The following is a 144,179-nucleotide window of genomic DNA, read 5'->3' as shown; positions in this document are numbered from 1 at the left end:
CAGCCAGAGCTAGATTGGAAGAGGCAGAGGGAGGCGGACTTCACTGTCGTAGAAGCAAGCGGTCCCAGGAAGAGGAAAGTGGATTGTACGGGACTGGTATCAGGGACAGAGGCTTCTAGAACAGGGACAGCAGTCCCGGGCACCTCTGGAGTTGGAACCACTGAACAGTTGAGGGCACAAAGGATAAGGCGAGTCTGCCTCAAGCACCTCATAATTTGTTTAGAAAATGATCAGGCAATTCACCATTCACCTTACAAAGTATTCCTTAGGTAAAATGGAAAGGATTGAAGTATTTTGGGTGGAGACGCCTGAGGAGGTTTTGATCTATTTGCAGATTAAGTCTTTTGATTTTTTTTTTAAGTAGCAAATGGAATATTGTTTACAAAACAGCCACCTTGTTAAAGTCAACAGATTTATAGCCCTGTTTACAAATCAGCTCTTCCTTAGGAGAGAAAGTTCTTTTTTGTAACAGTGAGAAAACTTACAAAGGTCTGTGGATATGATTCATTCAAAGACCATTCAATCTTAACTTAATGGATGAAGATGATGAAGATGAAGATTTTGAGGAAGAAAGTGATGAAGACACTGAGACTTTAGAATAGTTTCCTGTTCTTATCAACTATTTAGAAAAGAACCTGGCTTAGGAGAAAGGGAGGAACTGTCAGCAAGGATCAAAATTGGTGAGTCTAGAATACAGGTAAGTGGAGAGCTGGTGCCTGGATGGACTAGGTGTGTATTTAATGTTCTGTTATAGACAGTATGAAGGCAGGGAGAATGCCTGAGAAAGTCACTGGTATGGGAGAATGAGGCACCGATTGGTCAGTTTGCCTGGAGAACATAGGAGAAAGCTGCACAAGAAGGTTGCTTCAAAAATGTTTAGTGGGAGTCAGAAACATTTCTTTTCACTTTGATGTAGTTTCAAAACAAAAGAGATATGCAGTGGTGGGGAACCTGAGCCTCAAGGTCACATATGGCCCCCTAGGTTTGGTCCTGTGAGGGAATCCAAACTTCAGAATTAAGGGGATTTGTTTGGTGAAGTTTGCATTCAGTCACAGCACCACACCTGAGGACCTAGAGGGCGACATGTGGTCTAGAGCCCCCAGGTTCCCCATCCCTCATTACTAGACAATCCACATAACCAAAAAAGTGGCCATCTGAGACTTCTACCAGCTCAAGAAACCGTATGTGAATGGATAATTGATCTCCCAGTCCAGTTCTGGAAGAAGACCTCTCTGAAAATGATCTGTAACTACAAAGTTCATCCATGTCTCTATCCTATTCAGGAAGCTGGCCCTAGGACTAGCTGCTCCATAAAGAGGAGTGCAGCTTCAATCACTGAGCCTGCTTGCACATATGGATATGGAATTTCCTAAAGTCATCACTAGCTCTTTCCAAACCACCACACTGTCAACTCCACTTTAGCCTTGTGTCCTCCCCAGGCCAGTATCGCAGGGAAGCTACAGTCAGGGGGCACTTTCCTGGGCCCTGCAGGGAACAAAAGATCCAAAAAATCATGGCAGATAACACCACACACACATACATACACACACACACACACACACACACGCCTCCTTTAATGGAGGAGTGAAGCCACCACTGCATGATCAGGAGCAAGATAGGGCAATAAGTCACTACATTTCAGTATACACACCAGATCCCACCTCAGCTGCAGCAGCCTCACTCTCAGCAGCCAGCAGCCCTGCTTCCCTCAGTGCCCCAGTCACCCCTCTCCCAGGTACAGCAGCTCAGCTCTTCTCTGCCTCAGTCACAACAGGTGGATCAATGTCATATACAGCCATGACTGAAGAGAGAAGAGCAACCATGGGGGCGGTTTCCTTCTTTTAACCAGAGAGTACCACTGCAGCCCAGCAGTCTATCCAAGGTTGGACTAGGGTCAACAATGCTTTTGCTTGATGAAGCTGTGACTGTCCTTATTTAACCTTCACAGCAATCTTGCGAGGTATTTGCCTTATTACCTCCATTTTACAGTTGATGAAACTGAGACAGACATTCAATGACTTGTTCAGGGCCACATGGCTGGTAAGTGTTTAAGGCTGGATTTCAACTCTACTTCTTTCTGACTCAAAGTCCAGCATTCTCTCCATTTCAATGCCTGGATTCCTGCTACGTTGTGCCACCTTGCTGTGTAGAATACAAATGAATATAATGTTTTTCTTATATGATACAGAATGACAACCTTGGAATTTCCTCTTATCAAATACTCATTTATTAAGATACACACACACACACACACACACACACACACACACAGTCCTGTGTCCCTCTGACTGTATGGGTACAAAATGCCCAGCTGAGTATACTGTCTCCCAAAGGTGCTTGGCACCTTCTCAGCACACAAACCAGTATCTTTCAGGGGTGAGCTTTTAACCCATTTCTTCCTTGCTCAGGGTTCAGTCCTTGATCCACCAGGTCTTGTTGCCTTTTTCTTTTCTAAGAGGAGATGAATAGGAATCTTACTTCTTGGTCTGTTATGAAATCTTTGGAAAATAGAGTTGACCAATCCCACAAGATTCCAGTGAGGAATAACCACTCTCAGTTATATGCAGTAGTAGTATCTAAAACTTTTGTGACTATCACGAAAATAATCTAGGTTTCCTCTCTCATCTATAACGACTATTTTCAAAAGTTTATTTATTCTTTTTCTTCTGATTTTGAGTTTCAAATTTTCTTCCTTCCTCCAGGTCATTTCTCACTCATTGAGAAAACAAGCAATGTTACATTCTATTAAGACTGCTTTAATAACCTTCAATAGTCTAATATGCCCAAACTACAACTTAAGCAAATTCAATAAGCATTTATCAACAATTACTAACTATAAGTTCTGTGATCTAAGCACTAAATATAAGAAGGAAACACACCCTCCAAGAATAAAACAAAAACAATCAAACTTTAGCAATGAAAAATCCATCCCAACCAGACTTTCCCTCTAGAAGTTGGCATTCTCTTTTTACTATACAATATGCAGGCTGAGAAGCATATTCTGGTTAATTTGAGGTGAGAGGGGAAGAAGGGAGAGAGTTTGATTCCAGTTTACAATGGATCTCAATGTATTGTTTCCTATTTCATTCAGTAACCTCCTCTCCTCCCTCACCAAAGGCTAAGTACTAGAGCAGAAGCTGGAAGGAATTCTAACTAGAAAACAAAGTAACCTCCCCAAAACCCACCTTCTAAAGCAAACTTACAAATCATGCCCCAACATATGGAATGAGAAAGGATATATTCTCTATAACTGTTGAAACTCAAGAGGAGCACTGGCCAAACAACCGTAGAGAAAAGTCATCTTTCTTCCAAAATGGGGACTTCTGATCTTTTCTTGGCATGTATGTATTCATCTTTTAGCACCAAATGGAAGGAACCAAATGGGAAGAGGTGATTGTCCATCCCAAAGCTGCTTCAATTCCAGATAGTTCTACTCTTTACCTTCAGCTTCGAACCAACAGGAACCAAGAAACATGCCTGCTTTTACTTTTTGCAGATGCTTTCTCAGAGGGCATTCACAGCTTCTGAAGTCACCAGTCAATAAAACTTCAGAGCCTTGTCTCCTTTTACTTTCTAGAGTGGTTCCTTCTGGAAGACAAACCTAGTAATATTACAGTTTTCCCTTTCATTCAAACTAATTCTTTTACTGATGATCTGTGACCAGTGATGTAACATGTTTTATTTTGTTTTTTCCTTTGATTTCTTTTAGACTTTGCAAAAAATGAGTTCTATGCACGCATCTAATTGGCCTTCACCCAACCAAGTCTATCTGGATTATGATATAAGGACATTACCTCTTTCTGAAAAACCTGTTGCTCTAGGTCAAAAGGTGGTGAATAATAGGAGACTTGTGCTATCATGTGATCAATGTATTAATTTCTTTGACTTCATTGTCTTTTGTTATCAGAGAAAGTTCAATTTGTGGGGGTAGGAGGCAGTATTGGCAAATGGCAGTGACTTTTTATGATCAAATATTATCTTAAAGAAAAAAGAAGCCAAGGGTTGCCTTCATTTCCCACTGAGGAACTGCAGGAAGACCTACTGAAAGGGCCCAAATGGATATTAGCCTAGTGACTTGGTGTATGAAAAGGAGAGGCATTGGGGGATGCCTCCATGTATCTGTAACAGAACTTTACAAGACACTGATACATTGATTGTCAGTGAAATGGACAGACCAAGACAAGCACAGGCAAGAGTTAATTGAGAATTTGGGAGCGTCTTTATTAGCCGGCGGCTGTCCACAAAGGTGGCAGCCCCGAACAAAGGTCTGTGTGCCTTTTAAGCTTCTTAGCACTTCCCGGTATAGCCTTGTGGTTCCAATAGCACACATTTTTCACAGAACAGTTTTGACAGGGGTTCCTAGGTACTGCTAGGCAAGGGAGCACAACAGAGAGGGGGGCCCAAGCAGCTTCTAGGCAAAGGGGTTCAACAGAGATGGGGGCCCAGGCAGCTGCTAGGCAAAGGGGTACAACAGAGATGGGGGCCCAGGCAGCTGCTAGGCAAAGGGGTACAACAGAGATGGGGGCCCAGGCAGCTGCTAGCAAAGGGGTACAACAGAAAGTGTAGCCATTAATAGAAAGTGGCTACTAGGCCCAACCCTGCCTAGAAACTCCACAGACATTTCTCAACCCAGGGGCTCCGGGGGAGGGGGGGGGGAATAATGTCCACTTCAGTCAGATCAGCTTTTCTGGAGCAGTAGACACAACTGGGCCTTTTCCTATCCTCCTTCTCTTGGTTTCCCTAACATGGATTTCTCCTTACCTTAGCCCATTCCTTCTACCATTTCTTCCTCCTCTTCTTCCTTGAGTATGAGTATTCTTGAAAGTCTGTCCTCAGGCCTCTACAGCTTCCCTTGCCTCCCTTTCTTCTTTTCTATTCCCATGACTTCTAGGCTAATTCAATTTTTCATTACTTCTAACTTTCTAGACACCCTTATTCCACACCAATCCAATACACCCTGCTTGATACTGGCAAAGGAGAATTGAAAGATGTCACTCTTCCCCCACTCCAACCCCCCAATATCCCCAACCTTTCATTCACTCCTCATTTCCTACTGAGAGAGAGGGAAGAAGGAACAGCGCATCTGGAGTCAAAGGACCTTTGAAACTGGTGGCAAAGAAATCAACTATCCTGGTCTCAGTTTCCTCATCTGTTGAAAGTAGTGGGAATAACTGAGCTCTAAAATTCTTTCCATTTCTCCATCTATGGTGATCTTCTGACCAAGTTCCTTAGCCCACTATTTAAGAAGTAATGAACAAGCATGGAGGCTTGGGATATTTATACTGTTCTGTCAAGTTCCAACTCATAGAAACCCTGCCTCCTTTTGTTTTCTGGAGATACTCTCTGAAGGCAGCTTCATTCATTTATATGGATTAAGCACTAAGTCTACTAGTTGGGTTAAAACCAAGGTGGGCATGGAAGGGTGGGGACTCATCTAAGTACTCAGGAAAAATAGGTGATAACTTGGACTTCTGTTGTGCTCCCCATACCCAACAGCTGAAACCACAATATGGGAAAAGGAAAGTTGATATTAGCCAAAAGAACCTACATAAAGCTGGCAAGAGGATGGCTATTTGAGGCTAAAACTAAAAAAGGCAGAAAGTTGCTAACATGTCCATATTAGTTAGAAGGAACTTCTTTATCTGGGAGTTCCCTAGATCAGAGAATTCCCAAGTGCCAAGTGAATTTCCTCTCCCCTACAGTTCTGAAGCCTTGTTTTACAAGGCTGGAAGCTGAATGAAGAGAGCTCTGTGAGAAAAAGATAAGGCTTCATTGAGCTGAAATTCCACCAGACTGTTAGGGGATAGCCCCAAGATGGCAAGGCACTCTACCTCCTGAAATTCCTTTTTTCCTTATCTTTACATTTCTCCTACCCCCAAGACAATGTAAACAACCTTGGATTTTGTTCTGATTTCAATAAAATACACAATTCTTAAGTCACAGTTTCATAAGTATTTAAAAGTTTAAAGGGTCTTTTTTGGGCCCACAAATAAAGTCCAATGTTTTCAAGTATCATCATAGGCCCTTAAAACAGTGCCACCTACTACCTACAAGTAACCAAGCTATACTCTCAGAATAAATTCATACCAGCTTGGTGGTACAGTGGATGGAGGGCTGGGTGTGGAGTCAAGAGGACCTGAGTTCAAATACAGTCTTAGATATTTACTAGCTATGAGACTTTGAGCAAGTTATTTAACCTTTGTCTCTTTCAGTTCCTCAACTGTAAAACAGAGATAATAATAGTACCTACCTTCCTGGATTGTTGAAGGCACTATGCCCAGTGCCTGGAACACAGTAGGTATTCTCTATAGGCCTATTCCCTCTCTCCTTTTGTTCCAGCAATTTGCATTCTCCTTAGGTGATACAGTGTGCAAACTGGGAAGTATGTCCCAAATAATTTTGAGGAAAAAGTACTATTAGGGCAGAAAAGAGAATTTGATTCCAGTTCACAATAAACCTTCATATGTTATTTTACAATGCATTGCTGAGGGTTGCAATAAACTTTTATTTGATTCATGCATTCATTCAATTATCATTTTTTTATTATTTATTTTTAATTTTCACTATTCACATTGATCAGATTTCGAGTTTTAAATTTTCTCTCCCTACCTCTCCTGTAACCTCCCCAAAATGGTGTACAATCTGATATAGACTCTATTTATACATTCATATTAAGCATATTTTCACATTAGTCATGATGTAAAGAAGAATTAGAACTAATGGGAGGAACCAGGAAAAAAAGAAAGAAAACAAAACAACAAAAGAAAAGGAGAGTAAAGAGAATGCTTCCATCTGCATTCAGAATCCAAAGTTCTTCCTCTGGATGTTGATAGCATTTTCCATCAATGATCATTTTTTAAGGACCAAAGTCAAGGCACGGAGTATTTGAATAGAAAGTGGGAGAATTTTGAACTAGTAAAAAAACTTAAAGCCACCCAAAAATGATTGCTCCAATTAAAGGAATGCTGTATAAGCACATTCATTCCAACTCTGGAAACACCATCCTGACCCCATGTAAATAATCCCATAGAACAAATGGGAACAAAGATATCTCACTCATCAGAAGAAGGCTTCCTGTGCTCTAGAGGTGGGTTGGGGTTCATCTTCCTTGAAGAGACTCCAAAGACCCTCTGCAAATGTTAGAAAGGGCTCTGCCTTTTTTTGTGAGATAATTCTGTTCTTTCTCTCCATGAACCAAGTGATATCCAACAGGAGCCCCACCTCCTGAACTTTCTCTTTCATCATCAGTGTGCTTTTCCCCACTTCTCTCCCAAGAACGTAAGAGCTCCTTGGGGTCCAGAGATTTCTTGACCCCCACCCCCATTCAATTCGACATCCAATTAAGTAACTTTTCTAAGTATGACCAAAGAACTGGGACGCTGTTTTTGTGTACGCTAGGAAAAAAATAACCTCCCTGTGCTCTACTCTACTGGGAGCAGGGATTGGGAGAAGGGGTAAAGTCCACAAAAAACTTCTACACAAGTAAATACAAAGTGTATACTAAGCAATTACTTGAGGGAGACTTTGGTTTTGTCTTTGGATCCTCAGTCCTAGAGTAGGCCCATAGTACCCAGCCAACAAGCATTTAGGAAATGCTCAGTGTGTGCCAGGCCCGGGGCTAACTGCTGGGCTGACTAACAGAGAATGTTGTTGCCTTGAAGGAATGATCCCCGTTGCTGAAGGAGCTCACTTTAAGCTAGTGATAGGCATGGCACCTGTGATTTCACTGACATCAGGATCTGCTGGCTGAAGAAGCTCTCTCTATCAAGGCAAGTTGGCACTTCCTTACCCCTACTCCCCCTGTCCCCCAACCCCTACCAATTTCCTATCTTATAGCGTTGCTTAAAGCCATGGCAGCTGATTTGGTGAGGGCCATATAGATGGTCTGTGACAGAGACCAGGTCTTCCCTTTGAAGATTGGGTTAGTGGAACCTATTGGCTACCCCCAGTTTGGCCAGCACAAATGCATTCTTTAAAATTTCTAGCAGTATAATATTTTTTCCAATTTCATGTAAACAAAATTTCTCTCTACCTCCTTTCCCTTAGCCCTCTGTAAGCAGTTATATGTTTGTGTAAACGTACGTGTGTATGTATATGTATAAATGTCATATATACACACATATAAACACACACACACACATATATATCTGCAATCATGTAAAACATTTCCATATTAATCACTTTGTGAAAGAAGAAAGTTTACCAAAAAATTAATTTGCAAAAGAAAAATAACACAAAAAATGAAGTGAAAACAATACACTTCATTCCGCAGTCAGCCTCCATCAGATCAGTTCTTTCTCTGAATGTAGATAGCATTATCCATCATGAAACTTTCGGAATTGTGTTGCTGAGAAAAGCTAATTCAGTCATAGATGACCATTTCATAATGTTGCTGTCCCTGTTTACAATGTCCTCATGGTTTTGCTCATTTCAGTTTGCATCAGTTCATGTAAGCCAGGCTTTTCCTGAAATCTGCCTGTTCATTATTTCTTATAGCACAATAGTATTCCATTGCATTTATATACCACAAATTGTTCAGCCATTCCCCAACTGATGTATATCCCCTCAATTTCCCATTCTCTGCCACCACAAAAAGAGCTGCTATAGATATTTTTGTATGTGTGGGTCCTTTTCCCTTTTTTTAATGATCTCTTTGAGATACAGACTTAGTAGGTGTATTGCTAGATCAAAGTGTATACACCGATGTCTTGTCCTTTGGGCATAGATCCAAATTGCTCTCCAGAATGGTTGGGTCAATTTACAATTTCTTTATTTTTAAATTTTTTAAATTTTTTTTAATTTAAGTTTTCAACAACCATTTCCACAAAATTTTGAGTTCCAAATTTTCTCCCCATCTCTCCCCTCCTCCCACCCCAAAACTCTGAGCATTCTAATTATCCCTACCACCAATCTGCCCTCCCTTCTAACATCCCTCCCTTCCCTTATCCCCATCTTCTCTTTTGTCTTGTAGGGCAAGATAAATTTCTATACCCAATTACCTGTATTTCTTATTTCCCAGTTGTGTGCAAGAACAATACTCAACAGTTGTTCCTAAAACTTTGAGTTCCAACTTCTCTTCCTTCCTCCCTCCCCACCCATCCCCATTGCTTACCTTCAGGTAAGCAATTCAATATAGGCTATATATATGTAGTTTTGCAAATGACTTCCATAATAGTCATGTTGTGTAAGACTAACTATATTTCCCTCCATCCTATCCTGCCCCCCATTTCTTCTATTCTCTCTTTTGACCTTGTCCCTTCACAAGAATGCTGACTTCTAATTGCTCCCTCCTCTCATTGCCCGCCCTTCCATTATCCCCCTACCCTGCTTATTTCCTTCTCCCCCACTTTCCTGTATTGCAAGATAGGTTTTCATACCAAAATGAGTGTGCATTTTATTCCTTCTTTGAGTCAAATGTGATGAGAGTAAGCTTCATGTTTTCTCTCTCATCTCCCCGCATTTTCCCTTCACAGAAAAGTCTTTTACTTGCCTCTTTTATGAGAGATAATTTGCCCCATTCCATTTCTCCCTTTCTCCTCCTAATATATTCCTCTCTCATCCCTTAATTTAATTTTTTTAGATATGATTCCCATCTGATTCAACTCACCTTGTGCTCTCTCTCTCTCTCTCTCTCTCTCTCTCTTTCTGTAATCCCACCAACTACTGAGATACTGAAAAAAGTTTCAAGAGTTACAAATATTGTCTTCCCATGTAGGAATGTAAACAGTTCAACTTTAGTAAGTCCCTTATGATTTCTCTTTCCTTTTTACCTTTTCATGCTTCTCTTCATTCTTGTGTTTGAAAGTCAAATTTTCTTTTAGCTCTGGTCTTTTCATCAAGAATGTTTCAAAGTCCTCTATTTCATTGAAAGACCATTTTCTCCCTGAAGTATTATACTCAGTTTTGCTGGGTAGGTGTTTCTTGGTTTTAGTCCTAGTTCCTTTAACTTCTGGAATGTCATATTCCACACCCTTTGATCCCTTCATGTTGAAGCTGCTACATCTTGTATTATCCTGATTGTATTTCCACAGTACTCAAGTTGTTTCTTTCTAGCTGCTTGCAATATTTTCTCCTTGACCTGGGAATTATGGAATTTGGCTATAATGTTCCTAGGAGTTTCTCTTTTTGGATCTCTTTCAGGAGATGATTGGTGGATTCTTTCAATATTTATTTTGCCCCCAGGTTCTAGAATATCAGGGCAGTTTTCCTTGATGATTTCATGAAAGATGATGTCTAGGTTCTTTTGCTGGTCATGGCTTTCAGGTAGTCCCATAATTTTTAAATTGTCTCTCCTGGATCTATTCTCCAGGTCAGCTGTTTTTCCAATGAGATATTTCACATCATCTTTCATTTTTTCATTCTTTTGGTTTTGTTTTGTGATTTCTTGGTTTCTCATAAAGTCATTAGCCTCCATCTGTTCCATTCTAATTTTGAAAGAACTATTTTCTTCAGTGAGCTTTTGAACCTCCTTTTCCATTTGGCTAATTCTGCTTTTGAAAGCATTCTTCTCCTCATTGGCTTTTTGAACCTATTTTGCCAATTGAGTTAGCCTATTTTTCAAGTTGTTATTTTCTTCAGCATTTTTTGGGGTCTCCTTTAGCAAGGTGTTGACCTGCTTTTCTTGCATGTCTCTCATTTCTCTTTCCAATTTTTCCTCCACCTCTCTTACTTGATTTTCAAAATCCTTTTTGAGCTTTTCCACGGCCTGAGACCATTGAATATTTGTCTTGGATGTTTGGGATATAGAAGCCTTGACTTTTATGTCTTTCCCTGATGGTAAGCATTGTTCTTCCATCAGAAAGGATGGGAGAAGATATCTGTTCACCAAAAAAGTAGCCTTCTATAGTCTTATTTTTTTCCCTTTTTTGGGCATTTTCCCAACCAGTTACTTGACTTTTGGGTCCTTTTTCAAGAGTAGGGTATACTCCGGGGATCTGTAATATCTCCGTTCCTCCAAGGTGGCACAATCAAGCGTGTGCACTGGTCTGGGGGCAAGAAGAGATTTTTGTGTCCAGAATCTTAGTAGAGCTTCCTCTCTACAACCACCTTGCCTCCAGTTCCACCAAACCAGCACTGGGGGGTTGAGATTCAGATAAGCTGTGAGGGCAGGGCCCACACATTAGGTGTGAGATAAAGATCAGCTGCTGCAGGACCTCTACACAGGGCTGAGGTAAGAATCAGCTGCTCAGTGTCCCCTGGGATTTCACGATCCAACAATGGATGCAGACTGCTGTAGGGGCTGCTGTAGGAACTGCTGCCCCCTGCCTGATGTGGCCTCTGTGACTACTGCCTGAGGCTGGCACTATGGGATGGCCCTTCTCCCTTCTCGGCCAGCTGAAAAAATCCTGTCACTGACCTTTGGTGCCTGTGGGTTGAGGGATCTGCAAACCACTGCTATTGTGCCTGGGGATTCTGCCTCCAAGGCCTGCTCACATCCTTCTTCCAGAGCCACACCACACAGCCAAGGCTGGTCTGGGTTCCACTCCACAACCAGAGTGACAGACATTTCCCATCAGCCTTTCAGCTCACCCTGGGTTGGAAATCTCCTCCACTCTGTTGTTCTCCACTTCTGCTGCTCTAGAATTTGCTGAGAGTCTTTCTTTACAGGTATTTTATGGGCTGTGTGGGAAGAGCTAGTTATATGTATGTCCTTCTACTTGGCCATCTTGGCTCTGCCTCCCCCTCAATTTACAATTCCAATTGTGTAATAGCATCCAAATTTTCCCACATCCTCTCCAATGCACTGTCTCCAAGTGTTGTGTCACTGAAGACAAAAGTGTCAGTCTCAGCTTCCATCCTCTATCATTCATTTCATCATGTCATCACCATGCATGCAAATCAACTCAACAAGTTCCTAAGAGTTCCCCCAATTCCAAGAGATCATTTCTCCAAATCCCACCAGATTTGACAGTCAAGGAAACTGAGGGGGGAAGGGATTTGCCTTTGTTCATACTTCAAGGGAGAGGTAAATACCTGGTCCCCTGTCTTCTGATATCACTTGACCTCAGGACATCACACTGCCAAGTTCTGTCCTTGAAAACAGCTTCCATTGGCAAATATGACTATTGGTGAGGGCATCCATTTCCATAGTCATTCAAAGACTAGTTTTGTTTTACATGACTTCACTGTATGCTTTCTGAATTTTGTTTGCCTACTGTTTATCTCATTTCCTACCTTGGATTCTAAGCTCCTTGGAAGTAAGGGTGAGTTTAATGTCTCTGACTCTCTCAGAATTTAGCAGAATCTTGCACATGGTGGAGATACAGAAATGTCTGACTGTTTGTGGAACATTCTGAGAACAAGTTTTTGTGACAGCCCATTTTGGAATATCAAGGGACACTGTGCTCCTCAGGCCATAGACCTGGGCCAGAGCTACACTGGATCTATGACAGTGAATACTGTGCTGGATATGGTATCAGGAAGACCCATGGTCCTTACTAACTCTGTGACCAGGTACAAGTCATTAAACTCCTCTGAGCCTCAGTTTCCCCATGTATGAAAAAGAGAGAAAAATTACCTGTGAGATGTAGTGTGCCAATGGTGATAGAAGGCTGGCCCCTAAATTAAGAAGACCTTGACCATGTCCTCCCTCTGCAACTTAATGACTGTGGGACTCTGCCCAAGTCACTGACTTTTCTGGGACTTTAAGTCACTTTCTCAGATTCTCATTTGCAGAGAAGATGTCCATTTGCTTGGGTAGAGTAAAGGTCTATATTCTGAGCTCCCTAATCTTATGAGATCACAGGTCTGGTTTATAAATCACAAAGCCATAGTACCTACTTAGTACCTCCAAGTTGCTGTGAGGACTCCCTGAGAGAAAGCAGGTAGGGTGATTTTAAAACTTTATATTGTTTTATGTCTTAATGATTCTTTTTTTCTTCAAAGCTGAATGAAGTCCCCTCATGTTTCCCAGACCAGCCCACTTCACTAAGCTTCCAACCTTGTAAAACAAGGATTCAGAATTGTAGGGATCGGGACTGGACTTGGGAATTCATTGAGCATGGGGAATGTCAGATGAAGAAGATTCTTCTCACTAATAAGGCAAGTTAACACCTTCTCTTTACTTCATCCTTTTAGCTTCATAGCTTTCCTGTTGTTGGGCTTATTTAAGTTCTTCTGGCCAGTGTCAACTTTGTTGTTCTTGTAGTTTTCCATCATTTTTCAATTGTGTTTAACTCTTCATCCCCATCTGGAATTTTCTTGACAAAGATACTTGAATGGTTTGCTGTTTCCTTCTCCAGCTCATTTTAGATGAGGGAAGTAAGGCAAATGGGGTAGAGTGACCTTCTCAGGTCCATATAGCTAGTAAGGATCTGAAGCCAGTTTTGAAGCCAGATGAGTCTTCCTGACTCCAAGTCCTTCCCTCTATCTACTTGGTCATCCAGTTTTCCAAATTCAACTTTCCTTCTGGCAAATTGTTGTTTCAGTTGTTGGGTGTGACGTGGGGGAACCACAACTCAAGTCCAAGTTAACACCTACTTTTCCTGAGTACTTATATAAGAAGCACCACCCTTCCCTGTCCACCCAGGTTTTAACCCACCTAGTGTACTTAGTCCTTTGTAGGAGGTACTTATTTCTGTAGAAATTGTGAACCTGCCTTCAGAGAGGACCTCCAGAAAATAAAAGGAGGCAGGGCTCTTAGTTTCTATGAGTTGGAGCTTGAAGGAACAGAGTATAAATATCCCAGGCCTCAGTACTCCTCCATTACTTCTTACCATTTGGATCTGAGCTCTGGACTCTTCAAGGAAGATGACCAAGAACCCAGCACCAGAAGAGAAGAAGCTGGATTCCTTCAGTAAGTAACGTGCTCTTTGTCCTCAAAGTCTGACTGAAATTCACTTACTTTTTTTCTGGGGATAATGGGAAAGCTTCTGCAGGGTATTTCTATAGTTTGAATGAATTTTGAGGGGATAGTTGAGGGGATAGTTTCTGAGTTAGATTTAGAGGATTTTTACAAGTTCAAATTTCCCCTCATTTACTGCTCTAGTGTACAGCGCTATGTCCTTGACCTTTGAAAAAATGGTCATTGAATAAATGACTGAGCTAAGTTTCTTATTAGAGCTATTATAACCCTGTATAGTGAATTGTGAAACAGCACATTGAGATTCTCTGCAAACTAGAGTCAATCTCTCTCCTCTCTAGTGCTTTGTTATTATTCCCTCCATTCCCCAAATCCTCCAGTCCATTTTTGCCAATTTGCATATTATATCACTGGAAGAGAATGTAAAGAATGTAAAGTAGAGGAGAATGTAAAGAACCCTTAGGGTTCAGCCCAGTGTCTTGCCGTTGGCAATAAATGCATTATTGAAGTATCTTAAATGATGGTTGAAAATAATTTTTAAAGAAGTTTGTTATAGCAAGAATTGGATAATTTTCTTCTCCGGGTGTTTTGAAAGGATGATATCGATCCTGTTACTCTTGTTCAGTGGAATACTGCATCTTGTGGGATGAGTTAACATTGGTCTTCAGAGATTTCATAACCAATTGTGACAGTAATGGTACACATTGATCTCTCAGTGGGGGTGAGGGGTGGGGGGGAACTAGGGGGGAGGAGGGGAGGGAGTGGAAAGTAGAAGGGCTCAGTGTACACAGAGCTTGTTTCAGAGTTAGGAAAACCTGAATAATTAAAGACTTGCCTCTGAAATATATGGACTGTGGTGGAGAAAGTGCCAAACTCACACAACCAACTGGTTTCTCTGGAAAGTGCTGATTTTGGGAATCAGGAAGCTCTGAGTTCCCACATAATCCCTAATATTTGCCTGGCTGTGTGACCCTGGGCAAGTCATTTCACCTTTGTCTTCTGTCAGCTATGGATAATAATAGTCTCAGTAGTTTTGTGAGGATAAACTGAGATAACATTTGCTAGCTCTCATAATAATTTATCATTATCATTATTGTCATTGTTATTGATAGAGAGACTTTCCTCCTGAGTTTCCTACACACAAGTGTAGTCCCAAGGACTTTAGGACCCTGTGTGTTGGTGTGTGTGTGTGTTTGTATTCTTAAGAGTGTAGTAGTTTGTTAAGGAGAAATTCCAAAGATCTTTAAATGGCTTAAAGGCATCAAACTATATTTGTCTGCACTCTACAACAACCTACCACAATGTGTTTTCATAGCTAACTCTGTGTGACTCCATTTGGGTTTGCTTAGCAAAGATCTCTCAGGAAGATGAATCTTCCAGACTTCAGGTCCAGCACCCTCTCTACTTTGCCATGTAGCTGTCCATCACAATGGTAGTGGCTATTTAATACACTTAGAATTTAGAAGCTAGTTCAAATGATGAGAGGCAGGCATTGCATCATGAACAAGAATCTACCCTTGAAGTCATAAGACCTGTGTTCAGATTCTGCCTCTGACACAGGCTGACTGAGTGATCCATTGGGATCATATATTTGGAACTGGGGAGAGCTTAATGATCATCCAGACAAATGTCACCATTTTAAAAATGAGGCAACCTATGTTATAGCTGACAACTCATATAATACGGTAAAACTATGGTATAACTGAAGAAGGGAGGGATGAGTACTGAGGAAAGGAAGATCTTTGCCAACCAGGAGTGGGATGGTGGAGAAAGCAGTCATCATGGAAGAGGTGAAAAGGGAGGGAGGATGTCAAACCCCAACATAAGGGGAGGGGATTACTGGTATAGGGAGTGCTAAGCAAAATCACTGGGGTAGGAGAATCAGAGACTGGTTGTTCAATTTAACTGGATAATGTTGGAGGAGAATATTGGACAAGTAGGTTGGGTTACAAATTATTTAGGGTCTTGAATAGCAAGCTAAGGAACTTAGTGAGAAGATCACCATAGATGGGGAAATGGAAAAAAAAACCAAAACGTTAGTCAGCCATTCTCATTCCTTTCTACAGATGAGGAAACTGAAGCTAAAGTAGTTATTTGACTTGCTGTCAGATTCAAAGGCCCTTTGACTCCAGAGACTCTATTCCTTCTTCCTTCTCTCAGTAGGCAAGGAGGAATGAATAAAAGGTTCCTGGAATTTTTTATGGGAGGGAGGTGAAAAGAAGACAACTAAATTCTGCTTTTTCAGTGTCAAGCAGAGTGTATTGGACAGGTGTGGAAGCAGGGAGTCTATATTAGGAGGGTCTTGTGAGATGAAAGCCAGAAGTAATGAAAAATTGGATTGGTCTAGAAGTAGTGGGAATAGAAAAGAGGGAAGCGATGTTAGGGACACAATAGAGATCTGAGGACCGACTTTCTTCAATACTTAGAGTGCAAGAAAAAAAAGGTAGAAGCAAAGGGCAAATGGTAGGGAGACAATCCTATTAGGGAAAACAAGGCATGGTGGATTGAGAAAAGCCCAGTCGTGTCCACGTTTGCAGAGCAGCTGATTGAAAGCTCAGAGTTATTTATTCCAAATATGATCTAGTAAGGTAAGGAAATGCTCCTGGTTCTGTCATCTAACTCTCCAATTCTTTTCATCCCATTCCTTCAGATTACTCTTCTACATCAACAAGAAGAAAACGTACAGCATTTGATAGAGAACAAATAAATATTCTTATAAAGTATTTTGAAAAAGACCCTTATCCTGGGATAGAAGAAAGAGAGGAACTTTCCAGGCTGATCAATATTCATGAGTCTCGAATACAGGCAAGTAGAGAGCTCACATTTATATGTTATAGATAAGGAAATGACAGTGTGTGTGTGTGTGTGTGTGTGTGTGTGTGTGTGTGTGTGTGTCTTTAAAGTTCTTGTAGAGATAGTATGAAATCTATCTGTAATATAAAATCCAACATTGCCTCTCCTTTCCATACACCAAGTCAATAAGCTAATATCTATTTGGACACCTTCACTTAATTCTCCTACCATTCTTCATTATGAAATGGAGGAAAGCATTAGCTCCCTTTTTTTGTTTTTTTTTTAAAGTAATATTTTATTGAACGATAAAAAATCACTGCCATTTCCCAATACTTTCTGCTACCCCCAACAAACACACCCTTTCGTGGTAACAAAGTGCAATTAAATAAAACAAGTCAGCACTTTTGACGATGCTGAAAGAACGTTCCATGTGGAATTGGATCACCCTGGCCCTCAGATTAATGCATCAGAACTCAGAGAAAACACTAAAGGATATCAGAACTCAGACTGATGCCATGATGAATTTTGGATGAAGATGACTCAGGAGAGGGGGTGATGCTTTAGAAGGAGGCTTATATTATATTGACATGGTCAATGTCAAAAGCGATTTGTTTTATTTAATTATCTTTTGTTACCATGAAAGGTCTATTTGTTGGGGGTAGCAGGAAGTATTGGGAAATAACAGTGATTTTTTTTTTATTGTTCAGTAAAATATTACATTTAAAACAATCAAAAAATGGGATATCCCAGGATAGGCAATACAATGATCCAAGACAATCTGAAGGGCTCATGATAAAAAAGACTGTTCACTTCCAGACAAAGAACTGAAAGAGTCTGCATGGAGATCAAATCACACTTTTTTACACTTTCTTAATTTTATGTTTTCTTTTTGGTTTGTATTTTCCTTCACAACGTGACTAATATGGAAGTATTTTACATGATTCTACATATGGAATCTATATCAAATTGCTTCCTTTCTCAATGGGGAGAGGGGAGGAGAAAATTTGGAACTTTAAATTTTTAAAAAGAATGATAAAAAATTTTAAACAATTGGAAAAAATGAAATATTTTTAAAATTCAGATTTCATATCTATTTGAACTCATTGCGATATAGTCTTTACCCTCTTTCTTTTTATAGGAGGCTTTTTAAAAATTTTAAGAAACATATTTGAACAGAGCTTCTGCAATTTTAATTTTTAGAATGGCTGAATGGAGAATTTTAGGAGAGGGGTACATGAGCTTGAGACAACTTATGTCCAGAGAGTGAGAAAAGTCTGGAAAATGGAGATGCTTCTAGGGAGAATAGAGTCCACTGGGGTCAAACAACATTCAGGTGGACATATTAAGAAACGAAGTAGTGTTGGTTAAGTTTATGCTGTGAACAGCCTCTAACCCTAGAATGGCCAGATCCAAACAGAACGGCTAGAGTCCAGAGAGTCAAGAGACAAACGGAAGTTTAATTCATTATAAAGGGAGGAAAACAGCTTGTAAGCAAGCTCACAGGTGCCAGAGCTCCACCCCTAATGGAAGGGACCCACAGCAGTGTGGGCAGATCTCAGTTTTTATACCTATGGCTACACATTCAGCTGTAGCCCTGACAATGAGGGGTAACAGTGACAATGTGACATGTTTGATTCATAGCAGGATTTCATGACCAGAACATGGATATTAGAGATGTTTGTCTAAGCTCAGAGGCCACCTGTTGCTGGTGGAAAACAAATCTGGGATTTTGCTGAGGGTGAGATCATTCGAGGTTAAACACAAAGGATTGTTGTTATGTCAAGCTCAGGCACTGTCTGCTTGCTGGACCTTAGTTCTGGTAAACAGGGTGTCTCCAAATATCTTGAAAATGACTTCTTGAGGCTTTCTTATAATCAGATAAAGAAATCTGCCAAAAAGAGAAATGTCTTTTCCTGATTGCATGTCAAGATACTTTTTAAGATTTATTTTTTTTGAGTTCCACAATTTTCTCCCTCTCGCTTTCATGTATCCCCTACCCAAAACAGTAAGCAATTTGATATAGAGTATGTATTGGAATCATGTAAAACATATTTCTATTTTAGTCATATTGTGAAAGAAGAAACAGATCAGAGGAAAAAGACCACAAGCAAATAAAAACCTGAAAAATAACATGTTTCAATCCTCATTCAGACTCCATCAGTTCTTTCCCTGGATGTGAATAGCATTTTTCATCACAAGTCTTTTGGAATTGTCTTTGATAAATGTATTGCTGAGAATAGCTCAGTTAGTCACAGATGATCATTGTACAATATTCGTATTACTATGTACAATGTTCTCCTGGGTCTGCTCCCTTCACTTTATATAACGAAGGGATATCTTTTAGTACCATAGATGTGAAAGATACTTGATCTGGATATCTTCTGTGTTTCATGCTTCAGTCTGCATTCAGACTCCACCAGTTCTTTCTAGGTTTTTCTAAAACCATTCTGCTTCTCACTTCTTATAAGACAGTGGTAGTCTGCTACAATCACACATCATAACTTGTTAGCTATTCCTCAAAGAATGGACATTCCCTTCATACCCAATTCTTTGCCACCACAAAAAGAGCTGCTATAAATATTTTTGTATTAGCAGATCCTTCCTCGGCATTCTGGTTTCCATTTTTTGTCTCTTTGGGATACAGACTTAATAGTATTCAGTAATATGACTTTAAAGAAATAAAAAATTATCTCTTTTTATCACAAGGTAAAAATAAAATTGAAGTCAGGTTAGTGGACATCATTATATTTCTTCTTCTTCCCACTTAGGTTTGGTTTCAAAATAGAAGAGCTAGACATTCCACACAAAAAACCAAGCGGCTGTCTGAGGCTTCCACCAGCACAAGAAAACGGATGTGCCTGGAAAATGTATCTCCAAGTCCAAATCTGGAAGAGGATAGCTCTGAGCAAGAATTTTCAACTCTCAAGGCATCCAGGTGCCCCTCCTTGGCAGGTGAACTTAGTCAGGAAGCTGATCCAAGGAATGACTGCTCTTTTGAGAGGAGGAGTGCAGCTTCAACCACTGAGGCTGCCTGTTTATATGGACATGACATTTCCCAAAGTCATCCTTTTTTCTCCTCCCAATCTATAAGACCATCAACTGAACTTCAGCCTTGCACCCTCCTCAGGCCAACATCCCAGGGAAGCTCCAGCCAGTGGGCATCTTCCTGGGCCCTACAGAGAACACAAAGGACAGAGAATTATGGCTCATGTACCTTTATTTGTGGCGTAGTGAAGCCACCACTGCAACAGAGATGGGCAATGGGGCAGTTGCACCCAGGGTATCACCCAATGATTTTTCAGCATGCAGGGGGGCCTTCACATCATCTGCAGCAGTCATACCCCCAGCAACATCCCATACCCCAGATACAACAGCTGACCCCATATCAACATCAGTCCCCACAGGAGCTTGAAGTCCAGAAACAGCTACCACAATGTGTGAAAGACCAAGAACAGATAAATACATTGTTCCCTTCTTTTAAACAGCAAGAATTGCATCCCATTGATCTATTCAAGAGAACTGTTGGGTTTGGGTCTACATTATTTCTTCCTGATGAACACCTGGAAGCCTCCCTGGGAGATCTGGCTGCCCCTCAAGGACATCTCACTACCCCTATAGGAGATCTGGTTGCTCCTCAGGAACATCTGGCTGCTTCCCAGGAAAGTCTGGATACCCCTGTGGGAGATCTCACTGGCCCTCTAGGAGATTTGGCTGACTCTCTGGAAGATCTGACTGTGCCCCTTGGACAGCAGTCTGAGATACCAGATTCCAATTCCATGGAGCTCCTATTTCAAGATGCCTTATCATTAGTGTTCAGTGACAATTCCTACATAACATGAAGATTATGGATCTTGACTCATTCAAATAATATGGATACCTGGGGCAATAGGCACTCTAACAAAATCCTTCATCTTACTTTGTCAATTAAGGGTATATTGAGTCCATGAGTGCTTGAGCAGGTCCAAGGCTGAGCTGAGTGGTGCGAAAGGATTGTGATTTGTTTGGAGTTTTGTGTGGTTAGTTGGTGTTCTGTGAAGTCCATATTCATTTCAGAATTAAGCTTCCACTTGAGTAGCAGGGTTTAACACTACTAAGAGCATTACTATCCTCTCCATGCCCCCAGCAAACCCTCTAAGACCACATTTTCAGGGAATGTTCTGAACTTGTCTGAACAGGAGCTCCTTCAACGTCAAGAAGCACAGGATTTCAGGTCTGTATTCTAAAACTATTGCCATGTTTGAGCCCTCACAAAAACCTGTCACATTGGAGTGTTTAAAACCTAAAATTACAGGATATTAATATAGTTAAATGCTATGAAAAATGGCAAAAAGAATAATTCAGAAAAATCTGGGAGAACTTAGATGGACACAGAGACTGAGTGAAATGAGCAGAAAGATGATGAAAACAACATCAAAAGGAAAACAACTGTGAAGGACTCAAGAAGTATGACCAAGGAAATAACGAGTCACAACTGCAAAAGATTAATGCCTTCCACCTCTTGGTGGCATGAAGAGATGTAGGATAAGTCATTTCTTTTCTTCCTTTAAAATAATTTCAGATTTTTAAATTTTAATATCCAGTTCTCTATTCTCTTCCACTCCTCTGGCAAGAAATATGATACCTATTACAAATAGTCAAACAAGTGAATTTTCAAATAAGGTAATTATGTAGATTTGGGTCTACCATTTGTATTTTGGGCAGCAATGCCACCAGACCTGAGTGCACATTTAGCCTCAGACATTGGTTCTGTGACCCTGGGCAAGTCACTTAACCATGTTTTCCTCAGTTTCCTTATCTATCAAATGAGCTAGAAAAGGAAGGGGCAAAGTCTTTGCCAACAAAGCCACCTAAAGTGGTCATAATCAGATATGACTGAAAATGACTTTGCAATCACAATACTTACTTCTGAGGAAGACTCTCTTATTCTTGGAGGGGAAGAGGAAAGTGGTAACCAGAGGGGCTTGTGACAGGGTAAGAGAGGACCAGTCCTTGGAGCATGTGCAAACACTGGGACTTGGTGAGCCTTCTTCCAAGTGGGAACCTAGGTTTCTCTACTTTGTTTTCTCACATTCTTCCAGAATCAAGTTCACCAAACTTTAATGTTTGCATGTGCTTCCAGAACTGGGCTTTGATTAGCTAGTCCCCTTTCTCCCCTTATAATAGTGATACTAAATTCTTTCTCTGAAAGTATCAATAAATCCATTAAAATGCACAGGAAAGAGCAGAAGGAATTTCAGAAGGGGACATAGCAGAGCAGGCCAGTGTTGGAGCTAATGTAAAGTTTGAAATAGACCTAGAAAGTAACCCAGCTGTGTGCAGTAGAGAATCACAATTTTGGATTCATTTCTATTTTTCTGTTCTTCTTTGTACACCAAAGTGTTCATTTTGTCAATATTGTTAAGAGATCTAAAAAGTTTATTTTTATTTAAGTGTCAACCTTAGTCTTGTTTCAACAGTATGAATTAATGTGTGACTTCAATCAAGTGTTTGCTCACAAAAGTGTGAAAGGATGTAATGGGAAATTAGTGAAATGTACAAAAAGATATCAATAAAAATTTTAAAATAAATTTTGTTTTATAATTAATGCTAATGACTCAGTTTCATTAATGTTGCACCAATGCACTCTGTTCCTACACCCAAAGGTGTTGTACATCTGTACTTTAAAGTCCCACTGTGACCAATCACTAAGAGAACAAATACCCTAAGCAAAATGTATTTAAATGTTTATGTGCACAGACCCAGGTAAGTGAGACCCTTGAGTCCTCTTAGAGGGCAAGATTAATGAGTACCTGGTTGACCACATAGTTAGGGTTGAGACAAGATTGGAGAGCCTTTCTTAAAGGGCAAGACTCATGAGCTTCTCTTTCAAAAAAGAGAGAACAAGGACTTTTGAGTCATGGGGAATGCTCAGTCTAAATCTAGCAAAGAAAAAAATCTCCTTCAAAACTATAGGCTTAGTAATTGGGAATTACCAAAGTGTCAGGAGAAAGATAAAAAGAAAGTGATTAAGTTTTGCTGTTTAGTTTGGGCAGGCACTCAGCTCAGAGGGAATATCTTCTGGCCAGTGTACAAATCCTCCGAGGACTGGGTTTTCCAAAACTTTAAACCTATGTGTGCACTCATTAATGTTTTGCCAAATCTCTTCTCTGTATGTATTGTGTTGATATTTCTGTGTGAATGAAAGTCTGTTTCTCTGTTTTATCTGACACGGGTAAGGTTGTAAATTTAGTCAGCCAGCCAGCAAGAGAAGAAAGGCTGAATTGGGCTGTGCTTGAAATGCCGTATTACCTCCCTTCTTCAGAAGTGGAGGGATAGGGAGGGAGAGAAAAACTATTTTACTGTTTAGTTTATGTGGTTGGAAATATCAAGTAAGAAAAAGAAATAAGTTATGGGTGGTTTTGAAGGGGATTTAATCAAAGCCCACCAGAGGAAAAGGCAAGAAATTTTAAGCAGGTAGAAATGAGAGGAGTATGGGTACTGTGATATAAGAAGGCTAGAAAAAATAGAGGGAGAGAACTTCTCTTTTTCCCCTCAGACCAAAGAAAGGCAGGCTAACCAGTATTTAACTATGCTTCCAGAACTGGACTTTGATTACCTAGTCCCCTTTTGTCCCTTACAATAGTGATACTAAATTCTTTCTCTGAAAGAAAGTATCAATAAATCAATTAAAATGCACAGAAAAGAGCAGAAGACCTGACTCAACCAAAGGAGACATTTTTGTGTAATGGGGCACAACAGAAAGTTAATTGAATTCATTCTGGTCATAGTTGTAATTGTAAATAGGTGAAATGTGTCACTCTTAATTTGATTTTTAAGATAGGTTAGAATTTATTAAAGTCTGATGGAAGTAACTGGAAGATTAGCAAGTGAAAAATCTCAAGCAGGCAATTTAGAAGAAGGGTTGAGAGTTTTGAATTTAGATTTAATTAGGTCTTGAAGCTAAAGTTGGTACTTTATGTTCAAATTAAGTCAATATATCTGATACCAGACAATGTCTTTAAACTGGCAAAAAAAATTAAGAAGGGGTTTTTCTGTCTTTAAAAAGTGATGACTTTAAGATAAGTAAAAAGGGATTTATTTTTTTTTCAGAGGGGGAGGGGAAGGAAATGTGACTTTCTTGGTATGTAAATTGTTGGATATTTAACTCCATCTAGTTTTTAAGGTTTGGGGGTAGGATAAAATTGTTAGGCATTTTGTTTTTATTTGGAATGTAAATGAAAGCTGGATAATCTGAGTAATGGGATTGAGAGATTTGGAAAGGTGACTAATGATTTGATTGAAAATATGGAAGGCAGACAAGGTTTGGGAAAAAATGGGAGTAATTCAAACCACTCCTGTCCCTAGATAGTTGTTCTGGACCTTTGTGTCAGTTTCAGATGGTTTCAGTAAGTGGTAAGAGTGTGAGGAATTAAAGAAGATAGAGAAATCATATAAAGTGGTTTGATAATTAATAGCTCAATCAGATTTGAGATGACCCTGTCTCATCAGGTGATAGTGTGCCCACATGATGATAAAGAGATGAATTATTGTGCAAGGTGATGTGGAAATCCATTCACCCAAATGGATAATGGCTTATTTTAAGTTTTAAGTAAGCTTAGTTTAAATTTTTAAGTAAATCTAAATGCTGCTATATTAGGAATTGTATTATTAAATTAATGATGAATTGGTTTTAAAAAAGCTGTTGGGAATTCTGTGTAAGAGTTTCTGTGTTGTAGAATTCATACTGAGAAAATGAAAATCCTTAAAGAAACACATATATATTTATATATATGGGTGTGATTTTCAAACCTGTTCGATAGAAGCTTGTATTAAGTATATGGAAAAGTCTGTTTCTGCTGTTAAGAAGAAAATTTTAACTGTTTTTGTTATGAATCAAGCATTTACAAAAGCATGTTTATAAAAAGAAGCTTATGAGAAAATGTGCAAAGACAATGTAAGTTTTGTCAATTAGGTTCATGAGGGTTTTGTGATAAACTGTAAACTGTTCTTAAAAGAGGAAGATATTTGTTGTGTGAAGAAATGTTTTGTAACATCTTTTGTACTATTTTTTGAAAGACTTACCTACCAAATTTATATTTGCAAGCCAATTATTATAATAAAGAAAGGTTTTATAGGGGTTGGAAGATAAGGCACAAGATAAGGGAGACAGGGAATTTTATGGCTCCAGAAAGCTCTGTGATCATTTTAGGACAAAAAGCCTCTTGGCCCCATTCCCCTTTCCTATTGAAGTCCAGAAATTACAGAAGGACTTCTTAAGATCTAATCTGAACTCGGAACTGCTCAGAGAAAGGATGTAACTCTTTCCATCCTGGGGCCCTAAGACATTAAAAGCCTAAAATCATCACCCAAGTGGTGTGGTGCCTCACTTTGTTAAAGCTGTAATCTCTTATGTAAAGTGTGAATTGTACATGGAATTCCCAAACAAGGAATTTGTGTTGGTGATAATCTCTAGTGATTGGTTTTTAGAACAAATTTAATATTTAACATGTGAATCCTGGTAAAATTTTTGGTTAGTGAAACCTTCCATCTAATGTATAAGTCTCTGGGACCATACTCAGAGAGGAATGTGACCATTACAAGAAGAAATTAGGCTCAAGAGACAATCCTGTCCTTAGCCTGGGATGGGATCCTTCTGGCTCAGTTTCCCCATTGTGTTTCTTTGAAAAGGAATGTTTTCCCACTATAAAGTGGAGATGATATCTAATTAGGTCCTTCTTTTCATCTTCATAGAATGTTTCTATAATCAAAGCAGATAGTTTAAGATATAAGCACAAGGCAAGTAGTGGAATCTTGCTGTTTTCAATTAGTTGGATGGATGGGTACTCTGGTGTGAAAGATAAAATCCATGAAATAGAACATTCTTTCTGAATGTTATAGGAATAATTAGATAAAGGAAAGGAAATCAATGTACAAATGTAAGATGTAAACCAAATGTACAAATGTACATAGAGCAAGACGGAGATTTAAAGTTAACTGTAATTGTGTAGAATTGTTGAGATTGGGGGTGCTAGGGACCCCAAAATAGTGACATGTTGGGTCTTGCTGAAATGAATTCAACCCAAGCCTTCTTTCAGGTAAAGAATGTCAAAGTTTGTTATCTTATCTACAGAGGGACTGAGGAAGAAGTCTGGGGGTGGCCCCAGGAGGTCTGAGAGTTCCAGGGATGGTCTTAATGGGAGTGAACAGTTACCTGGAGCTTTGGATCAATAGGATCAAACACGGAAAATAAAACAGAGATTGAGGTATAATGATAAAGAAAAGTTTATGGGTATGTAACTGGAAAAATAAAATTACTGTTGAATGGAATGTATTGGGAGTAAGAGAAAAGGAGAGGTAGAATGTAGCAAATCATCTCACATAAAAGACGGAAGAAAGAGGATGGGTGGGGAGGGAGGGAGAGAATATGGAACTCAAAGGTTTGATAATGAATATTAAAAATCGTTTTAGCATGCAGCTGGAAATTAAGATATACAGGCAAAAAAAGGAAAGAAAAGGAAGTGCACATCTTATTCTGCACCTTGCATCAATCAAGTGCGTCAAGAGGTGAGCAGCATGCTTCCTCAGTCCTCTAGAGTCCTAGATAGTTCTGACATTGATCAGAGCCTTTGAGCCTTTCAAAGTTGCTTTCCTTTATAAGGTTTTATTAGTTGTTCTGACTTGGCCCACTTTGCTCTGCATTATTCATGCAGGCTTTCCCAGGTTTTTCCCAAGCTGCTATCTCATTATTTCTTAGGGCACAAAGTAGTATTCTACAACACAAATGCACTGTAGCTGTCCAGACATTTCTAACTGAGGGACAACTATTTCAGGTTCCAGTTTAGGGTACTTCAAAATGAGCTGACTTCTAGAGACCCAGATCAAATAGAGATATCCAAGGTGAGGTTTTCCAGGACCTTTTTAGACAAATGGGACTAAATGTAAGTACTGGAGCCTGTTATTGACTCCTTAGAGAAATCTCATCTTCTTGATGGGGAAATGGATAGGTAATAATGCAAAATGTAAAAACAAACTGGGTTCTATGGTGGATTTCTTAAACATGACAATTGGTCAAAGTTCCAATTTTGATTTTGCAAGAGTGATAGGAATGGTCATCTAAAATTGTATTAAGGTCAGTTTTGAAGGAGAGTGGACGTTTGGATTTCTACAAGAAGATAAAAGCAAGAAGATACTGAGATGCTGTGTTGAAGATAGCTTGAACAAACATCCAGACCAGAAACATGCAACAGATGATAGTGGAAGAAGTATTCCAACAATGGTATGAAGAGTATTCATATTGTAAGAAGTCATAGGGGGGGATTGTGAGAGATGATATCTCTGAAGGGAAGCCTCCTCAAAGAGTTAATTGTTTCTTGTACTGTTGAAACACACTCCCATGAAAAACTACACCTGCAATTTACATATTGTTGAAATGTCATCAAGGTAACACAGGATTTAGCAGCTTTTACACAAATGAATCGAAGGGCTTGGAATATAATATTCCAGAGGTCAAAGGTGATAGCATTAAAACCAAGAATCACCTACCCAGCAAAACTGAGTATATTTCAGGGGGAAAAATAGAATTTCAATGAAATAGAGAATTTCCAAGTATTCTTATTGAAAAGACCAGAGTAGAATAGAAAATTTGACTTTCAAATACAAGAATCAAGAGAATCATGAAAAGGTAAACAGGAAAGAGAAGACTTAAGGAGCTCATTAAAGTTGAACTGTGTACATTCCTACATGGAAAGATGTTATTTGTAACTCATGAGACCTTTTCCAGTATTGGGGTAGTTAAAGGGAATATAGATAGATAGATATGGATATAGATATAGATAGATATAGATATAGATATAGGAGTGTATGGGTATATACCTGGAAAAATAAAATTACTGTTGAATGGAATGTATTGGAAGTAAGAGAAAAGGAGAGGTAGAATGTAGCAAATCATCTCACATAAAAAAGGGAAGAAAGAGCTTTTACAATGGAGGGGAAGAGGGGCAAGATAAAAGGAAATAATTGAGTCTTACTCTCATGGGATTTGGCTTGAGGAGAGAATAATACACACTCAATTGCACATGGAAATCTATTTTACCCTGCAGGAAGGCAAGAGGGAAGGAGATAGGAGAGGGAAGATAATAGAAGGGACAGCAAATTGGGGAAAGGGATAATCAGAAGCAAATATTATTGTGGGAGGACAAGTCAAGGAAGAGAATGTAATAAACTGAGGGCAGGATAGGACCGAGGGAAATGTGGTTAATCTTTTACAACATAACTATTATAGAAGTGTTTTGCATTGTTACTCATGTATGACCTATATTGAATTACTTGTTTTCTCAATGAGGATGGGTGGGGAGGGAGGGAGAGAATATGGAACTCAAAGGTTTGATAATGAATATTAAAAATCGTTTTAGCATGCAGCTGGAAATTAAGATATACAGGCAAAAAAAGGAAAGAAAAGGAAGTGCACATCTTATTCTGCACCTTGCATCAATCAAGTGCGTCAAGAGGTGAGCAGCATGCTTCCTCAGTCCTCTAGAGTCCTAGATAGTTCTGACATTGATCAGAGCCTTTGAGCCTTTCAAAGTTGCTTTCCTTTATAAGGTTTTATTAGTTGTTCTGACTTGGCCCACTTTGCTCTGCATTATTCATGCAGGCTTTCCCAGGTTTTTCCCAAGCTGCTATCTCATTATTTCTTAGGGCACAAAGTAGTATTCTACAACACAAATGCACTGTAGCTGTCCAGACATTTCTAACTGAGGGACAACTATTTCAGGTTCCAGTTTAGGGTACTTCAAAATGAGCTGCTATAAATATTTTTGTACCTATAGTTCTTTTCCCTCTTTCTTAGAGGCAGTTATGTGGTCCAGTAGACAGAGTACTAGGCCTGGGAGGATTCAAATTCATATCCCTGTCTCACATACTTATTAGCCATGTGACATTGGCATGTTACTTAACCTCTGTGTGCCACAGTTTCCTCAACTGTAAAATGGGGGATAATAATAGCACCTATCTCATATAGGTGTTGTGATGATCAAAGAAGGTAATGTTTAAACAAACTTTAGTACAATGTCTGGCACACAGGTCATACTATATAAATGCTAGCTATTAATATTATTTTATTTCTTTAAGGTATATGAGTAGTGATGGTAATGCTGGGTTAAAGGGTATGCCCAATTTAGTACCTTTTAGGGTACATCTTCAAATTGCTTTCCTGAATGAACTTGCTCACACATGCAGCAGCAATGCACCACTGAGCCTCTTTGCCAGCAGCTTCTCCAGAATTCCTCATTTTCCTTTATTGTCATCTTTGTCAATCTGGTAGCGTGTGTGTGTGTGTGTGTGTGTGTGTGTGTGTGTGACAGAGAGACACAGAGACAGAGTGATGGAATCTTAGAGTTTGTTTAGTTTGCATTTCTCTCACTTGTAGTGATTTGGGAGATTTTTCATATCAGTTTGTCAACTAATATTTATTAAGCATTTATCATGTGTCAGGCACTGTGTGGATTCAAAGAAAGGCAAACGATCCAGTCTCTGTCCTCAGGGAGCTCATAATCAAAAGGGGGAAGGGGACCATGACATCAGGAAAATGACGCAAAATAATCAACACAGGGAAGGAGCTATAACCAAGGGGTTTGGAAACAGCTTCTGAGTCTGGAGAAGGGGTTTTGTAACTGGGATTTGAAGATATGTTTATATATAGCTTGAATTTCTTTGAAAAGTGGTCTTGCTTATGTTTTTTTAACCATTGTTACATTGCATTCTTTTCTTTTAAATTTTGAGTTGCAGCTTCTCTCCTTCCCTCCCACCACTTCCTCATCCACTGAAAAGACAAACTATGATATCAATTATACTTGTGAAATCATGCAGAACATATTTCCATATTATCCATATCACAAAAAAAGAAAGTTGGAAAATTATACTTCAACCTGCAATCAGAGTTCATCAGTTCTCTCTCTGGAGGAAGATAGCATTTTTTTTTTTAATAGTAAGTCTTCTGGAATTGTCTTGGATCGCTGTTTTGATCACAGTAGCTAAGTACTGTGCACAATAATTTCTCAGCTCTTCTCACTTAACTTTGCATCAGTTCATGTAGGTCTTGCCATTTTTTCTAAATCATCACGCACATCATTTCCTATGATCCAACAGTTTACTGTCACAATCATATATCACAATTTGTTCAGTCATGCCTTAATTGATGGTCATGCCCTCAATTTCCAGTTCTTTGCCACCACAAAAAGAAGTTCTGTAAATATTTTTGTACATGTGCTTTCCCCTTTTTTATTATCTCTTTGGAATACAGTTGTATTATGGTATTTTTAGACCAAAGGTTATGCACAGTTTTATAGCCCTTTGGAAATAGTTCCAGATTGTTCTTGAGAATAGTTGGACCACATCACTCCTCCATGCACAGTTCATTAATGTACCTATTTTTTTTCCATGTCTTTTGATCATATTTACCTATTGGGGAATGGCTCTCATTTTCACAGGTTTGAGTTAGGGGATGTGATGGTATCTGGGGCAAAGGGGCTCATAAAGGACTCTTAGAAGGGGACATTTCGACTGAGTTTTGAAGAAAGCTGGGAGAGCAATTAAAGTGATTATTGAAGTACTTCAAGATTTTCAGTTTCCATTTTCTCAGCAACTCAATTGAAGGATCATTTAATAAGTACCTATTGTGTGCCGGGCAATGTGCAACAACTCTGGGAGTACTTACAACAGATTGAAAGAAGGACAGATAGTCCCTTCTCGTACAGAGGAAAGAAGGTAGGGAAGTGACTCTTGAGACATGAAATAGTCCAGAGTAAAGTGTCTTTTTTAAGTGTATGTCTACTTAAGGTTTTCTTTTAACCAGATGAAGAGAAGAGAAAGGTCTTACCAACTTATCCTGTCAAGTTAAAAACCTCTACTACTTTAAAGAAATAAAAATGTATCCCTTTTTTGGACAAGGAAAAAGTAATGCTGAGGTCAGGCTAATGAACATCATTATATTTTTTCCACTCCTCGCTGAAGTTTGGTTTCAAAACCACAGAACTAGACAATTAGCAAAACAGAAAAAGCATGCATCACTGTCTTCAACCAACTCAAGAGAAAGGATGCACCCAGAAAATTCATCTCCACATCAAATTCCCAAAGAAGACATCTATAAACATGACCTCTCTAAGCATGAGTTTTCACTACCAAATGCAACCAGATCTGACTCATGGTCAGGGCTAGGTAAGCCTCATCAGGAAACTTGTCCAAGATGGTGCTTCTTCATGGAAGGGACGAGTGTGACTTCAACCACTGAGGCTGCTTGCTCAGGATATCACATTTCCCAAGACCATCAATTTTTCTCTTCCCAAACCATGAGAAACTCAATTGAACTTCAGCTTTGTACCTTCTCCAGCCAGTGTGTCAAGAGAGCTCCAGCCAGTGTGCATCTTCCCCCAACCACACACTCAGCAGCCACCAGTCTTGTTGTCCTTGGTGCGCCAGACTCCCACTCTCCAGGTACCTCATCTCTGCAGCAGTCAACAGAGAAACATGAAAGTCAGACACAGTCACCCAAACTGATGAGGTGGGAAGAGCACCCAAATGAATTGTTCCTTTCTTCTAACCAGAAAGAACAACTGTAACCCATCAATCTATACAAGAGAACTGTTGGACTTGGACCTACAGTGCTTCTCCTTGATGGACATCTGCCTGCCCACCCAGGAGATCTGGATACCATCTTGAGAGATCTGGATAATATTCTGAGATATGTGACTTTTCCTCAGGGATACCTGGCTGCTGAGATAGTAGCTATTGTGCTAAAAAAAAAAAAGATCGATGATATTTGGGCTGTGCTAAATTGTTAATTATTGAAGAATATGAGGAATTTTGTATCCTGTGGTATGATCTAGCAGCATAATAGTGCCTGTGATTCTGTAAGTCATCCTGGGATGTATGTTTCTTTATTTCAAGGCTTATAAACTCACTTATAAAGTGGAAGAGAATAAAAAGACATATTAGAAATTAGAATGTAGCATCTTGTTTCTAAGAAACACATTTGAGACAGAAATATTCTCACAAAATTATAGTAAAGGACTACAACAGTATGCATCAGGTGACTTAACGGAGATGGCGCAGGCCATTCAATTGTAAAATGAACTTGATTAAAAGAGATAAATAGGGAAATACAACAAAGGTATTTTGATGCTTAGCAGTATCAAAGAGAGTGGATTAATTTCAGCCCATATGTGTATGTGTGTATGTTTAATATGCATTTAATTACATAGTATCTAAGTGCTTAAACGAAATAGTCCTTGATTTACAGGAAATATAGATGGTAAAACTCTCATTGGGGAACTCATTGTACTGCTTTCAGCCTTGAGACTTGGACAAATTAAGAAAGTTTTGGAAGAATTAAGGACCTCAAGAGAATTTTAGAAAAGTTAGATATGATAGATCTCTGATGATTACAGTGGACAGCACCTTTCTCAAAACTGACCATGTATTAGGGCATTGCAATCTCACAGGCAAATACACAAAAGTAGAAATATTAAAGACATCTTTTACAGAAGTCATAGAATCAAATTCATATTAAATGCCCTTTAAAAAACAAAAATCATAAAAAAATCTTAAAAACACAAGGTTTTGTCATAGAAAATTACAGTGAGAAAACAAATGTTTTGTGAAGAATGTTCATCATTACTATTATTTCACATAGTTCATATAGTTCTATAGCAATCAGTCAAGAAAAAGATGTTAAAGGATAAGCACCTTCAAAAAGAAACAAAACTGTCATTTTTTTTACACATAACATGATGGTCTATTTAGAAAATCTTAAAGAACAAAGTTAAAAGTTGCTAAAATAATAGCCAGCAAAGTTAATTTTTCTTCTCTTTTCTTTTCTTTTAGGTTTTTCTTGTTTTGAGCAACATTTTTATTTCTTAGACACCATTGAATGCACTGGTGATGTTTTATTATAAATTAACGATAGAAGTGAATCTTGTATTTGCATGCAAGTTAAAACATTGATAATTAGACTACATTATAACTACACAATAAGCTGTAAAATCAGAACAGCTGTCTCAGATTTAGAATTTTCATTTACTGCCTTATCGTCTTAATTTCTAAAAGTTGTTATTGAATATTATTAAACATTTGATTCAAGTATTTAATTCAAATTCATTATTGATAGTAAACTGATAGGTACTTAGTACAGTATTATGCTGGGCCATTTTTGTTAAACCACAGTTATATCAATATTTGCATTTTATTATTTCTTTTCATTAGTTGAAGCCATACCAATCTATGCAGAAACTGAAAATTGTTCATCTCGTCTGATTGTTCTGAAAGCTGCCATTTTCCAAACACAGACTTATTTGGCCAGTGGAAAGACCAAGACTTTTCATGAAATGGTTGCCAATGTTCAAGGAAACCATATTGCTTCTGGAAGCACAGATACATGGCATGACAAGACTCTGAAATTTTCATCTGTTATTCCATCCATCCTTGTTGTTGTTTATCAGAGTAGATTATTCTTTAGCTGTGAGTATAATTTTAAATGAGAATTAAAATAAATACATAGAATAGAGTAATAAGTAAGGCTATATTAATGTAAATTTGTTCTGAAATTAGTTTCTGTGTAAAAGAAAACTTACTTTTGTTCCAATTTTACAGCAAATTATAAAGTGTACAGGTATGAATTTTACTGTTAGGTGTTCACAGATTTTGAATTATAGGCAAAGGTGAAGGATAAGGGAGGTACTCAATAGGCATGTGGAAAACCAATGCATTTCAACTGATAATTTTCTATTGACTTAAAATCCATAACAAAGGTAAGAAAGAAAAAGTAAAGCTTACTCCCACCACATTTGGCTTAAGGAGGGAATAACATGAGCACTCAATTTGGTATGAAAATGTATCTTACAGTACAGGAAAGTAGGGGAGAAGGGGATAAGTGGAATGTGTGGGGGGGATGAGAGAAGGGAAGGCAAATGAGAGGAGGGGGGTAATTAGAAGTAAACACTTTTGGTGAGGGATAAGGTCAAAAGAGAGAACAGAATAAATGGGGGGCAGGATAGGATGGAGGGAAATACAGTTAGTCTTTCACAAAATGACTATTATGAAAGTCTTTGGCAAAGCTACACATGTATAGTCTATGCTGAATTGCTTGCCTTCCCAGTGTGGATGGGTGGGGAGGGAGGAAGGGAGGGAAGTTGGAACTCAAAGTTTTAGGAACAAATGTTGAGAATTGTTTTTGCATGTAATTGGGAAATAAGAAATACAGGTAATGGGGTATAGAAATCTATCCTGCCCTACAAGAAAAGAGAGAAGATGGGGATAAGGGAAGCAAAGTTAATTTTTCCATTTACAATGAAACCCAGCAAGATCAGATAGAGAAATTCCATTAAAATATCTTCAAAATGTATAAAATATTAAGTAGTATATCTGCAAAGATTCACTGGACTATAAAACACTCTACAGAAATGAAGATAGAGAAACAATTGGAGAAATATGAATTTGTTGTGCACAGGCCAAGAAAATGTAATTTTGAAAAAGTTAACAGAATTCAAATTAATTGGCTCATTCCGTGCCATAACAATCAAATTATCCAAAGATAACTTTATAAAACTGAAGAAAAATTGAGAAAACTTACCTGGAGAAAGAAGTGGCAGTCTCAAACGGGGAAAAAGAAAATTAAGGGGGCCTTCCAATATCAGCTCTTGACTTAAAACATAAAAGAAAATAATAATCATCAAAATTATGTTATTCAAGATGAGAAAGGGGAAATTCAGAAACAGAACTCCACAACCCAATGTCTGATAAAGTGGGAAACACATTACCTAGGAAAAAACTCCCTATTTCATAAAAACTTCTGGGAAAACTACACAACAGTCTGGCAGAAATTAGGTGTAGAACAACATCTTAAACCACACACCTTAATATTAAAGAAGATAAAAAAAATATCTAGAAGAGAAACAGATCTTACGTTTTACAGCTTTAGGTAGGAAAAGGATTATTAACCAAACATGCAAATGAGGCAATTACAAAGGATAAAATAAATAACTGAATACTTAAAACTGAAAAGCTTCTACACAGACAACATTAAGATATCTAGGATAAGAAGGGAAGTGGTGGAGTGGAGAAAAAATCTTTACATCAAATTTTTCTGATAAGGGCTTCGTATCAAAAATGTACGAATAATTAACAGAAACACATAAGGTAAAGCCATTCCCCAATAAGTAGCATACGAACAGACAGTTCTCAAGGGAACTGCAATAAACACAACCACACAACCACAATGAAAAGTGTTCTGAATAAGCAAATAAGGACAAATAAGCAAAGCAAATGAACACACTAGCCACGTGTGATAGCCTCTGTGTCCTTTGGTGATAAACCACCAAAGAAGAGAGAAGCAGACATGTTCATAAGTGTTCTCGATCCAGTATCAATCATAGCCTTGTTCTGAGTTGTGACGTCTTCATGTTTTCCCAAGTTTCTCTGTATTCTTTACAATATTGAATCATTACATTCATATGCTACAAATTCTTCATACACTTCCCCATTGACAGCCTTTGTTTCAAAGGATCACAAGTTTGAGCTAAAATGGAAACCTGAGTCAATCTAGTCTAACTTCTTCGTGTAATAGAGAAGGATACTGGGGCTTGGTCATCATAATTATACAGGGTTGAATTGGCCCTTTGCCCCTCCCTTTTTCTGTTGTGATTCTTGACATTGTTGTAGCAGGAATCATGGATACAATGAGAACTATGATTCCAGCTGAGGGCAATCTTTCTGCCAATGCACAATCATTGCAATCATTCTGCAAATAGCAGTCTGAGAGTTGTTTTAGAGTGAAAAAGTTGTGACTTTCTCTGGGTTCCTCAGATCCTGGGGTATGAGATCAGACTTCAAGCCAAGTTGAGTTGGCTTCGAAAATGCCTCTCTAGCCATGAGAACAAGCTGAGTCTTGAATGGTCACAGAGTAGCTGTCTTTTTTTTTCTGGGCCCACTTCTTTCACTCTGCATTACTTTATGCAAGTCTTCACATTCTTCTCTGAATTTTTCCTGTTCAGCATTTCTTAGGGTAAAGGAATATTCCACCACAGTCATGTTCCTCAAAGGTCTTTCATTATTCTCTTATTGATTGACATCTCCCTCCTTTCCCTTTCTTTGCTGGCACAAAGGTGTTAAGTAAATATTTGGATCTATGTGATCCTAGTCTCTGAGGCAACTCCCAGATTGATAGCTGTCCCACTCCCTGTTCACTTCATTATTTTGTTTCTTTTTATTTTTTATTCAGAACTTAAATACAAAAAAATGGGAAAATATGAGTATTAGACATGATCAGATCTCTTAGTACAGCTTGGTCTTCTTTAAAAATATCCTAAATTCCACCTGTAGCTTTCACAGTGCCAGTGATTCTGCTTCTTACCAGTCTTCCTTCTCTTCTCCGTCATTTTTCTTTGAAAATTCCTCCATGAGTTTTCTTTTTCACGTTGTCTCCTCTGTCACAAAACTCTCCCATTACCCCATCCCACTCTTCCCCCAAAGGGGAAGGCAAAAAGAAAAACCAGGACCTTAAAATACATGTAAATAATGAAGCCACACTAATTCCCCCCTTATCCCTGGCTGAAAAATGTCTGGCTTATTCTGCACCTTGCATTGATCAATGTGTCCAGAAGGGGGCAGCATGCTCCATCAGTCCTCGAATCCTAAAATCACAGTGATCTGAGCCTCTGAGCCTTTCAAAGTGATTTTCCCATATGTGTTTGTAGCAGTGCTTCTGGTTCTGGTCTCTTCACTCTGCATCATTTCACAAAGGTCTTCTCAGGGTTTTCCGAATTGGCCCATTTTGTCATTTCTAGGTGTACAAGTAGGATTTCATTCCATTTACATATCACCATTTGAGCAACCATTTTCCATGTGATATATCCCCTTCAGTGCCTAAATTTGGGATACTACAAATAGAGCTGCTGTAAATGTTGTTGGGGCAGCTGGGTGGCCAAGTGGCTAGAGAACTTCACGTCTTATTTCTTTCTTTGATTTCTCTGGGGCTTAGGACTAGTAGTGGTGCTGCTGGATACAGGGGTGTGCACTCTGGGGCATAGTTACAAATTGTTTTCCAGAATGACTGGCCCCAATCACACCCTGAGCAGTTCATTAGCGGACCTGCTTTCCAGTACCGGCTCCAACATTTCTCGTTTTCCTTTCTTATCTGTGTGTGTGTTGAGTTGTTTTAGTTTATACTTTTCTAACTATTAGTGATTTGGAGAATTTTTCAGACTAACCCCTACAGAAAATAGACACCTCAGGTCACAGATATGAGGCTGCTCTGGGATAGTTGTCAAAGGCTGAAAAAGGTCAAAAGTTGGCTGGTGGAGAAACGCAGTCAGATGATCATCCTGTAGATCTTCCTCTCTCTGAGGGGAATTTCGCCTTTGCTTGGGTTGGTGTAGCGTGATCCCCATTTATGGTTGCATTGGCTCTTGCAAACAACCTATCACAGTATTTTAGATTCTCAAAACCCCCAAATTTCTAGACCTTTCTTTTTGTTTCATGTATAGTTTCCTTTCATGTCCACAGAAGCAATAAGATAGATTGTATCAAGTCTTCCTCTTGGAATCACTTGGTATGTTCCCATTCCAGTGGGATGCTCCCAGTAGGTTATAAGCTACTCCTTTTACCATTTTTTCAAAATATCCTTTTTTTTGTGATTTCCGCAGTGTCTTCTATTGAACAGATCTAGGGTCAAAAATAAAAACACTGGCAAATAGTTTTTACATTAAGAATACCTGTAGCTGAGAATCCATGAGGATTTTGGCAGCAGAGTAGGGGACTCTTTGAAGGTACTACTCTGTGAGGAATTCAGTTCCTGCATTACTTTATTGCAGTTGAAGACATAATCAATCTATTGGAATCACACATTCATTTCTACTGTTTAAAGAAAATTAAAGTTTGAACATAATCAACAGATCTTTTAGAGCTATTTTTATTATTGCCCTCATTAACAAACATGAACACTTTCCTGTACAAAGAAGAACAGAAAACCAGGATTGTATCTAAAACAGAAAACAAGGACTGTATCTAAAACTCCACCATGCACAATACTTATATTTTCTAGGCACATTTCTGACTTAACAAACAACCTCCAATACTAGCTTGCTCTGCTGTTTCCTCTTCTGAAATTCCTTCTCCTCTTGTCTGTTTTTTAATGATTCATCAATATTTTCTTTGTGAGAAATAATTTATTGGAAGAGGAGAGAAGCTACAAGGCAACGAAAGACCAATTCTGGATGTTCGGGCAAACATTGAGGTTGGTGAATTTGCTTTTGGAAGATTGTGAGGATATATAATGGAGAGGCCTGACTGCCCACTTAAAGCAGGGCTCACCAAACCCTAGTGTTTGCACGTGCTCGAAGGACTGATCTCCTCTTTTTCTGTCACAACTGTCCTTCCTCCTTCCCTCTGAGGTTCAAAGCCTTCTCTCACAAATGAGTGTGATCACCCAAAGCAGATCCACATATGATCCTCCTCTGAAAATCCATTTGTCACCCCTCATTTTTGTGCCAAGAGGTGAGAAACATCATTCTTCTGCAGAGAGAGGTTGGTCATTCGTTTCATCATGGTCCTTGATCATCCACAGATGATTTCCTTTCCAGTGTTGCATTCCTGGTTCTCCTCAGTTCACTCAGCCTCAGCTTCTCTAAGTTATCCCAGACTGTTCAGAATACTCCCTCCTTCTGACATTTCTTATGGTACAAGAATAGTTAAGTATGCTCCTATACCATACTATCTTCAACCATTCACCAATTAATGAATATCTACTTTGTTTCCAGGACTTTGTTACAACAAAACTTACATATTTTTTATGTGTGTTCCTATTATTTTTCTTTGATGTTTGGGGTCTGTGTCTAGTAGTGATCCTGCAGGGTCAGAACAGTGGCAGTTTGGGAGTGTGGAGGTTAATAATCCACACTTTTCAAAGAGTAGCTATTTCTACCTCCCAACCTACAGAGCACTTTGTCGTAATACCAGACTTAGCAGTATTTATTAGGAACCTATCGTGTTATAGTGTATAGTCCTGGGGATACAAGCAAAGTCAAATCAGAGATGATTGATAGTCCTTGAATCCATCCATCTCAGCTTGCTTATCTGGGCCATGAGGACAGCTAGCTGCTCCTCAAGCAGGAGAAGCTACTTGTGCAGTATGACCTAAAGTGAGGACTCCCCTGTTATAGCTGTCCCTCACATTCTTTCCCTACTTATAGATTTACTTGTTTAAAAAGTCACAGATGGTGTCTTTGGGCTCGTTGATGTACACTCCAGCTTCCAGACTACTTCTTGATGACTGGGAAGGATTCAGCAGTTCACCCAGGTCCTAATCTCCTCTCCAAGGATACTGAACTGAGCCTTTTTTAAAAATATTTTTTATTTCATTAAATATTTCCCATTCACATAGAATAGTGTTTCAACACTCATTTCTTTGTAAAATGAAATTCCTAAATACATTCCAATGACATGTAAAAATGTTTTAAGTCATCATTTAAAAAAATTTGAGTTTCAAATGCTGTCTGACTCCTTCACTTTCACCTTCTTCAAAAAGAAATCAATATAATATGGATTACACAGATGAAAAAATAAATTTGTTTTTCCATGCACATTTTTCATATTCTCTCCATTTCTCTTTCTTAGTACCCTGATAGAATCCTTGACTCTCAGGAATTAAGAGATGACTCTCACTCTGGAATTTTATTGGTTGGTGAATGAATGCTTCTGAGGAACTCCCACTTACGAAAGCAGCTCAGTACCATCTCTGAAACTAGTCTGAGAATATTGTCCGGTGCTTCTGCGGGTAGTAATCCTGGGGGGCTTTTTTGTTTGCTGAATGCCCAGCCTATCTCTTAAGTGAAAACTGCTCCTGGTTGGTTGTTTGTTGTCCTTCATCTTCGAAGAGGACCAAAATGACATCACCATGATAAAGTGAAATTTCAGTGTGTCCACCTGTGGCTAATCAGATCAATAGGAGCTCAGAATGATCTACCACAGGTTGGGCACAGAGAGTCCATGTGAATATTTGTGGTGGATATCCCAAATTTGCGCATCCTACATTTACTTTGTACTGTCTCAATTCTGCTTTGTTCAAAGAGCACAGAACCCTTTCTGATGTGGGTCTGCCATGATGAGTGGTCCTGTGCCAGTGTCTCCCAGGTTGCACAGTCAAATCCAAAGTTCTTGAGAGAGACTTTGAGAGTGTCCTTTTGTTGTTTCTTCTGGCCACCATGTGATTGCCTGCCCCATGAGAGTTCTCCCTAAAAATAGCTTTTTTGGCAAGTGAACATTTTGTATTTGAACAACGTATTTGTATTTGAACTCTTCATCAGAGTTGTGCTCTCTGAAGCACAGTTTGAATGCTTGCCAGTATAACTTGAGCAAGGACATCAGTGTCTGGTACTTCATCCTGCCAAGTGATCCTCAGAATCTTTCTAAGACAGTTGAAATGGAAACGACTCAGTTTCCTGGCATGGCACTGATAGACTATCCATGTTTCACAAGAATATAACAATGAGGTCAGCACAATGGCTCTGTAGACCTTCAGTTTGGTCGTCAGTCTAATACCTCTTCTCTCTCAAACTCTTCTTCGGAGCCTCCCAAACACTGAGCTAGCTCTGGCAATATGTGCATCAACCTTATTGTCAATACGTACATCCTTGGAAAGTACACTACCAAGGTAAGTGAACTTATCCACAGCATTCAAAACTTTCCATTTGTTGTAACCGATGGTTCCATGTATAAATGGTGTGGTGGTGGCTGATGGAGCACCTGTGTTACCTTGGTGTTAATTATTAGGCCAAAATTAGCAGAGGCAGCAGAGAATTATCCATACTTTGTTGCATCTGACCTTCAGAGGCTGCACTGAGTGTGCAATCATCTGCAAAGGGAAAATCATGCCCCAACACTCCCTCCACTTTGGTCTTGGCTTGTAGCCTTTTCAAATCGAAGAACTTGCTGTCAGTACAGCAGTTGACCTTGATGCTGTTTTCATCCTCATTGAAAGCATTTGTCTTCTCCTACAGAATGGAAAACAAACAAACAAAAATCAAAACAAATGAAAAACCTATCCCACCACTCAGTTTGGCCTTGGAAATATTCTAGCACTCACATTCTACACTGCCCCCTTAAAAGGGGGATAGAGCTGTGGGTCTAGAGTCAGCATTACCCCAGTTCAAATATGACCTTGTACACTTACTACCTGTGTGACCCTGGGCAAGTCTCTTACTCTCTGCATGCCTCAGTTTCCTTATCTGAAAGCTGAAGAAAGGATTTGCTCTTACTTCCAAGTGTGGGGGTCAAATGAGATCATAATTGTACAGTGTTTAGTGCAGGACTTGGCCAAGAGTAAGCCTTAATGTAAGTGTTAGCTATGACTATTCCTGAAAATAAACACGAATGTTACATCATGGCAAAAAAAAAAATCTCTACTTGAGAATTCATCTTTTAAGTCAGCCAATCAGACATCTAGACGGTTCATCTGATCAGAGGGATCTGGTGTCTCTCTCACATCTCCCAAGAGATTAACCAGATTTCCCTGGTGGGCAATAGAAGTCCCTGGGAAGCAGCTAGATCTCTTAGGGGGACATCTAGATGTTCCTGGGAGGAAGCCAGATCTCCCAGGGCGCAGTCACACCTGCATCAGGCAAAAGCATTGTAGACCCAAGTCCAATCTTGGATAGATTGCTGGGCTGCAGTTGTCCTTTCTGGTTAAAAGAAACAGTTCCCATGGTGCTCTTCTCCCTTCAGCCAGGGCTGTATCTGGCATTGATGCACCTGTGTTGACTAATGGGGAGAAGAGCTGAGATGCTGTGCCTAGGAGGTGTGGGGGCTGGGGCACTGAGGGAAGCAGGGCTGCTGCAGCTGAGGTGGGGGCAGGTGTGTATACTGCAAAGTAGTGAGTGATGGTTTGAATACAATTGTCTCTTTACCCTACCTTACTCCTGATCATGCAGTGGTGGCTTCACTCCTCCATAAAAGGAGGTGTGTGTGTGTGTGTGTGTGTGTGTGTGTGTGTGTGTGTGTGTGTGTGTATCTGCCATGATTTTCTAGACCTTTTGTTCCCTATAGGGCTCAGGAAAATGCCCACTGACTTCCCTGGGACACTGGCCTGGGGAGGACACAAGGCTGAAGTGGAGTTAACAGTGTGGTGGTTTGGGAGGAGCCAGTGATGACTTTGGGACAGGCCATATCCATATGAGCAAGCAGGCGCAGCGGTTGAAGCTCCACTCCCTTGATGTAATTTTTTTTTACATTTTTGTACACATTTTTATTTAAAATTTTGAATTCCAAATTCTATCCCTCTTTTCCTTCCCCCCTCCCTTAAATGGTAAGCAACTATATGTAGGTTATGCATGTGCAATTATGTAAACTATTTTCATATTAGTGATTTTCTACAAGAAGACGAATAAAAGAAAAAAATGAAAGAAAGTGGAAAAAAAAGCCTGCTTCAGTCTGTATTCAAACATTATCAATTCTTTCTCTGAAGGTCGATAGTATGCTTCATAATGAGTCCTTTGGAATTGTCTGGGATCTTTGTATTGCTGAGAAATAGCCAAGTCACTCACAGTTCTTCACTGAACAATGTTGCTTTTACTGTGTACGATGTTCTCCTGGTTCTGCTCACTTCACTTTGCATCAGTTCACGAATGTCTTTCTGGTTTTTCTGAAACTATCCTGCTTGCCATTTCTTATAGCATATTTAAACTACTGAAACCATCAATTAACTTGACTAGTCACTTTATCTAATTTTGAAATTCTTCCACATGAAAAGAAAATTGAATCGGTGTTCCTTAGACTCTCCAATGATGTTTCTCATGTTTTGTTTAATACAGAGGGAATGGTCGGCCACAATTCAGGAAACATTCATTAAATGCCTGCAATGTACCAGACAAGGTGTATTGTCTTATCCCTTAAGTTCAAGGGATCCAAAGACAAACAGTCCCTGCCCAGAAGGCGCTTCTAGGCTACAGAGCAGAAACAAACCAACGAGAGAGAGAGAGAGAGAGAGAGAGAGAGAGAGAGAGAGAGAGAGAGAGAGAGAGAGAGAGAGAGAGAGAGAGAGAGAGAGAGAGAGAGAGAGAGAGAGAGAGAGAGATAGCTGACTAATAGCTGCTCCCCAGGCTGTTCTCCATCTGAGGTTTTTTCTAACTGCCTGCTTTCTGTGACCTCTCCCTCTCTCCCAGCTTAGCTGGCTTCTACATATTCTCTTTCCTCTTTAGAAGGTAAGCGCCTTGTGGGCAGGGATTATCTTTTTTTTTTTTTCTGCTTGGGTTTGTATTCTCTGCACTTAGAGAAGTGCCTGCCCCTGGGGAGTGCTTAAGGAAGGCTTGCTGATGGAGTGACTGAGAAAAATTCAGAGAATGAGGGAAAGCTTTCAATTTAACTCCACAAATATTGACACTTACTGTGCAGCAAAGAAAAAGACAAATGAAATGGCGGTAGTGGTCAGCATGGTGATCGTGATTTGTCTTGCTGGTTATATGCTCTCCCCTGTCTCTCTCTCCCTCCTTCTTCTTTTCTCTCACAGCTCTGCTAGCTTGCCTGGCCCAGGTGATTGTTGACTGGTTCCCGTCTCCACAGGATTGTCTTTCCAGATGCAGCTGTGAGGGTTGGGTCGGAAGGAGGAGGGGGGGGGGGGGGCGGTATGTGGTGTGGGAAGGGGGTGCTGCCATTCCTGCTTACCTTCTGGTTGGTAGTTGGTCAGTGGTTGTTGTTGGTGGTGGTGATGAAGAAATCTGCCTTCTTGTCTACAATGGCTTCTCCCCTGAATGACAGGGGAGCTGGCTGGAAGCAAGTCTGTTGTTGTGGGGAGCACTGATTCCCAAGGCTTTGGGCTCAGGGTTTCTAGCAGTTTTCCTTAGGGTTTGAGAAAGACGGTGGTGATTGTGGTGCAACTTGCCTAGAACATGCTGCTTACTGGGTCTCCCTCAGGGGACCCTGCCTTTTCAGCTAGATTGGATGGTGGACAGAAGGGTTTTGGAGAGACAGAGATAAGGAGAAATATCACAGCTTGGGGATGACTTGTACCATTGCCCAAAGCCATGAGATCAGGAACTAGGTGGTGGTTCATTTCAGCAACTTCAGATTGCCTTCTGGGGCCCAGAAGTGATTAGGATACATCATCAGCTAATTTGCCTTTTTCCTCCTAGACAAGGCTATGGTCAGAGCAAGGTCACTGATTAGATGCTTTGCACTCCCCTTGATGGAGCAGCTAGTCCTAGGGCCAGCTTCCTGAATAGGACAGAGACATGGATGTACTTAGTGGTTACAGATTATTTTCAGAGAGGTCTTCTTCCAGAACTGGACTTGGAGATCAATTATCCATTCACATCTGGTTGCTTGAACTGGTGAAAGTCTCAGATGGTCACTTTTTTGGTCGTGTGGATTGTCTAGTAGTCAGGGGTGGAGAACCTGTGGGCTCTAGACCTCATGTGAATGCAAACTTCACATTAAAAACCCTATTAATAAAAGAATTTGTTTCCTGCAGTTTGGATTCCCTCACAGGGCCAAACCTGACGAACCAAGGGGGCCACATGTGACCTCGAGGCTCAGGTTCCCTCCTACTGTGTATCTTTGCTTTTGAAACCACATCAATGTGAGGAGAAATATTTCTGATTTCCACTAAACATTTTTGAACCAACTTACCTGTGCAGCTTTCTCCTACATTCTCCAGGAAAATTGAACAACCAGTGCCTCATTCTCCCAGACTTTCTCAGGCATTCTCCCTGCCCTCATACTGTCTGCAACAGAACATAAAACACAAACATGGTCCACCCAGGCATCAACTCTCCACTTACCTGTATTCTAGACTCACCAATATTGATCCTTGCTGCCAGTTCTTACCTTTCTCCTATGCCAAGACATGGGTTCTTTTCTAAATAGTTGATAACAGGACAGTGTTCAGTGTCTTCTTTCACTTTCTTCCTCAAAATCCCCATCTTCATCTGTTAAAATGAGTTAAGATTAAATTGTTCTTTAATCATATCCACGTACCTTTGTAAGTTTTCTCACTGTGACAGGAAAGGACTTTCTCTCCTACTGAAGAGTTGATTTGTAAACTGGACTATAAATCTGTTGGCTTTGAAGAGGTGGCTGTTTTGTAAACCACATCCCATTTGCTCCTTACAAAAACAATCAAAAGGTTTAATCTGCCAACTTATCAAAACCTCCCCAGGCGTCTCCACCCAAAATACTCTGATCCTTTCCATTTTATCTAAGGAATGCTTTGTATGGCCGTGGTGAATGCCTGGTCCTTCTATCATTTTCTAAACAAAATACGAGGTTCCTAAGGCTGACCCTCCTTACCCTTTGTGAGCTCTACAGTCTAGTGGTTCTGGACCTGAACCAGGTCCCAGATAATCCACTTTCCTCTTCTTCCTAGGACTGTTTCCTTCTACGACAGTGAAGCTGGCCTTCCTCTGCCTCTTCCGATCTAGCTCTGGTTACTGGGTCTCTGCCTCCTGGTTCCAGTTCAATTGTTCTGGTCCAGACTTTGCCTCTCGCATGAACCTTTCTCGCTGTGGTTCATCTTTCCTCTGCTTTTCAATCTCCTCCATCTGTTCCCATAATTACAGCTGTGCACGGACGTCACTGGCCTGTTGTACCTTTCATCGTCCACAGAAGATTCTTTGGTTGCGCACTTTCTGACTCTTTTTCGGCAAGGTTTTGGAGCCTCTGCTGGGTAGGGTGAGAGACGTCCTTTACTACGTCATGGTGGAGTTCTGTTATTCCGTACTTTTACCTATTTCCAGGATCTTTCTTTGTAAGGATGCTGAAAGAGAAAGGTACCATCCCGACAAGATCTCGTTTGTGTGCCCACGAATTGAGAATTTGTTGCCAATATCCTTGCACTCTCCTGGGATAAGTGGACTCTTGCCAGTGAGATGACGTCACGAAAGTCTTCGCGGTCCCTGAAAGAAGCACCTGCAGGTTCTTGGGGTGATTCTTTGGAGTCCGCGGTGCCGAAGCAGTAGAACGAGCTTTGGTGCCGGGTAGCCCAGGAGTTTTGACCACGGGGACACTTTGAAGCTGATGGGGTTGGATTTGCCGAGCACCAGTGAGCAGGAGACGATGATGTGGCTGTGGCGATGCTAAGGTAGGAGCTGGTGTCGCAGGTGACCTGGGCAAGGTTCATCGCCACCCAAAGATTCTGTGGTCCTCTGATAAGGAGAGGTTTGCCAACGCTGACTGGTGCAGGTTGTGTCAACCGAAGGACTGGAAGCTGGAGAGAACTGGTGTCAGTGGCGGCCGGCTTCCCGGTTGTGCCCTGAGCCTAGCCGCTCGGCTCCACGGCACTCAGGGCAGTTGTGGCAGGTGCCGAAGGTTGTCGTGGCTGACTTTGCTGGATAAAGGCCGCCGAATCGGGTCTTAACACTCTCAAGGCAGGTAAACTGCTCTTCAGGAAAGACACGAGACAAGGTCAAGGTGAAGTCTTCAGGTCTCCACATAAAGTGCTGGTCAACTCTTTCGCTTGATTTTCCTATCCAGCAAGTTCTGCACTAACTCTTTGACCTTTGCTGCAGTCTCTGTAGAGCGATCCCCAAATGAGGCCAGCTGCATTAACTCTGAGAGATAATGCCGACATTTCCAGACATTTTGCATCCTTGCAGTGGCAGCAGCAGAGGCTGTTGTGGCTCCTTAGCCCTGGGCGGGGTTCCAGGCTGGAGAGGGAAAGCAGTTCCCAATGCAGCTGTCTGTGCTCCAGCACCCAGAACTATGTGAGGCTGTACTCTGGTAACGTAGTTGGCAGCAGCGTCGTCTGTGACTGGGACACTGGCTGCATTATGGTGGTTGTTGTCTCATGTCGTGCAAGAACGGGTGTTCCAGAAGCCTGCAGTTGAGAGCTGAACCGGAGGGGTCCTTGTGGGTGTCTCAGGGCGTGATGCCGTGGTATTTCGAGGCTGAGACTGAGTATATGTCCTGTGCCTGCATCTGTGTGCCAAGCTGTGTTTGGAAAGCATCAACAACTGTCCATTTTCACTTCAAATGAGGAGCATACCTGGGGGTAGCCGAAACACTGGAATACTGGTAGGATTCTAACATGGTGGAGGAAGACGAGGGGCTAAAAGTATAGGAATCAACATTGCTCCGATCCCCCCTGTAGTGACTGTTGGAGACCCTGGCAGTTTTTGTGCCACTCTATCGGCAGTGCCACTAGCATTGGGAATGCCCCCTTTGCCTAGCTTTTGCAATGACCGCGTTAGCCCCGGTGCTGGACTGGCCATTGGTTGTCAATGTTGGCTGCTGAGGCACTGTCTGCACTGTAGTTTTAGGGGGCCCCCATTTGAGGACCTGGGTAGTGGCTGTGACTGGCATCAAGGAGCCAGATTGGCTGTTCACAATGAATACCTGAGGGGAAACTGCAGCACCCACAGTAGCTCCAGAAGCAGGAGCAGTGACAGGGAAACTCCGCACACTGATAGTGGAATTGATCTCAGGATTTCTCTGCTTCTCCGTAGCTGCAGCAAAGGAAGCTGCACCAGATCCTGCACTTGGTGGCCTCACTAGTGCCAGGGTAGGTCCTGCACTTCCAATAAGGGAGGAGGAGAGGAGGGGAGGAAGAGGAGAACACAGCAATGCTGAGGAAAGAAGTCTGGAGGACAGTATTAGAAGCTGAAGTCGCAGTAGCAGCAGCTGGAGGCCTAGCAAAAGCAACAGCACTTCCTGACTGGGGAGAGTTCATCACCATGACATTACTCCCATTCTAAGTTTGCACCTCGGTGCTGGTGCCGATATTGCCGTTTCTACAGGACTAGGCTGTTGTCATAGAGCTGCTGCTGACCGGAGATCTGCCCTGAACGAAAGCAGCAGCTCCTGGCTTCATCATCTCCATCTGTGAGGGCATCATGGGCTGCAAGGTTGGCTGCAGGAATCTGATCCAGTTGAGGCTTCTGAGGCAGAAAGTGAGGTGTGTGCTCTCCAGTCCAACCGACAATCGGTTTTCCTTCTAGGGCAGCATCTCTCCCTCTCCCTCTCCCTCTCCCTCCCTCCTCCCCTCCCCCCCTCCCTCCCTCCCTCCCTCTGTCTCTCTGTCTCTCTCTGTCTGTCTCTGTCTCTCTGTCTCTCTGTCTCTCTGTCTCTGTCTCTCTCTCTCTCTCTCTCTCTCTCTCTCTCTCTCTCCCTCTCTCTCGCTTGCTCTCTCCTCTTTATGTCTCCTGTCTCTGTCTGTTTCTGTCTCTCTCTGTCTCTGTCTTTGTCCCTCGGTCTTCCCTCTCAGTCTCTCACTCTTCTGGTTCTTGACTGAAACCAGCCTTTCCTACCTCTTCAGGATCTTCCTGGGTACTTTTTATACTTATATTTATTATTATACTTATATTTACTAATATACTTTTATATTTAATCTTTGTCTGTGAAGTTAGATCTTTGCTTGAACGGTATTTGGAAAGCTAACTCCAATCACCTTCCCCTTTTCAGGTTCCAAGGTAGCCCTTCAGGCTGTTGTTCAGTTTTCAGTTCCTCTATTTATAAGGAGAAAAGTACCGCCTACAAGGGTTATGTCATGGAAGGGTGGGGCCTCTTATCTAAGGGCTCAATAAAGTAGATGACTTCAATTGGAGCTCCCCTGCCTCCCCGCCCCCCACCCCAATCAAGAACCCAAACAACAATTTGCTAGAAGGAAAATTGATCTTGGCCAAAAGAAGCCTGGAAACACCAAGGTCATAAGAGGCTAAAACTATAAAATTTGAAAACCTGCTACCTAGTCTTATGAGTTAGAAGCAATTTCTTCAGGTGGGACTTCCCTAGATTAGTGAATTCAAAAGTCCTACAATTCCGAAGACGTTTTCATAGGCTGGCAGTTGAAGAAAGAGGGCTGGTGTGGGGGAAAGAAAAGGCTTCTTTCACCTTCAATGCCCCAGAACCTAAGCTAATAGCCCTAAATTGGCAAGGTACTCTCCCTCCTCAAATTCCTCTTTCCTTCTCTTTGCATTTCCCTCCCTCCCCCAGCCATGGACACAGTGCAGTTAACAGTGTCTTGTAAAGTCAGGAGGCAGGGAACCATCCTCAGATCTCTGTCCTTGGAATGAAGACAGTTTCTATCCCAAATAGTTGGCACTATTACTTAGAGAAAGCTGAGAGCATGGTCTTGAAACTTGTCCTTTCCTCCTCCCCTCCCTCACTTAATTGCCTGAACCTTGTTCAGGTGCTCCCATTTTCACCTCTCCCCCTGAGGTAGACTACCAGTCCGCTTGGTTCCAAGAGCTGCTCTTCCCCCACCCAGCCTCCATAGAACCAGCCTGGAGTGAGTCTGTTTGTGTTTCCCAATTGTTGACTCAGGTCATGTGCACAGCAATTGCGTCATAGAGGAATGATATACTTGAGGTGAAGAGCTCCACTCAGCAAGTGCTGGCTCTCAAAGCTGAGTGTAAGTGGTAATAAACACTCAGAAAGTTTCCCTTTTTCCAGCCTAGAGAAGTTCTGGGTCCCCGGGTCTTCATACCCCAGAATGATAAAATGACAAAAAATAGTCCTTGAACACAAAGAACCTTTATTTTATGGGGGGAGGGGATGGGGAAGTATAGAATAGGTACATGGATAAGCTAAGACAATAAGCAAGAGAGCTCCAACAAGTCGGGAGGAGATGAAGAAGACTTGAAATAAAGTAAAAGATGGTGCTTAAATTGAGCCTTGAATGAAGGAAGATGAAGAATCCTGATAGGTAGAAATGAATATTATGTTCTAGGCACAAAAGAAGGACAAAAAAAATGGAAAATGTAAATCAGAAAACAGCTATCCAGTCTGGAGTCCCAGCATGAAAAACATCCCTTTCTGCCATGCTTGTCCCACTAGGCTTTGCTCTCTGCTCTCATGCCCCTGTCCTCAGCCGACACTGCCTTCAACTGACTCAAACTGGTGTAGACAGTATACCAGAGCAACGTTGGAGACCCTGGAGCCTGGAGGCACATCCCAGCTCTGCCACTTAGAGTCTGAATCTCCTCTCTACCCCTCAGTCTCCACATCTGTAAAGAAACAGGACTTCGTGACATAATCTCTTACGTGCTCTTCCAGGCCCAAATCCCATGATCTTGTCAGCCATCCACATTAACCACAGGGCCCTCTCTGACTTCCAGGCCTGGAGGAGTGTTGCAGCTCTCCCTTACAGAACTTGCAGCAGAAGCACTGTTAAACCAGTGCCAAGCTCTTCTTTCTCTTTCACGGACATGAAGCCTCCAGTGAGCAGGGCCACAGCCTTTCCCACCTTGATACACCCTCTCCTGCACTCCCTCCTACATCAGCGGATCTGATGTAGGAGAATACTTTGAATGGAGGAGCCAGTCCTAACGGTGGATACCAGATCAATTTTTCAGTGGGTTTTTTTTTCTCTTCCTGCCCTTTATCCCCAAACCACCCTCCCAACCTCCAAAAGCCCGTATTGTTTCTCAACTTCATGTCACAACTTGGGTCAAAGTGACTAAGGATTTGAAACAAGGGAACCTCTATAAAGAATCAGAGTGAAAGCTAAACATATCTGTCCACTGATCTCCCTGGACCATATCCAGGTGGGAAAGAAGTAAGAAGAGTAGAAAAAACAAGAGAGAAAGGCAGAAAAACCAAACAAACAAAACCAAAACATCCACCAAGTTTAAATACCCAAGGAGAGACTGCAAAGTTGTAGAACAAATAACCTGAGCTGTGATGCTGGGAACATCAGGTGAAGCAACAGCAGCCAGGTTCTAGGTAGATCAACATTTTGTGTGAGCTTATTCCTTCTTGGTGTAGTTTTCTGTGTATTTCACAAGGTCTTGTTTCTGTTATTGTCTTTAATAGTAGCATATTCTTTTGGTTCAATTTTCTTTACTCTTAAACACTTGTAAGAGTTTTACCAGATTATGTTGAATTCTTATAATCTTTTTTTCCAGACCTGTGATTCATTTGGTTTAGGGAAGACCTTCTTTCCATCATTAATCAGCCAGTATGAAATGAAATGAGAAATTTCTGTGATGTCATGGTCCTCTTAGAAAACGAAGGATAAACACAACCTGTGAGTAGAATGAGCTGCCTAAATGGGGACCCTTTCCTCTCCTCTCCCCTACTTTTCCCTTCTTTTTTGTCTCCCCTAAAACCTTAGACCCCCATGTACTCAAGCCTATGGATTGAATAAGGAAGGGTCCTTGCTCAACCTCCACTCAATGGCTGGTTTTTGACCCTCATGGCTTAGAATGAATGTCAATAGAAAGAGTTTCTCTTGGAAACAACAACCTTGAGGTTCCTGCCCCTCCCAGCATGATTTATCTATTTATTTCTCCTTTTCTATTAAAGGGGCCATCCCCCTGACTACCTGACTACCTTTTAAAGGGGCCTTTTCACTGAATGGGCATTACCTCACTCTAAGTGAGGACCTGAAAAGGCATTAGCCTAAAAGGATGAGGGTCTCCCATTGCATCCTGGACTGTCTCCAGTCATCCTGATGAATATCAGGTCGCTGGATCCAGATGGCTCATGAGGAGAAAGTGAGGCTGGTGACCTTGCACAGCCTTCCCTCACTCAAAACAAAGTCAAGTGCAAATCATGTCATCATTTCTCTGATGTCATGGTCTTCTTCAAAAATGAAGAAAAAACACACACAATCTCCCCCTCCCCCCCAACTCACCCCCAAGAGAATGTCAGCCACCTTGGTTTTGTTCCCCATTCAATATAATACACCATACTCAAGTGACTGGGTTTTCTTTCTCTTTGTTTGTTTTTTTCATTTTAAACTTAAATACAAAATTAGAAGAGAAAAAAATGCCATTGCCATGTACACAGCAGAACATGAGAGGGTTCAATATAAACAAATACATTTTAATTTCAAGAAAACCTGTCTAATAAATACTACACATTGTTTTCAAAGCTGCTCAACTTTTCTTTGGGTCCTTGTTGGTTTCCTTTTGTTCTCACTGTGCACTTTATTCTTTATTTCCCCTCCTCCCTTTCCCACTAAAGAAGTCTAAGATGAAGTCTGGACATATATATATATATATATATATATATATATATATATATATATATATGTATGTATGTGCGTGTTTGTATATATGTATGTATATATACACATACACACAAATATATATGTAAACATAAATGTATAAATATATGTGTGTATATATATATATATATGCACACACACTCAGAGGCATAAATAAATATTCATATACACAGGTAGACACTCATATACTTATATGTAAGAGAGTAGTACGTTTATTTCCATTTGTCATCTGTTTCTCTGAATGTGAGTAGCATCTTCTTTCCTAGGTCCTAGTCTTTCTACAGTTTTCCAAGTCAAAGAGCTCATCATTTCCTACGCTGACAGCCATAATGTCATCCAATCACATGCTGTTGGAGAGACATTTTATGGTATTTTTCCCCCTCCAATTTTCTACTTTCCTACTATTCTTCCCTTCATAGATTTTATTTATACAAGGAAATTTTAACTTAAAATTATCAAAATTATCCTTTTACACTTAAACAATGTTCTCCCTTATAATATACTTTTTAAGTTTGATACTGCTCAATGTATTTCCTTTTTCATCTTTTTTTCTTGGTTTCTTTGATGTTCCTGACCTTTTGTTATTCTAAATGAACTTTGTTATTTTTTTCCAACTCAGTATAATAATTTTTTTTAGTAATTTAATGTTGATGACAATGAATAGTTTATTTAGATAAAGTTCTCATTTTAAGCATTATTTTGGTTTTACCTACCTATACATAATAAATAGTACTCCAGTTATTTAGATCTAAATGTATTTGTACAAAATGTATTTTGAGTTTGTCCTCATATAGTTCTTGTGTCTGTTTTGTGGGGATACACTCAGGTATTTTATTCTGTCTAGGTATTTTAAATGGTTTCAGCCTCCACCCTCCACCCTCTACCATTCATGTCAGGTCCCACGCATCCAGGGCAACTGAAAAAACTGAGAAGATGGTGAGTATTTTAAGACCTGTGTTTCAAGGCCATTGTTAAGACTCGGTTGCAGGACATGGCTAATACAGAATTTTTTTTACGTGACTTGATCCGTGTAACCTATATTAAATTACTTATCTTCTCAAACACGAGGAGAAATGAGGGAGGAAAGAATTTGGAATTCAATATTTTAAAAAATGAATATGAAAACATTTTAACATGTATTGGGAAAATTTTAATAAAATAAATAAATACATTTAAGGAAAAAAAGACTCAGTGCACTGCTGTAGGGAAGGCAATTGGGACCCAAGAAAAGTGCCAGAAAGGAGTCTGGAAATAGGAATGTCCATCCATATGCACTAAGTTCACCATTCTTCCTTGTTAAACAAAGCAAGTCTGCAAATGGGAAAAGAATATTTGGGCAGCTGGATTAAGGAAGTCCCTGGTTTAGGGGATGGGACACAAATAACTTCTGATTGAGAAGCAGCTAGTTGTCCCCATGGCCCATAAACAAAAGCTCAGCTGAATGTATTCAACAACTGTCAATCATCTCTGTTTTGACTTTGCTTGTAACCCTAGGACTAATCACTACTACACAGGAGACTCCTAATTAACACTGCAAAGTCTAGAATGAGGCAGAAAGTCCTGCAGGTTGGGAAATGGGAAAGAGCTACTCTTTAAAAACTATGGACCTGTTCTTTGTGTCCACAGTGTGCAGGGGAACTGGACAAGCACCCAGTGATCATTGGAGAAAGAAATGACCAACCACTCTTGTGTTTTTGCCAAGAAAACTCCATGGAAAGAGTGTTCCATGAAGTCACGAAGAGTCAGGCATGATTCAGTGAATAAATATGACTGAGTGAATGCAGTAAAATACTGAATGGGGAAATTCTACTTACATGCTGTGCTACTTCTGGATTCTGCTCTGCTCTTTAGGGAATGTATTACTCACTCTTCTGCTGGACAGATTGTCAGATGTTTCCCTTGCTAGGCACGTATTTTGCCAGATTTCTCTCCATTTGTTGTTTACCTTGTACTGGACACTGCTCCTCTTCCAGCCTGTGGCTCTGGTGAAATGTTTCACCATCTCTCCTTACTCCTGAGAGTGCTGAAAGCTGCTATAATCTTAATTCAAAGTCAGAAGCTATTTAATGGCACTCACCTTGGATCAACAAAATGTTGTCCTTGTTTCATTCCATCTGAAGTAGGGGTTCTTAACCTGGAATCCATGAGAGATTTCTCAGAGTTTCTGTAATTACATGGGAAAACTAAAACTCATATACTTCTATTCCAATATAATTGGAGTGTAATTCTGTGTATTTTATTTTATGCACTTAAAAGTATTATTTTCAGTAGGGGTCTATTGGCTTTACCAGACTGCCAGAGGGATCCATGATACAAAAGTTAAAAGTCCCTGCTTTTTGATTCCAGCTGGAATTCAATCCTATGAGCAAGAGTTTTCCAGTCAGTACTCCCTCTCCAACTGGCAGCATGAGAATAATTGGGAGAGTGTATCCCTGAGTGTTTGGAAGGAGAGGAAAGTGTCCATTTCTCCTTGCCATTTGTCTTACTACTCTCTTTAATTAAATTTGTTTGTTTTGACTTAGTGTGCACTCTGATTTTGTATGATCAAAACAAACATCTGATGGGAGTTCACGATCTGTAGCTTTGAATAGATACCCAAAGAGTTGCTTGAACCTGGGCATAGTTTTGATTGGCAGCAAGGGGGAGGGGGGCAGGACTGAAGTACACAAACAGAATTGTCCAACAGTAGAATTTTTGTTCTTGTTATTCAGTTGTTTATAATCGTGTCTGATTCTTTGTGACACCATTTGAGTTTTCTTGGGAAAAATACTGGAGTGGTTTGCCATTTCCTTCCCCACTTCATGTTGTGGATGAGGAACTGAGGCCAGCAAGGTTAGGTAACTTGCCCAGGGTCACATCACTAATAAGTGTCTGAGATGAGATTTGAACTCAGGGAAATGAGTCTTCCTGACTCCAGGCTCAGCATTCTATCTACTGTACTGTATCATCTACCCCCTAGAGTAGAATGGATTGCTTCAAAAAGTCAAATACAGGAGCATCTATTAGGCATTTACTCTATGTCAGGAAGCATGCTAAGGGCTGTGGATACAAATACACAAAAAGAAACATCCTTTACCTTCAAGTCACTTACATTCCAATAAGGGAAGACAAGGCATAAAAGGAATTGAAAGGAAAGGCAGAAGGAGGACTAAAGGAACCCACACTGGGAGAGTCCAGAGAGTTAGAAGCAGAGCCAGGAGAGGAGATGAAAGATGGCTAAGCTGGGTCCTTCCATGAAATGGAGATTCTGAGAGGAGCTCACAAATGGGAGAAGGGGGCTGCAGAGTAGAGAGATGTTCTGAGGTGAAAAAGCACAAGGGACACCAGGATGTTTGGGGGTGAGAAGGTCACAGGCCCTGAGGAAACTTCCTGAGTGAGAAGGAAGTTTAGGCATGGGGTCAACTACAGAAGGTCAGAAGTAAAGGCAGGAAAAGAAATGAAGGATGGCTAAAAGTAGACCCCATTACATAAGGTCTCTAAGCAGAATCAGTATAAACTCCTGCTGACACTGCTGAGGGGAAGCCTGTTCAAGTTGAGTTGGACCAAGTTCTTTATGAATCTGTGAGGATTCCTAGGTAGCAACATAAATATATAGATCATGTTAAGAAACAAACAGGAATTAAATTAGTGACTCCTCCCCCTCCAGCCTTCTTGGCATTAAAAGACTGAGCCCTTAAAGGCCAGCTCTCTTATCTCTCACAGAGAATGGGCAAACCCCAGTTGGTATCTAGGTCCCCCTATGGCCATATGTCCTGTGATTGTTCCATTTTTGTCCTAAGCCTGTAATAAGTCTAGAGTTTTTACCCTCAATCCCTGTTTTCCTCATGGATCCAGGCTGTGGACACTCTAAAATGACCCAGTAGGAAATTTCCAGCATTGCTGATGGTGAACAAATGGAAACATTACAAGAGGCAAGGGTAGTATTTGAAGTCAGGTCTCCCAAAAGGTTAGAAGTCAGTTTATGCCTGATCTCAGCTTTCACCATAATATTACTCCATTTCTGGTGTTCCCTTTGAGACCTTGGGCAAGTTACTTACCTCCCTAAGCCTCAGTTCCCCAAATGTAAAATGGGAAGATTCAATTAGATGGCCCCTGTTGTCTCAGTTACAGAATCTGTGATCCTATTGTCATAACTTTGATGTTCTCTTTCTGGGCCTCAGTTGCCTTATCTGTAAAATATGGATTATATGATTTTTAAAGTCTCTTTTAGCTGAAACCCTGGTTCTGTCAATGAAATTTATCTGCTTCCCAGTTTCCCCTAAGGTGATCCCACTTATCTGGGAAACCATCCTGAGGATCTTTATAAGAGGAACATTGAATCAGAAGAGATCTGAGAAGACAGACTATAGAATAGTTTTGGGGAGAATTTGGAAAGTATCTAATCTAACCCTTTTATGTAACACAGAAGGAAATGAAGGCCCAGAAAGGTTTAGAGGTTAGCCAGGTAGCTCTGTGGGAAGGAGAGAATGTGGAAGAACTTACGACTTTTCACACAGGGGCCATGAAGTGCTCAGCAGGGGAAGAGTGAAGAGACTTGGTGAGTTATTGCAGGCTAAATCTCCTGAAATTTTGCCAGGGATTTTAGAGTCATCTCCTCTGTCCTGGAGACACAATGCTTAAATAGGTTAGCTTGTAAAGTTCAGATCTTTCCCACTTCCTTTTCCTGTTTCTACAGCTGACTTAGCCTTGGAGTTTCAAAGAAGAGAGGAGAGTCACAGCATGTTTTCTCTGAGTTTCTGGGCTTTAGTTCTGCTGACTTTACTCAACATCTGGGCCTGGGCTGGTGAGTCTTGAGGGGGCTAAGCTGTGGCAGAGACCAGGATAGAGGATGAAACTCAGAAGGAGAAAAGCAAAGGAAGGAGCAAGAAAGGGTGGGGCTGGGCCTGACTTCTCTCTTGGGCTGGAGCTGGCCAACATATGTTTAATCTTTGAAAGCACTGAAAAAGTAAAGCCATTTAGTTAGAATTGCCATTTTTTATTATATTAGTTCAGATTACCCATGAGCAATTGATATTTCTCCAACTGTTGATCTGACTTACTTTGTTTGAAGGTGCTTTGTAATTGTGTTAATACAGTTTCTGGGTTTCTCTTGGCAAATAGACTCCCAAATACTTTATAATGTCTATGGTTATTTTTTGGAGCAATATTTCTATTTATTTAGTATTTTATTTTCACGCAATTACATGTAAAAACAATTTTTAACATTTCTTTTTAAGATTTTTAGTTCCAAATTCTCTCCCTTCCTTCCTCCTCCTCCTGCCTCATTGAGAAGGCAAGCAATTTGATATAGGTTATACAAATGCTAAACATGTTGTAAAAGAAAACATAGAACAAAAAAAATCAGGAAAAATAAGTTAAAAAGTATGCTTAAATTTCTGTTCAGACACCATCAGTTCTTTCTCTGAGGATGGGTAGCAGTTTTTATTGGTCTGTTCTCTTTCTCCTTTCACCCTATCCTTCCTCAAAAGTACTTGATGTTTAATTAACCTTCCCCTAATCTCCCTTCCCTTTTATCACCATTCCTTTCTCCTATCCCCTTCCCATATAGATTTCTATATGTATTTGAGTATATGTGTTATTGCCTCTTTGAGCCAGTTTTGGTGAGAGTAAGGTTCACTCACTGCCCTTCACTTCTCCCCTCTTCCCCTCCACTCTAAGAACTTTTTCTTGCTTCTTTTGTGCAAGATAATTAATTCTATTCTACCTCTTCTGTTCTATTTCTCCTAGTACATTCTTCTCTCACCTCTTAATTTTATTTTTATACATTATCCCTTCAAGTTCTACTCATACCTGTGTCCTCTGTCTATGTATACTCCTTGTTACTGTCCTAAGAATGAGAAAGTTCTTACGAGTTACAAGTATCATCTTCCCATGTAGGAATATAAACAGTTTATCCTTATTAAGTCCCTAATGATTTTTCTTTCCTGTTTACATTTTTTATGATTCTTTTCAGTCTTGTATTTGAAAGTAAAATTTTATATTCAGCTCTGGTCTTTTCTTCAAGAATTTTTGAAGATGGGGGGTGGAGCCAGGCTGGTGGAGTAAGAGCACTGACTCACCTAAGCTCTTGGACAAACTCCTTCGGATACCTCTGAAAGGAGAATCTAACCAAATTTTGGAGGTGTGGAATTCAGTGGGAGACAGACTGTGGTGGATTTGGAGCCCAGGACAGACTGAAAGTTCTACGGGAGGGATCTGTTCCATGGGGGTGAGGCCACAGCCCACAGCGCAGTGTGTCCAGCACAGCAGAGTGGAAGAGTCCCCAGGGAAACCTGAGACAGCATCAGGTGGAACCAGCAAAGCAGCAGCCAAAAGTGGGAGACCAGCAGAGCCAAAGGAGTGGTGGCTGCTGAGCGCCAGATATCAGCACAGCAGCTCCTGAGACTTTCAGCCCACAGATTAAACATAGGTAAGTCACCTACTTGAACTTCCGGGAACCAGGATGGTGGAGTGATGAGTAAATGCTCCTTCCTCCCCCCTTTATGACCTTGAAAGAACCATAAAATATTTCCCCAGAAAAATCCTGGATCAGTGGGAACAGCAGAGGGGCAAATAATCTCACAACACCTGAGGCTAGGAAAATAGCTAAGGGAGATTCCTCCTACTGTGGTGGAGGCAAACCGGAAGGACAGAAGACCCATGGCAGATGAAATTCACGCTAGGACCCAGGCAAGCCTCAGCGCCAGGAGAGGAGCCCCAGGAAGGGTGGGAACTCCCACTAGCATCTAGGTGTGCCTCAGCACTCCAGGGGAAATGGGAAGACAATAGGGCAGCTGGGATCACCATCCCTTGAGCTTGCCTTTGCCTCAGTTCAGCTGAGGAGATCTCCAGTGACCAGACCACCCCACCCCCACAATGAACAAGCTAACCCCTGGGCTGATCTGGGAAACACAAAACAAAAACCTGCTCTTAGCTTTTTCACACAAGTCAGCTCAACACCAAGTTCTGCAGCTTCTAACTGAAAGAACCAGAAGCCACAACACACAATCACCATCATGAACAAGAAAAAGCAGAAGAACGGTGAAAAAAAACATAGGATCCTTCTATGGAGACAAGCACCAAAACACAAATACCAAAGAGGTCAGTACTGAGATTGTACTTCCGTCTGAAACTTCAGAAGGGACTATGAACTGTTCGCATGCGCAAACAGCTCTCCTGGAACAGATGAAGAAGGAAATAGAAGAAAAACTGGCCAATGATTTTAAAATTATAAAAAAGAATTCACTGATTTGAACATCTCTTTGAAAAGGAAAATTGAACAAATGGAAAAGGAAGTACAAAAATTAACTGGAGAAAATAACTCCTTAAAAGGAAAAATTGGACAGATGGAAAAGGAGATGCAAAAGTTAACTGAAGAAAACAAATTGATAAAGATTAGAATTGGGCAAGTAGAAACTAATGACTCTATGAGACAGCAAGAATCAGTCAAACAAAATCTAAAGAATGAAAAGATAGAAGAAAGTGTAAAATATCTAAAAAACAACTGACCTGGAAAATAGATCCAGGAGAGAAAATTTAAGAATTATTGACCTGCCAGAAAGCCACGATGAAAAAAGAGTCTGGACAATATCTTCCAGGAAATCATCAAGGAAAACTGCCCAGAAGTGCTAGATCCAGAGGTCAAAATAGTCATCAACAGAATCCACCGTTCACCTCCTGAAAGGGATCCTAAACTCAAAACCCCAAGAAATATCGTTGCCAAATTCCAGAACTATAAAGTGAAGGAGAAAATACTACAGGCAGCCAGAAAGAAACAATTCAAATATCGAGGAGCTACAGTCAGGATCACACAGGATCTTGCAGCTTCTACATTAAAAGAGTGAAGGAACTGGAACCCAATATTCTATAAGCAAAGGAGTTGGGACTACAACCAAGGATCAACTACCCAGCAAAGTTCAGCATAACATTTCAGGAAAGAAGATGGCCTTTCAACGAAGTAAGGGAATTCCAGACCTTCCTGACAAAAAGGCCTGAATTCAATAGAAAATTTGATCTTCAAACACAAGTCTCAAGAGAGGCATAAAAAGCTAAACAGGGGAAAAAACAGAAAACTTATTATTCAATTTGGGCAAACTGTTTACCTCCCTATAAGGGAAGATGATACCTGTTAATCTTGAGAATTGTGCATCTATTATGAAATATAAAAGGGATATAGATAGAGAGAATGGGTATAAAGTAAATGATGTCATGTAAAAATATGATTTAAGTATGCGAAGGGATTGTAATAGGAGGTGTGAAAAGGAGGAAGCAGAAAATGGTAAATTACATCACAGGAAGAAGTACAAAATTATAGTAGAGGGAAAGAGGGGAGGGAGATCAGCATTGTTTGAGAGGTACTCTCATCTGATTTGTTTTAAGGAGGGAACAATAAATTTAAGTAGATAATCCTAACTAGCTCTATAGGCTGTAGGAGGGGAAGAGGGAAGAAAGGGGAGGGAAGCTAAAAGAGAGGGAAGAAGCAGTAAGGGTAAAGGGGAGTAAAAGTGGGGGGGGCTAAAAGAAGGAGGGGAAGGCTGTAGGAGGAGGTGGTGAAAAGTGAATACTATTGAGGAGAGGAAGGGAGACTGGAGAGCTAAAAGCACAAACGGTGGGAAAGAGGATGGAGGGAAATACACAGATTGTAATCATAACTCTGAATGTGAATGGAATGAACTCTCCCATAAAACAGAGACAGCACAATGGATTAAAAGCCATAATCCAACAATATGTTGTTTACAAGAAACACATTTGAAATGGGGGGATACACACAGGATGAAGGTCAAAGGTTGGAGCAGACTATATTGTGCTTCAGCTGATGTAAAAAAAAAGCAGGAGTAGCAAACCTAATATCAGACAAAGCAAAAGCGGAAATAGATCTAATCAAAAGAGATAAGGATGGAAACTGTATCCTGCTAAGAGGCACCATAGACAATGAAGCAATATCATTACTAAATATGTATGCTGCAAGTGATATAGCATCCAAATTCTTAGAGGAGAGTTTGGGGGGGTTGAAGGAAGAAATTGACAGCAAAACTATACTAGTGGGGAACCTCAACCTCCCCCTCTCTGAACTTGATAAATAAACAAGAAAGAGGTTAAGGAGGTAAAAAGAATGTTTGAAGATCTTCTATTTCATTGAATGTCCATTCCCCTTTCCCCCCAAAGGATAATACTCAGTTTTGCTGAGTAGTTGATTTTTGGTTCTAATACTCACCCCTTTGCCTTCTGGAATATCATATCCTAACCCATTCTGATCTTTTAATGTGGAAGCTGCTAAATCTTGTGTTATCCTGACTGTGACTCTAAAATACTTGAATTGTTTCACTGTCTGCTTGCAATATTTTCTCCTTGACTTGGGGGCTCTGAAATTTGGCTATAATCTTCCTGGGAGTTTTCATTTGGGGGTTTCTTTCTGGAGGTGATTTAGATTCTTTCAATTTCTATTTTACCACTCATTCTCAAATATCATGGGAATTTTCCTTCATAATTTCTTCAAAGATGATGTATAAGCTCTTTTTTTAAATCATGACTTTCAGGTACTTCAATAATTTCTTAAATTATCTCTCCTGGATCTATTTTCCAGGTCAGTTGTTTCTCTAAGGAGATATTTTACACTGCCTTCTATTTTTCCATTGTTTAGGTTCTTTTATGGTTTCTTGATTTCTCATAAAGTCATTAGCTTCAACTTACCCAATTCTACTTAAGGAGTTGTGGTTTGTTTGGTTTTTAAGTGAATTTTTGTACCTCTTTTACCATTTGGCCTAGTCTGATTTTTTTAAGGCCTTACTTTATTCAGTATTTTTCTGTTTCTTCTTTACCAAGCTGATGACTCTTTATTCATGATTTTCTTGCAACACTCTCATTTCTCTTCCCAATTTTCTCTACCTCTCTCACTTAATTTTCAAAATTATTTTTGAACTCTTTCATGGCCTGAGACTAATTGATATTTGTCCTACAGCTTTGAATGTAGGAGTTTTGACTTTTTTTATCTTCTTCTGAACGTGTGTTTTCATCTTCTTTGTAACTTTTAATGTTCAAGATTATTTTTCCTGTTGTTTGCTTATTTTCTCAGCCTATGTCTTAGCTTTTAACTCTTCATTAGAGGAGGGCTCTTCTTCCAGAGTGGAAAGCTCACTCTCCCAAGCTTCAGGGGTTTTGTGCAGCTGTTTTTAGAGACATTTCTGAGGATCTGTAAGTTTTCAGTTATTCCAAGGTGATATGATCCAAAGAGAAGTTTGATTACTACTCTTCTGGCCTGTGCTCTTGTCTGTGAGTGACTGCAGGCACTCTTTTCTGCCACGCAACTGTGAGGAGGGTCTCCAGTCAACTGTGGTCTCACACTCTGGTGTGCTAGTGCTCCTCATCACCCTGGAAATGCTATCCAGGACTGTGATCCAGATCTAAGTATGGAGAAAGCAACAGAGTCCTGCCTTAGTGCTTGCAAAGAGATCCCTATAATCTCCTACTGACCAGTTGTTCAACCTCCCTACCATCTGTAGGATGAGAACACTGGAAGGAGCTGCTAATGCTACTGATACTATGGCTTCCAAGGCCTGTTCTTGGTTTGCTGGACCTGGGGCTCTGCTGGCACAGCCTGTGCTACACTCTCACCCAGGTGCAATAGACCTTTCCTGCAGATCTTCTAAGTTGTCTTTGGCTAGAAAAATTACTTGACCCCATCCTTCTGTGGGTTCTGCTGCTCCAGGAATTGTTTTATAGAATTATTTAAAGGTGTTTGAAGGGTTTTGGGGAGAGCTCAGGAGAACTGCTACCTTTGCTCTGCCATCTTCTGTCTACAGTTGTTTTAAATGGAATTTCTCTCTCTATTTCTTGCTGCTGAGCTTTGTTAGTAATATAGAGAAATACTGATGAGTTGTGTGGGTTTGTTTTATATCCTGAAGCTTTGCTTAAGTTGCCAATGATTTTGAACAGTTTTTTAGCTGATTGTCTAGGATTCTTTATGTATATTGTCTGCAAAGAATGATAGTTTTGTTTCCTCGTGGCCTATTCTAATTATTTCCATTTTTCTTGACTTATTGTTAAAGCTAGCATTTCTAGTGTAATATTGAATAACAGTGGTGATAATGGGCGTTTTTGTTTCACTCTGATCTTATCGGAAAGGCTTCTAGCTTATCCCAATTACATATAATGCTTGCTGATAGTTTTAGATAGATACTACCTATCATTTTTAAAAAATGCTATTTATTCTTATGCTCTCTAGTGTTTTTAATAGGAATAGGTGCTGTATTTTGTTAAAAAGCTTTTCCTGCATCTATTGAGGTAATCATATGACTGCTATTAATTTTGTTATGGATATGGTGAATTAGACTGATAGTTTTCCTAGTATTAAGCCAGCACTGCATTCCTAGTATAAATCCCACCTGGTTGTAGTGTATTATCCTTGTGATAAGTTGCTGTAATCCCTTTGCTAATATTTTATTTAACTTTTTTGCATCAATACTTATTAGGGAAATTGGTCTATACTTTTCTTTCTCTGTTTTGGCTTTTCCTAACGTGGGTATCAGCACCATAATTGTGACATAAAAGGAATTTAGTAGAACTTCTTCTTTCCCCTTTTTGCTAAATAGTTTATGTAGTACTGGAATTAATTTTTCTCTAATACATAGGGAAGTGAGACAAATTTGTAAAAATAAGAACAATTCCCCAATTGATAAATGGTCAAAGGATATGAGTAAATACTTTTCAGAAGAAGAAACCAAGGCTATCTATAGCTATATGAAAAAAATGCTCTAAATTTCTATTGATTAGAAAAATGCAACTCTGAGGTACCATGTCACACATATCAGATTGACTAATATTTCAGAAAAGGAAAATGAGAATGGTTGGAGGGGGTGTGGGAAAATTGGGACATAAATTACCTGTTGTTGGAGTCGTGAACTGATCCAATCATTCCAGAGAATATTTTGAAATTATGCCCGAAGAACTATAAAACTGTACATGTTCTTCGATTTAGCAAGAGCACTAATACATCTATTTCTCAAAGAAATAAAAAACAAAAAGGAAAAGAACCTTTATGTACAAAAATATTTATAGCAGACCCAGGGCACAGACTATACCAGTACCAGAGTCATCCCCACTGTGGCAGGGCCAAGCAGGAAACCCTGTATGTTCTGAGGCAGTGGGTGTACTGTGGAATCTCAGGCATATCAGCCCAGGACAGGAGTCCAACAGAACTGAGTGAGTGAGGGCCATGGAACCCCAGTCATTTGCAGTGCCTGCTCCTGAGACTATCAGCCCACAGATTAAATGTCTATAAGTCACCTACTTGAACTTCTGGGAGCCAAGATGGTGGAGTGATCGGTAAATGCTCTCCCCCTCGCTTTGTTGACCTTGAAAGACCCACACAATATTTCCCCAGGAATAATCCTGGAACAGTGGGATCAGCTGAAGGAGTAAACAATCTCTTAGCATATGAGGCTAGAAAAATTGCTAAGGAGGGTCCCTCTTGCTGTGGCTGAAGGGGACCAGTACAGGACTGGAGATGTCCCAGACAGCACCACTTAAGCAAACTGGGAGAAGACTTGGAGCTTCAGGGGGGTGGAGCCTGCAACTGCCAACACCAAGACCCCAGGGTTACCTCAGCACCCCAGGGGAATCAGGAAGACACTAGCACAGATGGGATCACTACTGCTGAGCTTGCCTATGCGCTGGCTCAGTGGAAGAGACCTGCTGTAGCCAGAACATCACTCCCCCCAATTTAACTTAGCTAGCTCCAGGGCAGCTCTGGAGAAACACAGAAAGACTTCAACTGGCCTCTGCTTTCTCAAACCAGCCAGCTCAGCACCAGGTAGGCTGCAACATTTTAGCTTCTAGCTGAAAAAACTAGAGGACACAACACACAAAGCTTCAAGTTCAAGGCACAAGAACTGAGGGACAGAGCCCTTTGTGCCCCAGAAGCAGAGATCTACTTTAAAAGCCAGGAAAAGGATGATCATCATGAGTAAGAAGCAAAGCAGAAAAGAAAAGACCATAGAATCTTTCTATGGGGACAAAGACCAAAATACAAATACCAGAGGTCAGCATTGAGACTGTACACCCATCTGAAGCTTCAGAAGGGAATATGAACTGGTCACAAGCCCAAAGAGGATTCTTTGAGGAGCTGAAGAAGGATTTTAATTCCAAGTTAGAAAAATAGAAGAAAAACTGGTCAATGATTTTAAAAATACGCAAAAAGCAATCACAGAAGAATTTAAAAGGAATATTGGAAAAATGGAAAAGGAAGTACAAAAACTAACTGGAGAAAATAACTCCTTAAAAGGAACAATTTGACAAATGGAAAAGGAGATGCAAAAGTTAACTGAAGAAAACGATTTGATAAAAATTAGAATTGGGCAAGTAGAAACTAATGACTCTATGAGATATCAAGAATCAGTCAAGCAGAATCTAAAGAATGAAAAGATGTTGGGGTCCCCTAGACCACTTACGGGAACCCCTAACCCCGACCCAAGGCTCTTGTCCAGCAAGAGGCCTTGATCTCGTGAGTAATGAAATGGGGCGGGAGACAAAGATGGTGAAGACTCCGTTTTATTCCTCTAAAGCACATACATTTATAGTTTTACCTACGTACATTCCTAAGTACATTCCTAAGCCCTACGTAGAACCTATCACCTATCACCTTTTACATTGAACCTATCACCTATCACCTTTCCTTATATGGGTGTCTTCTCCACTGGACATCCGGAGCCAGGACAAAGAACTGCCACGTTGCAAACAAGGACGAGACCCTTCCTCCTGAATCCATCTAGTTCCACCCCTACTGACAAGCCCCTAGGTTATCTAGGCAGGCTCTCAGTGTGGCGTCCTGAAAATGGATAGGGGTCGGCTCTAACTCGTCCCGCTACAAAAAGATAGAAGAAAATGTAAAATATCTAGTTGGAAAAACAACTGATCTAGAAAATACATCCTGGAGAGAAAAATCTAAGAATTACTGGTCTACCAGAAAGCCATGATGAAAAAAGGAGACTGGATAATATCTTCCAAGAAATCACTAAGGAAAGTTTCCCAGAAGTCCTAGATCCAGAGGGCAAAATAGTCATCAAAAGAATCCACTGAAAGGGATCCCAAACTAAAAACACCAAGGAATATCACTGCCAAATTCCAGAGCTATCAAGTGAAGGAGAAAATCCTACAGACAGCCAGACAATACGATATTGAGGAGCTACAGTCAGGATCACACAGGACCTGGCAGCTTTGACATTATATGATATACTGTAAGGCAAAGAACTGGGACTACAAACAAAGATCAATTACCCAACAAAGTTGAGCATAATATTTCAGGCAAGAAGATGGACATTCAATGAAATAAGGGGTTTCTGGACCTTCCTGATGAAAAGACCAGAGCTCAATAGAAAATTTGGTCTTCAAACAAGGTCACAAGAGAGGCATAAAAAGGTAAACAGGGAGAAAAACTTGTTATTCATTATGGGCAAACTGTTTACTTCCCTACAGGAGAAGATGATACTTGTTAATCTTTAGAAGTATATATTTATTATGATTTATAAGAGGGATATACAGAGATAGAGGGAGGAGGTATAAGGTAAATTATGTCATGGTAAAAATGTGATTTAAGTGCGCAAAAGGATTGTAATGGGAGATGTGAAAAGGAGGAGGCAGAGAAAGGTAAATTACATCCCAGGAAGAAGTACAAAAATATTTTGCAATAGAGGAGAAGAGGGGAGTGAGATAAGCATTGTTTGAAAGGTACACTTATCTGATTTGGTTCAAAGAGGGAACAACAAACTGAAGTAAGTATAGAAATATAACTAGCTCTATAGGCAGTAGTAGGGGAAGGGCAAAGAAAAGGGAGGGGAGACTAAAAGGAAGGGAAGAAGTAGTAAGGGAAAAAGGGATTAAAAGGCAAAGGGAAGAAAGAAGGGAGGGAAGACTGAAGGAGGTGATGGTCAAAAATTTAAACTCTCTTGTGGAGGGGAAGGGAGAAGGGAGATCTAAAAGCACAAACAGGGGGAAAGAGGAAAAAGACACAGATAGTAATCAAAACTGTGAATGTGAATTGGATGAACTCTCCCATAAAATGGAGACAGAAAGCAGAAAGGATTAAAACCCACAATCCAACAATATATTGTTTACAAGAAACACATTTGAAATGGGGGCATACACACAGGGTAAATGTAAAAGGTTGGATCAGAATATATTGTGCTTCAGTTGATGTAAAAAAAGCAATTCTAATCTCAGACAAAGCAAAAGCAGAAATAGATCTAATCAAAAGAGATAAGGAAGGAAACTATATCCTGCTAAAATACACCATAGACAATGAAGCAATTTCATTACTAAACATATATGCTCCAAGTGGTATGGCATCCGAATTCTTAGAGGAGAAGTTGAGGGAGTTACAGGAAGAAATAGACAGCAAAACTATACTAGTGGAGGACCTCCACCTCCACCTCTCTGAACTTGATAAATCTAACCTCAAAATAAACAAGAAAGAAGTTAAGGAGGTAAATAAAACTCTGGATAAGGTAGATATGGTAAATTTCTGGAGAAAATTTAATGGGGATAGAAAGGAATATACTTTCCTCAGTGGTACATGGCATATATACAAAAATTGACGATACACTGGAGCATAGAAACCTCACCATACAGTCCAGAAAGGCATAGATAGTGAATGCATCCTTCTCAGATCATAATGCAATAAAATTATATGCAATAAAAGGTCAGGGAAAGAGAGACCAAAAATTAATTGGAAACTACATAATCTGATCCTAAAGAATGACTGGGTTAAACAACAAATCATAGAAACAATTAACAACTTCACTCAAGAGAATGACAATAATGGGACAACTCATCAAATCTTAAGGGATACTGCGAAAGTAATTCTTAGGGAAAGGTATATCTTTGACTGCCTACACGAATAAAATAAAGAAAGAGGAGATAAATTAATTGGGCATGCAGCTGAAAAAGCTAGAAAAAGAACAAACTGAAAATCCACAAGTAAATACCAATTTAGAAGTACTGAAAACCAAAGGAGAGATTAATAAAATTGAATTTAAGAAAACTATTGAACTAATAAATAAAACTGAGTTGATTTTATTTAAAAATTGATATAATTTTAAAATAGAAAAAATTTTACATAAATAAATATAATATTTATATTTTATGTAAATAAAATATAAAAAAATAAAATATAAAAAATTTTAAAATAAAATTGATAGACCTCTTGTCAATTTCATTTAAAAAAAAGAAAGAAAACCAAATTATCAAATAAAAAATGACAAGAGTGAACTCACCTCCAATGGGGAGGAACTTAAAACAATAATTAGAAATTACTTTGCCCAACTTTATGCCCATAAATTCAACAATCTAAATGAGATGGATGATTATTCTTAAAAAATATAAATTACCCAGATTAACAGAAGAGGTAGTTGAATACTTACATAGCCCCATCTCAGAAAAAGAAATTGACCAAGCCTTCAATAAACTCCCTAGGAAAAAATCTCCAGGACCAGATGGACTTAGAAGTGAATTCTTTCAAACATTTAAAGAACAGTTAATTGCAACAGTATATAGACTATGTGGGAAAATTGGGGAAGAAGGAGTCCTACTAAATTCTTTTCATGATACAAATGTGGTTCCAATACCTAAACCAGGAAGAACCCAAACAGAGAAAGAAAATTGTAGACCAATCTCTCTAATGAATATAGATGCAAAAATTGTAAATAAGATTTTAGCAAAAGGACAACAGCAACTTATCATGAGAATAATACATTATGATTAGGTAGGATTTATAACAGGAATTAAGGGCTGGTTCAGTATTAGGAAAACTATTAGCATGATTGATCATATCATCAACAAAACTACCAGAAACCACATGATTATCTCAATAGACACAGAAAAAAACTTTTGACAATATACAACACCCATTCCTATTGAAAACACTGGAGAACATAGGAATAAATTGAACTTTCCATAAAATAATAATCAGTATCTACCTAAAACCTTCAGTAAGCATTATATGTAATGGGGATAATCTAGATGAATTTCCAATAAAATCAGGGGTGAAAAAAGACATTCAATATGGTACTAGCAATAAGAGAAGAAAAAGAAATGGAAGGAATTAGAATAGGCAAAAATGCAGCTAAGTCATTACTCTTTGCAGATGATATGATGATATCCTTAGAGAATCCTGGGGAATCAAATAAAAAAAATACTTGAAATAATAAGCAACTTTGGCAATGTTGCAGGTTACAAAATAAACCCACATAAATCATCTACATTTCTATATATTACTAACACAGTCCAACAGCAAAGAGAAATCCCATTTAAAGTTAAAGTCCACACTATAAAATATCTGGGAGTCTACCTGCTGAAACAAACCCAGGGACTATATGAACACAATTACAAAACACTTTTCGCACAAATAAAGTCAGGTCTAAGGAAGTGTAAAAACATCTGTTGCCCGTGGGTAGGCTGAACTAATATAATAAAAATGTCAATTCCACTTAAATTAATTTACTTATTCAGTGCCATACCAATCAAACTGCCAGATAAATATTTTCTAGAGCTTGAAAAAATAATATTAGAATTCATCCGGAAGAACAAAAGGTTCAGAATATCAAGGGAACTAAGGAAAAGAAATGCTGGGAAGGTGGCCTAGCCCTACCAGATCTCCAATTATATTATGAAGGAGCAATCATCAAAACCACTTGGTACTGGCTAAGAAACAGAGGGGTAGACCAGTGGAATAGATCAGGTACTCAAGACACGATAGTCAACAGCAATCTACTGTTTGATAAACCCATGCTTCTGGGATAAGAACTCACTGTTTGACAAAAATTGCTGGGAAAACTGAATAATAGTGTGGCAGAAACTGCGAATAGATGAATGCCTGACACTATACACAAGAATAAAGTCCAAATGGGTACATGATCTAGGTATAAAAATTGATACTATAAACACATTAGTGGAACAAGGAATAGTGTGTTTGTTAGATTTTAGGAGAATGGAGAAATTTTTGACCAAAGAAGAGACAGAAAACATTATGAAGTGCAAAATGAATAATTTTGATTACATTAAATTGTAAAGTTTTTGTACAAACAAATCCAATTCAACCAAGATTACAAAGGAAGCAGAAAACTTGGAAAGAATTTTTGCAACTAGTGTCTAAGATAAAAGCCTCATTTCTAAAATATATAGAGAACTGAGTCAAATGTACAAGAATACAAGTCACTCCCCAGTTGATAAATAGTCAAAGGACATGAACAGGCAGTTTTCAGAAGAAGAAATTAAAGCCATCTATAGTCATATGAAAAAATGCTCTAAAGTACTATTGATTGGAGAGATGTAAGTCAAAACAACTCTGAGGTACCACATCACACCTATCAGATTGGCTAGCATGACAAAACAGGAAGATGATAAATGTTGGAGAAGATGTGGGAGAGATGGAACACTAATTCATTGTTGGTGGACCTGTGAGCTGATCCAACCATTCTGGAGAGCAATTTGAAACTATGCCCTTAGGGCTACAAAAGTGTGCATACCATTTGACCCAGCAATATCGCTTCTAGGACAGTATCCCAAAGAGATCATAAAAATGGGAAAGGGTTCCATATGTGCAAATATATTTATTCCATCTCTCCTTGTGGTGGCCAAAAACTAGAAATCAAAGGGATGTCCATCAACTGGGGAATGGCTGAACAAGTTGTGGTACATGAATGTAATGGAATATTATTGTGCTATAAGAAATGATGAACAGGAAGACTTCAGGGAGGCCTGGAAATACCTATATGAATTGATGCTGAATGAAAGGAGCAGAACCAGGAGACCTTTGTACACAGCAACAACCACAGTGTGGGAGGAATTTCTCTGGTAGACTTAGTCTTTCATAGCACTGCAAAGATCTAAAAAATTCTCAATGGACTTTTGAGGCAAACCAGCTTCCATATCCAGAGAAAGAACTATGAAATTGGATTGCAGAATGAAGCAGACCATTTTCTTTTGTACAAAAAAATAATGAATGAACAATATTATAAAGTTAGCAGTAAGACAAAATTTGAATGACAATCTTATTTCAGTTACTTGATACAATGGGAATGTATTTGGATTGCCATTACAATTACAGGGGAGCTACTATCAATCAAAAAAAATTATATCAGTTCTTTTAGTGCAGGAGAAGAATTAGAAATTGAAGGTATGTCCATCAATTGGGGAAGTGCTGAACAAGTTATGGTATAGGACTATGACAGAATTCCATTGTGTGATGAGAAATGACTAGTAGGATGATTTTAGAAAAAGTTCAAAAAATTTATAGGAACTGATGCAAAGTGGAATGAGCAGAACCAGAATAATGTTATACTCAATAATAGCAATGTTGTAACAATGGTCAACTGTGAAAGACTTAGCTACTTTGACCAATACACAGATCCAAGACAATTCCAAAGGACTCACCTCCACAGAGAGAAGTGATGAACCCTGAGTACAGACTGAAGAATACGTAATTCCATTTTCTTTCTTTATTCTCATTTTGTCTTTTATTTTCCAACATGGCATATATATGGAAATATGTTCTACATGACTCCACATGTATAATGAGAATCATATAACTTGCTTCTCAATGAGTGGAGGAGAGGAAGGAGAGAATTTGAAATTCAAAATTTTGAAAAATGAATGGTAAAAATAAAAGAAAGGCCTGCTTGCTTACTTCTTTTTTCCTTTTATTACAACTCCAGTAATTGATTATAAGATAGTTTTGCCACTCCAGGCCAACCTCTGCTCCAGCACTCAGCACAGTGTCTGGCATACAGAAGGTATTTAATAAATACTGATTGATTAGTTGATCCTTCTAGCTATGTAACTGTGGTTAATTCACTTTCCTTCTCTGTGTTTCAGTTTTCTCATCTCTAAGGTGAGGGTAATAATAAAATCCCTACTTCATACCATTGATGAGAGGGAAGCTCTTTGCAAACTTTAAGCACCATAGGAATGTGGTCTATAAATAGATTTTAATTCCTACTTCTCATAGGTCCCTTGGTGTAGTGGATAGAGCCTGCTGGGATTGGAGTCAGGAACATCTGGATTCAAATTCTGCCTTTGATATTTAGGAGCACTGGTTGCTAGAGAGAGTTTACATACCAGGAGTTTCTTCTCCTGAAGCAGATTCTTCATGTATGTTTCTTAGGAACCTTACAGTTATGAAATTCTGTGACTCTTCAATGTTCTGTGCTATTAATGGAAGAAATACAAATTTGTAGGTTGCTAGGTCTAGTAGGGAGCTAGGGTTATCACTTAGAGCAAGTCATTTTCTCAGTGGGCCTTGGTTTCCTGCTTTGGAAAGTTAGGGAGTTGGATCTATAGAGTGTCTATGAATTGTAACATTATGTTCCAGAGGAACTTTAGGCCTGATATTCCATTTCCTAAGGCCTCTTCCAGCCTGACTTTCCACATTGTAAGGCCCCATTCAACTCGGATATTCTGTTCTACTGCTGCTCCCAACTGGACATTCTGTGTTCTATGACTTCTTCCAGACCTGAAATTCTGTGTTCTAGGGACCTTTCAAATCTCTGACCTTCTGTGGCTCAAATATTTAACCATTGGGAAGGATTTGTAAGTATTCTTTGTTTACTTAGTAGTGACTTTAGTTTGCAGACCATCAGGAGGCATCTTAGTAACCATGTGGTCCAAGTATAGAAAGAGACAGAAAAAGGGAGAAGGCAAGTCTAGGCTGCCAGAGGTCATCCCAGTTCAGAGTCTGAAAGAAGAATCTCTGTGGAAATCATTTCCCTCTTGTGATGGCTCTAACTGCAGAAGAAAGCAGGACAAGTTTGTCAACTTTCCTTGTTCATCATAGAGGGAGAGCTTATGTCCAGCCTCAGACAGCTCCAAACCCAGGCCTCAAAGAATCACCAAGTCCTTTTCTCCGTAAGGGATCTGATATTAAAACTGGCAAAGTCTCTGAGAGAGAACTGACAATTCTGATGGGCCTGCCATGGAAGCAAAGAATTTTAGGTTTATCTGATGCTTTTAGAATTAGTGTTATAGCTAGAATACACATTAGAGCATAGAATGCCAGAGCTGGAAGGAACATGAAGATATAGGACATGAAAGTTCAGAACTAGACAGGAATTTAAGAGGGCCTGAACCAAATGTATCCATTTCATAGATGAAAACACGAAACCTCAGAGCAGGTACTTAACCAAAGCATGAGATCATAGAGTTAGAACTGGGAAGGATTTTTTGCAAATGAGGAATATAGCCCAGAGGCCTAAATAGGTATGATGACTTGCCCTAGGTGACCATGACAGTAGATGGCACCGCTGAGACTCAAACCCAGGACCCTTTTCTCTTTAAAACCAGCCCTCTTTCTTCTTTTCCATACTGCTGACCTGGTCAGTGGTTGGAGACTCCAGACTTTAACCCTAGTCTCCTGATTCCTCAGTCAAAGCTCTCAGCAGTACTACAGCCACCTCTAAAATGAAATAGAAAACCATGCCCCTCTTCTTCCCCACCCTCTGTTTTCCAAGCTAATCTCCCTTGGATTTTGTTTTTTCTCAGATACTCAGAACGTGTCCATAGAGCAGCCCTCAAGCCTTGTGAGAGCAACCATTGGAGGTTCAGCAGTACTGGAATGCAGATCAAAAACTGACCTCCCTGCTGGGCCAGTAAAGTGGTTTAAGGGGACTGGGCCTAATAGGGAGCTCATCTACAGTGACACAGGGTCTTACTCCCGGGTCCAAAAGGTGAATAACATAAAACAAATCTTGGACATCCGCATCAGCAACATCACTAGCCAGGATGAAGGAGTCTACTACTGCATCAAGTTCAAGAAAAGCCCTGAAAGTGAATTCGCCTCTGGGGGTGGGACCCACCTCATCGTAGGTAAGTACAAAGCAGTGAAAGGCAAAGGAGTACAGGAAAAGAGTAACAGATCTGGACTAGGAGACGAACATCTCAAACATAGCTCTGCTATTTTCTACCTGTATGACTCCGGGAAAGGGGGGGGCGGGAACTAATGTCTGAGAAGAGCCTACTATGTACCAGACAATGTGCCAAGTGCTTTATAAATATTATCTTATTTGATTCTCACAATAGTCCTGAAATATAGCTACTATTATTACCCTCATTTTAGAGATGAGGAAAGTGAGACAGACCAAGATTAAGTGACTGACCCAGGGTCACACAGCTAGTAAGTCTCAGGTGGATTTGAATTTAGTCTCTCTTGACTCCAGGCCCATCACTTTATCTACTGCACCACCTAGCTAGTGTAGTGGACAAAGAGTGTTGCCAATGGACTCAAGAAGACTTGGATTCAAATTCTACCTCTGATACATCTTAGGTATGTGACTCTGCGCAACCTTCTCTACTTCCATGTGCTTCAGGTAATAGGACTTAGCAGACTAATTAATCTTAGTCTACTAAGTTAAAGGATGATTACAGGAGGGAATTCACACACCAGGAATCTTCTATCCTGACACAGATCCTTCCTGTATTCTTCTTAGGACTCTTCCAGTATTGAAGTTCTGTGACTCTGAGACACGTAATCCTTTTCTTGTCCTCAGTTTGCTGATCTGTAAAATGAAGAAGCATAATAGATCACCTCCAAGATTGCTTACTACTATGATCTCCTATGATCTATGAGTTCTTCTGCTCCACAGACTCCAGATCCCAGCTCCTCTTCCTGGGAATTCTACCTCCTGCCACTATTCAGTCATTCAGTCAGCAAGCATTTATGAAGCACTTACTGTGTGCATGGCATGTAGTGGACACTGGGGACACTTTGAAAAGCTAAAACACCAGGCTCTAACCTCAAGGAGTTCACATTCTAATGGGGAGACAGCCCATAAACAATTCTCTCTCTCTCTCTCTCTCTCTCTCTCTCTCTCTCTCTCTCTCTCTCCCTCTCTCTCTCTCTCTCTCTCTCAACAAGATCTACACATCCATGTATAAATGGGAAGTAGAGTCAGAAAGAAAGCATGAGCAGTGGGAAGACAGTGAAAGGCTTCCTGAAAAAGGTGGGATTGGAGTTGAGTCCACACAAGCCATATAGGGTTGTGTTAGGAATCACTTTGCTTTCTGTACCATCCATTTTGGGGGGTAGGGGTGCTGGTGGGTCTTGTTGGCTTCCCACCCTCCCTTGCAAGGAGCTCTTCTAGATATTTCTTGCTGTCCCTTTAGCTTACTGGCTGTCCTTTCTGGACCCCGGGAAAAGATCAAAGAATCGTGGAAGCTAAGAGTTGAAAGACACCTTAAAGCCATCTGGTCAAACCCCAACCTTATAGATAAACGCCCTCTGTACCAGCACCTAAAAAATGGTCTCATTGTCCTCAGAGCAGGTATTTAATCAAAGCATGAGATCATAGAGTTAGAATTGGGAAGGAATTTTTGCAAATGAGGAATATAGCCCAGAGGCCTAAATAGGTATGATGACTTGCCCTAGGTGACCATGACAGTAGATGGCACCGCTGAGACTCAAACCCAGGACCCTTTTCTCTTTAAAATCTAGCCCTCTTTCCTGTTTTCCATACTGCTGACCTGATCAGTGGTTGGAGAGTCCAGACTCTAACCCTAGTCTCCTGATTCCTCAGCCAAAGCTCTCAGCAGTACTACAGCCACCTCTAAAATGAAATAGAAAACCATGCCCCTCTTCTTCCCCACCCTCTGTTTTCCAAGCTAATCTCCCTTGGATTATTTTTTCTCAGATACTCAGATCGTGTCCATAGAGCAGCCCTCAAGCCTTGTGAGAGCAACCATTGGAGGTTCAGCAGTACTGGAATGCAGATCAAAAACTGACCTCCCTGCTGGGCCAGTAAAGTGGTTTAAGGGGACTGGGCCTAATAGGGAGCTCATCTACAGTGACACAGGGTCTTACTCCCGGGTCCAAAAGGTGAATAACACAAAACAAATCTTGGACATCCGCATCAGCAACATCACTAGCCAGGATGAAGGAGTCTACTACTGCATCAAGTTCAAGAAAAGCCCTGAAAGTGAATTCGCCTCTGGGGGTGGGACCCACCTCATCGTAGGTAAGTACAAAGCAGTGAAAGGCAAAGGAGTACAGGGAAAGAGCAACAGATCTGGACTAGGAGACCAACATCCCAAACCTAGCTCTGTTATTTTCTACCTGTATGACTCTGGGAAAGGGAGAGGGGGAGGCAACTAATATCTAGGAAGAGCCTACTATGTACCAGATAATGTGCCAAGTGCTTTATAAATATTATCTTATTTGATTCTCACAACAGCCCTGGGATATAGCTACTATTATGGCCCTCATTTTAGAGATGAGGAAACTGAGGCAGATCAAGATTAAGTGACTGACCCAGGGTCACACAGCTAGTAAGTCTCAGGTGGATTTGAATTTAGTCCCTCTTGACTCCAGGTTCAGCACTTCATCTACTTCATTACCTAGATTGTGTAGTGGACAAAGAGTGTTGCCACTGGACTCAAGAAAACTTGGATTCAGATTCTACTTCTGATACATCTTAGGTATGTGACTCTGCGCAACCTTCTCTACCTCCATGTGCTTCAGGTAATAGGACTTAGCACACTAGTAAATCTTAGTCTACTAAGTTAAAGGATGGTTGGAGGAGGGAATTCACACACCAGGAATCATCTATCCTGACACAGATCCTTCCTGTATTCTTGTTAGGACTCTTCCAGTATTGAAGTTCTGTGACTCTTAAGACACTTCATCCTTTCTGGGCCTCGGGGTGTACTAGATCACCTCTAAGATCCCTTACTACTCTGAATCCTATGGTCTCCTGTGATCTATGAGTTCTTCTGCTCCACAGATTCCAGATCCCAGCTTCCCTTCCTGGGAATTCTTCTTGTCACTACCCAGTCATTCAGTCAGCAAGCACTTATGAATCACTTACTGATGTAAGTGCCATGTGTGGCATGTAGTGGACACTGGGGATACTTTGAAAGGCTAAAACACCAGCCCCTAGCCTTAAGGAGTTCACATTCTAATGAGGAGACAGCCCACAAACAATTATGCATATACAAGATCTACATATCCTAGTATAAATGGGAAGTAGAGCCATGAGCAATGGGAAGACAGGGAAAGGTCTCCTGAAGAAGACGAGATTGGAGTTGAGTCCACGGAAGCCATGTAGGGTTGTTCTAGGAATCACTCTGCTTTCTGTACCATCCATTCTGGGGTTGGGGATGGGGGTGGGTGCAGTTGGCTTCCCACCCTCTCTGGCAAGGAGCTCTTCTAGATATTTCTTGCTATCCCTTTAGCTTCCTGGCTGTCCCTTCTGGATCCTGGAAAAAGGTCAAAGAATCATGGAAGCTAAGACACCTTCAAGTCATCAGGTCAAACCCCAGTCTTACAGATAAACATCCTCTGCACCAGCACCTAACAAATGGTCTGGTTGTCCCTTTACTCTTTTTAAAAATGTTTTCTCCTATTTTTGTGTCATTTCTCCTCCCCTCCCAAAGAGCCACTCTTTAAAATAAAGAAGAAAAAGAATCAACATGAAGCAACATAACGGTGTCCTACCCCCATAAACCCCAACTTCTGCACAGAAAGGAGGTGCCTCCTCATGTCTCTGCTTTGGGACCAATCTTAGTCGTTACGATTTCACCACATTCAGTTTAGTGGTTTTTCTTCCTGTTCTTCTTTCTATTTATATTGTGATTATTGTGTAAAAAAACATTGTTTTCTCAGCTCTTCTTTCATCACATCCTGTAGATGTTCCCATGTTTTCTGGCTCCATCACAGTCATCATTTCTTTTTTTAAAGTTAATTTATGTATTTTCAGTTTTCAACAGTCACTTCCATAAGTTTTAAATTTTCTCTTCCTCCCTCCCCAAGATGGCATCCAATCTTACATGGGTTCTACACATACATTCTTTTTTTTTTTAATTAATTAATTTAACTTTTAACATTCATTTTCACAAAATTTTGGGTTCCAAATTTTCTCCCCCCTTGTCCCCTCCCTCCACCCCAAAACACCAAGCATTCCAATTGCCCCCATCACCAATCTGCTCTCTCTTCTATCATCCCTCTCTGCCGTTGTCTCCTTCTTCTCTTTTGTCCTGTAGGGCCAAATAACTTTCTATACCCCTTTACCCGTATTTCTTATTTCCTAGTAGCAAAAACAGTACTCGACAGTTGTTCCTAAAACTTTGAGTTCCAACTTCTCTTCATCCCTCCCTCCCCAACCCTTCTCTTTGGAAAGCAAGCAATTCAAAATAGGCCATATCTGTGTAGTTTTGCAGATGACTTCCGTTAATAGTAGTGTTGTATAAGACTAACTATATTTCCCTCCATTCTATCCTGCCCCCCATTCTTTCTATTCTCTCCTTTGATCCTGGCCCTTCCCATGAGTGTCGACCTCAAATTGCTCCCTCCTCCCCATTCCCTCCCTTCCATCATCCCCCCCACCCTGCTTATCCCTTTATCCTCCACTTTCCTGTATTGTAAGAGAGGTTTTCATACCAAAATGAGTGTGCATTTTATTCCTTCCTTTAGTCGAATGTGATGAGAGTAAACTTCATGTTTTTCTCTCACCTTCCCTCTTTTTCCCTCCACTAAAAAGTCTTTTGCTTGCCTCTTTTATGAGAGATAATTTGCCCCATTCCATTTCTCCCTTTCTCCTCCCAATATATTTCTCTCTCACTGCTTGATTTCATTTTTTTAAGATATGATCCCATCCTCTTCAATTCACTCTGTGCACTCTGTCTTTATGTGTGTGCACGTGTGCATGTGCATGTGTGTGTGTGTGTGTGTGTGTGTGTGTGTATGTAATCCCATCCAGTACCCAGATACTGAATAGTCTCAAGAGTTACAAATATTGTCTTTCCATGTAGGAATGTAAACAGTTCAACTTTTATAAGTCCCTTATGACTTCTCTTTGCTGTTTACATTTTCATGCTTCTCTTCATTCTTGTGTTTGAAAGTCAAATTTTCTTTTCAGCTCTGGTCTTTTCATCAAGAATGCTTGAAAGTCCTCTATTTCATTGAAAGACTAATTTTTCCCCTGAAGTATTATACTCAGTTTTGCTGGGTAGGTGATTCTTGGTTTTAGTCCTAGTTCATTTGACTTCTGGAATATCCTATTCCACACCCTTTGATCCCTTAATGTAGAAGCTGCTAGATCTTGTGTTATCCTGATTGTATTTCCACAATACTTGAATTGTTTCTTTCTAGCTGCTTGCAATATTTTCTCCTTGATCTGGGAACTCTGGAATTTGGCCACAATGTTCCTAGGAGTTTCTCTTTTTGGATCTCTTTCAGGCGGTGTTCTGTGGATTCCTTGAATACTTATTTTACCCTCTGGTTCTAGAATCTCAGGGCAATTTTCCTTGATAATTTCATGAAAGATGATGTCTAGGCTCTTTTTTTGATCATGGCTTTCAGGTAGTCCCATAATTTTTAAATTGTCTCTCCTGGATCTATTTCCAGGTCAGTTGTTTTTCCAGTGAGATATTTCACATTATCTTCCATTTTCTCATTCTTTTGGTTTTGTTTTGTGATTTCTTGGTTTCTCATAAAGTCATTGGCCTCCATCTGTTCCATTCTAATTTTGAAAGAACTATTTCCTTCAGTGAGCTTTTGAACCTCTTTTTCCATTTGGCTAATTCTGCTTTTGAAAGCATTCTTTTCCTTATTGGCTTTTTGAACCTCTTTTGCCAGTTGAGTTAGCCTATTTTTCAGGGTGTTATTTTCTTCAGCATTTTTTTGGGTCCCCTTTAGCAGGGTGTTTACTTGTTTTTCATGCTTCGCTTGCATGTCTCTCATTGCTCTTCCCAGTTTTTCCTCCACCTCTCTAACTTGATTTTCAAAATCCTTTTTGAGTTCTTCCATGGCCTGAGCCCATTGATTGGGCTGGGATACAGAAGCCTTGACTTCTGTGTCTTTCCCTGATGGTAAGCATTGTTCTTCCTCATCAGAAAGGAAGGGAGGAAATACCTGTTCCCCAAGAAAGTAACCTTCTATAGTCTTATTTTTTTTCCCTTTTCTGGGCATTTTCCCAGACAGTGACTTGACTTCTGAATATTCACTTCACACCCACTTGGCCTCCAGATCCGCCCAGCCAGCACTTGGGGTCTGAGATTCAAATGCTGCTTCCCAGCCTCAAGGCTTTTGGCGGGGGCAGGGCTGCTATTCAGTGTGAGATTAAGTTCAGGTGCTCAGGTCAGGGCAGGGCCGCCTCAAGGGCTCAGTTCCCTCAGGGGGTTTATGCAGAGACCTTCAACAATGGATCAGGGCTCCTGCCTGCTTGGGAAGCCCCTGTCTGCTCCCACCACAGCTGCTGCCTCCTGAGGGGGCCTGAGTTACGGGGGTACCCGCTCCCCTCTTGACCCACCAAAGAGACCCTCTCCGACCCCCGTCACTTGTGGGTGGAGGGACCCGTGCGGCCACTGGAGACTCCGTCCCTGAAGCTCGCTCGGATCTGCTCCTCTCGGCACTGTGTGGCCCAGGCAAGGCTGTGCTTGGCTGGCTCCGGGTCCGCAGCGCGAAGGACCTTTTGCAAGAGGTTTTCAGGGCTCTCTGGAACAGAAATCTCCTCAGCTCCATTGTTCTGTGGCTTCTGCTGCTCCAGAATTTGTTGGCAGTCCTTTTTTACAGATATTTTATGGGCTGTGGGTTCAGAGCTAGCGTATGTGCGTCTGTCTACTCCGCCATCTTCCACATACATTCTTATTAAATGCATTTTCACATTAGTCATGTTGCATAGAGTTAAAATGAATGGTAGAAACCATGAGAAAAAGCAAAGCAAACCAAAACATAACACAAGAGACAAGACAAGAGTGTGCTTCATTCTGCATTCCGATTGGATCGTTCTTTCTCTGGATGTGGATGGCATTTGGCATTAACAGTCCTTTGGGAATGTTTTAGGTCCTTGAATTGCTGTGAAAAACTAAGTGTATCAGAAACAGTGATGAACACTGTGACTGTTACTGTCTATAATGTTCTCCTGGTTCTGAACTTTTTGGTTGCTACCATCCACCCCCTGAAATGACTTTAAATATAATTTGCACTTAATGTTTTACATAAATGTTGTTGCTTCCTGTAACAGAATTTAGGCTTCTTGAAGGTAGGGACTATTTTGGTTTTAATCTTTATATTCTGAGGTAAGAGCCTAACAGAATAGGCACTGAATGAATGAATGAATCCATACAGCCTAAAATAGACCTAGGAGGTCTGGGTTTCCAAAAGTATCCAAAGTACCTTCAATGTATTTCATTTCTTTATTTCTCACTAGGCTGCATGGGATCAATCTAAACACACACACACACACACACACACACACACACACACAGACACACACACACTCACATCTCCTGCCTGCCCCCTCCACTGTTAATCATGGTCTTCACTCATTAGAAGGTAATTACCTTGAGGCCAGGGACTTCCTTTTTTTATTGAACGTGCATCCACAGTACCAGGCACATAGTAGGCACTTTACAAATGCTTGACAACTGACTATTCTCTACCTCCCACTGCAGCACAAAGCCAAAGTTCATCGGCTGTCCTCATAGCTGCTACAGCTGGATCCGTGTCCCTCATCCTCATCCTCTCAGTCCTCTGCTGCTACTTCAAGAAATGGAAAGGTGACAACTGATTTTCTAGGTCCCCAGAAAGTTTGATATTGGGGATGAAAGGTTGTGAGTGGAGGTAGAGGTGAGAGGGAGAACACAGCACTGCTGAACATGGAGTGACTCCTCTCATCTGGGAAAATCCACTAACTTTTGGGAGATGACTCTGCATGTAGGAACTCTGAGGGTTGTCTTCTATTAAGCCCAAACAGCACCTTCTCTGCTGTTTACAGCTCTGGGGCCCGATTTACCAGCCCAGGATTCCACAGTTAGGAATTGGCAGAGGCAGGGTGCCAACCCAGGTTTTCCAAATGTCAAGGACAACTCTTGATCCATTAGACCACCTGGACACCTACCATCTCATTGTGGTGCTGTGGAAGATGCCAGATTTGTGTCAGAAGACATGGATTTGGAGGGAGGGAGAAAAATTTGGAACTCAAAATCTTGTAAAAATGAATGCTAAAAATTATGACTACATATAATTGTGGGGAAATAGCATTTAAAAAAAAGAAGGCATGGTTTCAAAGTCCGGCTCTGCAATTTGCTATGCGTGTGACCTTGAATAAATGCCTGAATCTCTCTCTGCCTCCATACCCTCATCTGTAAAATGAGGAGGCTAAACAACTTTAAAGGTTCCTTGCAGCTGTAAAGCTGTGATAGCCTCTAAGCATCACAGAAGCAAAAGTTCATTCACAACATCCCAGTGAGAGGAGAATTGTGCAAAGATTATCCCCATTTTACAGATGAGAAAAGTGAGGCCCTCTGACAGGCTGCCTTGTCCACGACGGCCTAAATAATAAATGTCCAAGATGGGATTACAACTTAGGTCATTGGGACTAACAGGTTGCCAGCATTCTAGCTACTCTGTCCCACTGTGTCTAGATAAAGTTACCTAGGACTTATAATGTCAACTTGCAGGGACACATAGAACATAAAATGGAAGAGCTGGAAACAGTCTATAGATCATCTAGGCAAACTTCCTTATTTTTTTTTAAAAAAGGAAGCTAAGGCCCTGTTTGCAGTCCTAAAATTCAACCCCAAGTCTTCTGATTCTTGTCTAGAGGGCTCTTTCTTTTCTCCTACATGTTAGTTCTCTAAAGGAAGGCAAGTGTCTATGAGGCAGCTGGGTAGTACAATGAATAACCCTCTGTATTCAGAATGAGGAAGACCTGTGTTTTAACCCAGCATCAGACATTTAGTAGTTGTGTGACCCTGGGCAAGTCACTTAATACTTCCTGCCCTCAGTTTCCTCATCTATAAAGTGAGAATTTTAAAAGCACCTACTTCCCAAGGTATGTTGTAAAAATCAAATGAGATAATATTTGTAAAGTGCTCTGCAAACCTTAAAATGGTATTATCATGCAGGAGTCGTGGGGAAATCCCACTGTGTTTTATTTCTTAGTTTCCAACCCCCAAGATATATGTAAACCTGTGGAATTGGCATACAAGCATAGTTCTAAAGTAGAAAAGAGTTATGGAGAATAGTGTGGCCTAGGCTTCATGGGAAGGATATATAATCAGAGAGCTCATCCTAGTCCTGGAGGTGGAGGATCACTGGGTGAATGTATGTATAGGAGCCTAGGGGTATATTTGGAATTTTTCTACTACCAGCTAGGGTTGCAGCCTCCCAGGGTCCCTACCCATGATTCTCTTTAGGAGGAGTACTAGAATGCAGGGTGCTCCAAAGCTTGGGCCCAACCTCTACCATCACACTTTTCCATTCCCCAAAGGGTTCTACAGCAAAGCTGACACTGGCTTGGGCCAAAAACCTAATCTTGTGCCTTTTCCTTTTCTCTATCCAGGTCCAATCCCATGTTTGGACAGGTTTGTATGTCCTCCCTCTGGATGATGCCCTACCCAAAACAGAATTTGCTTTCTCCTTCAAGTACCTGACTTCTTTCCAGGAGCAAGTTTCTGCCACTGGGCCTAGATAATTTTCTAACACATTTTTCTAAATCCTTGACCCAAAGCCTCAACACCCTCAGCCTTCACACAAACTCCTTCATGCTAGGTCCTCAGAAGGCCCAACCCTACCTCACAAAGATGCAGATGGGGAATTCCTACCTTCTCATTGTGTCTCCTCATTCTCAAGAAAAGAAACCAAACGTTACCTTTTCACTTAAGCCATGATGGGAGGTCATCTGTCCCTGGAACAAAAGAGCAAAGAAACAAACATCCCCAGTTTAAAATATGAAACATTCTTAGATGAAAGGAAATGACAAGTAGTAGTCAAAGAATGATAATGGGCATAAAAAATACGTATTCTAATCACCCAGTCATTGGCTGGCTATGTGACCTTTACCCCTTTCTGAGCTTCAGCGTCTTCCTCTGTAAAATCAGTTTACTGTCTTCCATGGGACCTTCCAGCTCTGACATTCTATGACCTGTGCTGAAAGTTCCTCCCAACTCTGATAGCCTATGTCTGTTTCCTAATCTTTTGTGTAGTGATCATTGTGCCCATGTTATAGAAGAAGAAACTGCAACCTAAGAAATTAAGTGACATGTTCAAGCTACTAGGGCAATTCAGTGGCAGAGTTGGGAATACAACCCAGGTCTCCTCACTCTGGGGCTCTTGTCACTGTACTTTACTGCTTCACATACCACGAGTTGGTGCAAAAATGCCTTCCCTGGTCCCCACCACCCCCAGAAGTGACAGGTCAGGGAAATTAACTTTATTTTGGACTAGGCTGCATCTTCTTTCTTCTTTACTTTAGGTCAGAATCCTCAAAGAAGAACCAATCACAGAGAGAGGTAAGGGCTGGACTGGGATGCCCCATGAAAGGCAGGGATGGAGTCAGTCATTAAGCAACTGTTGAGCACCTGCTTTGAACACAATCCTGCACTAAGTATTCTTAGGGGAGAGAAAAGACATAGTCTGTCCCCTCAGGGAGTTTTTAAGTCCAATCAAGAAGAGAAAGAGGAACATATATGAATACCGATCTATGTAAGATTTACAATATTTGTGAAGCAACAGACTTCAGAAGTTAAGGAGTTTAACTGCAGATGAAACTAGGGCCAGGTAAAGTGAAGTCAGGGAAATCTTCCCGGAGGAGGCAGAATATCAGAGAGGAAAAATGCAATTAGTCTGAAGGAACATGTTCCTGTGTCTCCTATAAAGAATGTGTCATAGGCCAATACATCACAGACTAGGCTAAAATGTCATAGACCAGGACGTCACAGCTAGGAGAAACCTTAGAGCATAGACTATCAGACTAAGAGGGTCCTTAGTGGTCACTCAGTTCAACAACCTCATTTTTCAGATGAAAGAACTAAGTCCCAGAAGGAAATAACGTCCAAGTCTCCACCACCTACTAGATGATTTCTATGGTCCCTTCTAGCCCTACTTCTATGAGTCTATGATATTACCTGGATACCCAATGAGTTCATGTCCATTCATCTTCCTATCTATATATCTATTTATCTATCTTTATAGATATCTATATAGATTATCTATTGAAATCTATCAATATCCATATCTTTCTATCTTTCCCCACAAGTCTGTCTCCTGATGCATCCATATCCCTTCTCTCAAAAACCTACAACCGCCAGAAAAACCTTTCCTGAAAATAATAATAGTTCACATTTAAGTATTAATTGATTCTGATCAGTTCTTGATACTACATGACCACTTAGTTATTAAAATGGACTTGATTATTCAGCACTTAGTAACCTCTCATTATATATAGCGATTTTCATTCTGGAAACATCCACTGAATTGGGAGTCAGTAGACCTGGATTTAAATATAAGTTCTCCACTGACTTGGTGTATGACTTTTTTGAAGTCCTTTCCCCTTCATGTACTTCCACTGATCCAGCCAAATGTCCCCTTTTTACAAAAAAAAAAAAGGCATAAAATGTCAGAGGCAGAGGTAATCTTGTTGTTTTGTGAATTACTCCTATTAGATTCTTTGTGAACCCATTTGGGGTTTTCTTGGCAAAGAGACTTGGAGTGATTTGCCACTTCATTCTCCAGTTCATTTGACAGATGAGGCAATTGAGGAAGACAGAGTTAAGTGACTTGCCCAGGGTCACACAGCTGGTATCTGAACTCAGATTTGAATTCAAGTTCATCACTCTATCTACTGTGTCACTTAGTTGCCCTTAGAGGTAACTTTAAAGACCATCTATTCTAACACCTTTTTATTCATTCATTCATTCAATTATCTATTCATTTACTTATTTTTCCTTTTGTTAATTTACCTATCAATTGACTGATTTTTTTTATTTTTGTAGATGAGGAAATTAGGTCATAGGGAGGGACAGTGATTGCCCAAATTCATGCTGTGCAGCAGTGGCAGAGCCAGGACTTGAAACCAGATCTCCAGATTACCAATCCACATTTTATTCTGCTCTACCAAGGGGTCCATCTTGCTTTCTCCTACCCAGTCTGCTCCCTCTCTTCTTTCTTCCTCCTTCCTCCCCTCCTCTTCTTCCTTCCTCCCTGTTTCATTACTTAATTACAGCTTGTTTCATTATTTCTTGTGTCTCCACTTAGCTCCCTTCAGGGCAGAGTCCAGATGGAAATAGAATCAACCCCAGTGATCCCAGTTGCATCCATGACTTCAGTTAACACCGAATAGGAATCCGTAGGAATCTCATGTTTACCTTTCAATAAGAGCCTTACTCAACAGGACTGATGAGTAAATGCAGCTCAAAGGGTCTGAAAAGTCACCCACCCTGGTCTCTATATCAATAAAACTCGTGGACATCCTGGTCTCTGATCCAGTTCCAGGATAACACCCATGGCTACAGAGAAATCCAGCTCCTTCCACTAAAGTGGAAGCTTTTATGTTATTTCAGTGACATTCTCCAAAAACCTTAGTAAAGTACTTGGAATATTTTTTCAGGAGCTTGGAAAGTTTGGTCATTGGGAATGGCTTTTACACAGTCACTATCATTGGGCTCTGAAAGTCTGGAGCACCACAGATCATAGGATTTAGAGCTGGAAATGATCTTAGATCACCTAATTCCACCATCTCATTTTCTAAAGCTCCAAACTGAAGCCAGGAGAGGAAAAATGACTTACTCATGGTCATACAGGTGGTGGGTGAGTTTTTGTAGTCCTTTATAACCTTAATCTTTCAGTTCATCAAAAGTGACTCTTTGTCTTACATTCTATAGGCCAGCCAAACTATCGTTTTTGTAGCTTTGCCCATGTCGGGCTCCATCTGTCTCCATGCCTTTGAATTGACCACCCCACAAGACTGGAATGCACTTCCTCATCATCCTTCACTTTGTAGAAACTTCCTATCTTTAAGAGATTCTGCTCGAGCACCGCCTTCTACATTGAGCCTTTCTTGATTCCCCATGTCCCTCTCCTATTACCTTGAATTTATTTTGCATTTATCATGCATACGTGTGGGTGTGTTGATACATTGACATGGTGTCTCCTCTAATAGAATGAAAGCTCTTGAGGGCAGGGACTGCTTCCTTTTGGTCTTTATATTCCCCATAACTGTCACAGAGCTTGGCACAAAATGGGCACTTAACAATCACTTGTTGACTGATTATATGACGCCTCAAAGAGTGAATATTAATTAATTCACCCTTAGAAGGGAAGCATAGGCCCTATCATGGCACTCATTCCATAGAATGAGAGCCCAGAGAAGTTGTGACTTGTGACCTTGGGCAAAACAATCCACCTCCATGGGCCTCAATTTCTTCATCTGTAATAAAGGGGGCTTGAACTATGTGACTTCTGAGACCCTGCCAGCTCAAATTGTTATGATCTGTGATCTTAGGGGATGACTAAGTCACACAAAAAGGTAGAGTCAGGGTCCTGGTCCCAGCTTTCCTAAGGACCAGACAAGAACCTGCCCTAGGGTTTAGCACTTTGACATTGGGTGAAGAAATCCACAGTAGTTTGTGTCTCCCAGTTAGAGGTAGAAAAGCCTGGGTCCCTAACAGATAGAGGATGGGGAGGTGGAGGAGAGGACCAAAGGTCAAGAAGAAAGGGTCAAGAAGGAGAAGTTGCAAAGGGAAGACTTGGCAAAAGGAGTGAAGGAGATTCAAGGAATTTCCAGGTATTCTATGATCTTCCTCTGGCTGGTAGGAGTGTGGGCTGAGAGACTATTCACGGTTCACAACTATCCTAGTGTGAATGCCGATGTTGGAGCAACAAGTCAGAGAAAGAGACGGTTTTCTTTTGTGATTCTTCTGAAACTGGGGGTTCTTTGACTCTTCTTCCCACCTGGGCCCACAGACTTATAGGACATAAATCCCAGGATGCCCAGAGCCAGATGAGATCTAACATTGTGGCAAAGTGGAAAGAATGCTGACTTTGGAGTCAAAGGACCTGGGTTCAATCCTACCTTTGATAATCAATATGTATGTGATGTTGGATGAGTCGTTTAAATTTTCTAATTGGATACCATCTCTTCCAATGTCCTAGGTCATTGAATGAGGCATCCCTGAGAGGAAGGCAGCATGCTTTGTTTTTTATGTACACTTACATCCCTTATCCATGTAGATTTTGGCTTCACCAATAAGATGCACCTAATTCCTCCTCCCTTCCCCAAATATCCTTACCAAAGTCTTATTTCTTTACCTTTCCAGTCAACAGAGAACAATGAGATGGTCTACACTGATCTCCAACCCACTGGGAAAAATCATGAATCTGACTATGCCACTCTTCACGTTCAGTAATTGGACCCAGAAGAAAGAGTTCCAAGTAGGATGGATGGACCAACTTCTATGGAATCCCAAGGACTCTCCAGTACCAGTCAGAGAGAGGGAACGTGAAGATTCTTTTAGGAACCTAAAAATAAATACATGGGGGACAATATGAAATAAGACACTTATTGCAATAGGAGGACCTGTATATGTACCCAGGTCTGCCAATTACTTGGTTATGGAGTATCTCTTCCTTTCTCTGATTCTAATTTCCTTATCTCTGAAATAAGAATAGCAACCCCAAATTTCTTACCTTACAAACCTCAAGTGAGTAATAGAAGCAAAAGCTTTTCTAAGTATAAAATCCTATATAAATATAGGCTTTCCCTTCTGAATAAATGCATTACCGCTGAGCTGGGAGAAGCCCCTCAACTTCCAGCAGCACTGAATTGATACACCACTAATTCAGTTGGGGTGCCAGGTGTCCTCAGATGTTTTTGGCCTTGATATAGAACAGTGGTGTCCCAACTCACCACTGATCCACAGGTAAGAATCTCTACTGCTTGCGTATTCACTTAATTATAAAATTTAACATTATGTTTGTTTTATTTTCTTCATATTTACTTTGTCACATATTTCAAAATATATTTTTCACATGATTCAGGCCACACTGGGGAGTTGACGCCTCTAACTTCAGATCTTAAAATGACACAAAAAGCTCTAGAGGAGAAAGAGAAATACTTGGTGGAGATCATCAGAATAGAGACAACAGGGAAATTCTTAGCTCAGTAATGAATTTGTCAATCTAGCCCCAGGCTGAGCTATTGAGGATAAGAGATCCATAGGCCAACAGGGAAGTCCCTAGATAACTTACAGAACTATCGATAATAAAATCCTACATGGCAGCAATTGAATCCTTAACGAGAATCCTAAATATATAAAACACTCCAGGGGCAGCCAAGTATAGTGGATAGAGAGGTTACTTCAGACTTGGAAAATCCTGAGTTCAAGTGCTGTCTCCACCACATATTGCCTCTGTGTCCCTGGCCAGCTCACCTAATTTCTAAGTGCCCTTGGCCATTTCTCTTATCTGCTTCATTTAGCCTGCTCATTTTCATCTGCCTCAGCCAAGGGAATTCCTCACAAGAACAAAAAATCATAAGCCCTGTTAAAAAAGTAAACAAACAGAGTATACAAGAAATACCATAGAGTGGCACTGGGTTACCTTTCTTAGACCCAGGTGGGCCTTTCTAGATGGCATCCACAGGGAATGTGAGGGAGGTCAGGGAAGGACTACAAAGCCAGGTCTTTGCTACTGAATATACTACCTGGTCAGAGTAGCTCTAGGTCAGTAAGCAAGGCCAGGAAGGGGTACCATAGCTCCTCTGGGAGGGAGGAAAAGTAGGAGTAGAAGCATCCAGCCCCTTCTCCCTTCACAAGTTTTGTATAAGAAGAGCTGCCTGCCGCTTCCTGTTACATTAGGTTCTGTCAGTCTTCGCAGACAGATAATGCCATTGAAAGTTCTTCCTATAGACATTGGGTCCGAAGGGAGAGTGACCCCCATTAAATTAATAAAGGTATCTTCTGCCTCATGGACCCCTGAGGTATCCATGAATAGATTTCAGGGGGGTTGTGAACTTAGATAAGAAGATAAAAAACCCAACCCTACATGTTTATTTTAATATAACTGGTTTCTATAAAGATTCTTTGACCTAGCAGTACCACTACTAGGTCTGTATCCCAAAAGAGATAAAAAACAAAAAAATGAAAAGGGACTATATATACTACAATATTTATAGCAGCTCTTCTAGGGCAAAGAATTAGAATTGAGGGGATGCCCATCAACTGGGTAATGGCTGAAGAAGCTGTAGTATATGATTGTGATGGAATACTGTTTTGTTATAAGAAACGAGCAGGATACTCTCAATTAACTTGGAAAGACTTACATGAGCTGATACAAAATAAAATGTACTCTGTACAAAGTAACAGCAATATTCGAAGATGGTCAGCTGTTACTGAGTTAGCTCTTCTCAGCAATACAATGATTCAAGATAGCTGTGAATGATTTATGTTGAAAAATGCAATCCATCCCCAGAGAAAGAATTCATGGAGTCTGCATACAGATTGAAGTATACTTATTTTTTAACTTTCTTTATTTTTCTTGAGATTTTTTTGTCTGGGTATTATGGCTATTAAAGAAATATTTTGCATTACTACACAGGTGTAACATGTATGGAAATGTTTGCTTTCCCACAGGGGGTGAGAGGTAGGAAACAAGGAAGGGAGAGAATTTGGAACTCAAAGTTTAAAAAATGAAAGTTAAAAGTTGTTTTTACACGTAGCTGGGGGAAAACAAAATGCTAAATAAAAAATAAAAAATATAACTGGTTTCCTTTGTAACCCTACGTATTTTATTTTAAAATCACTATTCGTAGGAAGCCTACATGCCTAAAATAAAATACATGAGTATTATAAAGCAAACTATTATTTTGAGGAGTCCATAGGTTTCTCCAGATTGCCAAAGGAGCCCATAGCACAAAAAAGACTAAGAATCTCTGGACTACACTCATGAACTGAGATAATCCTGCCCTGTGTTTCTGCTATATGAGCATGGATGTCAGTTTAATATGAAGGGAGGATATCCAAAAAAATAAAATTAAGTGCTGAGAGAGAAGACTGTACTGAGATAAAAGAAAAGGAAGAGGTAAAATGGGGTAAATTATCTCACATAAAAGAGGTAAGGAAAAGCTTTTTTAGTGAAGTGAAAGAAGGAGGAGTGAATCTTTAGCCAGAATTGGCTCAAAGAAGGAATAACATACACATTCATTTGGGAAGAGAAATCTATCTTATCCTATGGAAATGTAGGAGGGGAAGGGAATGAGAAAAGAGGGGTAGTGCTAAAAGGGAGGGCATGTTGGAGGAGGGTTAGTCAGAAACAAAATGCTTTTGAGAAGAGACAGGGTGATAGGACAGAGAGAAGTGAATAAACTGGGGGGAGAATAGTATGGAGGAAAAAACAGTTAGCACTAGTAACTGTGAAAAGAATTTGAAACAAGTTTCCCTTGTAAAGTCTCATTCGTCAAACATAAAGAGAACTGAGTCAAATATATAAAAATAAGGGCCATTTCCCAATTGATAAATGATCCAAATATAGGAGCGGTCTTCATATACAAAGTAATCAAAGCTATCTATAACCACATGAAAAAACAATGTTCTAATGTAGTACTGATTGGAGAAATACAAATTAAAACTATTCTGAGGTACTACTTCATATCTATTAGATTAGTTAGTAGGACAGAAAAGGAAAATGATCAATATTGGAGAAGACATCGGGAAAAATGAAACATTAACGGTGGAGTTGTAAACTGATTTAGCTATTCTGTAGAGCAATTTGGAGCTCTGCCCAAAGAGCTCTAAAACCATGGGTAGCCTTTGACCTAGCAACAATACTAATAGGTCTGTATCCCAAAAGAAATAAAAAACAAAAAGAGAAAAGGACATATATGTACAAAAATATATATATAACATCTGTTTTTTGGTGGCAAAGAATTGGAAACTGAGGGAATGCCCATCAATTGGGGAACAACTGAACAAATTATGGTATGTGATTATGACAGAATACTAACTATTGTGCTATAAAAAATGATGAAGAGGATGCTCTCAGAAAAACCCAGAAAGATTAACATGAGCTGATGCAAAGTGTAATATCCTGTGAACAAAGTAACAGCATTTTGTACAATTATCAGCTCTGAATAACTTGGCTATTCTCAGCAATATAATGATCTAAGAGAGTTCTGAAGGAATTACCATGAAAAATCCTATCCATCCTTGGAGAAAAATTGATGGTATCTGAGGACAGATTGAAGCATACAACTGCTACTTTATTTTCTTTGAGGTTTTATTTGCTATTTTTACATTTTTTGGGTCTATGTTTTCTTTCACAACATGACTACTGTGGAAATGTTTTGCATGATTGTATATGTATAACATGTTTTGTTGTTTGCCTTCTCAAAAAGGGTGAGGTTGGGGAGGGAGGAAGGGAGAGAATTTGGAGCTCAGAATATTGAAACAAACAAAAATTTTTGCACATGAGGAAAAATGAAATACTAAGAAAAATTTTTAAAAATTTCAGTCTGGTATCTAGGGGTGGGGAACCTTGGGCCCACAAGGTCACATGTGGTCCTCTTGGTCCTCAAGTGTTGCCCCTTGACTGAATCCAAATTTCACAGAACAAATCCCTTTAATGAAAGGATTTGTTCTGTAAAACCTGGACTCAGTGAAAAGGTCTCATCCAAGTACCTAGAAGGCCTCACATGACCTTGCATCTGCAGGTTCTCCACCCTGTCATCCATTTTAGTTTTATAAGTAAATTTATTCTTCAAGCTACAATTTTTCCTCACTATCCTTCTCGCTCTATTCACCCCATTTCTTGTCACTCCTCTGCTTTACTTCTTCCCAGTACCTTGCCCTCCTTAACCTACCCATCCCCTTGCAAATCCGTCTCTTATCCTCCCCACACCCTATTCCCTTGCATCTTACTTATTTCTGATTTTAGAAGACATGTCTACAATGATATAGATAGAGTTATCTATTTCTATCCAGCCAGCTAGCCATCCATCCACCCATCCACTCATCCATCTATCCATCTATCTCCCTTTTAACCCATTGCCTATAGGAGTAAGATTCCAGCACTACCTCCCTTCCCCGACTAGTTTCTTCTGTATCAATATTTCCTTTTATGCCTCATTTATATGAGACAACTCTCTTTTTTATCTTTTCTGCACAGTTTATATATATATATATGTGTGTGTGTATTATATATATAATATACATATACATATATATATATATACATATATATATATTTAAGATTCAAGCCATCATACCCAGCTCAGGGTGTATTCACTGAATGAACATTGCCTCACTCAAAGTGAGAACCTAAAAAGACCTTAACTTAAGAGGCCCAAGGTCTCTCAATGCATGCTGGGCCATCTCCATTCTCCCTGATCAAAATCAGGCCACTGGACTCCATTGATTCTGGAGAAGAAAGTGAGGCTTCTGATTTTGCACAGCTCTCCCTCCCTCAAATCAATGTCAATTGCAAGTCATGTCTTCATCTTCCTGGAATCGTGGTCCTCTTTGAGAATGAAGGACAAAGCACACACACAATTTAGCCTTTAAGACTTCATCCCATCCTCACTTGGTCTACAAAATGAAAGTTTCTCAGCCTGAGGTTGCCTCTCAATCCAGCTGCCCCCAGGGACTGTTGTTTTTATATTCTGCAGAGTCAGCCTGGAAGTGTTTTCACTTCACTCAGATTGAATGTCTGTCCCTGGAGGTGGGGATCCTTCTTGGGGAATTCTCAAATTGTCTTAGGAGGGCAACTGTGTTAATCCATATTTATTTCTCCTGCTCTGAGGCAATGCTCTGCCTTTTCTTGCAGGAAATTTGGAAAGCTGAGACTTTTCTAACCTACTGTACTATTTTCCTAGAATCCTCTCCTTAAGTGACTGTTTCATAAGTATTTACAAGGTGAAGAGATTTTTCTTTGAGCCCACAAGTTAAATTTCATGCCTTCCAGTGATTCCATTCCACTGGGGGCAACGAATGGGAGGAGAGGTAGAGTCTGGAGAAAACTTCTGCACAAGGGAATACAGAGTACATACTAAACAATTACAAGAAAGACTTAGGCTTTTATTCGCCAATCCTAGTGTAGGCACATAGTAGTCAATCAACAAGCATTTAGGAGGCTCTGTGTGCCAGGCACTGGGCTACTTGCTGAATTGTCAGAGAATGACTTTTGCCTGGAAGGAATGATCCCTGTTAATGAAGGAGCTCACCTTTAAGCTAGTGATAGGAATGGAACTTGTAACTTCATTGGCATCAGGAACTCTTGGGTGAGCAAGAGCCTCCTATTAATGCAAATTGATATTTCCCTTTCCCTCTCACCCCCAAATTTCCTATTTGTCCAGAGTCCTTAGAAATGACTTGGCCAGGGTCACACAAATAGTCTGTGTCAGAGACCAGGTTCCCCCGCCCCCGCCTTTTTTTTTTTTTTTTACAGGTTTTAAACCTTGATTTTAATGCTATTCTCTACATACAGATTGAGAAAATTAAAACCTATACAGAAAAGGATGGCCCCACTCATACACAAATTTGTAAAACATATTTGTATTTCAATAGATCCAACAAAATTAACCACAAATACTTCTTAAAAAATTATTGTGTCCATTAGTGAGTACATTAAGATCAGGGTCAGGCTGGAGAGCCCTCACTTTCTTTCACATCTTCCTTTATACCTTTTTCCAGAGAAAGGATTCTTATAGTTTCCTTGAGTTTTTCAATTTATTTTTCTTGTTCAACTACTTTCTTCTGTAGGACACAATTCATATTTCCAGGATTTTTAAAGTTCACTTTCCAGTAGCTGTCCAGCAGATGGTTGCTGTGAAGAATTACTCCTTGTTAATTGCTTTATGTACTTGGCTTGTATTGGACATCTTTGGCTAAGCGATTCTGGGATCTGACCATTTCCTAAGACTATTAAAACTTCTGCGCTTTCCATTTCCAAATGGCTGAAAGAGCTCTAGAAGAATCACACCGGAACTATACATGTCTGACTTGGCATCATATTCAGATCCTTGCAGCTGTTCTGGTGAAGCATACAGACTAGTACCCACTCCTGATGTATGTGTCAGTCTTTTCCCATTTCTACTGGTCCATTCTGTATCTTTCTCAATGATGTCTCTCCAAGCTAGACCAAAATCTCCTATTCTTACATGATGGTCAGGGCCTTGAAGAAAGATATTTCTGGGCTTGAGATCTCTGTGTACCACTCCCATGTTATATATATAATACACACCTTCCAAAAGCTCTTGAAAAATTTTTGTTGCAACATTGCCCATAACATAAGGTCAGGAAGGTTCATCTACAGATGATCCCTTATTTTTATTTTGATCCGTAATCTAGTCCCAAAAAGAGATTTCACATAGTTGCATCTGAATATGGAGTGTGAGGTGTACTTCAACTCAGTCTGCCCAAGCAAGGCTAAGTTTTCTTCAGAAGGCTCCTCAGTGGATGTAAAATTCTCTTCAGGCATGAATTATTCTCTTGCAGTATATGATGCTTAACAAGTGATCTAGAAGATGTATTAACTAAGCAATTTTCTTGTGATTCATATTCATTGGCATCTCTTATGATCAAGTTATTATAGTTTACTAACTTGTTATTCTGATTGTCAACCCAAGTTTCTGCAAAGGGCTTTTCTTTTTCTGAGTCCAAATCAGCAAAAATAATGGATGAGCTACTACTTTCATCTCTTTGAACATGACACTGATCTCTGTCCTCTGTATCATCAGATATCAACTGGAAAAATGGCAACCTGACAACAGGAAGTCTCTTATCTTGTGGTGGGGCTGAATGAACATGTTCTATCCAAGCTGTGTGATAGCCTACAATGTTAGGATGTTGCAGACCCACCAGCACCTTAACCTCCCAAAGTTCCTTCATACAATCCTTTTTAGTAGCTTTCTTAATCAGAATTTTTTTAATTGCATAAATTGCCTATCTAATTTGTTCTTGACCTTGTATACTTTCCCATACCTGCCCTTTTCTAGGACAGCAATTTCCTCAGACTCATTAAGATAACAAGAAGTTTGTGCTTCAAAGACGACTTCTTTTGCTCTGACTTTATGGACATGAGGGTATCCTTCATGCTGAGCCTCAAGAACTCTCTGCTTAACTATTCTCATTAATTCAGTAATTGCTTTGTTGTGATGCAGTCTCAAAGAACTAAATTCTTCACTGCATGTGAAGGAAGACAACAGCCCCATTTTGGTAAAAGTCTGGCAAAGTAATGTGAACACTTGTCTTGAACGATGGGGGTCTGGTTTATGTACATGGCTCAAGTGCTCTAACAAAGCAACATGTAATAGTTGGTTTGCAACTACAGAGGGAAAAGTCGAGTTTGGTAGAGGTCCTTTCACAGCCTGGAGTTCTGCAGGAACATCAGATTCAGTTAATAGACCCTGTTGGCAGGCTCCAGTCTGGCCATCACAAATGCCATTTTCAAAATCTATGTCATCAGTTCCAAAGGGCTCAATCTTTCAACTTGAAAGTGTCAACCTCCACCCTCCGTCATTCATTTCAGGTACCATGCATCAGCTCAACTCAACAAATTACTTAGAGTTCCCCGAATTCGAAGAGGTCATCTCTCTAAGGCCCTTCCCCTCCTCCCCAACCCCACCCCAAACCTCACATTGTCTTATAGCTGGAGAGAATGAGGACCTGAGAGGGGAAGGGATTCACCTTAGGGAACACAATAAGGAAACTGAAGCCCTGGCATCTTCTATCCTATCTTCTGATGTCAATTGAGTTCAGGAAGCGGAATCACTTTCAAGTTTTGATTTTGAAAAAAACTACAGTGACCAAACTGGCTTCTGGTCAAGGCATCCCCTTTCATAGCCATTCAAATGCCTTTTTGTCTTTATCCACATCTTCAGAATGTGTTTCCTGAATTATCCATTTGCCTACCTGTCTCATTTCCTACCTTGAAACCCAAGCTCCTTAAATGAAATTGTGGTTTTAATGTCTGGGACTCTGTCAGCATCTAACAGAGTCTTGCATGAGACAGAGATGAATAAATGTCTGTAGCTGTTTGTTGAAGGTTCTGGATGCATGTCTTTGTGAAGGATCATTTTGTAATATCATGTGACACTGAACTCCTCAGATCCCCTACCTGACCCAGAGACACACTGGACCTGTGGCCATGAAAAGAGAGCTGGATATAGTGTCAGGAAGACCCTGGTTCTTACTAGCTGTGTGACCATGCGCAAGTTATTGAACTCCTCTGAGCCTCATTTTCCCCATCTGTAAATGTTGGGATGAATAATCTCTGAGAGAAGGCATGTAGCATAGTGAGTAGAGAGCCAGCCTCTGAATTAGGAAGACCCTGCTTCAAGTCCTGTTTCAACAATTTAATGCCTGTGTGACCTTGGCTAAGCCACTGATGTTTTCTGTGATCCAGGCCTCTTTCTAAGAATCTCTGTTGCAGAGAAGGTGTACATCTGCTTGGACAGAAGGAAGTTCTTCAGTCTGAGCCCCCAAACCTGAAGAGATCACAGGTTGTCTTTATCAAAACCCAGTACTGTCTAATACATCACAAGATGGTTGTGAGAACCCATGAGAAAAAGTGGATAAAGTGTTTGACAGACTTTAACTTGTTTTATATGTTTTTATCCTTGTTTTTCTTCATGAGTTTCTCAAGCTCAGACACTGCTGTCCTGAGGAAGCATGGAGCAACAAGCTGAGGGAAGCTTCTTTATGGAAATCACTTTCCCCTCCTTCCCTCCTTGCTGTTGAACACATGACATTTTAGCTCCCTCAGTTCAAATTCCTAAATATCTCTTATGATGTGCTGGGTTATGGGGAAATACAGATGAATACACTGGGTCCCTCTAAGCTATTAAAGGTTAATTTGGGAATTTCTCTTTCACAAGATACTCAGCTATTAAGAAAGCAAATAATCAAAAACACATAAATGCAAGGTCCTTGGTCCCTGGGATTACCTTGATATAGAAATCTAGCAAGAAAAATTCTCTAAACCAAAGTTAATAAAACTCCATTCTGATAGCTAGCATTTATATAAGTCAAGGTTTGCAAGAAACTTTAGAAATATGATTCCATTTGATTGTCATGACAACCCTGAAGCTACATGCCATAATGATCTTCATTTTAGAAGAGGCAACTGAAGCAGATAGAGGTTAAATCATTCATGCAAGTTCCCATAGCAAGCAGTGTCTGAGGAATAACTCTAACTGGGGTTTTCCCGAAACCCAAGCTCACAGTCTAACCTGCAGTTCACTTTGATGGCACTTTAGATGAAAGTTTGTGAGGTAAAGAGTTCATGAGGTGAAATCCCCAAGGCCCTGAGTGAAGTGAAAGTGGAGATGAAATTTCTTGTGGCTTAGATGGCTTCCTGACAGAGTTGCTCCTTGGCCTACGGTGTGTTGATTCAGTGGAGCATGTCTAGAGGTGCCTACACTTCATTCAGATCAAACCTCATATTCTGGAGGTCCTGGCTTTTCTGAGATCATCTCACATTTTCTTAGGAGGACAACTGCTTTACCCCATTAATTTTTGCTGCTCTGCAATCATTTTGTGGTGATTTTCTGTTTGTGAAGGAAATCTGGGGGACCTGGAAAACTCTGACCCACTCCACCATTTTCCCAGAATGCATCCTTCTTAATAAATGCTTGTTGAATTAAACTGAAGATTGATTGAAATGGAAAGATCCAGCCCTAGCAAGGTTGTTTCAAGGAATTTTGAATGTCTACTCTGGAAATGAGAAGACTTGAGGAAGGGACAGCAGAAGAGCTGGCTTTGGATACTGGAAGTGCAGTCATCCATTAGAATGGGCTCTCCTCTGCTTGGCCACAAGAGAAAGGACATCATATATGTTGACCAAGTTGTTAAACACCCAGAGACTCTGATCATGTTAGTGCTTTGTGCATCTTAGGTCCTCCATGATTATCCATCAGTTCAATATTGCTACATTGTCCTTAAGAAACATACATGACTCTGCCCATCTACCAAGATATTATCTGTCACCAGAGAGTACAGTTTCAGGGGGGTTGGTTTGGACTTCCATTCCTTTGATTTTTAGTGTCCTCCCTTCAGGAGAGTGGGATCATCTCTTCTTGAAAGTTATTGCAGAGACCCCTGCCTAATGGTCAAGAAGAGGTCGGAATCCAGGATTTCTGACTCTGCAATTATGAGGCTACTACCCCAAAAGTTAAAACCATTCACCTCAGGATCATGATTTGGTCACCTTGTTCATACAGAAAAAAAAGACAGAAAAGAAATACATCTGGAGCCTTGAAATCCAGGCTCAGACTCACCCAGAAAATTTCAAGTTCTGCCCACCTGTGACCAGCCACCATAATAGATAAAAGTCAAGGGAAAGAAGGGCTAGGTGGTGCAGTGGATAGAGCAGCAGTGCAGGAGTCAGGAGGACCTGAGTTCATATCTCACCTCAGACACTTGACACTCACTGCCTGTGTGACCTTGGGCAAGTCATTTAACCCCAGTTGCCTCATCCTGGGTCATCTCCAGTCATCCTGATGAATATCTGGTCCCTGGATTCAAATGGCTCTGGAGAAGTGAGATTGGTGATCTGCACAGCCCTCCCTCACTCAAAACAAAGTCAAGTGCAAGTCATGTCATCATTTCTCTGATAGCATGGTCTTCTTTGGCAAGGAAGGATGAACACACACATAAAAGAGTGAGTGAGAGAGAGAGAGAGAGAGAAGACAGACAACCACAGAGGGATAGAGAAGAAAGAAACAGACAGAGAGAGAAGACAGAAAGACAAAAAGGACAGACAGAAAGAGAGACAGAGAAAGAGATGGAGAAAAAGAGAGTGGCTGCACGAGAGGCAAACAGATCTTCGTTCGGACTGGAGAACACTCACCCTCATTTTCTGTGTCTCAGAAACCTCGATTGGATCAGATTCCTGCAGCCAACCTTGTAACCCATGATCCCCTCACAGATGAAGATGATGAAGCCAGGAGCTGCTGCCATCATTCAGGGCACATCTTCGGTCAGCAGCAGCTCTATGACAACTGCCTTGTCCTGTAGAAAGGGCAAAATCGGCACCAGCACCAAGATGCCAACTTAGAATGGGAGTAATGTCATGGTGATGAACTCTCCCCAGTCAGGAAATGCTGTTGCTTTTGCTCGGCCTCCAGCTGCTGCTACTGCACCTTCAGCTTCTAACATGGCCCTCCAGACTTCTTTCCTCAGCACTGCTGTGTTCTCCTCTTCCTCCCCTCCTCTCCTCCTCCCTCGTTGGAAGTGCAGGATCTACCCTGGCACTAGTGAGGCCACCAAGTGCAGGATCTGGTGCAGCTTCTGTTGCTGCAGCTACCCAGAAGGGGAGCAATCCTGGGATCAATTCCACTATCAGTGTGCCGAGTTTCCTTGTCGTTGCTGCTGCTTCTGGAACTACTGTGAGGGCTAGAGTTTTCCCTCAGACGTCTCTTGTGAACAGTCAGTCTGGCTCCTGCATGATAGCCGCAGCCACTACCCAGATCCTCAATTCGGTGTCCCCTAAAACTACAGACAGTACAGACGTGCCAACATTGACAACCAGCGGCCAGTCCAGCCCCCGGGGGTTAACGCGGTCATTGGAAAAGTTAGGCAAAAGGGGCACTCCTAATGCTAGTGGCACTGCCAATAGAGTGGCACAAAAGCTGCTAGGGTCTCCAACAGCCACTACAGGTGGGATCGGAGCAACGTTGACTCCTATACTTTTAGCACCTCGTCTGCCTCCACCCCTTCAGAATCCTACCAATACTCCAGTGTCACAGCTACCTCCAGGTGTGCTGCTCATTCGAAGTGAAAAGAGACAGTTGTTAATGCTTCCCCAACACATCTTGGCACAGATACCTATAGGTACAAGGCACATGCTCAGTCTCAGCCTCGAAATACCATGATACCATGCCCTGGACTCCCTCAAGGACCCCTCTGGTTCAGCTCTCAACTCTGCAGGCTCCTAGAACACCAGTTCTTGCACGACATGAGACATCAAACTCCTTAACTGCATCCACTGTCCCAGGCACAGACGACGCTGCAGCCAACTACATTACCGAGTTCTGGAGTACAGCCTCACATCGTTCCGGGTGCTGGAGCATTGGGAACAGCCTCCTCTCTGCAGCCTGGAACCCCTCCTAGGGCTGTCCAAGGAGCCACAACAGCCTCTGCGGTTGCCACAGCAGGGATAAAAAATGTGCAGAAGTATCGGTATTATCTCTCACCATTAATGTAGCTGATCTCATCTGGGGAACCCTTTGCAGAGACTGCAGCAAAGGTCAAAGCGTTAGTGCAGAACTTGCTGGATAGGAAAATCAAGCAGAAGAGTTTATCAGCATCTTATATGGTCACCTGAAGGCTTCACCTAGACCTTGCCTTGGGCACTTCCTGAAGAACAGTTTACCTGCCTTGAGACAGTTAATATCCGATTCGGTAGCTTTTACCCAGCAAAGTTAGCCATGACGGCCATCGGCACCTGCAACAACTGCCCTGAGTGCCAGGGGGCCGAGCAGCTCGGTTCAGGGCACAGTTGGGAAGCCGGCCGGCACCAGCACCAGCTCTCTCCAGCCTCCAGTCATCCGGCTGACACAACCCGCACCAGTCAGCCTTGGCAAACGAGGACAACCTCCACTTGCGCTTATCGGAGGACCACAGCATCAGCGGGCGGCTATGAGCCCTGCCAGGTCACCGGGAACACCAGCTCCTACCCTAGCATCGCCACAGCCACAAGATCGTCTCCTGCCCATTGGTCCTTGAAAAATCCAACCCCATCAGCTTCAAAGCGTAATCGTGGTCAAACCTCCTGGGTTACCCCGCACCAAAGCTCCTTCTCCTGTTTCGGCACCGCCGGCTCCAGCACCAAAGAATCAGTCCCAAGAACCTGCAGGCGTTTCTTTCAGGGACCATGAAGACTTTCATGACGTCACCTCACCGGCCAGAGTCCACTTACCCGAGGAGAGTGCTGCGATATTGACAACAAATTCTCAATTCGTGCGCACACCAACGAGATCTTGTTAGGATGGAACCTTTCTTCAGCACGTTTACAAAGAAGGATCCTCGAAATAGGTAAAAAGTACGGAATGACAGAACTGCATTCCGATGTAGTGAAGTACGAGTCCTAGGCTACCGAGCAGAGGCTCCCAAAACCTCGTCGAAAAAGTGTCAGGAAGTGCCCAACCAAAGAATCTCTCCTGAGGACGATCAGGCCAGTGATGTCTGGGCACAGCTGCAGTTATGGGAACAGCTGGAGGAGACTGAAAAGCGGGGGAAAGATAAACTAGAGAGAAAGGTTCATGCGAGCGGCAAAGTCTGGATCTAGGCCAGAAGGCCCAGAACAACTGAGCTGGAACCAGGAGGCAGAGGACACCCAGCAACCAGAGCTAGACTGGAAGAGGCAGAGGGAGGCGGACTTCACTGTCGTAGAAGCAAGCGGCTCTAGAAGTAGTGGAAAGTGGATTCTCCCGGACCGGGATGAGGGACAGAGGCTTCTAGAACAAGGACAGCAGTCCTGGGCACTTCTGGAGTTGGAACCTCTAGAGAGTTGAGGGCACAAAGGATAAGGTGGGTCAGTCTCAAAACCTCATATTTTGTTTAGAAAATGATGGAGAGATCAGGCATTCACCACTGCTATACAAAGTATTCCTTAGATAAAATGGAAAGGATAAAACTATTTTGTGTGGAGATGCCTGGGGAGGTTTTGATCTATTAGCAGATTAAACCTTTTGATTGTTTGTTTTTGTAAGGAGCAAATGCGATATTGTTTGCAAAACAACCACCTCTTTAAATCCATATAGTCCTGTTTACAAAACAATTCCTCAGTAGGAGAGAAAGTGCTTTTCTTTAACAGTGAGAAAATTTATAAAGTTCTGTGGACATGATTAAAGGACAATTCAATCTTAACTGATGAAGCCAATGAAGATGAGGATTTTAAGGAAGAAAGTGAATGAAGACACTGCAGCTCTAGAACAGTTTCCTGTTCTTATCAACTATTTAGAAAGGAACCCATGTCCTGGCATAGGAGAAAGGGAGGAACTGGCAGCAAGGAGCAATACTGGTGAGTCTAGAAAACAGGTAAGTGGAGAGCTGATGCCTGGATGGAACATGTTTGTGTTTAATGTTCTGTTACAGACAGTATGAAGGCAGGAAAAACGCCTGAGAAAGTCACTGGTATGGGAGAATGTGGCACAGGTTGTTCAGTTTGCCTGGAGAATATAGGAGAAAGCTGCACAGGTAGGTTTGTTCAAAAATGTTTAGTGGGAGTCAGAAACATTTCTTCTCCTCACTTTGATGTGGTCTCAAAACCAAAGAGGTACACGGTAATGGGGAACCTGAGCCTCAACGTCACATGTGACGCCCTACGCCCTCAGATTTGATCCTGTAAGGAAATCCAAACTTCAGGAAACAAATCCTCTTATTAAGGGGATTTGTTCTGTCAAGTTTGCATTCAGCCATACTTGAGGACACATGGGGTCTAGAACCCAGAGGTACCCCACCCCTGACTCCTAGACAATCCACACAACCAAAGAAAGTGAGCATCTGCGACTTTCACCAGCTCAAGAAACCGGATGTGACTAAATAATTTATCTCCCAGTCCAGTTCTGGAAGAAGACCTCTCTGAAAATTATCCCTAACCACCAAGTACATCCAAGACTCTGTCCTTGGCAGGTGAGCCTAGTCGGGAAGCTGGCCCAAGGACTAGCTGCTCCATAAAAGGGAGTGCAGCTTCAACCACTGAGCCTGCTTGCTCATATGGATATGGAATTTCCTAAAGTCATCACTAGCTCCTCCCAAACCACAACACTGTCAAATGCATTTCAGCCTTGTGTCTGCCCCAGGCCAGTGTCTCAGGAAAGCCACAGTCAGTGGGCATTTTCCTGGGCCCTGCAGGGAACAAAAGGTCCAGAAAACCTTGGCAGATACACCACACACACACACACACACACACACACACACACACACACACACACACACACACCTCCTTTTACAATTGTACTCAAACCATCGCCCACTGCTTTTCAGTATACTCGCCTGCCCTCACCTCAGCTGCAGGAGCCTCACTTCCAGCAGCCAGCAGCCCTGCTGCCCTCAGTGCCACAGCCCCCTACCTCCCAGGTACAGTAGCTGAGCTGTTCTCTGCATCAGTCAACACAGGTGCATCAATGCCAGATACACCATGGCTGAAGGGAGAAGAGTAACCATGAGCTGGGCATTCAGCAAACAAAAAAGTCCCACAGGGCTACTACCCACAGGAGCATCAGGCAACATTCTAAAACCAGTTTCAGAGCTGCTTTTGGAAGTGGGAGGTCCTCAGAAACATTCATTCACAAACCAATAAAACCCCAGAGTGAGAGTCATTTCTTAATTCCCTAGAGCCAAGGATTCTATCAGGGTACTGAGAAAGAGAGAAATGGAGAGAATATGAAAAATGTGCATATGCAAAACAAAACAATTTTTTTAATCTGTGTAATCCATATTAAATGAGTTGCCTCTTGGCGAAGGGGGAAGCGAGGGAGGGAGAGAGCATTTGAGCATTTGAAATTCAAAAAAATTTTTAAATGATGACTTAAAAGATTTTTACATGTTGTTAGGAGGGATTTAGAAATTTCATTTTAAAAAGAAATGAATGTTGAAACATTATTCTATGTACCTGGGAAATAATGAAATAAAAAATATTTCTTAAAAAGCGTCAGTTCAGTAACCTGGGAGAGCAGATTAGGGCCTTTGTTAATTGCTGGAGCCTCCCCAGTCATCAAGAAGTAGTCTGGAAGCTGGAGTGTACATCAACGAGCCCAAAGACACCATTTGTGACTTGTTAAACAAGTAAGTCTATAAGCAGGGAAAGAATATGAGGGACAGCTATATCAGAGGAGTCCTCAGTTTAGGTCATAGTACATAAGGAACTTCTCTTGATTGAGGAGCAGCTAGCTGCCCTCCTGGCAGATGAACAAGCTAAGATGGATGAATTCAAGGACTATCAGTCATCTCTGATTTGACTTTGCTTGTATCCCCAGGACTTTACATTATGACACAAGAGGTTCCTAACAAATGCTGCTAAGTCTGGTATTAGGACAAAGTGCTCTGCAGGTTGGGAGGTGGGAATAGCTACTCTTTAAAAAGTATGGATTATTAACCTCCACACTCCCAAATTTTCACTGTTCTGAACCTGCAAGACCACTACTAGACATAGACCCGAAAGATCCAAGAAAAATGAGAGAAACATACCTGCAAAAATATTTCAGTTTCATTGTAACAAAGACCTGGAAACAAAGTAGATATTCATTAATTGGTGAATGGTTGAAGGTTTCATGGTATAGGACTATTCTTGTGCCATAAGAAATGTTAAAAGTGGGGAGTATTCTGAACAATCTGGGATAACTTAGAGGGACTGAGGCTGGGTGAACTGAAGAGAACCAGGAATCCAGCACTGGAAAGGAAAACATCTGTAGAAGACTCAAGGACCATGATGAAACCAATGGCCAACCCTCTCTCTGCAGAAGAATGATGCTTCTCACCTCATGAAGAAAGCTGAGGGGTGAGAAATGGATTTTCAAATGATGACCATATGTGTATCTGCTTTGAGTGATGACACTCATTTGTGAGAGAAAACTTTGAACTTCAGAGGGGAGGAGGAAGGACAGTTGTTGTGACAGAGAAAGAGGAGATAAGTCTTTCGAGCATGTGCTAATACTGGGGTTTGGTGAGCCCTGTTCAAAGTGGTCAGTCAGACCTCTCCATTTTATATCCTCACAATCTTCCAAAAGCAAGTTCACCAACCTCAGCGTTTGCCCGAACGTCCAGAATTGGTCTTTCATTGCCTTGTCCCTTCTCTTCCCTTCCAAGAAATTATTTCTCATGAAGAAAGTATCAATGAATCATTAAAATATAGACAAGAGCAGACGGAATTTCAGAAGAGGAAACAGCAGAGCAGGCTAGTATTGGAGCTTTTTTGTTAAATCAGAAATGTGCCTAGAAAATAAAACAATTGTGTATGGTGGAGAATCACAGTTTTAGATACAGTCCTAGTTTACTGTTCTTTCTTGTACAGGAAAGTGTTCATGTTTGTTAATGAGGGCAATAATAAAAATAGCTCTAAAATGTCTGCTGATTATGTTCAAACTTTAATTTTCTTTGAACAGTAGAAATGAATGTGTGATTCCAATAGATTGATTATGTCTTGAACTGCAATAAAGTAATGCAGGAACTGAATTCTCCACAGAGTAGTACCTTCAAACAGTCACCTACTCTGCTGCCTAAATCCTCATGGATTCTCAGCTGTAGCTATTCTTAATGTAAATATTACTTGCCACTGTTTTTATTTTTGACCCTGGATCTGTTCAATATAAGACACTGTGGAAATCACAAAAAAAGTATATTTTGAAAAAATGGTAAAAGGAGTAGCTTACATCCTACTGGGAGCATCCCACTGGAATGGGAACATACCAAGTCATTCCAAGAGGAAGACTTGATACAATCTATCTTATTGCTTCTGTGGACATGAAAGGAAACTACACATGAAACAAAAAGAAAGGTCTAGAAATTTTTGGTTTTTGAGAATCTAAAATGCCATTGTAGGTTGTTTTCAAGAGCCAACGCAGCTCTAAATAGGGATCACGCTACACCAGCCCAAGCAAAGGCCAAATTCCCCTCAGAGAGAGGAAAATCTACAGGATGATCATCTGACTGCATTTCTCCACCAGCCAACCTCGTGACCCTTTGAAAACTATCCCAGAGCAGCCTTGTATCTGTGACCTGAGGGGTCTGTTTTCTGTAGGGGTTAGTCTGAAAAATTTCCCAAATCACTAATAGTTAGAAAAATATGAACTAAAGCAACTCTTAACACACACACACACACACACACACACACACACTCATATGCAAGGATAAGAAAGGAAAACGAGAAATGTTGGAGGTGATGCTGGAAAGCAGGCCCATTAATGCTTTGCTCACAGTGTGATTGGGGCCAGTCATAATGGAAAACAATTTGTAACCATGCCCCAGAGTGCACACCCCTGTATCCAGCAGCACCACTACTAGTCCTAAGCCCCAGAGAAATCAAAGAAAGAAATAAGACGTGCAGTTCTCTAGCCACTTGGCCAGCCAGCTGCCCCAACAACATTTACAGCAGCTCTATTTGTAGTATCCCAAATTTAGGCACTGAAGGGGATGCATCACATGGAAAATGGTTGCTCAAATGATGATATATAAATGGAATGAAATCCTACTTGTACCCCAAGAAATGACAAAATGGGCCAATTCGGAAAACCCTGAGATGACCTTTGTGAAATGATGCAGAGTGAAGAGACCAGAACCAGAAGGACTGCTACAACTATGTATGGGAAAATCACTTTGAAAGGCTCAGAGGCCCAGATCACTGTGATTTTAGGATTCTAGAGGACTGATGGAGCATGCTGTCCCCTTCTGGACACATTGATCAATGCAAGGTGCAGAATAAGCCAGACATTTTTCAGCCAAGGATAAGGGGGGAATTAGTGTGGCTTCATTATTTATATGTGTTTTAAGGTCTTGGTTTTTCTTTTTGCCTTCCCTGTTAGGGGAAGAGTGGGGTGGGGGTAATGGGAGAGTTTTGTGACAGAGGAGACGAAGTGAAAAAGAAAAGTCATGGGGGAATTTTCAAAGAAAAATGACGGAGAAGAGAAGGAAGACTGGTAAGAAGCAGAATCATTTGCACTTTGAAAGCTGCAGGTGGAATTTAGGATATTTTTAAAGATGATCAAGCTGTACTAAGAGATCTGATCATGTCCAATATTCATATTTTCCCATTTTTTGGTATTTAGGTTCTGAATAAAAATTAAAAAGTAACAAAATAATGAAGTGAAAGGGAGTTGGACAGCTATCAATCTGGGAGCTGCCTCAGAGACTAGGATCACATAGATCCAAATATTCACTTAACACCTTTGTGCCAGCAAAGAAAGGGAAATGAGGGAGATGCCAATCAATTAGAGAATAATGAAACACCTTTGAGGAACATGATTGTGGGGAATATTCCTTTACTGTAAGAAATGCTGAACAGGAAAAATTCAGAGAAGAATGTGAGTACTTGCATAAAGTAATGCAGAGTGAAAGAAGTGGGCCCAGAAAAAAAAAATGCAGCTACTCTGTGACCATTCAAGACTCAGCTTGTTCTCCTGACTAGAGAGGCATTTTGGAAGCCAACTCAACTTGGCTTGAAGTCTGATCTCACACCCCAGGATCTGTGGAACCCAGAGAAAGTCACTACCTCTTCATACTAAAGCAACTCTCAGACCACTATTTGCAGAATGATTGCAATGATTCTGCATTGAGAGAAAGATTGTCCTCAGCTGGAAGTTCCCCACACAAATGAAATCACAGTTCTCATTGAATCCATGATTCCTAGTATAACAATGTCAAGAATCACAGCAACAGAAAAGGGGAGGGGCAAAGGGCCAATTCAACCCTGTGTAATTATGATGACCACACCCCAGTATCCTTCTCTATTACATGAAGAAGTTAAACTAGATTGACTCAGGTTTCCTTTTTAGCTCAAATTTGTGATCCTTTGAACAAAGGCTGTCAATGGGGAAGTGTAGGAAGAATTTGTAGCATATGAATGTAATGATTCAATATTATAAAGAATGAGAAACTTGGGAAAACATCAACACATCACAACTCAGAACAAGGTTATGATTGATATTGGATCGAGAACACTTATGAACATGTCTGCTTCTCTCTTCTTTGGTGGTTTACCGCCAAAGGACACAGAGGCTATCACACATGGCTAGTGTGTTCATTTGCTTTGCTGATTTGTCCTTATTTGCTTATTCAGAACACTTTTTATTGTGATTGTGATACATTGCAATTCTCTTGACAACTGTCTGTTCGTATGCTACTTACTGGTGAATGGCTTTACCTTCTGTGTTTTTGTTAATTATTTGTACATTTTTGATACCAAGCCCTTGTCAGAAAAATTTGATGCAAAGATTTTTTCCCCACTCCACCACTTTCCTTCTTATCCTAGATATCTTAATGTTGTCTGTGTAGAAGCTTTTCAGTTTTAAGTATTCAGTTATTTATTTTATCCTTTGTAATTGCCTCATTTGCATGTTTGGTTAATAATTCAATCTCCAACCTAAAGCTGTGAAAGGTATAAGATCTATTTCTCTTCTAGATTTTTTTGTATCTTCTTTAATATTAAGGTGTGTGGTTTAAGCTGTTGTTCTACACCTAATTTCTGCCAGACTGTTGTCTAGTTTTCCCAGAAGTTTTTATGAAACAGAGAGTTTTTTCCTAGGTAATTTGTTTCCCACTTTGTCAGACATTGGGTTGTGGAGTTCTGTTTCTGAATTTTCCCTTTCTAGTCTTGAATCAAATAATTTTGATGATTACTATTTTGTTTTTTGTTTTAAGTCAAGATCTGATACTTGTAGGTCCCCTTACTTTTCTTTTTTTACCATTTGAGATTGCCATTTCTTTCTCCAGATAAGTTTTCTTAATTTATTTTTAGTATTATAAAGTAATCTTTGCATGATTTGTTATGGCACAGAAAGAGTTGATTAATTTGAATTGTGTTAACTTTTTCAAAATTACATTTTCTTGGCCTGTGCACAACAAATTCATATTTCTCCAATTGTTTCTCTATCCTCATTTCTGCAGAGTGTTTTATAGTTAAGTGAATCTTAGCAGATAGACCTCTTAATATTTTACACATTTTGTATATATTTTTAATGGAATTTCTCTATTTGATCTTGCTGAGTTTCATTGTAAATGGAAAAATTAATTTTGCTACCCTTATCCCCATCTTTTCCCTTTTCTTGTAGGGCAAGATAGATTTCTATACCCCATTACCTGTATTTCTTATTTCCCAGTTACATGCAAAACCAATTCTCAACATTCATTCCTAAAACTTTGAGTTCCAACTCCCTCCCTCCCTCCCCACCCATCCCCACTGAGAAGGCAAGCAATTCAATATAGGGTATACATGTGTAGTTTTGCGAAAGACTTCCATAATAGTCATGTTGTGTAAGACTAACTATATTTCCCTCCATCCTATCCTGCCCCCCATTTATTCTATTCTCTCTTTTGACCTTATCCCTCCCCAAAAGTGTTTACTTCTAGTTACCCCCCTCCTCTCATTTGCCTTCCCTTCTATCATTCCCCCCCACTCCATTTATCCCCCTCTCCCCTACTTTCATACCAAATTGAGTGCTCATGTTATTCCCTCTTTAAGCCAAACATGATGAGAGTAAGGTTCACTTTTTCCTTCTCACCTTTGTTATGGATTTTATGTTAATAGAAAATTATCAATTGAAATGCATTGGTTTTCCACATGCCTATTTACTATCTCCCTTATCCTTCAACTTTGCCTGTAATTCAAAATCTGTGAACACCTAATAATAAAGTTCAAACCTGTACACTTTATAATTTGCTGTAAAATTGGAACAAAAGTAAGTTTTCTTTTGCACAGATACTAATTTCAGGACAAATTTACATTAATATAGCTTTATTTATTACTCTATTCTATGCATTCATTTTAATTCTCATTTAAAATTATACTCACAGCTAAAGAATAATCTACTCTGATAATACAGCAATCAAGGATGGATGGAATAACAGATGGAACTTTCAAAGTCTTGCCATTCCATGTACCTGTGCTTCCAGAAGCAATATGGTTTCCTCGAACATTGGCAACCATTTCATGAAAAGTCTTACCACAGGCCAAATAAGTCCATTTTTATAAATGACTGCTCTATTCCTATCTCTATTAAATCACCTGACGCATACTGTTGTAGTCCCTTCCCACAATTTTGTGAGAATATTTCAGTCTCAAATGTGTTTCTTAAAAACAAGATGCTACACTCTAATTTCTAATGTGTCCTTTTATTCCCTTCCATTTTGTAAGTGAGTTTACAAGCCTTTAAACAAAGAAACATACATTTCAGGATGACTTATAGAATCACAGGCACTATTGGGCTGCTAGATCATACCAACGGATACAAAATTCCTCATATTCTTCAATAATTAGTAATTTAGCCCAGTCAAAAAATCATCAATCTTTTTGTACACAACAGTTAGTATCTCAGCAGTCAGGTATCCCTGAGGAAAAGTCACATATCTCAGAATATCATCCAGATTTCTCAACATGATCTCTAGATCTCCTGGGCAGCAGGCAGAAGCCCATCAGGGAGAAACACTGTTGGTCCAAGCCCAATAGTTCTCTTGTATAGATTGATGGGCTGCAGCTGTTCTTGCTAGTTAGAAGGAGGGAACAATTCATTTGAGTGCTTTTCCTACGTCATCTATTTGGGTGACTGTGTCTGACTTTGATGTTTCTGTGGTGACTGCTGCAAAGATGAGGTACCTGGAGGGTGGGAGCCTGGTGCACCAAGGACAACAAGGCTGATGGCTGCTGGGTGTGTAGTTGGGGGAAGATGCACACTGGCTGGAGCTTCCCTGACACACAGGCTGGGGAGGGTACAAAGCTGAAGTTCAGTTGATGATGTAATGGTTTCTGAAGAGAATAACTGATGGCCCTGGGAAATGTGATATCCTGAGCAAGCAGCCTCAGTGGTTGAAGTCACGCTTGTCCCTTTCATGAAGGAGATACAGCTTTTGACCAGCTTCCAGATGAGGCTTTCCTGGTCCTGACCATGAGTCAGGTCTGGTTGCATTTGGTAGTGAAAACCCATGTTTACAGAAGTCATGTTTATAGATGCCTTCTTTGGGAATTTGATATGGAGATGAATTTTCTGGGTTCACCTTTCTCTTGAGTTGGTTTTAGACAGAGATGCATGCTTTTTCTGTTTTGCTAATTGTCTAGTTCTGTGGTTTTGAAATCAAACCTAAGTGAGGAGTGGAAGAAATATCATGATGTCCATTAACCTGACCTCAGTGTTACTTTTTCCTAGTCCAAAAAAGGGATACGTTTTTGTTTCTTTAAAGTAGTACTAATTTTAACTTGAGAGGATAAGTTGGTAAGACCTTTCTCCTCTCTTCACCTAATTAAAAGAAAACCTTAAGTAGACACACACTTAAAAAAGACACTTCACTCTAGACCATTTCATTCTCAAGGAGCACATCCCTACTTACTTTCCTCTCTAGGAGGAGGGACTACCTGTCCTTCTTTCAGTCTGTTGTAAGCACTCCCAGAGTTGTTGGACACCGCCCAGCACACAGTAGATACTTATTAAATGATCCTTCAATTGAATTGCTGAGGAAATGGAAACTGAAAATCTTTAAGTACTTCAATAAGTATCTCTATTGCCCTCCTAGCTTTCTTCCAAACTCAGTCCAAGTGTCCCCTCCTAAGTGTCCTTTTATGAGCCCCTCTGCCCCAGATACCATCACATCTCCTAACTCAAATCTGTGAAAATGAGAGTCATTCCCCAACAGGTAAATACGATCAAAAGACATGGAAAGAAAATAGGCACATTAATGAACTGTGCATGGAGTAGTGATGTGGTCCAACTATTGTGAAGAACAATCTGAAAGTATTTCCAAAGGGCTATACAACTGTGCGTATCCTTTGGCCTAAAAATACCATGCTACAACTGTATTCTAAATAGATAATAAAAAGAGGGGTAAGCACCCACATGTACAAATATATTTATGGAAGCTCTGTTTGTGGTGGCAAAGAATTGGAAATTGTGAGAATGACCATCAATTAAGGAATGATTGAACAAATAGTGATATATGATTGTGACAGTAAACTATTGGGTCATGGGAAATGATGTGCATGATGGTTTTAGAAAAAATGGCGAGACCTACATGAACTGATGCCAAGTTAAGTGAGAAGAGCTAGGAAATCACTGTACACAGTACTTAGCTACTGTGATCAAAACAGTGATCCAAGACAATTCTAGAAGACTTATTATACGAAAAATATGCTATCTACCTCCAGAAAGAGAACTGATGAACTCTGATTGTAGATTGAAGTATAATTTTCCAACTTTCTTTTTTTCTAATATGGATAATATGGAAATATGTTCACAAGTATAACTGATATCAAAGTTTGTCTACTCAGTGGATGGGGAAGTGGTGGGAGGGAAGGAAAGAAGCTGCAACTCAAAATTTAAAAAGAAAAGAATGCAAAATAGTAACAGGTAAAAAATATAAAGAGGACCACTTTTCAAAGAAATTCAAGCTATATATAAACATATGTTCAAGTCCCAGCTACAATACTCCCTTCTCCAGACTCGGAAGCCTTTCCCAAACCCTCTTAGTTATAGCTCCTTCCCTGTGTTGATTATTTTGCATCATTTCCCTGATGTCATGGTCCTCTTCGCCCTTTTGATTATGAGCTCCCTGAGGACACAGACTGGATCTTTTGCCTCTCTTTGAATCCACACAGTGCCTGACACATAGTAAATGCTTAATATTTATAGACAAACTGATATGAAAAATCTTCCAAATCGCTACAAGTGAGAGAAATGCAAACTAAACAAATGCTAAGATTCCATCACTCTCTCTGTGCCTGTCTGTCACACACACACACACACACACACACACACACACACACACACACACACACCTTACCAGATTGACAAAGATCATAAGAAAGGAAAATGAGGAATTCTGGATAAGCTACTGGCAAAAAGACTCTCTAATTCATTGGTACTGCAGCTGTGAGTGAGTTCAGTCATTCAGAAAACATGTTTGAAGATGTACCCTAAAAGTTACTAAATTGGGCATACCTTTTAACCCAGCATTACCATCACTACTCATATACCCTAAAGAAATAAAATAATATTAATAGTTAGCATTTATATAGTACCATCTATGTGCCAGGCGTTGGACTAAAGTTTGTTTAAACATTACCTTATTTGATCATCACAACACCTATGTGAAATAGGAGCTATTTTATCCCCCATTTACAGTAAGGAAACTGTGGTAAACAGAGGTTAAGTAACATGCCAATGTCACATGGCTAAAAAGTATGTGAGACAAGGATATGAATTTGAGTCTTCCCAGGCCTAGTGCTCTATCTACTAGACCACATAACTGCCTCTAAGAAAGCGGGGAAAGACCTATAGGCACAAAAATATTTATAGCAGCTCATTTTGAAGTACCCTAAATTGGAACCTGAAATGGTTGTCCCTCAGTTGGAAATGTCTGGACAGCTACAGTGCATTTGTGTTATGGAATACTACTTTGTGCCCTAAGAAATGATGAGATAGCAGCTTGGGAAAAATCTGGGAAAGCCTGCATGAATAATGCAGAGCAAAGTGGGTGATATCAGAACAACTAATAAAACCTTATAAGGGAAAGCAACTTTGAAAGGCTCAAAGGCTCTGATCAATGTCAGAACCATCTAGGACTCTAGAGGACTAAGGAAGCATGCTGCTTACCTCTTGACACACTTGAGTGATTCAAGGTGCAGAATAAGATGTGGATTTCTGTTCTTTCCCTTTTTTTGCCTTTATATCTTAATTTCCAGTTGCATACTAAAACAATTTTTAACATTCATTATTAAACCTTTGAATTTCATATTCTCTCCCTCCCTCCCTCCTCACCATCCTCATTGAGAAAACAAGTAATTCAATGTAGGTCATAAATATTTATGTTGTAAAAGACTAATCACATTTCCCTCAGTCCTATACTGCCCTCAATTTATTACATTCTCTTCCTTGACTTGGCCTCCCACAATAGTGTTTGTTTCTGATTATCTCTTTCCCCAATTTGCTGTCCCTTCTATTATCTTCCCTCTCCTATCCCTTTCCCCCTTGCCTTCCTGCAGGGTAAAATAGATTTCCACGTCCAATTGAGTGTGTATTATTCCCTCCTCAAGCCAAATCTCATGAGAGTAAGACTCAATTATTTCCTTTCATCTTGCCCCTCTTCCCCTCCATTGTAAAAGCTCTTTCTTCCCTCTTTTATGTGAGATGATTTGCTACATTCTACCTCTCCTTTTCTCTTACTCCCAATACATTCCATTCAACAGTAATTTTATTTTTTCAGGTACATACCCATACACATCTATATCTATATCTATCTATATTCCCTTTAACTACCCTAATACTGAAAAAGATCTCATGAATTACAAATAACATCTTTCCATGTAGGAATGCAAACAATTCAACTTTAATAAGCTCTTTAAGGCTTCTCTTTCTTGTTTACCTTTTCATGTTTCTCTTGATTCTTTTAATTGTAAGTCAAATTTTCTATTCAGCTCTGGTCTTTTCAAAAAGAATAATTGCAAATACTCTATTTCATTTCCCCCCCCCAAATATTATACTTGCTTTTGCTGGGTAGGTGACTCTTGGTTTTGATTCTATTACCTTTGACCTCTGGAATATTATATTCTAAGACCTTCAATCCATTTGTGTAGAAGTTGCTAGATTCTGTGTTATCTTGATTATATTTCCACAATACTTAAATTGCAGTTTTAGTTTTTCATGGGAGTGTGTTTCAACAGTAGAAGAAACAATTATTTGAGGAGGCTTCACTTCAGAGAGAACATCTCTCACAATCCTTGCTATTACTTCTTACAATTTGAAGACTCTTCACCCCATTGTTGGAATACTTCTCCCACTATAGTCTGTTGTGTCTTTCTGGTCTCGATGTTCATTCAAGCCATCTTCAACACAGCATCTCAGCATCTTCTTCCCTTTATCTTCTTGTAGAAATCCAAATGTCCACTCTCCTACAAAACTGACCTTAATACAATTTTAGATTACACTCCCTATCACTCTGGCAAAATCAAAATTGGGATTTTGGCCAATTGTCATGTTTAAGAAATCCACATTAGAACCCAGTTTGTTTTTACATTTTGCATGAAATAACTATCCATTTCCCTATCAGGAAGATGAGATTTCTCTAAGGAGTCAATAACAGTCTCCAGTACTTACATAAACATAATAAATAATCATTTTTAACACAACATATATCACATCATAAAACAATTCCAACTTCTGGTCATGTGATGCTTCTTTTAAAGTAGTTACAATATAGACCACAAATCATTTTTCTTTTAACATTAAACTACTGAGACAAAAACAATAATGACTACGTCTGCTAACCTCTTAGGCCCTTGGCCTGATGGCCTCCATACTATTACTAAGAATTAAAGGACCCTAACTTATTGTTGTTAGTCTAAACTCCTCAGTCCAATGGCTTCATTTTCGGACTTAACTCCAGATGTTCCCCTTCCAACAATCTGTTATTTAATTAACCTGATATTATGCTTACAAAACTTTTGATTACAGGAAATTGCCATTAAGAGTCATCAGGTTCATCCTTCATTGCCAAAGAAGACCATGCCATCAGAGAAATGATGACATGACTTGCACTTGACTTTGTTTTGAGTGAGGGAGGGCTGTGCAGGTCACCAGCCTCACTTCTCCTCCACAGCCATCTGAATCCAGAGAACAGATATTCATCAGGACGACTGGAGATGACCCAGGATGAGGCAATTGGGGTTAAGTGACTTGCCCAAGATCACATAGCTAGTGAGTGTCAAGTATCTGAGGTGAGATCTGAACTCAGGCCCTCTTGACTTAGGCACTGGTGCTCTATCCACTGCACTACCTAGCTCCCACTGCACTGAATTGTCTTTTTTTCTTTAAACATATTTTGATTTATTTCATTTAAATATTTCCCAATTACATGTAAAAATATTTTAAACATACATTTTTAAAATTTTGAGTTCCAAATAATCTCCCTCCTTCCTCCCTCCCCCCTTCTTTAAAAAGACGAGCAATTTTATATAGATTAGACAGATGAAGTCACGCAAAACATTTCCAAATTAGCCTTGTCCTGCACTGAGTCTTAACAATGGCCTTGATACACAGGTCCTAAATGTTCCGCATCATCCCAGGTAATGGTTTGAGTGCAATTCTCATTGTCCAGCCTGGCTTTTTAACAGTTTTTTGGATTGATTTAGATATGGATGACAGGGGTGGGGAACCTTGGGCTTCAAGACCACATGTGGCCTTCTAGGTCCTCAGGTGCAGCCTTTTATCTGAGTCCAAGTTTTACAGAACAGATCCTTTTATTAAGGGAATTTGTTCTACGAGTTTGGATTCAGTCAAAGGATTGTTCTTGAGGACCTAGAGAGTCATATATGGCCTCAAGGACAAAAGTTCCCCACTTCTGGTCCAGTCCAATCTACTCAAGTATTTCCTGTGCCAATTTTTCTCCTTTTGTTTTAAAATATTACTGTTTTTCATATGCTTGCTCTTCATATTCTCTTTGTATCTCTCTCAGTAATCTGATAGAATCCTTAGCTCTGTGTAATTAAGAGATGACTTCCACCCTCGCATTTCATTCATGAATGGACACTTCTGGGGAGCTCCCTCTTCCAAAAGCAGATTAGCACTTTCTCTGCATCTGGGTTTTAGAGAATTGCCTGAGGCCCCTGGGGGTTAGTAATCCTGGGGTTTTTTGCTTGTTTGTTTGAAGGCCTAGCCTAACCCTGAAAAGAATACTGCTGCTACAGAACAGAAACCAAACAAACAAAAGCCAAAATAAATCAAAATTCTATCTCACCACTCAGCTTGACATCCACAGTTACCCCTTAAAAGGAGGATAAGTGACCCAGTGGAGAGAGCTGGGCCTGGAGTCAGCTAGATTCCAGTTCAAACACAACCGTTTATACTTACTGTGTGACCCTGGGCAAGTCACTTACCCTCTGTCTCAATTTCCTCATTTGTAAAATGAGGATAAGACTAGTTCCTGCCTCCAAGGGTTGATGTGGGAAGCAAGTGAGATCATAATTGTAAAGTATTTAGTGCAGGACTTGGCAAAGAGGAAACCCTACATAAATGTTAGCTATTTTTATTGCTGACAAGAAAGATGAAGGATTTTATTAGAGTGACAATTATATAATAGCAAGAAATCCCTATTTCTCAAATTGCTTGAGAATTCATCTTTTAAGGAAACCAATAAACCATCTGGACCATTCAGCTGGTCAAACTGGGGTCTGGGGTCTCTCTTAAATCTCCCAGGATGATCTGATGCTGAGGAAAAGGAGCAGAACCAGGAGAACTTTGTACGCAGAAACAACCGCAGTGTGCTAGGATTTTTTCTGGTAGACATAGAGTTGCATTGCAATGCAAAGACTTAAAAAATTCCCAATGGTCTTTTAAGGCAAAATGCCTTCCACATCCAGAGAAAGAACCATGGAATTCAATCGCAGAACATAGCAGATCATTTTCTTTTATATTACCTTTTGGTTTGTTATATGATTTCTCCCATTCATTTTAATTCTTCTATGTAACATGACTCTTGAAAATGTATTTAATAGGAATGTATGTGTAGAATCTATATAAAATTGTAAGCTGTCTCGGGGAGGTGGAGGAAACGAGGAGGAGGGAGGGAAAAAATCTAAGTTATGTGGTAGTGATTGTAGAACACTGAAAATTTAAAAAAAAGATATACACAGGATATGTATTAATACAACTACAAAATATTCTATATATTAATAAAGATAGATCTAAGTAAAAAAAAAATCTCCCAAGAGATCAATCAGATCACTCAGATTCCAAGGGAACATCGAGATATTCCTTGGGGGTGGCAGGGCAATCAGATATTCCAGGTGGGCAGGCAGATGTCCCTGGGAAGCAGATAAATCTAGATTTCCCTAGTGGACAGCCAGATATCCCTGCTGGGAAGTCAAATCTCTCAGATGGGCAGCCAGATCTTGCTGGTGGCAGCGAGATGTCACTACTGGACAGTCAGATCTTTTATGTGGGCAGGTAGATGTCCATGGGAAGCAGCTTGAACCCTTGGAGTGGCATCCAGATGTCCCTGGTGGACAGTCAGCTCTCCCAGGGTGGCAGTAACATGTTCATCAAGCAAAAGCAATGTAGACCAAGGCCCAACAGTTACCTTGGAAAGATTGGTGGGCTGCAGTTGTCCTTTCTGGTTAAAAGAAGCAACAATTCACAGAGTTGCTCTTCTCCCTTCCACAGTGGCTGTATCTGACTTTGATACACCTATGGTGACTGAAGCAAAGGAGAGCTGAGCTGCTGTAGCTGAGAGGTGAGGGACTGGGGCACTGAGGGCAGCAGGGCTACTGGCTGCTGGGGGGTGAGGCTGCTGCTGCTGAGGTGGGGGCTCCTGTGTACACTGAAAAGGCAGTGGCTGATGGTTTAAGAACAACTGTTTCCATGCCCAGCCTCGCTCCTGATCATGCAGTGGTAGCTTCTCTCTTCCATAGAAGGAGGTATGTAAGCCATAATTCTCTGACACTTGTATTCCATGAAGGGATCAGGAAAACCCGCACTGGCAGGTGCTTGCCTGTCACACTGACCTGGGGAGGAAACAAACCTGAATTGAAGATCTCATGGTATGGGAGGAGCCAAAATGGTAGCTTTGGGAAATGCCATAGCCTGAGTAAGCAGCCTCAGTGATTAAAGTCTGATTCCAACTCTCTATGGAGCGCCTGCTTCTTGGGTCAGCTTCCTGAGCAGGCTCACTTGGCCAGGATGCAGACTCCGATGAATCTGGTGCTGATAGCCCATTCTCTTACAGAATCTCACTTGGAGATGGAATTTCCCGTCCTATCTGTTTTCACAAGTGGGTGGAAGCCAGGAATGCCCGTTTTTGCTGTTGTCTGACTCTTCCATTTTGAAACCAAACCTAAGTGGGGAGAAGAAGAAATGTAATTATGTTTATTAACTTTACCTTAATTTTATTTTTCCTTGTCATAAAAAGAACTAGATTTGTGTTTTCTTAAACTGGTGTTGCTCTTGACTGGACAAGTTGGTAAGAATTTCTCTTTGGGGCAGATTTCTTCACCTGACTAAAGGAAAACCTCAAGGAAATGTACATTTAAAAAATAAAAAAAACTTTCACTTCATTTTCACTGGCCAGTCCATACCTTGTTCTCTTTCAGTCTGTTGTGAGTAGTCACAAGGCTGTTGCACAGTGCCTACCGCACAGTAGGTGCTTACTTAATTGAATTGCTGAGGGAATGGAAACTGTAAATCTTTTTAAGAATTACAATTAGCAAGAGGTTATCTTTATGACCCTCCCAGTTTTCTTCCATGCTCAGCCCAATGGCCCCTCCTAAGTGGCATTTCTGAGCTCCTCTGCCCCAGCTGCCGTCTCCTGCCCTTTCCCTGGAATGACCTTGTATTGCTATGACATAAGTCTCTGTGTCTAAGTTCTCTCCCTGCTGGAATGTAAGGTCTCTCAGGGAAGGATCTGGTTCACTTCTCTTTGTATCCTCAGCACTGAGCACAATGACTGGCACAGAGGAGGCACTGAAGTGAATTCAAGGAACATCTACAAAGTGCCTACTGTGTGCCAGGCACTGTATAAATTTGCTCTCTGTTTCTTAAACTCAGGCAAAAGAAATGTCTTTGGATGTTCCTTCTTCTTGTTCAAGCTATTTTAGAGCTCCCAATGTCTTATGCATCCATCCCTCTCCCCTGCTGGGCCCCACCGGGCTCCACCTTCCCTCTGGAAGTACCTCCATTCTCCAGACTTTTTCTGCTTCTCTAGAAATGAATCCTGTCCTCTATCACCTACCCACCCACCCTTCTCCACATAATACAAAAATCTCTCTCACTATAAATAAAATGACAACTCAAAGTTACAAAAGTTCTGTTTGTACTAATTTTATAAACTTCAAAGAAGATTGCCTCTCATAAAGACTGAAGAGGGTATGCATAAGAAACCTGAATGTTAAACACAAAAAATATAGAAGATAACCAGATTAAGCACCGTCCACAATTATGGGACTAAAAACAGATCCCTTCAGTATATAAAACTGAAAATGTTTGAATAAACACAATTATTTAAATTGGAACAATGGTAGCTGCTGATGTGGAAAAAAAATCTTCACTTTAAATATGTAGTCTGAAAAGGGTCTGATATTCAAGATATCCAGAACATGATTTCCCAGGAAGCACTAAGTTCTATGATTCTATTATGCACCTTAGTTTGAGGAAGTGAAGCTGTTTTCAACAGTTGGTATAAGTCTTTCAGATGGGCTCCAGTAAAATCTGTTTCATGTCAAACTCTGTTTTAGATTTAGGACCTAGTGTAGAGGTCCTGAAGGAGATTTTCCATTGGCACAGCCCGGGAAAATCAAGACCCCCAGTACAATGGCAAAGATAAATGAGATGAATTATTTCCACATTAGAAGAGACCTAGGAAGAAAGACACAAGAATACACTGGAGTTCTATTATTAACTGGCCCAACTAACAGAGAAAACAGCGCTTGAAAGTTGGCTAAATTGTTCCCATCCTTTACTCAATACTGTATATTTACACCCAAAGGGTTCAAAGACAGAAGAAATGGTCTCGTAATTATTATTTATAGCAGCATTATTGTGGTAAAAAGAAATGGGGAGCTGGCAGCACACACGAAGAAGAAAGCTCTGAGTGGAGTCAGAGCATCTGGGTTCAAATCTTGGTTCTGACACTTTCTACCTGTACCACCTGGACAAGTCACCTTGACCTCTCCAGGTGCCCTTCCTCTCATGTGTAACATGAACAGATTGGATGAGCGACCTCTAAGTTGCCTTCCTGCTCTAAAGCTGGGATCCTTTGAAGCTTAGCCTGTTGAGCAAGGAATTTCTGAAAATCGGCGGCATGAGAATTGTATCCAGAAGTATTGTATCATAGAAACATTATTACAAGTTCAGAGAAATAAGGGGAAGCCTCAAAGGACATCTGGAATCAGATCAATGCCATGGCAAATACTGAATGAAGACCTGGGAGAAAACGTGCTTCTCTGCTCTTGGTCAAAAAAGGTGGTGAACTACAGGAGGCTTGCGTTGTCACATGATCAACGTGTTGGTTTCTTTTGCTTAATTGTCTTCTGTTATCAGAGAAGGTTCCATTGGTTGGGGGTAGGAGGCAGTATTGGGAAGTGACAGTATTTTTTTATGATCAATCATTATTTTAAAGAATAAAGGAAGCCAAGGGTTGCCTCCATTCCCCCAACGAAGAATTGCAGGAAGACCTCCTGAAGGTGCCCAAATGAGTATCAGCCTATTGACGTGGTGTATGGAAAAGAGAGGCATTGTGGGATGCCTTCATGCATCTGTAACAGAACTTGAAAGACATGCACAAGTACACATTACATTGAGAAATCAGCTCTCAACTCACCTGTATTCTCAACTCATCCGTATTGAGCCTTGCTGTTAGTTCTTCCCTTTCTTTTGTACCAGGATAGGGTTCTTTTCAAAACAGTTGACAAGAATATAAATCTGTTCTTTTGTAAACACTGTGTTTTCTCCCCATTGAGGCAGGAGCCTGTTCTAGGAGAAAAGGGAATAAAAGTTTGAGAGTTACAGGAGTATTTCCTCCTTTACCAGATCAAATTAGGAATAAAAGATTCTGAGACATTGTCAGATTGGTCTTTCTGGAGCAGTGGACACAACTGGGCCTTTTTCACTTCTCCCTCCCTTGGTTTCCCTAACATGGATTTCTCTCTACCTTAGCCCATTCCTTCTATCTTTTCTTCCTCCTCTTCTTCCCTTTACTATCACTATTCCAGAAAGTCTGTCCTAAGGTCTCTACAGCATCTCTTACTCTGTTCCTTATTTTCTATTTCTACTATTTCTAGGCCAATTGAGTTTTTCATTACTTCTGGCTTTTCTATTGCAATATCCTCCTAACTAGACACCTGGTCCCACACTTATCCAACACGCCCTGCTTGATATCAGCAAAGTAGAATTAAAAGATGTCATCCTTTCTTCCATACCCAATTCCCCCAAATCACCAGTCTTTCATGCACTCCTCTTTTGCAATAGAAAAAGGGAAGAAGGAATATTGTACCACTTGTCCAGTTGACATTGCCCTCTCTTTCTACCTCCTTCCTCCCTGTATACCTATTCCATGTTGACTTCCTCATTCATCATCCAACTCCTGGTTGGCAATGCTCTTCCCTTCCTCAGTCCTCATCCCCCTTTCCTTCTATTATAATGTATTTAAATCATGTTATATTAGTTTTCAGTTATAGCATAGGTTCCCTCATTTCTAAAATGATGGGATTAACCTGGGTGACCAGTAAGGTCTCTTCCAGCTCCAAATCCCATTTCAGACTGACTTTGTTTCCATGTGTTATACCTCCTGCCTCTTTGTCCTTACCCAAGTTTTCCCCTACGTATGAGTTATAGTCCCTTTTCATTTCAACTTCCCAGACTCCCTGTTTTCTTTCCAAAGACATCTCAGGTACCACATCTCTTCCCCAAGGCCTCTCCTGCCATATTGCCACTCGTGCACTGGTTAACGATCTTTACCTCATGACATGACTTTGCATTTATTTTTCTGTGTCCTGGAAGCCTGCCCCATGGGAACAATCTGGTTTGAGAGTCAGAGGGGCCTATGCTACCTCCTTCCTGGGTGGCTTCCCCTCACCAGGCTTCAGTTTCTTCCTTGATCAAATGAGGGAAGTGCCCTCAATGACTCCTCACAACCCTTCTGCCCTGAATGTATGAGCCTGGTTTTCTCACTGGGAGCCCACAGGCTCCTTGAGGGAGGGACACTTTGCCTTAGTTTACAGACTACCTACAAAGTACCTTGGACAGAACTTGATACTTAAGGAACCCAATGGCCTTAGGTAGCTTAACAACTCCTTGAAGTATTTATCTGTGTCCCCCTCTGTAACTTCGCTCCAGGGTGGAGGTTCCTAAGAAGAAGCTGCAGAATTGAAAAGGCTGGTTCATACAAATAATGAGAGGCAGCTGCCCCTGGGAGTGGGAAGAAGGGAGTTCAGTTCCTGCCCCCGACTCTTCCCCCTCCTCTGGCCTGAGTGGGCAGATCCCTCCACTGATGAAATCATAAGATCATAAGATTAAAAACAATGAAACAAAGAACTTCTCCCAGGAGACCTACGCGGATTTCCCTGGGGCTTTGAGAGATTCAAAGACTGACTCACGACCACACAGCCAGTGTGTAACACAGGCAGAGTTAGAAGCCAGGTCTTATGACTCCAAGAGCAGATCTTTACTCATAATGTCAGGCTTGCCTCTCAACATTTGAGCCAGCTTCTAAATTCCACATTTCTTGAGGAACTAGTAGTTTGTGGTGGAATACCAATCAATGCAATTTGGTGCCTTTAAGCCATTTAAGGATAACTTGAGAATATCCCCTTAACAAACTACTCCATTATTAAGAATACAAGCACACAAACCCAGCGTCCTAAAGTCCCTGTGACTGCATTGGTGTGTAGAAAACTCCTAAAGAAAATCCGTCTACCAATAGTGACAATAATAAACTATTTTAACATAAAATGTAGAGAGATACATATAGGTAAGTTAAGGTTTGCAAAGCATTTTGTAAATATGACCTCATCTTCACCAGAAACTTGAGTACTATTATTATCTTCATTTTACAGATGGCAAACAGAATTTAAGTGACTTGCCCAAGATCACACAGATAGGGATGTGTTAGGGACAAGGGGGATCTCAGGTCTTTCTGACTTCCAAATCCAAGGTGCCACCTAATTAGCATTTGAGCATCATACTTTTTCTACAGGCAGAAAATATATTTCTTTTTTAATATTTAAAATTTATTTTTTTTAGTTTACAGAATAAAATAAGCATTTCCATAACACAGTATAGTTAAAAAAAAAAAAAGAAAGACGAGTGCACATGGAACTGCAAATCTATCACTTATAACTTGCTATTCTTTTCAAATACATATATAATCATTTAAATTTTCTTTTTTTCTTTTGTTTTCTTCTTATTCCACCCCTCTTCCCCACCTTAGAGATGGCAACCAATAGAAACAAATATACATATACATATATGTATATTACATACACATATACATGTAAAATCAGTATGTATACATGTGTGTAGAAATATATTTATCAGCTCTTTCTCTAGACACAAATAGTGTCTCATTTCATGCGTCCTTGGTAGTCAATTTGGGTATTTATAATAGTCAACATGACTCATTCACTCAAAGTTTTTAAAACAATAATGTTACTGAATACAACTCTCTATTTTGCTTCCACCCAGGTTGCTCTCCATTACGTGATGCAAGTGTATCTAAGTTTTTCTAAGATCATTGAGCTCATCATTTCTTAGAGCACAGTAGTTGTTCATCACAGTCATATGCCACTTTTTGCTGAGCCATTCTTCAATTGATGGGCATCCCCACAATCTCCAGTTCTTTGCCACCACAAAGAGAACTGTTCTAAATGTTCTTAGAAAATACTGGTTCTTTTTCTTTTTCCCTAAATATTTTTGGAAATAGACCTATTGCTGGGTAAAAGGGTATAGGCAGTTTAATAACTCTTTGGGCAGAAGTCCAGATTGGAGAGCATATATTTCAGAGACAAGTTTTTAACTGCTCAAATCTTTCTAGCTCTGGAACCAGCTCTATATGCAATGAGCCCTTCTGCCTTTTTTTTCCCCTTCGGGGAGGTAAAAATGTGCCATTGCTGTCATGATCTGTTATAAAATTTCTGAAAAACGTTAACCCATCCTACAAGATGCAGTACAGCATTCCACCAAACTGGAGTAACAGAATATAACCCTTTCAAGATGCCAGGAGAAGAAATGCACCAGGTATAATCTCATAAATAATGACTGTTTTGCAATATTTTAAAAATATTTTCAAGCATTATCAAGTTAAATTCAACAATGAATTTATTGCCAACCTCCAGACACTTATCTCAACCCTAAGGGTAGGAAGCACTGTCCTTTAAAAATGTGTTCTCCCCACCTCCATCCCCCTCAGCCAGGTCTTTTTATTAGGAGTTTGCATTCTCCTTGGTAGATATGGTATGCAGATTGATAAGCATGTGTTGGATAATTTGAAGAAGGGAGAGAGTATTAAAAAAAGTAAAAAAGAGGAGAGATATTAATTCCAATTTACAGCAAATTTCAATGGGCTGTTTCACAATGAATTGTACAGTTACAATAGACCTAATAAGAGATTTGGCTCATCCATTCATTTCAACGACTATTTTTTTTTTCAAGGACCAAGGACATGACACTGTGTACTAGATCAGAAGCTGAGGGGAAATTTGAATTAATAAAAATCTTCTAAAATGAACCCATTAACTATCTTCTCAACTGAAGGAATAAAATTTAAATTCATTCAAAGAGGAGGAAAAGAAACACAGAAGCTTTCCCATCCTCCCCATTGAAAAGTAAGTGAATATCATTCAAGCTTTGAGGACAAAGAGCATGCTGCTTACTAAAAGAAACCAGCTTCCTCTCCTCTGGGGGTGGGTTGGTAGCCATCCTCCTTTGGAGAGACAAAAGATCAGATCCAAATAGCAGGAAGTAATGTAGAGCACTGAGGCTTGAGATTCTTCTTTCTTCAAGCTGAATGAAGACTTGTCATTTTCCCACACCAGGCCTCTTCATTCATACTTCCAGTCAGGTAAAATAAGGCTTCAGAATTGTAAGGATAAGGACTGGACTTGGGAATTCACTGATCTAGGGGAATTCCCTGATGAAGTTCCTTCTAACTAATAAAGCAAGTTACCATCTTCTCTGCATTTTATAGTTTTAGCCTCTTATATCCTTCCTGTTACTAGGTTTATTTAGGTTCTTTTTTGGCAAGTTTCAACTTTTTTGTGGTTATTCAATCCTTTTTCTGTTGTGTGTGACTCTTCATGGCCATTTGGGTTTTCTTGGCAAAGATACTAAACGGGTTTGCCATTTTCTTCTCAAGTTCATTGGAGAGGTGAGGAAACTGAGGCAAACAAGGTTGAGTGTGACTTGCCCAAGGCCACACAACTAGGAAGTGTCAGAGACCAGATTTGAACTCAGGAAGATGAGTCTTCCCAACTGCAGGCCCTGCCCTTTATCTGTTTGGACATCCAGCTCTCCAATGTCAACTTTTCTTATTAGCAAATTGTTGCTTCAGTTGTTGGATTCGGTTGTTGGACCACAACTGAAGTCCAAGATAACACCTACTTTTCCTGAGTACTTATATAGGAGGCCTCACCCTTCCATGCCCACCTTGGTTTTAATCCTCCTACAGATTTAGTCTTTTGTAGGAGGTACTTATTCCTATGTAAATAGTGAACCTGCCTTCAGAGAGCACCTCCAGAAAATAAAAGGAGGCAGGGCTCTTGATTTCTATAGGGTGGATCTTGAAGGGACAGTATAAATATCCCAAGCCTCAGAGCTCCTCTACTATCTCTTACCATTTGGATCTGATCTTTCAACTTTTCAGGGAAGATGGCCACCAATCCATCCTCAGAGGAAAAGAAACTAGATTCCTTTAGTAAGTAACATGATCTTATCCTCAAAGCCTAGCTGAAATTCGCTTACCTTTCTGTGGGGATGATGAGAAAGCTTCTGTGTGGTATATCTATGATTTGAACAAATTTTGCCCATCATTTCTTCAGTTGAAGGGATAGTTTCTGGGTTAGTTTTAGAAGACTTGTACTAGTGTTCAAATTTCCACTCTTCTTCTGCTCTTGTTTATGGTGTTATGTTCTTGATCCTCGAAAAAAGGGTCATTGAATGAATGGATGAGCTAAGTCTCTTACTAGGTCTATTTATACAGATAATTGTGAAATAGTATATTGAGATTCACTGTAAACTAGAATCAATCTCTCTACTCCTTTGTTAATTCTCTCTCCCCTCTCCAAATCATGCAGGACATGCTTACCAATTTGCATATTACATCTCCCAAGGGGAATGCAAACTCCTAAAAGAAAGAAGTAGTTAAGGTATGGGAGGGGAAAATTTTGGAAGAGGGTGCTTTCTCCCCTTAGGGTTGAGCTCAGTGTCTTGCAATTGGCAACAAATTCATTACTGAAGGAGAATAAATGATACTTGAAAACATTTTTAAAAGAGATTATTAGAGCAGTCATTATTGATGACAGACTAGACCTAAATGATTTTCTTTCGCTGTTGCCTTGAAAGGATTACTTTACTGCTATCTTGTGTGAATGGGCTAATATTGTTAACATTGTTTTTCAGAGATTTTATAACGGATCATGACAGTAACGGTATACATTGATCTCCCCAGAGAGGGGGAAAAGCAGCAGACCTCAGTGGGTGTAGACCTGATTCTAGGGCTAGGAAGACCTGAGAATTAAAATTTTCCTCTAAAATTTATGGACTGGGGTAGAGAATGTAGCAGCCTCAAATATCAAAGAGGTAGCACAGTCAAAAGTGCTAGATTTGAGAGTCAAGGAAGATCTGAGTTCCCACGTTGTTCCTTACACTTTTGTGGTGTGACCCTGAGCAAGTCACTTTACTTCAGTCCAGCCATCTGTAAAATGAGGGTAACAATAGTGCTCAAAATTTTGGTGAAAGTGAGCTGAGATAATTTTTACAAAGTGCTTTGCAAATCTTAAGCTAGCTATATAAATGTTAGGGATTATGATGGTTTCTTATTGGTAAAGAGATTTTTCTACTGAGTTTTCTTACATCAGTGTAGTCATAGGGACTTCAGGACCCTGGATGTGTGTGCTTGTGTTCTTAATAACAGAATAGTCTGTTAAGGAAAAATTCCAAAGTTATCCTTAAATAGCTTAAAGTCACCAAATTATATTGACCTGTATTCCACCACAACCTAGTAGTGGGTACTTAAGAAATGTGGAATTTAGAAGTTAGCTCAGATCTTGAGAAGCAAGCCTGGCATCATGAATAAATATCTGCCCTTGGAGTCATAAGATCTGGGTTCTAGTTCTGCCTATGATATAACCTGGCTATGGGACCCTGAGCTAGTCTTTGAACCTCCTAGAGTTCTAGGGAAATCAGCCCAAGTCTCCTGGGAGCAGTAATTTGATTATTCTTTTTAAGCTGGTATTGTGATTTAATCAGTGGAGGGATCTGCCCACTTAGCCCAGAGGTATCTGCCCTTCCCTCCCCACTCCCTCCCAGCATCAGCCTTTTCAATTCTGCAGCCTCTTCTCAGGCATCTCTACCCCTGAGCTAAGTGACAGAGGGGACACAGATAAATACATCAAGGAATTGGTAAGTTACCTAAGGCTATTCAGCTCCTCAAGTACCAAGTTCTGTCCAAGGTACTTTGTAGGTAATCTGTAAACTATGGCAAAGTGTCCCTCCCTCAAGGAGCCTGTGAGCTCCCAGTGTGAAACCAGGCTCATACATTCAGGGCAGAAGGGATGTGAGAAGCCATTGAGTGAACTCCCCTCATTTGATCAAGGAAGAAACTGAGGCCTGGAGAGGGGAAGCCACCCGGGAAGGAGGTACCATAGGCTCCTCTGACTCCCAAACCAAGGTTGTTACCATGGGATCAGGTTTCCAGGACACTGAGAAGTAAATACAAAGTCATGTCATGAGGTTAAAGATCATTAACCAATGTGAGAGTGTGGCAGTATAGCAGGAGAGGACTTGGGGAAGAGATGTGGTACCTGAGATGTCTTTGGAAAGAAAACAGGGAATCTGGGAAGTTGAGATGGAAGGGGACTATAACATACCTAGGGGAAAATTTGGGTGAGCGCAAAGAGGCAGGAGGTATAACACATGGACACAAAGTCAGTCTGAAATGGGATTTGGAGCTGGAGGAGACCTTACTAGTCACCCAGGCTAATCCCAGCATTTAAAAATGAGGGAACCTATGCTATAACTGATAACTAACATGATATGATTTAAATACATTATAATAGAAGAAGAGAGGGGATGAGGACTAAGAAAAGGAAGAGCATTGCCAACCTGGGAGAGGGATGGTGGAGAAGGCAGTCATCATGGAGGAGTTGGGAAGGGAGGGAAGATGTCAAACTAAAAAAGAGGGAGCAAGGGATTTAAAGTTTAGAGAATGCCTGAGGAAAGTCACTGGGGTGGGAGAATGAAAGACTGCTCACTCAACTTGAGTGGAAAATGTAGGAAAAAATTGGAAAGGTAGGTTGGTTTGAAGATGGTTAGAGCTTTGAGTAGCAGGTTAAGAAACTTAGTCACAACATCACCATAGATGGAGAAATAGAAAGAATTTTAGAGGTCAGCTATTCCTACTCCTTTTTACAGATGAAGAAACTGAGGTCAGAGCAGTTAATTGACTTGCTACCAGATTCAGAGGCCCTTTGACTCCAGATGCACTATTATTCCTTCCATTCCCTCTCTATAGGCAATGAGGAATGAATAAAATGTTCCTGGGATTTTTTTTGAGGGGGTGGGGTAGGGAAGGAAAAGGAAGACATAATGAAATTGTATTTTGCCAGTGTCAAGCAGAGATTAGATCTTGTGGAGGCAGGGAGTCTATTTAGGAGGGTCTTATAATAGAAAGGGCAGAAACAAGGAAAAATTGGATTGGCCTGGAAGTAGTGGGAATAGAAAAGAGGAAAGAGATGCCAGGAACACAGTAAAAACTGGAGGATAGACTTTCTGCCATACTGAGTGCAGGAAGAAGAAAAGGAAGAAGCAATGGGCAAAGGTAGAAAACCATGTTAGGGAAACCAAGGGAGGATGGATTGGAAAAGGTCAGTAGTATCCACCTCTGCAGAGAGGTGAGTGATAATTCATTTATTCCAAATATGATCTAGTAAGGGAAGGAAATATAGCCCTAACCCTAACCCTAAAATTTCTTCCTCCTTTGCCCCGTTAGAATGCAGTTTGGAGTCAACAATGAGAAGAAAACGAACAGTGTTCAATAAGGAACAACTTGATATTCTTAAGAAGCACTTTCAAAAGAACCCGTATCCTGGAATTGAAGAAAGAGAGGAACTTTCCAGAGTGACCAACATTCCTGAGTCTCGAATACATGCAAGTCAAGAGCTTATATCTATGCTTTCTGATATATAGTGTGTATATATATATGTATGTGCATAAATACATACACAGCATATATATGTATACATATATGCATACTTATGTGTTTGTGTGTGCATATATGCATAAATGGGGGGAGAGAGAGAGAGAGAGAGAGAGAGAGAGAGAGAGAGAGAGAGAGAGAGAGAGAGTGTATTGGAGGGAGGCTACGAGTTAGAAACAACTTTTTCTATAGAGTAAGAAAAGATTGGAGAATGGGAATGCTTCCAGGAAGAGTACAGAGACCAGTGGGTTCAAGCATGGTGGAGTGGGGATGTGGCCCTTGAGAAATGAAGGGATGGATTTTGAAGTTTAATCAGATAAAGGAATCTTCCCAAAAGAATAATGTCTTATCAACTTGTCCATCAGCTGAAAGTGATGAGTTTGAATAAACAAACTTTTACCCCCTTTTATGACAAAGAGAAAATATTATTGACATCAGGTTAGTAGACATCATGACATTTCTTCTCCTCAGGTGTGGTTTCAGAACCGGAGAGCTAGACAACTCTCAAAAAAGAAGACAAGGACATCTGAGTTTTCCACCAGCTCAAGACAGGAGTGCCAGGAAGATGTCTCTCTAGGTCCAATTTCAGAAGAGGACTCCTCTGACCAAGAACTTAGAATACCTAATGCATCCAGGTGCTCTTCCTGGACAGGTGAGTCTAGCCAGGAAGCTGGCCCAAGGAGCGATTTCTCCTTTGAGAGGAGTGCAGCTTCTACCATTGAGGCTGCTTGTTCGTATGGATATGGCATTTCCCAAAGCCATCACTTTGATTCCTCTCAAACCATAGGACCATCACCTGAATTTCAACCTTGTGCCTTTCCCGAGACAACGTCCCAGGGAAGCTTCAGCCAGTGGTCATCTTCCTCTGCAGTGCAGGGAACCCAAGGGCCGGAGAAATATAACACACACAGCTCCTTTTATGAAGTGAAGCCACCACTACATATTCAGGAGCAAGTGGAACAGGTGTTCTCAAATTATCCATCAACTTTTGAGTGTGCAGAGGAGCCCTCACATCAGTTCCAGCAGCCACACTCCCAACAAAACTTACCTCAGCAGCCCCACCCCCAGCAGAACTACTCCCATCAGCCTTACTTCCACCAGCCATCAGCCCTCCAATCCTTGGTGCCCCAGGCTGGCACCTTTCAAGAACAACTGAACTCATTGCAGGAGATTCAAGACCAGACACTGCCACCACCATTAGTGACTGAAGAAGAGGAATCATATGATTCTTTTAACCAACAAGAACTCCACCCTATTGATGTTTCCACTAGAACTGTTGGACTTGGACCTATATTTCTTCTTCCTGATGAACATCTAACTGTCCCTCAGGGAACTTATGTCTCGCAAGAACATGTTCCTGCCCCACATGGACATTGAGCTGACCCCTTGGGAAATCAGAGTGACACCCTAAGAGATCTGGCTGAAGAGCACAGACATTGATACCCAGGTACAGCTGCTTGACCATCCAGGGACATCTGACTGATTCCCTATGGACACCTAGCTGACACCATTGGCAATCTGGTTGACATCCTGGGAGTTCTGACTTGAGACACTAAATACAAGATCCGAGAACTTCAGGTTTCTAGATATCTGACTGTGTATTTAAAATAACAAATTTTAATGTTAAATCTTGAGTTATTTTTGGAATGTAGATACCTGTGGTGTGAAAGGCACTCTAATACAATCCTTCTTCTTGCTTTGTCAGTGTACCCAAAGGACTCCCTGTGTGAACTGTCCAACAAAGCAAGACTTACATGTGGGGGAAGAATATTAGAGGCCAGATTAGGGGAGTCTCCATCTACCGGTGGGGGAACACAAGGACTTTCACCTGGTTGAGAAGCAATTGTCCTTATGACCTAGAAAAGCCAACTAAGTGGATATGTCTAGGGCTGTCATCTCTCTTTTTGCCATTGTTCCTATCTGCATGTCCTAACAAAATGACATAATAGTCTCCTAATAAATATTTTAGAAGATATTGTCTCTTTTCCGTTTTCTCTAATTATTTTTTTAAATAGACCTAGTAGTGGTACTGCTGTTTAAAAGGGCATAGGCAATTTAATAAGTATGGGCATAATTCCAGGTTGGAGAGCACATATTTCAGAGACCACTCTTGAATTTTTGCCTTAACTTGACAAATCTTCTGGTCTACCTTCAAGCTCTCTCCCTCAGACTTAGAGTGAAGAGGATGGGGGGTGGGTGGGTGTGAAAGGGATTTTTCTCTTTTTACTTGTACCTGTTATGGTGGCTGGTCACAGGTGGGCAGAACTTTGGGCATGCTCACTCCTAGTTCCAGACTATTTTCTGGTGCCTGTGGAAGATCCAGCAGTTTACATGGGTCCTAATTGCCACTTCCACTGCCACGAACTGAGTCTTTTTTTAAAAATATACATTTATTTCATTAAGTATTTCCCTATTACATATAAAAATGTTCTAACATCCATTTTTAAGAATTTTGAGTTCCCAGTTCTCTCTCTCCTTTATTCCTCTTACCTCCTTGAGAAGATGAGCAATTTAACATAGATTATGCAGATGAAGTCATTCAAACTTTTCCATATTAGCCATGGCCTGTACTGAGCCTTAACAATGGCCTTGATACACAGATCTTACACATTCGCTGTCATTCCAGGGAACACTAAACAGCTTGTTGAATTGAGTGGGGTGCATGGATCCTGAAATGAATGATGGAGGATTGAGGTTGACACTTCTAAACAGAAAGCTTAAGTACTTTGGAGTTGATGATCCAGTCTTTGTATTGGAGGTAATGTGGGAAAATTGGAATACTAATGCATTGTTGGAATTGTGAAACTGATGCAACCATTCTGGAAAGCAATTTAAAACTTTGTCCAAAAGGCTTTAGAACTGTGCATACCCTTTGATCCAAAAATACCACTTCCAGATCTGTATCCCAAAGAGATCATAAAAGTGGGAAAAGGACCCACATGTACAAAAATCTTCATAGTAGCTCTTTTTCGTGGAGACCAAGAACTGGGGATTGAGGGGATGCCCACCCACTGGGGAATGGATTAACATATGAATGTAATGAACATATGAATATAATGAAACATTATTGTTCCATAAGAAATGATGAACAGGTAAACTTCAGATTAACCTGGAAAGGCTTGCATGAATTGATGGTAAGTGAAGTACATACAGCAACATTGTTTGATGACCAACTTTGATAAACTTAGCTCTTCTCAGCAACATAATGATCTAAGACAATTCCAAAAGACTCATGATGTAAAGTGCTATCTACATCCAGAGAAAGAACTATGGAGTCTGAATGTAGATAAAAGCATACCATTTTCCCTTTTTCTTTCTCATGGTTTTTCCATTTGGTTGCAAATCTTCTTTACAACAGGACTAATGTGGAAATATATTTAACATGATTGCACATGTATGGTCTATATTAGATTGCATGATGTCTTGGAAGGGGGATAAGAAGGAGGGGGAGACAATTTAAAATTCAAAATCTTACAAAAGTGAATGTCAAACTTAAAATAAATATAAATTTTGGGGGGAAATAAAGACTAAAAGGAAAGAAAAATGTCATTTGTGTTAACCAGATGGAGGGCTTCCAATGGACCCCACTAACCCAGTCCTCAAAAGGAAGACCTGGGCTCTTACAAAAGGCATTTGTGTGACCCTGGCCAAGTCACTTCTCAGGACTTTGAACAATAATATATAAGATGGGACATTTGGGGGTGAACGGCGAGGGGTTGACTGATAGAGGGAGCTTCCTCACCCAGGAGTTCCTGATGCCAGTGAAGTCACAGGTCTCATCCCTATCACTAGGTTAAAGGTGAGCTCCTTCAGCAACAGGGATCATTCCTTCAAGGCAAAAGCTATTCTCTGAAAGCCCTATTGGGGTTAGCCCAGGCCCTGGCACACAATGAGCACTTTCCTAAGTGCTTACTGACTGACTGACTGACTGACTACTGTCATGAGAGGGGGATGTGCTCAGGAACAAACCCTACCACAGCATTGGCATTCACGTTGGCATGAGCCAGGCGAGGACTCCCATAGTTGGAAGAGATTGTAGTGTTCATCCTTCGTTGCCAAAGAAGACCATGCCATTAGAGAAATGACATGACCTGCACTTGACTTTGTTTTGAGTGAGGGAGGACTGTGCAAGGTCACCAGCCTTGCTTCTCCTCCACAGCTATCTTAATCCAGTGACTAGATATTAATCAGGATGACCTAAACTAGGTTAGGGGGAATCCAGGGACAAAACCAAAGTCTCTGCCTTGTAATTGCTTACTATATACTTCCCATTACTTCTATGGACGTTTTCCCTAGATTCTCTCTTCTCCCATTTCCTGCCCCTAATGGACTGGAACTCCCTGGAGGGCATGAAGTCTAATTTATGGGCATAAAAAATGTCCCTTAACCTTGTAAATACTTACGAAGTAGGGGCAGCTAGGTGGTGCTGTGGATAGGGCACCAGTGCAGGAGTCAGGAGGACCTGAGTTCAAATCTCATCTCAGACACTTGACACTCACTAACTGTGTGACCTTGGGCAAGTCACTTAACCCCAACTGCCTCATCCTGGGTCATCTCCAGTCATCCTGATGAATATATTGGCACTGAATTCAGATGGATCTGGAGGAGAAGTGAGGCTGGTGACCTGCACAGCCCTCCCTCACTGAAAACAAAGTCAAGTGCAAGTCACGTCATCATTTTTCTGATGGCATGGTCTTTGGCAATGAAGGCACACACACACACACACACACACACACACACACACACACACACACACACATGAAGCAAGCTTCTTGCACTGGGAGCCAGGAGCTGGGTCACTGGCTTTCTACTCTGGGACCTGAGGTGTTGGCAGCTTGCCTACTCAGCTGGGCTGGCCTGGCCTTGTTGTGCCCTGGGTTTGGGGGCTGGCAATCTTGCCTGCTGGGCTGGGGCTGGAGGCCTCACAGCTGGCCTATTGTGGGCCCAGGGGACACAGTCTGCCTTGGGCTTTACTTCCCTCCCCTTTTACCCAAGTGAGACAGACATTTCCTGAAGTCCTAAGTACTCTTGGGCTCTCAGATTGTTTCATTCTATCTTTTAGTTGATTTTGCCACTCCAGAATTCTTTTAGAGGCTTGATTTTACATTGTCTCTGAGGGAAAAATAGGGAGAACTCAAGCAACTTCCTGGCTTCTCTCCTCCGTATTGGCTCTGCCTCCTTTAAACTCTGGAATTCCCTTATTAATTCTGAATGAGGCTCCATTGGATCTTTTTGCATATTCACCACTCAAATACTTCTGCTTAACTCCATAATTGAAAGCAACTCCTTGCTGAAATGGTGTGTTCCAGATATCCTGAGCTGGAGCTAGTTTATGTGCAGCTCAACTTGAGCTTCCTGAGAGACTGGTTTCTCTGGGGCTACCCACGTATTGTCAACAACCTCTTTAAGATTCTTCATCAGGTGTTTGCAAGTGTGGGTCCTCTGCATTCATCTTTTTTGGGGGAAGCAGTTTACTGTACTTGTTATAAATGACCTTGTCCTTTGATGGTTCCTCTCCAGCAACTGCATATTTAATTCTTACCTCTGCATCCACCTGAATGGCCAATGCATTGAAAACTTACTTTCCTCCAATATCCAATAGGTATTGGACCACATGTATTTCTGAAAAGGCACTTCTTTCACCAAAATCCTCCAACAAATGAGATATCCAACCTTCCAGATACACACAAGGGGAAAGTTCTCTTCTTGATGAGACCAGTCCAGTCTGCTTTGATCTCTGTGATCTTGCCCTTTCCTCAGCCTCAAGCTGGTCCGAAGAAATCTGAGTTGGAGCAGGTAAAGTACTGGTCATTGTCATCTTCTTCCACTGTGCTCAAGTCTGACAAGACATTCAGCCAGTTCCAACTTGGCCATAGCACTCCCCAGCCTCCCCTTAACCTAAGACCAGCTTCTTTGCCTCTACAATCTTTTTGTTGTTGTTGTTTGTTTTTCACAAAAATAGACGTATATTTGTTAAAGAAAAAAAGAAAAAGCCCAATCAAGAATGAACTTTGGAGCACTTATATGACCCTCAGTGGGGCATGTGTCACTTAAAAGGCAGTAGAAGCAGCTATGTGAATGGCTGAAGAATATGGACATTTCCCAGGTGCAAGGTGCCACCTCCCCAAGCAGGTAAAAAAGCCTAAACTCTCTCTCAGGGTCATTGATTGTAACCATGAATGGCTAGTCTGTGTAAACTGCTGCCCTGGCCCTGCCCAGCTGTCTTATCTGTCCTTTGGCCACCATCAGAATCTACAGCCATTGCTTAGTTACAAGAACTACATATCCTCAGTGCTCCATTTATAGGCAAGCTCCTCAACAGCTTTCTTGTTGGCAAGTCTGATAAAACTCTTCTCATCAAAGCCATTGGACCTATCCACGCCTTCCCAGCAATACCCAGGTCAGATATTGAATCTGTCGAGGGGAGAGGCAGGGCCAGGCTTTTCTTTCTTATCCTTGTTCCTCTTGACCTTATTCTTCTTAATGAAGTTGGCCATGGGGTCCCCCTCTCTCTCCTGCTCTCTGAGCATCTGATCCAGGTCCTCATCATTGATGTACTGAGAGAATGGCTTCTGCATCTCCCTTATTGCATCCTCCATGTTCTGTTGTTGCTGCTGGCTCTGAGCAAGGCCCTTTCTCCTCTGAACATTCTGTTCATTTTTCTCAGACTTCTTTTCTATGTTGCTCTAATTGGTCCAGCTTCTTGTCCCCCTTGTGACCAGACTTATCTCAAAAAATGGTTTCAGCATTTTGGAATTCAACTTCCAGATGTTTGATTTCTTGGTTCTGCCTGCTGAACTCCTGCTGATCTCTTCTGACATACGACACCAATCCAGTTTTGGTCCCAGAAAACAGCTGTGTGGCCTTTGCTATAGGAGGTTGACTCCTTTGGGGTGGAGAGAGATCTGAATCCCCAGACCTGTTTTTTTGCTTCCTTCTTGATGGGGAGAGGTTTGAATCCAAGTCTGCTTTCTGCTTGTTCAGTGGAGGAATCAGGTTTGAATCAGAGGCCTGCTGGATGCTCTTCCCAGGAAGAGAAGAATCTACATGATGCCTTTGGAGTTTCTTGGTTGAAGGGCTCCACTGGAATTTTCTAAGGCTAGGAGAAGAGTGTCTGGAGTCAGGCAGGACCTGACCAATCCAGGAGAGGAAGGTTATTGATTTTTGGGTTGAGAAGATTCATCCCCATGTCTCCTGCTCTTCTTCAGACCTAGAGAGAACTTGACAGGAGCTTTCCCAGAAAGTGAATGAGAAACCTCAGGAGCTAGATCTGGGAGGTTAGAATGGACACTTTTGGGTTGCAGTGGCTCTGGGTAGTCCTGCCAGGTCCTCCTGGGAGGTGAGGGGTCTGGTGAGTCATGACAGATCCTCCTGGGTGGGGACAGGTCTGGCTTTTGTTCTCCTAGCAGTTTCCACTTGTTCCCCATCAAGAATGCTTAATTTGCTTCACTTCTGGGCGTTCATGAATGAATTCAGCCACCACAGGCAAATCTCTCTCATCTTCCTTTTCTTCTTTTTACGTCTTAGAAATATCTGCCCAGCTCACATCATTGTCCATGATACTCAATCAGATGAGGAAATCTGCCCCAAAGAGAAATGTCTTACCAGCTTTCTCTGTGAAAGGAAATACCAGTTTAAAGAAACAAAAACTTACCTCTATTTATGACAAGGAAAAATAAAATTGAGGTCGTTAATGAACATCATTACATTTCTTCTTCTCTACACTTAGGTTTGGTTTCAAAATAGAAAGGGTCAGACAACAGCAAAAGCAGCTATCTCTGGCTTCTATCAGATCAAGAAAACAGATGTGTGAAGAATGATTAAAACTTTTGTATCCACAGAAATTATGTAATACATGATTTATGAAATCTAGGAATCTATACATTCCAGAAAATCTTTTGACTTGCAGAAAATGCAGAAAAGTAAGTTGACTGTGAAGAAAGCAGTTGGGAATGTTGATTAAAAATTTTCACTCATCAGACTAATCAGGATACCTAAGAGGATGAGACATTTGAACAGGGTCATTATTGACATAGATAAGTACTAGATTATCTTCTAGCAGAAAAATAGGGAAATTGAGAGGTGTAACCAAGAAATTTGTTTCCATGCATTCAGAATAACAAGCAGCAGAATGGAAGACTTAACAGAGGAGTTATGTCTCACACAGAAGATAATGGAGAAAGCAGTATCCAACTCTATTATCCTGTTTTGAAGTTAGAAGTCAATTAAGTAGAGTAAAAGTTAAGTTTTGCTTGGAATATTCATGCATAATAAGGTCATGAATATTAACTGCTCCTCTGGGAGGACTAAAGGTTCATTTTAATGATCATACAATTAGGAGAAGGGGAGACATATCAAGTGGAACTGTGTAGTAGGCATGCCTGAAAGTAATGCACCCTGTATTACTCAGCTAAAGGGGAGACAGGGGAGGGACTTTGCAGTCAGGCATAGATTTTAAGGATTTTGTTTCTATAGGATGTGTATATTTTAGGAGACACCCACCATTGTAGCTGCAAATAATAAAAACTTTTATCTTCACCCCTCCCAAGCCTGAATCATTTTTTTCTCACAGATGGAATAAGAAAATCCATCTCCAAGTGAGATCTGGAAAAGAGCCTTTCAAAGAATAGTCTATCACCACCAGATATATTGAGATCTCTGTCCTGGGCAGGTGATCCTAGTCAGGAAACTGGTCCATGGATGAGTGCCCCATAGGGATATTGCATTTCACAAAGTCACCACATTGGCTTCTCCCAAACCAATAGACTGTCAACTCCATTTTAGCCTTGTGCCCTCCCCAGGCTAACGTCCCAGGAAAATTCCAGTCAATGTGCATCTTTTTGGCTTTACAGGGAACAAAAGGCAAGAGAATCATGGCATACAGACCTCCTTCTATGGAGGAACGAAGCCACCAGTGCATGATTAGGAGTAAGGCAGAGCAATGAGACAGTTGCACTCAAACCATCACCCATTTCTTTTTCAGTGTGCACAGGAGCCCTCATCTCAGATGCTGCAGCCTCACCCCCAGCAATCACCAGTCCTTCTGCCCTCAGTTCCCCAGCCTCACACCTCCAAGGTACAGTACCCTAACCTCTTCTCTATATCAATCATGGGAGAAGAGAAACCATGTGAAGTGTTCCTTCCTTTTAACCAGAAAGAACAACTGCGGTCCATCAGTCTATCCAAGGTTGGACTTAGTTCTATGTTGCTTTTCCCTGATGAAGATATGAATGCCATCCTGAGAGATCTGGTTTCCCTCCCCCAGGAACCTCTGCCCCCCCCCCAAAGAGATCTAGATACTTTCTAGGGACATCTGATTGCACTCCAGGGATATTTGGGTGCCCACCTGGGAGATCTGGTTGATCTCTTAGGAGATTTCAGAGAGACACGAAATTATCATCTGACCAGCTATATGGTCTAGATGGCTTATTGGTTGTGCTAAAAGATGAATTTTCAAATAATTTGAGAAATCATGTAAATGTCACCACAGTAAAATAATTCATCTTCCTTGTCAGCAATAATAACAGGTAACATGCATTAGCATGCAATAATAGCTAACATACACTTGCTCTGTAACAGACCCTGTGCTAAGCAGTTAACAATTATATCTCATTTGATTCTCACAACAACTCTTGGAGGTAGTAACTAGTCTTATCCTCATTTTACAGATGAGGAAACTGAGGCAAACAGAGGGGAAGTAAATCCCCCAGGATCCCACAGTTAGTAAGTGTGTAAGTATACCTCAAATCTCTTAAATAGTAAGGCTGGACAAGTAGAGTTGCACTCGAACCGTCACCCTGGGATGAGGGGGAGTGTCTAAGACCTGTGTATCAAGGCCATTGTTAAGACTCAGTACAGGACATGGCTAACACGGAAAAGTTTTGTGTGATTTCATCTGCATAATCTATATTAAATTGTTTGCCTTCTCAAGGATGGAGGAGGGATGAGGGAGGGAGAAAACTGGAAGTCAAACATTTTTTAAATGAATGTTAAAACATTTTTACATATAATTGGGAAATATTTAATGAAATAAATAAATATATTTAAAGGAAAAAAAAGACTCAGTTCAGTGTAGTGGGAGAGGCAACTAGGACCCAGGTAAACTTCTAGATCTTCCCTATTCATTAGAAAGTAGTCTGGAAATGGGAGTGTGCCTCGGTGTACCCAAAGTTCACCATTTTTGATTTGTAAATTGGGAAAGAATATTAGGAGGAGCTGAATCAGGGGAGTCCCTGGTTGAGGTGATGAAACACAAGTAACTTCTGATTGAGAAGCAGTTAGCTGTTCTCATGACTCATAAAATCAAGCTAAACTGGGTGTATTCTAGGACTATCAATTATCTCTGTTTTAATTTTGGTTGTATCCCCAGGATTTAACACTATGGTCTGGGGTTGGAGGTGGGGGCAGGGAGGTCATTGAATGAATGAAGTTAAACTCCCTGTTAGGCTTATTCAAACACTTTACAATTTATTTTTAAATAATACATTGTGATTCATTGTGAACAGAAATCAAACTCCTCTCTTCTTTTCTCACCTCCAAATTAGCCAGGATATGCTTCACAGTTGCAAATTATATAACCAAGAAAGAAAGCCAATTCCCAAAGGAAAAGTCTGTTTGGGATGGTTTTGTTTGTTTCTCTGATTTATCCTTTGAGGGTATATTTGCTTCCTATATTTAGTGTGTAGATCAGAGAACTTATAGTTAGTAATTGTCAATAAATGCTTATTGAAAGGGCTTAAGTTGCTGCTTGGGCATATTAGACTTTTGAAGTTACTTTTAAAAGTCATTATAGGGTGTGTTATTGGTTGACTTCTCAATGAGTGGGAAACAGACTGGAGGGAGGAAGAGAATTTTAATTTAATAATACAAATTATGTATATATAATTTATTTATTTTTCAGTTCTCAACATTCACTTCCACAAGAATTTGAATTCAAAAATTTTTCCCCATCTGTACCTGTCCCCCCACCCCAGGACAGCATGTACTCCATCCACCCCTTCCTGCAATCTGTCTTCCCTTCTATTAGCCACCTTTCTTCCATCCCCCTTCTCCTCTGTTTTCCTGTAGGACAAAATAGATTTCTATACTCCATTGCCTGTATCGCTTAATTTCCACCTGCATGCTAAAACAATTTTTAACATTCATTATTAAAGTTTTGAGTTCCATATTGTCTCCCTCCCTCTCCACCTACCCTCATTGAGAAAACAAGTAAATCAATATAGATCATACATGTGTAACAATGCAAAGCACTTCCATACTAGTTATGTTGTAAAAGACTAACCAAATTTTCTTCTGTCTTATCCTGCCCTCAATTTATTTCATTCTCTCCCTTGACCTGTTCTCCCACAATAGAGTTTGCTTCTGGGAGGAGCCAAGATGGTGGAGTAGAAAGATACACATACACTTAGCTCTTACCCCACAGCCCATAAAATACCTGTAAAGAACTCTCAACAAATTCTAGAGCAGCAGAAGCCACAGAACAACGGAGTGGAGGAGATTTATGTTCCAGAGAGACCTGAAAGACCAACAAGAAAGGTCTGTCGCACACCAGACCCAGAGTAGAGCCCAGCACTGCCTTGGCCATGAGGCACCAAGAGGAGCAGATCCGAGGAGGTTTCAGGGATAGAATCTCCAGTGGCAACACAGATCCCTCAACCCACAGGTGCCAAAGGTCAGTGAGAGGGTCTTTTTGGCTGGCTGAAAGGGAAGTAGGGTGTCCCCATAACTCAGGCCTCCTCAGGTGGCAGCAGTAAAGGCAGCAGCAGACAGGGCTCCCAAAGCAGGCAGTAGCCCGAATCCATTGTTGAAGGTCTCATCAGAAAGCCCCTGAGGGAACTGAACCTTGTATGGTGGCCCTGCCTCCACCTGAGCAGCTGATCTTAATCTCACACTGAATAGCAGCCCCACCCCTCATGAAAGCCCCTGAGGTTTTGGAGCAGCTTATTTGAATCTCAGCCCCCAAGTGCTGGCTTGGTGGAACTGGAGGCAAAGGGGTTGTGCAGAGGAAACTCAGAAGTTGAGTAACTGGCTGGGAAAATGCTCAAAAAAGGGGGAAAAAATAAAACCATAGAAGTTTGCTTTCTTGGGGAACAGGTGTCTTCTTCCATCCTTTTGGATGAGGAAGAACAAAGCATACTGTCAGAGGGAGTCAAGATCCCTGCCTCCAAAGGGAACTTAAATTGGACTCAGGCAATAGAAGACCTTGAAGAACAAGTTAGTAGCTTTCTAAAGGAGAACCAAAAAAATGCTGAGGAAAATAACAGCTTTAAAAAGAGGCTAATTCAATTGGGAAAAGAGGTCCAAAAAGCCAATGAGGAGAAGGAGATTTTAAAAAGAAGAATTAGCCAAAAGGAGGAGAAAGTTCAAAAGCTCACTGAACAAAATAATTCACTGAAAGAGAGATTTGATTTCAGGGAAACAAATGACTTTGGGTTAAACCAAGCAGTTAGTAAACAAAACCAAAAATTTGAAAAAATAGAAGATAATGTGAGACAACTCATTGGAAAAACAACTGACTTGGAAAATAGATCCAGGAGAAATAATTTAAAAATTATAGGACTACCTGAAAGCCATGATCAAAAAAAGAGCCTAGACATTATCTTCCATGAAATTATCATGGAAAACTGCCCTGATGTTCTAGAATCAGAGAACAAAATAAATATTGAAAGAATTCACTGATCACCTCCTGAAAAAGACCCAAACAGAGAAACTCCTAGGTATATTGTGGCCGAATTTCAGAGTTCCCAGATCAAGGAGAAAATACTGCAAGCAGCTAGAAAGAAACAATTTGAGTACTGTGGAAATACAATCAGGATAACACAGGATCTGGCAGTTATAACATTAAGGGATTGAAGGGCTTGGAATGAGATAATTCAGAAGTCAACGGAACTGGGATTGAAACCAAGAATCACCTACCCAGAAAATCTGAGTATAATACTTCAAGGGCAAAAATGGTCATTCAATGATATATACGACTTTCAATCATTCTTGTTGAGGAAAAGACCAGATCTGTATAGAAAAATTTGACTTCCCAAGACAAGAATCAAAGGAAGCATGTAAAGGTATACAAGAAAGAAAAATCACAAAAGACTCTCTAAAGCTGAACTGTTTACATTACTACATGGAAAGAAAATATTTTTAACTCTTGAATATTTTCTCAGTATTTGGTAGATGGAGAGATTGTACATTCAGACACACACACATACACATAGATAGACAGAGAGTACAGGGTGTGTTATATCAGAAGAGACGATATCCACACACAAAAATAAAATGAAATAAAAAAATTAAGGGGTGAAGGAGGAAAATTCCAGGAAGAGAAAGGGAGTAATGGAACAGGGCAGGCTATAATTCATAAAAGAGATAAGAAAAATCTTATTCAACTGAGGAGATAAGGGAGAAGGCGGGGGGGAATAAAGCTACTCTCTCCACATGTGGCTGAAGGAGGGAATAACATGCTCATTAAATGTGGTATGAAAATTTATATCATACCACAAGAAAGAAGGAGAAGAGGTGACAAGTGGGGTGAGGGGATTGTTAGAAGGGAGGGCAAATGGAAGAAAGGAGTCACTAGAAATAAATACTTTCGAGAAGCAACAAGGTCAATTGTAGGGGGAAAAAATAAGGAGGAATAGAATGGGACATAGGGCAATATAATCAGTACTACACAACATGATTATTATGGAAGTCTTTTGCAAAAGAACACATATTTAGTATGTATTGAATTGCTTCCCTTCTCAGTGGGGATGGGGAGGGAGGGGGGAGGGAGAGAAGTTGGAATTCAAAGTATTAGAAACAAATGTTGAGAATTTTTATTGCATATAATCAGGAAATAAAAACTACAGGGAATGGGTTATAGACATTTATCTTATCCTACAAGAAAAGAGAGAAGATGGGAATAAGGGAAGGATGGGGTGTGATAGAAGGGAGGGTACATTGAGGGAAGGAGTAATCAGAATGCAAGATATTAGGAAGCAGGGGGAGGGGAGTGATGGGGAGAAAAATTGGACATGTTACAAAGTGAGGTAAAAGCAATTAGTATCAAAACAATTGAGTGAATTAATTACTGAGAATAAATTATTAACATCTTTAGTTTGGGGAAAAGAATTTCAGTCTAAATTTCCTAGAGGAAGGTGGCCTAGGATAAAATTTGGCATTAATAGAAAAGTTAAGGTTTTAATGGTAAATTTGATTTTATGATTGCTAGTTAATCAGGAACTAGAACATGTATAGAGAGGCATGTAAACCACTTAAGACTTACCTTATAAGATGTTCCTTAGCCAAAATGAAAATTATAATCAT

General features: G+C 40.6%; 1 protein-coding gene and 5 pseudogenes across 2 annotated transcripts; 3 read left to right on the top strand and 3 right to left on the bottom strand.

Moving 5' to 3' along the window:
* The window catches only part of LOC140513959 (transcription initiation factor TFIID subunit 4 pseudogene), a 2,699-nt pseudogene extending 2,426 nt beyond the window's left edge, over nt 1-273 (top strand).
* A 44,576-nt stretch (nt 274-44,849) lies between these two features.
* On the bottom strand, nt 44,850-46,917 carry LOC140524679 (transcription initiation factor TFIID subunit 4 pseudogene; annotated as a pseudogene).
* Nucleotides 46,918-56,204: 9,287 nt separating this feature from the next.
* LOC140517113 (signal-regulatory protein beta-2-like) lies at nt 56,205-89,881 on the top strand. Of its 2 annotated transcripts, XM_072628022.1 has the most exons (7): nt 56,206-56,340; nt 73,062-73,385; nt 75,206-75,529; nt 80,964-81,068; nt 82,856-82,877; nt 83,768-83,804; nt 87,609-89,881. In XM_072628022.1, exons 1-7 carry the CDS (start codon nt 56,277-56,279, stop codon nt 87,696-87,698), a joined length of 966 nt encoding a protein of 321 aa, XP_072484123.1. In that variant the 5' UTR covers nt 56,206-56,276; the 3' UTR covers nt 87,699-89,881. The 2 variants fall into 2 exon arrangements, with proteins under 2 accessions (XP_072484124.1, XP_072484123.1); XM_072628023.1 differs by lacking the exon at nt 80,964-81,068 and having other exon boundaries at nt 56,205-56,340.
* A 4,172-nt stretch (nt 89,882-94,053) lies between these two features.
* On the bottom strand, nt 94,054-96,340 carry LOC140513865 (eukaryotic translation initiation factor 2-alpha kinase 1 pseudogene; annotated as a pseudogene).
* Nucleotides 96,341-99,195: 2,855 nt separating this feature from the next.
* On the top strand, nt 99,196-101,903 carry LOC140513779 (transcription initiation factor TFIID subunit 4 pseudogene; annotated as a pseudogene).
* A 34,253-nt stretch (nt 101,904-136,156) lies between these two features.
* On the bottom strand, nt 136,157-137,436 carry LOC140513743 (BUD13 homolog pseudogene; annotated as a pseudogene).
* Nucleotides 137,437-144,179: the final 6,743 nt, after the last annotated feature.

The sequence above is a fragment of the Notamacropus eugenii genome, chromosome 1 (assembly GCF_028372415.1).
Source record: "Notamacropus eugenii isolate mMacEug1 chromosome 1, mMacEug1.pri_v2, whole genome shotgun sequence".
Classification (NCBI taxonomy): Eukaryota; Metazoa; Chordata; class Mammalia; order Diprotodontia; family Macropodidae; genus Notamacropus; species Notamacropus eugenii.
The sequence above is the reverse complement of the archived record's forward strand: the minus strand, read 5'-3'. Positions and strand labels throughout refer to the sequence as shown.

Coding starts and splice junctions, on each gene's coding strand:
- LOC140517113 (XM_072628022.1), top strand. CDS start 56,277: ATGTTTTCTCTGAGTTTCTGGGCTTTAGTTCTGCTGACTTTACTCAAC. Junction 81,069..82,855: donor CTACTTCAAGAAATGGAAAG/GTGACAACTGAT, acceptor TTCTCTATCCAG/GTCCAATCCCATGTTTGGAC. Junction 83,805..87,608: donor AGAACCAATCACAGAGAGAG/GTAAGGGCTGGA, acceptor TTACCTTTCCAG/TCAACAGAGAACAATGAGAT.